Here is a 137,609-nt window from a genome sequence, read left to right on the forward strand (position 1 = left end):
GTAGTGTCTGCACTGTGCAGATTGTGTCAGAAATACAGTAGGGGGTTAAATAGCATGGCATGGATGGACACATATGCATGTCATTTTCACTGGATATAGCTATGATGTGCTACACTTTGTAATTGAAAAGATTGGAACATCAAGTAGAATTTCATTGCAATAATACACAATAATTTGTAAACCTGACCTTAAGCATGCATTGCTGTATGTTTGGCATTGGGCAGATTCACATGTATGACTCTCGTTATTATGGAGATTAACCCATTTCAGCTTGGATGTAGAGGAAAAGCATGATGCGATCGTTGTACTAGATTATTGTCGTGGGGAGAGCTCTGTGATTCTCTAAGCTCCAGAGTCTCAGTAATCCATCACTTCTCTCTGCGAGACCTCGCAATCTGCATGTGCCTGCAAGCATGCACTGCTCACTGATGCGGAATGTGCACATATTAGTGTCCGTTAAATGAGCGCGGACTGAGACAGCCTTTTAGCCGTTTTGATGCACCGTGATGCCGGCATTTGAAACAAAAAGGGAAAAACGAGCCTTTGCATGCAGTAGGAAGTATGGGGGTCCTCCTCTTGAGTGGTGTTTGTGTGCAAACAGAAAATCCTCGTGTTTTAAACACAGACTCCTTTCACTGGGGGATCTCGGGAGCTACGGCATGAGCCGAGTTGTGATAGTGGTAGTGTGTGGGTGGGGCTCCTTTCAGTCATCGACTATCTTAAATATGCATCAGTGAGAGCTGAAGTTGTCACAGTTCCTCCCTGTAATGCACAGGTCAAGCCCTCTGGTGTCTGCCCCATATTGATATCTCTGTCAGTAATACTGGCCCATCCACCAACGTACTCAATGTCAGAATGAAGCACCCATTGGAGATGGAAATGGGGGAAAATATTATGTGGTTAAGAATGAAAATGTGAGCAAATTATTCGATTGCAACACAAATTAAGTGTATTATGTGCACTTATATTCAACACCAAGGGTTTGCAAATCTTGACATTTCAGTTACACACAAGAATGGCACAGCCTATTCTGTTAGTGTGTTCTGTACCAAAGCCAATGGATCTTCAGTTCCTGTTTTATGATAGTATGTGGCTTATGTTTGTGGTTATACAGGTAGGTATATAGGTATAATATGCTTGTAGACTGGTTATGTAGAAATAGATTGGGTCAGAAAATATGCAAGCACTCACTGTGCAGTGTATTATCAATTATTTATGCTATTCCATGTTCTCAATTTTCTATTTCTCAATTTTCAGACAATTAGCCAATTCTAAAGTACATTGATTATTTGATCATGTAAATGTTGAATGAGAAACTATTTATACTATAAATAATACACAGTCCCACTGAACAAACAGACTTGCTCTTGCTCTGCAATAGCTACAGCTGAGAAGCTAAAGGTTAATGGTGATATTGTATTTTCCAGTACATTTGAGGTGAACATTTTGCTCAGTAGTCATTATGCAAACTGTGCAGCTGTATGCATCGAGCACTGGACACAGAATTCTGAATTCTGGAATTAATGTGGCTCAGCTGCCAATTGTTGCATTATCTTCTGAGATGGATTGCAATGGAACTTCAGAAACAATATCGATCAGAGTGTTTTATGAACTAAAACACACTTGCGTTATTCAAGGCATAACGTCCAGTAAAGTTTTCTGTGGAAAGATTAAATATAGCTCCATTGTTCTTGTGCTCAAATATAGCTACATGTCTGTGTGGATATTATTACATTAAATTCAATCAGTATGCTTTGTGCTTACATTGATGATCTAGACAGGAAAAACTGGTATTGTCACATGGTCTTTCAAAATGCAGCACATTAGTTGGCTCTCTTGTTCCATACTGGAAATAATCTGTGGTTGTTGTGATACACAGATAAACTCATGGTTAACCACTGAGCCTTAGAGTGTCTGTTGTGAATCTGCCTTATAGTGGCCTGCAAAAACACATGCTAACACAGCATCATGAGCATCGATGCAATTAAAGTAATTGCCTTGTTGTTATGGACTTCAGAAATCTATAGCCAATAAGAGCGCATAGGGGAGTCCACCTCGTGTTTTTATATGAGACATGAAATTAGCCTTGGTCTCACTCACCACATAACTCATCAAATAAATTCAGGGAACCTAGGACCACCATTTTGTTTTCACACTAATCAACATGTGCTGATTAGGCCATGACTTGAATACATTAGCTGTCTTATATTAACACTGAATGTCAAATATGAAATGTAATTTAAAGGTTTATGACATTGTGCACACTAAAACATTAATATTCCGTGCATACTAAAATATTTTAATTGCTTTCACTTTGTAGATCATTTTGGATGGGCAAGAGAACGCAGTTGGATTTACAAGATATCTGCACGCCACAAGGATACACAATATTTTAGCTTGGCATGACTGCATCTAAGGACAACTCTTATCAAGAACCCTCTTCGTCCCTCAGGGCTGGCTTTCAGAACTCATAAGTGTTTTATGTGCTAGTTGTTGGCCACAATTGGATTTTAAAACTGTTGTGCTTCGCTGCATCTGGAGGAAAAAAGCTAAAACATTGCCCTCCATGGTTTCTGCCCATCTCAAAAAGCTATCATCTTACATTATAAAGATTTATAAAGGAATGTTTACAAAGAAATTGGCGAATACCACAAAGAAGAAAGAGAGCAGTGAAACTAAAAAAGAACCCAAATTGACCCCTGATTTGCATGCTCGGAATCCAACATTGTCCACAGCTTTAAAAACCACAGTGAAAAAAATTTCTAAATGCTCATCTGCACGCAACATTTCTCTTGAAGACGACGACGGACAAAACGACTGCTCTTCTCTTTCGCCAACCTTTAGTTACCGTGTAGCCATCGCTAACGGCCTACAAAAAAACGCTCTCTTGAACAATAATGAAAGTGTCTTTCATGAAGTCTTGTCCATTGATAGTAGTTACTCTGACTCTCTGAGTGAAGCCAAACTTGTCCATAGATTCGATGAACAAAAAGCTTATACCATGCCTGTGAGAAGGAATAGGAAGAGTTTAATCAGTCTGGCTCCTTCGGACGGGAGTTCAGAGGGTGAGAGGGTTGAACGCACCAGTTTGCATACACTTCGGTTAGGTGCACTGCGGAAGCTAAGAAAATGGAAGAAGAGTCAGGAGTGTGTTTCTTCCGACTCCGAGGTGAGCAACTGGAGGAAGACCCTGGGCATTAGGAGCAAGTCATTGGACCGCGCTGGCCGTCAGCACAAGACCCCAACTTTGGAGCCCGGGTCCAGCTCCACCGGCTGCATTAGTCAAACCCAGGATGTGATGGAGATGATCTTTAAGGAGCTCCAGGGGATCAGCCAAATCGAGACAGAACTCTCTGAGCTACGTGGCCACGTCAATGCGCTCAAGAACTCCATTGATGAGATCTCTAGTAGTGTGGAGGTGGTGCAGAGTGAAATCGAGCAGCTCCGCTCAGGCTTTGTGCAGTCGAGGCGAGAGACACGCGACATACATGATTACATCAAGCAGATTAGCCATCAGACCAACAAATCTACACTGAGATTTCTAAATGTGCCTGAGGACAAGTTTGAGAAAACAGAGGATCTCATTTATCAAATTCTGAGGGAGAAAATGGGTTTTGCTGAAGCACACAAGACACTAAAAATTGAATTGGCCCATCGATTAGGGCAACAAAGAGAATGCTCGAATGCGAAACCGCGTCCCATTATAGTTATTTTTTCATCCCCACAAGACAGGGATCTAGTTTTAAAAAAGAGCTATAAACTTAAAGGAACAGGTATATCAATCTCCACTGATGGCTTTGGTCAGGAAGTAAAAGAGAAGAAAGAGAAAGGGATTAGCTCCTCCCAAACATATGAGAGTATGGATATGAAAATTGCTGCCAAGGAGAAAGCAATGACGACTGAAAGTGATGACTGGGACTCAATGGAAAGTGATAAGGAGCTAGATGAACTTAGCAAAAATAAATATGCAATGGTCACCAAGCCAGTCCATAAAAGTAAGTCAGACAAAAAAAAGTCTCATGACCGCTCTGATGACGGAGCATATGTCAGCTCAGTACATTATGCCGATGATAGCTATGATGATCCTGATAAACAGAGCAAGCCTTATTATACGGACATAACCCCTGGATGGCTCTCTCAAAGTGACTACTCAACACCTAAACTCAGCCGCTCTGAGTCTGACTGCTCCAAACTATGCCAGTCTTACTCAGAGGACTTCTCTGAGAGCCAGTACCTCAGCAGAACCAATGGATGTTCTCTTCTCTCTTCTTCAGATCAGGAGCTATGGCAACGGAAACAGGAGGACATGGCCTCAGCTTGGTATGCAAGTCCTCCTAGTCAGACCTTGAGTCAGGAAAACCCACCCTATGTGGAGCCGAATGAAGTGGAGACAACTGAGACCATTGACAGTGGTGTAAGCAATGGACTGGTCTGCATATCAGGAGACCGCAGTCACTATAGTGGCTCACAGCTTTCCCTGCAAGGTGATCTCTCTCCATGGAAGGACTGGCATCACTTAGAACAAGGTGCTGACTCTGGCCTTGATGCTTCCACTGAGCAAAACATAATTTCTGAGGTCAGTAGCCCCTTTGACCCATCAGCCAATCCTGGCTTCCCAGAGAATATCACTAAATGTCTGGAGGTGGATTTGCAGTTTGAGGGTGAAAATTACCTGACACTGGATAGCACCCCATCCACTGAACCTATGTTAGATAGTGAAATTGCAATTGAAAGTGAACTCATGACTGAAAGTGAGCCTATGATGCAGAGCATGCCAGTGATAGAACACAAACCAGTGAAGGAAAGCAAGGTTGTTAGAGAGATCAAACCAGTGAAGGAAAGCAAGCCTGTTAGAGAGATTAAGCCAGTGAAAGAAAGCAAGGCAACAAAAGAGAGCAAGCCAGTCAAGGAAATCAAACCTGTAACAGAGAGCAAGTCAGTCAAGGAAATCAAACCTGTAACAGAGACCAAGTCAGTCAAGGAAATCAAACCTGTTACAGAGAGCAAGTCAGTCAAGGAAATCAAACCTGTTACAGAGAGCAAGTCAGTCAAGGAAGTCAAACCTGTTACAGAGAGCAAACCAGTCAAAGAAATCAAACCTGTTACAGAGAGCAAACCAGTTGTTGAAACCAAGCCTGTTGTAGAAAATGAACCAGTTGTGGAAAGCAAACCCATGGTAGAAAGCAAACCTGTGGTAGAAAGTAAACAAGTCACTCAACCACAACCTCCCCCAAGCCAACACTTTAAAGAAGTTAATGTCAATCACTTTCCACAAAGTCAGAACAAAACAGCTACAATGTACCGCAGTCAAAGTGAAATCAGGACAGAACAAATAGAAGAGGTGCCTAAATCCTGGAGCAGTAGGCTCAGCATAGATCTCACCGACAAAAGCTTCAGCTTTGGATTTGGCAACACCCTACAACGAGCCAAATCGGCATTAGAAGTTGTTTGGAATAAAGGCTCTCAGAGCACCAGTGCCCCCACAGAGGAACCAGCTAGCTCCTCATTTATGGGCCGATTCAGGACCCAGTCCCAATCCACACCCAATGACTCAAGCACCACCATTGACTCTGATGTGTACGCCGATTCATTTTATTACAAGGCAGAGGATGAGGAGCAGGCGACTGAGCAACCCGTTGACAATGAAACACATTATGTTGAAGTGATGGAGCAGGTGCTTGCCAACCTAGAGAACAGAACCAATGCCAGTGAACCTGAGGAGGAACCTGAGTACCAAGAGGAATACCAAGAGCCAGAGGCCTCTCAGGACTACGAGGCGGACCAAGAGGGTGGAAATATTGTTCTGGAGTATGACTGTAGCCTTGATGACCAGTACGATGAGGAATATGTTGAGGACTATGATGACAACCCAATGACAGAGGACACACAAGAATATGAGGCCATGGTTGATTATATTGATGTGACTGAGGACGCAGATGACAACGAGGAGACTGAAGACATTGATGAAATTGAAGAAGTTGAGGAAATCGAGGATATTGAGGTTATAGAGGAAACCATACAGATTACCAAGGAAGAAGTGGTCAAAGAAGGTGTGGAGCAAGAGGATGAAAACAAAAACATACCTGAAACTACACCTGTTCCACCTCCAGCTGAAGCGCCACCGAAGAAGCGAATTCGTCCAACCTTCAAAGAGGCTGCGCTGAGAGCATACAGGAAACAAATGGCAGAGCTGGAGCAACAGATTCTTGCAGGAGGTATTGTGTTTTAAATTACATTCTTTTTTATAAGCTCGGTATTTGTGAAACACTTTACAGTTCCACCAAAGATATGTTCTTCAGTTATAAAATAAATAATATATTACTTCAACTTATCCAAGGTAACAAAGATAGTTGTATGACAAAGCGGTCTACTAGCAGACTCTATCAAATAGACCCTGGGCTGTGTGAACTTGATTATTGATCTCAGTGATGAAGACACATTTAATGCATTAGTTGTTATTCTATTTTTCCACATTTTATTGTGTAGGCTGAGTTCAAATCTGACATCAGTGAGTCTTATTACAATATGTATGGAAAACAACAGCCGTGGGAATATCCATGACCAACACCACGATCACGAGTGCTATATTGCTTTTATACAGCAATTCTACCACAAACTAAATAATCTGAAAACACCCCAATATTGTTTAAAAATGTTAATTTCGACATCGTTCTTACGCATCAAAAATAGTTCCCTTTTCAATAGACAGCGTCTTGGTTGCTAGGTAACCAACTTTCCAGATCCCTCGTTACGGGTCTTTGTGGTTTAGCTACGTGTCTTCTTGAAAGAAAATTTGAAAGTCGGGCTGAAATCACATTCATATCTAGGTTTGCTCCATGCATGTTACAAGGACACTGGGCCATGTCATGTAAGGGACATGATACTGCAAAAAAAACGGAAACATAGCCTACATTGCAGAACCACTCAACTTTATGAATTTATGGTGAATAAATGTTACACTACTGTGCACAGCCTGACGTGACGATGCTGGCACGTTAGCAGCGGTTAGCTAACTATGCTAACGTTAGTTATCTACGTCTCCTCCAAGTGACAATCATATTATACACAATGTTGGCAATGCTGAGAACAATTAGCATCCTCGTTTATCTTACTTACATTAAATTGACTGTGTGGCTTAATCCACAGATGTGGTGAAGCACTGTTTCGTTATGGTTTGCTAAGGAGTAACCCAGTGGAGAGCTGGGATGAGAACTGTGTCAAATCTTCGCATTGTATAGCGGAAGGATTTATTATTAGCTGTGCAAAGTCTGAGTTGAAATGTCCAGGGATATTCCAACTCATGGAACGTCTCTCGGCCAATCAGAAACAAATAAATAGTTCCATAGAAACCAATTGTTGTATTTTTAGATTTTTATTAAGCAGCTCAACATTAGCAAAGATCTGATCAGAGCCACAATGCAGCAGCAGCAGCAGTAGCAGTATCACAAATCAGCAGCAGGAGGGATCTTGCCATTCAATGTGTCGTGCCACTGACTCATATTCACTTCCACACTGTCTGGACCAACATTTGTTTGGTTGCGCCACCATTTGTGAGTATTGTTTCATCATTGTTGGGCATGTTAGAGACGCCTGGCCCTTCAGAAGTGTCATGAAGGGCTACCTCTGTTATTGCTAAGCTACTGAAATCAGAAAATAGTTTTTCTTGCCTCTGGGGGATAATGCTCATTAAAACGTCTAGTGCTCACATCACCTCACCTCATCATGCCAAAGAGATGCTATGCCTATGACCACTCATCCTTCCATCAAGTCTGTTGGCCCTATTGTGTGTCTTACTCTTCCTCTTTCTCTTTTCAGATAGCAGTGCTTTGGACTCACAGGTTTAAGTCTATGCTATAGCTTCCCATTCATGTCCCTGCCTTATCCTTTGTACCATTGCTTAGAACTGTGTGGGGACTCCCCACATTGATTACAAGTGATTAGAAGGCCACACCCCCATCCTTTTACATGAGTGATTGTGGAATAAACCTTTCTGTACCTTCCCTTGTTTATGTGATTTGTATTGTTGTTGTGCATGCATTGAGATGTAAATGTGAGATGTACACAACCTCTAATTGGTTTGTTACATCCGTCCCCATTTTCTCCATCATATTGCATTTTAATTTGTTGTTTAATTTATTTGACCAACCAGTGTTACGTTTGATTTGTGCATGTTTTGCAAAAATTATGTAGAATGTCTATATTTTCAATGAACACATGGTAACAAGAGTGTTTGTGTGTATTCCAAAGGGTCATGGAAATGCTCTGGATGCTTTGGGTTCAGGAGGGTAAGTCAAACACACCTGAGATCACTTCATGCCTCATAAAAATGATTTCCCTGCACATATGACTTGTTAATGATCTGAACTCCTACGGGACTCTGTGATTGATGTGGTATGATGTATGGTAGCTGTATGGTGAATGGATTGTGTGCGTTTGTTGCAATAATTGCTCCTCTGACTGTCCACTGAGAAAATTCAGTTTATAACATTGCAAGAGTTCCCTGTGAGCTGTGCAGGAAGAATGGCAGTGATAAATAGAGGCCAAGGGCCCAGTGCAGTGATGTCACCCAGTGAGTATCATAGGAATGGGAGCTGTCACTGTCACGGTAGGGTGCACATGAGGTGATCTGCAAAGCCCACACAGCCCCTCCAAAAGTGATATCCCTGAGAATCACGGGTCAAGGGAGAAGTGAAACTTTCATTTCATACCTTCCTACAGTCTGTTTCTCCAGAGACGGAGAAACTGGGCTAGTGTAGTAATGAGATAGACAGGCAAACAGCAGCTTCCTGGCAGTACATTTGCCCACGTAGAGAACCTTTTGAATAGCTATCATTTGTAGCATTAATGTTACTTTATGGATCTTCTTCGTACACTTTAAATGATCAAAGTGGTCGCTCCTCTGTATATAGCTAGAGGACATGTGCTTGCACAGTGTAGAAGACATAAACATTTAAATATCATGAAGTCCATTTTAAGGGGCCCATATCAGTGAGGTGTTCTTGAGCTGAGGGCTGTTCTGCTACTGTATTGGTCTGATATGCATATCACATTCATGAAGTGGGCTTACATAAAGCTGGGGAGATAAGAGGCTACTCCCAGACATGCTAAAATCTGCAGTTTCTGCTCCGTGCCCTAAACCAATACCCCATCTGTGAGAGGCTGATTAAGGGGCTCTTAGCAGAGGGGAAACTAGTAATTTTGCACTGAAGTATCCGTTCCGAATCTAGCCGTAAGAGCAGAGGTTGTCCAGACCCTTTCATTCCAAATGCAGCAGGTAGAAACCTGCTTCAACTTCTGGTTATTTTATTCAGTCTGTTTATGCATTCATATGCCTCAAGTTGCAGAGAGTGTAAACGGACAGCACTGGTTTACATGTCTTTGTATTCCTCTTGTACTATTCTCCCTGATGTCAGCATAAGTGCAATCCTTTAATTTTCTATCTCTACACATAGTCAGTTACCCAGATCTCCATGTGTCTCTGTCTACTGCGCTACACAGGTGGCTGGACTCAGATGCTGTGTGTGTGTGTGTGTGTATGTGTGTGTCTGTCTGTCTGTGTGTGTGTGTGTGTGTGTGTGTGTGTGTGTGTGTGTGTGGGAGTGAATGAGTGGTCAGGGCAGCCAGGCAAGTCTGGCTTTGACCATGACACTTTATTCCATGTCACGCATAGTGGCTAGAGCAAGAGCTGGCTTCAGACAGCCACACCTGGCCTGTTCTATTTTGGTGTTGTCCCGTCATCTCACAGCACAGAGGTCCTTCCAGGGTGCTGTTTGGGTCAGTGACAGGTTTCTCACCTGCCCTGCTGTGCAAGTGTCTGCAAGTATTTGGCATGGGGGGTGGGTTGGTTGCACGCACTGCAGAGCCAAGCGTGGGAAAAGTGTGGCGAGTGACGTATGGCCTGTGTTGTTTGCCAGAGTCTTAAATCAAATCACCCTTTTTAGCCCAGTAATGTCTTACACTGCACAGCATTATTATGATATTAATAGACACTAAATCTGTCTGCCTCTGCAGGGCTGGCAGCATACTTTATGGTATTGACAGTATGCCAGATTTACGTCGCAAGAGGACCATGCCTATTGTCCGAGACCTGGTGAGTTATCTGCCTCAACAAGGTTATCTTTGATTTATACTGAGTTTATCCAATTTCCTCCATGTTATCTTCAGTAGGATGAGTGTGGTGACATCCTTGTCTGCTACAGTGCTCCATATTAATATGTAAATACACCCCTACTATGTCGTAAGTCACTTTAATTTGGCAAGTGAAAGGCAAAAGAAAGGTGTTTGATCCTGATGGTTCTTCAGTGCTTGCTCTGCTATTAGGATAATAGACACACAGTGTCTTGTCTGTCTTGTGAGTTCATATTTCATGTTAAGTCTTTATTTTATCCAAAAATATTTTTTGAATGACTGCTGTTTGAATGACTAATTTCTGTCTTAAACATGTTTCTGTATATACATTTGTGTGTCTATATTTGTCTTATTACAATATGTATGGAAAAGCATTATTCATATTTGTTGGTGTCCGAAACACCAGTAGAAGAATTAGCATGTAATTGTGTAAGTTTGAAAATGTGTCTGTCTCTTTTCAGTTTAAGTTAAATATTACATATTATTTTATCATAGCATAACATGGCTTGATGTTTCACACGTAATTACTTGCAAATGTTCATAAAGCATTGAAGGACAAAAAATGATGCTGTATTTGTCCATATCTCGCATGAAATTAAAAACCAACAATGTCTTGGTAAGTATGGGTGTCATTTTTGTTTTTGGGTTTTGCGTGTATATTTACCATTCCCACATGATCCCATAATTACTATGGGTGATATTTTTCAGTGGGTTGTCAGATTTCTGCTAGGCCGGTGCCTGGACATTTCAGTCCCCGGCGAGAATCAGAGGCAAATTTTTAACACGAAATGTTGACAACTCGACCCAAAAATATATCTGAGGACTTCATTGACTTCTGATTTAACTGTGCCAAGGCTTTTAAATCATGTAAAAGCAGTGCACCACAAAGTCTTTTACACTCGGATGAAGTCAGTGCTCACAGGTTAAATTTGGTCTGGTCCTCTCATGCTTCCTCTCCTCTGTCCCTGTCCCCGACCGGCTGTGTGATTGCTTCAGGGCAACAGCAGTCTTATGTTTCTTCGGGACAGGAGGGGCGCCTGCAATTGACATTGGGGTGCAAAACACATACCAATGCATTTTGAAGTCCTTGATTAAAGTTCACAATTCACACCCGGACACAGTGATCTATGTTTTCTCTATGGTTGTGACAATGATGGTATTGCCTGCAGCAACCTCAGCAGTGATAGTGCATGTTCAGTAAACTTACATCAACACTTTGAGTTCATGTAGAGGTCACCTATCCTCTCCTACATTCCTTTGCTTAAGGTGTAAATGGCTTCCCATGGGTCTTTACCATGAGTTTGGTGCTACAGTAATTTGGTGCTTTGGTAGATGGTAAAGACAAGCTCAATATTGTCAGCTGTCAATGTCTGCATTCCTCTTTGTTGCATTACCTCCTTTGGCTCCAGCTGAGTGTTTTAAAACCCTTTCTCTATCAATATTACCTGGAGATTCTTGATCAAAATTGACCTCCTATTATTAACGTGAGTCAGTGGTGTGCCACTGGCTCTACACAAAAGAAATGTGTGCGTCATGTGTTTGTCTATTTGTGAGTCTAATGTGCAGTGTAGACAGCAGAAATATTATTTTGAAAAGCTTCATGACCAATATTAAAAAAAAAAAAAGAAACACACATACATGCATACAGAAGCATGAGTGAACTGTTAGATGTTAATGCATGAATCAGTAATTATGGTATGTAAGGATACCAAAGTAATGATGAGCACAGCTGCATAGTTTCACTCTGCTTACTGGTGAGAGAATCACAATGTATTCTGCATGGCCGCAGAAATGCCCATGCCAAAATGCTGTATGTGAGATGTTATTTAAATTTTTTCTGTAGACATCTTGTAATTCTCTTTATTTTGCTCTCTCTTCTTATGCCACTGGATATACCAGGCTTTGGTAAGTTCCTTTGCAATTGTTATTTTAGTAGGCCTACTAATGCCATTTTGCATTACTGCTATTTATGCAGTGGTGTACACTGATCTAGTGATCTACCTCATGCTTGCTGAATTCCTGTGGGTACTCTTGTGTGTCTTTGAATGTTTATCTTTTCAGTTTACCTGCCCTGTGGGGTACAATAACAGTCATGTATTCTTAGTAAACAGAATGTGTCTAAAATTTCAGCTTTATCCTGCCATTGCTTTGTATATGTAAGACCAAGGGCCTGCAGCTTTTCAGCCATTCATAATTGTAAATACTGTATAAGCTGAACAAAGGATGAGCCTGGCAGTTTATAATAAAACTAAAGTTAAATGTTTTGCTTTTATTGCTAGAACCTCCATTGCATATACCATTTTTATAGGACTAGACACATTTTTACAACACCTACTGTTCAAACCTAGATACATGTAGGCAGGCAGAGAGTGGGGGTGAATTAGGCACTTTGGAGCTTCTTTGGTTTCTAAATAGCAGTGTACCTGCCGTCTTTTCCCTTCCACCTCCACACCTTGTGAACAGCGTTTAAACACATATAATAGCAAGTGCAAATCAACTTTTGCTGTGTTCCCATGACAGTGCTCTCGCTCACTCATGCTATTTTCACATGACAACTTTGATTCAATTACTTTTTGTTCCAACTCTCTCTTCCCCTAGACTTTGGCTGCTCGAAAGGCAGGCATTTCGTTCGCCCTGGTGAACAGATCTACCTTGAACAACGAGGATCTGGTGAGTGTTTCCTCCACAGACAGTGGCGCACACATATAAATCTCACTCAGATCAGCCAGTCACTCGCTAATAGGAGCCAACCAGGCATGGCTAATATAAAGTGCCAGGCTTGCAGTCAGCCAGCTGAGATGGTTGAGGTGTGGGATGGGGATGGAACAAACAGAGTTACATTCAAAACTTTTAGCAGCCTCTTGCAGTTAAACACTGCACAACATCTGGCTGAAGAGTATGAACAGAATAAGTGCAGAGACTGAACTGTGATGCTACAGCTCATAGTGTACTTTGTTGTGAACACTTTTGTTCCCAGTATTCTAGACGATGAATCAGAGTGTGATAGAAGGACTTCCTTGACATGTTTGAAGGATCAGCCAATTTCTTAATGTAGCCAGCGATCCCTTTTTAATTATGGTCCCTGCTTTTTGTTAGCTGCAATGGAATCGAGGCGTTGGAGAGGGATGAGAGCTTTAATCAATGTCTAGAGAATCAGTCTTTTCTATTTTCCGCTGACCTCCAGAGCTCTATGCAATTGATTGCAATCCGCTAAATAAGTAAAAGAGAGCTCTAATGCAATTGTGGAGAGTAATGCGCAATAACCATCTGCTTTTTGGTGATGCATCTCTTCTCTTGAAAGGCTGCAAAGTGCGTGTGAGTTGCATTTGAAGCCTGTGCTGTAGCTCACCTGGTTAAGTAATCTCACCATGGACACAGCCTTGATCTGTGTGAAGCATACAGTATATTGTGTGCTAACAATATCCACAGAGTTCTTTCCTTGTACTGTCTGTAGGCCTGCTTTACTGTACATTAAGAGTGTAAATAGGCACAACCAAGTTTGAATTGGAATTGTTAGGCTTTTTTAGGCTTATAAATGTGTAATTATTCGGTTATAAGTATACTACTGCAACCATCCCAACACTTTTTTTGTCACTGCTACATTGAACAATGAATGTTACTGCACAACAGTTAATTGCTAGCCTGGTGCTGTCTAGACTAGATCTCGGTTGATTGTGGTCACAAAGCAATTGTGACCACAATCCTTTTTCTGCTGGACCAATGAGATATCCTCCAATGTAGGGTCATTTTTTTTCTTGCTAACATCCGATGGGAGCTCTTGAAAGGTGACCACATATAATGGCTTTGGAGCAAGCTGAGTCATGTGTAATGAAGAGCTTGAGGTGCACATGCCTCTCTGTCAGATGTTTAGATGAGAACGGGCATGCTGCATATTTGGAGCAGCAGTTGTAAGTAGGCCGACCAGATGTTGGTGTGTTATCCGCTGCATTAAGTACATGAGAGAGCATCCCTGTGAGGAATCACGGTCCAACATGTTCTAACAAACACAGCCATATGTCATACAAAAATACTTCAGGAGAATATCTATTGATTTGGAGTGAGGAAAGCAATCAACTTCATCTGAAATGTTAATGTTTTCCAGGTATTCTGGCTCTATAATTACATCAGTACTCAGCATAATGGCAAAATCACAGTGTATTGTAGAAATCCAATTTTACTTAATTTTGACCCAAAAATTAACATGTATGAAATGTACATATCCATGTATATCAACATAGCATGGGTTTGTTTTTACCTTTAGTGATTGTATAAGGCACATGCATGTTGTTTTAAAGGAATTATCCGGAGTAAAATGCACTTTAGATCGATTTACGGATGATTGGGGGTACATACGTTGAGTTGACATCAAAATCATGTCATTCGGATGTGTTTTGAGAAAGTTCGATTGTACCGTTTTCAGTCACACAACTCGTAGCCTGGAAGTGAGCAGGGCATTTCAATTTCGCCTCTACAAAACGCTATTTTTATACCTCTTCTACAGTTCCAAACAACATAACACTTACGTGGTAGTGAGTAGAGGGTCCCTAAAGCCAAACCGAAGTATCCCGAGGTCTTTATGTGGTCGAATAGAGAGTCCAGAATGAATTTCATCAAGCCAGTACCTTTCCGGAAATGTTGCCATCTTTGCTGTAGGAGTCTTATTGCTGGGTGTGTTGTAACACGCTCTGGAAATTCACAATTTCGTCGCCGTTTAAAAAAAAAAAAAACATAATCCAGTATTTCTTTCGAAATTGAAATGAAGTTGTATGGACTGGACTATGTTTTTTTTTTTTTAAAAAGGCGACGAAATTGTGAATTTCCAGAGCGTGTTACAACACACTCAGCAATAAGACTCCTACAGCAAAGATGGCAACATTTCCGAAAAGGTACTGGCTTGATGAAATTCATTCTGGACTCTCTATTCGACCACATAAAGACCTCGGGATACTTCGGTTTGGCTTTAGGGACACTCTACTCACTACCACGTAAGTGTTATGTTGTTTGGAACTGTAGAAGAGGTATAAAAATAGCGTTTTGTAGCGGCGAAATTGAAATGCCCTGCTCACTTCCAGGCTACGAGTTGTGTGACTGAAAACGGTACAATCGAACTTTCTCAAAACACATCCGAATGACATGATTTTGATGTCAACTCAACGTATGTACCCCCAATCATCCGTAAATCGATCTAAAGTGCATTTTACTCCGGATAATTCCTTTAAGTTTACACGTTTTAAGCCGCCTTCATCACGATGTCATCCTTGAATGTTCATTGTAACTCCTGGACATCTTTCTCAAAACCCAATGAATATATCATCCAAATATTTGATGAATATATCATCATGGCCCAGTCCCTCAATTGTTTGCCATGGGTGAAGGCTCAAGGCTAATGCCCCCTGATGCACTATAGCCTTGTAGCTTCTCTGACACCAACTAAATGGGCAAAGAATGTGCACTATACTAACTGAACCTCTACAATGAGAGCTATTGAACATTATCAGGTTGTCAAGGTTACTATGCCTATGGTAGCAGGGGGTAGTGATTGTATATTTTAAAGGAGAATTCCGGTGTGATATTGACCTAAAGTGTGTTGAAACATGATACCGAGTGTGAACGTATGTCTCATAGCCCATCTCGGCTTGTCCCCTGCACTCCAAAATCTGGCGCTAGTTAGCCGATGCTACCAACAGCTTTTTCAATGGTGGTGCTTCGGCATCGGGCTAGCCATGCAAATAAATCACTGTTTTACACCATTTACGAGGCTCAATGTATCTCCACACTTCATTGGTAGACTACCGAAGGCCCTGATATTTAAAACGAGACATTGAGAACTTTGAAAAAGCACTGGTAGTTTACTTACAAGACGATTTATACAGACAGTATCTTCACAAAGTTTAGCGTTTGCAGCCATCTTGAATTTAGTCACGATAAGTCGAGCGACGAGTAAGAATGAACAGGTATGATAAGGGATCAGATTCCAAAAATAATTCTGTGGAAATGCATGGATTCCAGTTGCTGCTACTGGAAGAAACTGGAATCCATGCATTTCCACTAAATTATTTTTTTGAATCTGATCCCTTATCATACCTGTTCATTCTTACTCGTCGCTCGACTTATCGTGACTAAATTCAAGATGGCTGCAAACGCTAAACTCCGTGAAGATACTGTCTGGCTAACTAGCGCCAGATTTTGGAGTGCAGGGGACAAGCCGAGATGGGCTATGAGACATACGTTCACACTTGGTATCATGTTTCAACACACTTTAGGTCAATATCACACCGGAATTCTCCTTTAAGTCAAGGAAAGCAGCTTCTGATCGATAAAGGCTTGTGTCAGGCATCAATTATTGTGACTAGTCCTGCACCATGCAGTTACTCTGAAGTGGCAGACAAACAGTAGAAAGAGAATCAGGGACTGTCGCTGTCTCAATTGAGTTTGATCTCTGAGGCTAAATCCATGTCATTTGTAAGAGATATTCGCCAAGAAAGAGTTCAAGAGAAAGAATTCATGAAAACCACTTCTAACTTGCCACCAGCATCAGCAAATGGGGCATCACGCTTTTCTCAGCAGGGCAGCTGAACCCTGTTGGCAACCCCATTCTCCTCACTCTGGAGAGCCAATGTTATCTGGAATAAAACTCACAAAGAGCTAGGAGTTGCTAATTAGGAATCATAATAAAGACTTCATCAGAAAAATTAGATGCTTTGAGTGCTGAAAATACAGAATGTGCACCAAAGCTTTACCCTGACACAGAGATGCTTTATCTGTGTGTGAGCCACTGGGAGAGACTGTGAGCTTAGATGTAGACTGAGTTGGGGGGTCACCCACTCTTTGAAGCAAAGGCATTAGATGACTCTGCTGCCTTAAATTTGATGGAGAGTGTTTCTTGTTATGGCCCCTTGCCAAGCCGTGGATAACACGTTGACATATGGTTCGTTGAAACTTTGCCAGATTAAATAAGAAGTAATTTTCGATTTCGCCTGACCGTTCAACATTTCATTAAATGATGCCTCTCATTTGCACTGTAGGCACGCGAGATTGAGCTCATCTCTGAACTCCTCTCTGAACTCGTCTCTCCAACTGCTGTGGTTAGCCATGTGTGTGCCTTTTTCCCCCCTGGTGGCTTTAAATGTTTCCTGTCACTACACACTGTGTGACTTACAATAAGGCCTGTGCCCTGTGAATGTCAAGCAGCATGTTTGGTTATTGCTCACAAGATGCTTAAAATGATTGTGTGATTATGTGGCAGACACATCACCATCACCGCAGGCTGTATTTTTAATGGTGACATTTTGGTCACATTTTGGGTGGTAGGGTTCAACCCACCACACTTAAACAAATTCTCCTCTTATTGCAAGCTCCTCCGTACTCATCATGAGTCCCTAAAGGACGTTTCCAATTGAACTCATGGTCACATGTAATCTTGATTGCCAATTAAAGCAATGTTATGTCTCTACGGTTTATTGACATTTTTACCAGTAATGCCACAGACATACAACTAAGCCTCCAGCGGATATTATGTCCCTTCAAAGGGTTTTATGGCCTCAGTCCAGCACCAATATGTGTATGATTTTAATAGTATACGCTCAGAGTACCTCGCACACACCTTTTGGTAATGCTAACATGATCAAATGAGATGAGATGAAATAGCTCAATTGGTATTAAGCAAATATTAAGTTATACACAAATGCTGTCCCTAGTCCTAGATGGGAATAGCTTTCCTAATGAAGCTCATTCCAATAGTTTTAATGAAGTGCTTTCAGGAAGTGCTTGTACTGTACCTTATTTCTTTTTTTCTGGATCCTTGCACAAAGTTAACATTATTGGCTGTTAATGTAATGGCAGTGTGGGAGTAAGACAGGAATCTGGAGGCCATAAAACTCTCTGCAGAAATGCATTGCTGGAGAAGTTGGAGAACTCAATAGACTGTCCACATCTCTGTCAGCTGTAACTCATGCTGCCCATGTCTCACTCCCACCCACCCACTCCACGCCCAGACCGCTGAGCACACACTGTAAAAAAGGCAGAAGTTATAGCACACATTGATTTCTCCCTGTCACGAAGAAGCAAACGATGGTTAGATATCTGTGGGGCTGTTCTGGTCACATGACAGAGACACTTGGAAGGGTCTCCGACAATAAACCATCCCAACTGAATGAGAGAGGTCTGTTAAGGTCAGGGTTCAATTCTGATTGTGATTCACAACTGGCATCGAGAAGAGAGAGGGCCTCCGTCATTTGACTTTGGAATTGATTGGACAAAGCGGGGGCCATGTATATACTAATACAGAAACATAAATCAATATGCCATGGGCACCCAAAGATGAAGATGGACTGTGAAAAACATGTCATCAGATCTCAGGCTTGATAGCATATTGGCGCAGTTGCCCTTTACATTTTTTTTTAATTGAAGCAGAGTGTGCAACTTCATGTCATTTTATTTCATGTTAACCATGGAAAGTCTCTCCATGATAATTCAACCTAGAATGACTCTAACCAATTGGAATACATGATTTATGGTGATTTTTTGTGAAGAAGTAGAATTATTCACAAGTTGTTGCTAAATTTGAATATGACAATTTACAGTTATCTGCTTTTTTTGGAATGTATCTCCTTAATTATACACAGAAAGAAGACACTCTTAATATTTGTGTAATTGTTCATAACGCACTATGTAATGTGCTGATATTTATCAAAATGATGTGACAACAGCTAGATGCATTTGTGAAGCAATAACTCTGTGCTCCCGAGCAGCCGAGCAGGGCTCAATTAATCTCTCTGTTTTGCGCTGTAGAAACTACATGTGCTTAGGAAGACCTTGCAGGCCTTGATCTACCCTATCTCATCCACCACGCCCCACAACTTTGAGGTGTGGACGGCGACCGCCCCCACATACTGCCATGAGTGTGAGGGTTTGTTGTGGGGCATCGCACGGCAGGGCATGCGCTGCTCTGAATGTGGGGTCAAGTGTCATGAAAAGTGTCAGGACCTTCTCAACGCAGACTGTCTACAGAGTGAGTGTCATTCCCTTCGTTTCCCTTCTTTTCTCTCTTTCTCTCTGTCTCTTCATCTATCTCTTTCTTTTTTTGTTTCTTACTGTAATGCACAGGTGTGTGGTTATGTGTAGTATAGTGTCACAAAGAAAAAAAAGAAAGGAAATGAAAAGGCAAGTTTTCATTGCACATAATTTGCATGGATATTACTTATTTCAATATATCATTCTTTTCCTTTGTTGCCTGCCACTCATATTGATATAGAAAGAGAATGTTCAACCCCAGTATGATCCAGGGACAGTGTAACTATGACATAAAAAATACAGCAGTGAACATTTTTAATATAATTCCAAATAGTTATGCTTCAGAGACCTTGAAGATGAGGCAATCTTTTGACACTTTTGTGCGGACCATTTTAGCCATATGATGTGTTAAACCACAGTGTCTTTTCTCCAGATTGGACTGCAGACCTCTGCAGTTCTCTTATTATATTACACATAAACACACACACACACACACACGCACACACACACACCACACACACACACACACACACACACACACACACACACATACACACACACACACCTCTTTGAAAGGAGATGTAATAACTTCAAAATATTGAAGTTTGTCAGGTTGTTTAAGTGCAGTGCATGCATTTGTATTCAAAGCCTATGCATTAAACAGATTAGTCTTCCTGTTTTTTTTCTGAAACCAGTGCAGTCTACACTTTTACCCTAATGCTTTAAAACGGCTTCATAACAGCATTCGATTTGTGTCTTAGATGGAACTTTTTTTAAACTGGATTCTGGGTCTTTTTTTCTAGTTAAGACATGTAAGCTTCAGGGAACAATTGTCACTGTTCTAAATTAAATTAGACATGCTTGGATTGATGTAAAACTGATTCTTTTTGCATTTACTCAAATGATGACTAATTTCCCGTTTGAGTCCTTGACCTCCCTGCTGATGACAGGCAAGATAATTCAATTAAGTTTGGTGAAATGTCAGCACTTGTACAACAAAGTGGTTCCAGCATGAGTTCAAGCTGTTGGGATCCTCTCCAAAGCTTACATCACTCACTCATACCTTTTAATCTTCATGGCTTATCTCTGTGTGTGTGCTTGTGTTTGTGTGTGTGTCTGCGTGCGTGTGTGTGTACGTGTGCGTGTGTGTGTGCATGTGCGTGCGTGTGTGTCTGTGTGTGTGTGTGTGTGTGAGGATGGAGTGTTGTTTTTGTGAATGCATATGTATGTGCACTTTTCTGTGTGTGTGTGTGTGTGTGTGTGTGTGTGTGTGTGTGTTTTTATCTTTCCTTATGTCTCTCTTTTTCCATGCCCAGGAGCGGTGGAGAAGAGCTCCAAGCATGGAGCTGAGGACAAAACCCAGAACATCATTATGGCCATGAAGGAGCGCATGAAGATCCGGGAGAAGAATAGGCCTGAGGTGTTTGAAGTGATCCAGGAGATGTTTGAGATCACCAAGGAGGACTTTACCACGCACCTTAAGTCAGCCAAGCAGGCTGTGCTGGAGGGCACCTCCAAGTGGTCTGCTAAGATCACCATTACAGGTCAGAGCTGGATATCAGTACAGCGATATAGCTGAGAATATGTTTTAAATTATTATAAACATTGCATAAACCATACAGCATAACTAGGATGTGTTGATTACAGAAAAAACACTTGGGTCTTTACCAAGGCTAATTTTTCTTTGCTAGCTTGTTTTGGCATGCATGGGTATTGTGGTTGTAATTTGAGACCGGTAAATCCTTCATTATCATGATACACATCATTATTCATAGATAGCTGAATTTATAGTTCATTGTATGTGAATGGCCTCTGTGACAGTAGGAAAGACTATTTGCTCTCTTGACTGTGTCAGTGTCCGGTGTCTGCTGTGCTCCTTCACCTGACTTTGGCCGCTCCTGATGCTGTGAATTATTGCTAAGTTTGCACTTCTGCCAGGATGTCAATACACACAGGGGGAAGAAAAACACAGCGATGCCTTAATTTATCTCTAAGGCTATATTGAATTTCCCATTTTGGAATGTATTCATTGACTCATTATTTATCTATTATTCATTTGATAAACACGTTGGCGCATTGATTCCAGTTGCAACAGTTTTTGTCTCTGTTATTCTATACCAGTGTGTGACATCTCGGCAAGTCTTCATCTCTGTCACGGGGAGTCAGCCTGCCGAAGCTGCATTGATGTAGTGGACCAGTAGTGACTCCCCCGCCACCCCCCAAACCCCACCAAGCAGCCCAGCCTCTCCATAGTGCCTCCATGCCTTCCCCCAAACACCACCAAGCAGCCCAGCCTCTCCATAGTGCCTCCATGCCTCCCCCCAAACACCACCAAGCAGCCCAGCCTCTCCATAGTGCCTCCATGCCTCCCCCCAAACACCACCAAGCAGCCCAGCCTCTCCATAGTGCCTCCATGCCTCCCCCCAAACACCACCAAGCAGCCCAGCCTCTCCATAGTGCCTCCATGCCTCCCACTCTGTGGGAACCCTTTCTGCTGCTCGCTCACTCCCCACCAATCACTCTCGGCAGCCAACTGCAGGATATATGTAACATGAATAATTTAGCATGTCACTCATTTATGTTTAATAACCTAATGCTCTCTCCCCTTTTATGGCTCTGTGAAATACTACTGGCGCGGTGAATGATGGTGCGAGGCTCCCCCTGACTCGCCATTGACTGAGCAGAATTATACAATGGGAGCTGTGGCACAACACACCAGAGCCCCCTTCTCTTTATGCCTTCTGCCCTGATGACTTGTCTAATAAAACTAAACAGCAGTATTTGTATGTCTGTGGCCCTGGGGCAGAGGCAGACAGAAAGTAAACACAAGCGAATAAAATACAAGAGACATTTGTTGTTTTTGGGGAAGATTCTGACAGACTTGATGCTGACGGTTGTTTTGTGCTCTTCACCCAGTTGTGTGCGCACAGGGCTTGCAAGCCAAGGACAAGACGGGCTCCAGTGACCCTTACGTCACCGTGCAAGTGGGGAAGACCAAGCGCAGGACCAAGACCATATTCGGAAACCTCAATCCTGTCTGGGAAGAAAAATTCTTCTTGTGAGTCATTTTTTGAGGAATTTTTCTACATCAGAAAGAGCACTATTGCTATGTGAAAAGTCCCTGAAGAGAGAGGCTAGCCTCCCCCATCCAGTGAACAGCAAAAGCTGAAATGTTTCAAATGCTTACTCAAGCTTATTTTCACAATTCTCTTTGCTTTTAATTATGTGCAATATCAGTTTGACAGAGGACATCCCAATGCAAGGTTGTCTAAAATTCAGTCTAATAGTCCACTGTGTTGCCATAATGACTGCCTGGCTATTATGCCCTATCTTGCGGTTGCATAACCATTCCTCTGGATAAGAGGGCAGGCTCTTAGGAGGCTCTGAATAGACCATAATGAAGAAACATGCGAATGCTCACCAGCTCAGGCCCCCTTAGCCAAGGCGGCCTCATTCCTTTTCATAGTCTTGAAGGGAAGCACATTGCCTGGTATATCCTTGAGCCCCTCACAATCACTCTATTGTCATATTACGGTGAGGAGTGGCTTAGCTTTTTACCCCCTCTGTGTCTGTTGTATCTCTCCATGGGCGTATAAGGCCCATGAGGCTAGATAAGGGACAGGTACCACACTGCTGCAGAACAGCATCCTTGGTGGATAACCATTATTTTGCTTGCCTGATGCCTGCTTTAATCATGGTTTTATATTCATTTGACTTTATAAGCTATAGGTTTGTCATTTCAAAATAGAAAGCTATTTCTGAGCTATCAAATCAAACAGTCTACTTGAGTATTGTATTGGTTAAAATACATGTCATTACATGAGGCCAGATAAGCAGATTGTTTGCTGTGATCCCCATGCAGATGTTTGTAGGTTTTTTAACCTTCATTTCCATTAAGGTCCTTGTGTCATATTATGTGGGCCGCTTAAATAGCAATCATGGAACTGCAACCATAAATGGGAAATGCTTTTCCAAAATTGCAAAAAAATTGAATGGCACCCTAGGCACAAACATCTTTAGTGCTGAGTGTGAATATGACATGCACAGCAAAAGACGGACTGCACTGGTGGTTTAATCTTTTCCACAAACATCCTATATTCCTTGCATGTCTAATCTTTCAGAAGCTGGCAATGCATCCCTCCAGTGGATAATTAAATGTGATACACACATCTTGGTATGCAGAAAAGATAGCATATTGGCAGAGCTTATTTATGAGTCAGAATTCACAGTCCCTTGTGTCATAGACTTGCTTTTCATGATTTTTTTTCTAAAGTATAGCACATTAGCAAGTACAGTTTGAGTTCAGGCAACCACAGGTCTTATATCCTGCTCTCTGACCCCAATCCTCGGCAGCTCGCTCTCTTTTAATTCTCCCTTCCACTGGCCACCCAGTCTAATCCTGAAAGTCCTGGACTGCAGATGAGGATAGGCTTGTCTCTCCCCTCACAGATGAAGTCCTTTTAAGACCACACATCCTTCAGCTCCATAAAAGCTCTGCTCTGCCCTGCCCTGGCTCACACGCTCTGCTTTAAGAGTCACTCTTCCTCTTTTTTATATTTGTTCCAACTGTTATCCCAAGCCAAGCTCTGTAACTGACAGCATCATAAATCGTTTGTCATAGACACGTGGATTTACTGTAACCTACAAAGGGGAGAGAGAGACCAGAGGTCACTCTTTTATTATCTCTCTCTCCAATATGGTTCTTTAAAAGAAGCAGGCAATCCGTAATTATTAGAGTCGTTTTGTCAATATCACTGTTAATGGACCAGAGGACGCAGATACTCGGAAATGCTCAATCTTCTCTTCTCACAGAGATGCATGGCCATTGTTTTATTTTTACAACCAAATCTTTGGTTGGAATGATGCAACAATGTATCAGCTAACCAGGGGAGTATACCTCTAATATCAGGGGTGCTGTACCAACCCACCCACCCGCAAAATGAAAACACAATGCATTTCAGCTTGTTATATATGACAGGGTGAGAGGAGACGGCAACCCTCATCCCTTTGGGTAATTTGATATTGATGGCAGTGGGGAGGCTGGACCATCTGCCACCCAGGGGCACCATGGGAACCCATAGATCACACTCGCAGTGAAGTCTACCCCCTGCCTGCACACTTTCACGGCCTTAGTACACCCAGGGGCCAATTAAAAGGCCGATGAGACGAGGCGTTAGTGGCCGTAATTTTTGTGTAATCTGTATTTTTCAACCTGGTTGTTTGTTTTAGTGAGGACACCAGCATGTCGATGCGGCAAGTAAAATAAGCAGATGTGGAGATGTGTCCATTAGAGACTGCGATCTATCATGAGGAGAATGGCCCATGGTGCAGGGCAATAACCTATTGGATGCATGTTTTCATCTCAGGGGCCTTAATGCGTTACTCATGAAATGTAAAGAGCAGGAGGAAAAACACATTACCAGAAACACTGCCGGAAGGCGAGGAGCAGCAAAAACAACACCAGGCACTGCATCTCTGTTTGCCTAAACACCCAGTTTTACCTCACATTAGTGATTTTTGAAAGCAAATTGTTCTTTTTGCTTTAAGCTTTTTGTACAGTACCGTTCTGCCTTACCGCTTTTTTTACAAGCTACATCATTTGTGTCATCATTTTGTGGGATTTTGTCCTGTGTCAACAAGAATGCTGAACACAGATTTTGTTCAGGCCATATATGGTGAGCATATCAAGTGTCAAGGAAAAAAAGGGGGGAAAAGCAGCATGTAATTTAATACAGTGGCAGAGTGAGGGAATCCATGTCTGTGGCCCACAATAGGCTGTTCCTTCAGGTTCAGCACCACGGACAGCACCAGAGACCAATTTAGCTTGAAGCTCCACAACACTCACAACTGAGTGCACAGACAAAGCGAGCTCTCTGAACAAGCCAAATGATGCTGTCAGCTTGGTTGAGGTAGCATGTTCATTTCCCATGAGGCTGTGCTGTAGATGTATTGCTTCTGTATACTCTATGGCCAGTGTGACACCATTCCCACAGCCAGCGCTTTTCATTTGGAAGCATCAACAATACATTATGTGAGAGTGGTCGTTTGTGAGAGGGTAGATTGGAAGGACGTAAGGAGGGATAAGTAGACTTTTCTTGGCAAAAGGATTTCTTTTTTTGCTGGTGCCCTTTTAGAAGCACAAAGAAGTTCACAACTGTCTCCTTATACACAGCTTCTCAACCCCAACGTCTTTCTCATTCTCTCCCTCTGTTCACTTGTCATTTTTTGTTCATCCCTTAGTCAGTCTTATTTAGAACCATCATGCTGCATCTGTGCCTTCCTACCTAATTAATAGTGCTCTCATCTAGTAATTACAATTAGGAGTACATTTATTCAATCAAGGTGGCCTAATTTCAGCATATAACACACTAATACAATAACTGCAACAATAACCACTACTTCTGTTTGAAGGACCAGACACACAGCTGTAAATCGAATAAAACCGCCACAGCCATGTCTAATGGAGGTTTTCCACTCAGGAGTACACTGAGCGCTCCCCCAGCTCCATATGACAGGCCCTTCCAGCACACCTTCCTACCTCCATCTGTGAGCATGGAGCCGCGGCCCCCTCCCCCCTCCTCCTGCAGGCAGTCCTGCGTCTGTGTCGTGGGCGGAGGGAGCCTCCCCAGTGCACATGCAGGACTTCCTTGAAGAGAGCTGGCGGGGATGGCCTGACGTCAATTCTAGCTGACAGGGGATCGTGAGAAGGAGAGAACTGATTATTACGTCGTTCCTCCCAGTCTCTCTCTCTCCCTCTGTCTTTCTCTCCTTCCCACGGTCCCATATATCTAGCCAGAACACAGGAAATATGAATGTCAGGAGATGACAGACCAACAAAAGAGGCCCGAAAATACAGCCTCAGTTTGGCATGTAGTTACCGGGGGTCTCTGGGGGCCATAAAACTCAGCTCTCTGCAGATACGGTAATGCGGCGCCTTGACAAATATAACAGACGGATCCGTAGTACAGCTCCATTTATTATGTGGGCACGAGTCGGCACTTTAATGTTCATTATGGGGTCTGCCTCAGTCCTGTGGTAAGAGCACTGTCAGGCTGCCATGAAAGTGGTTTGTGCTAATATATTAGCCAGGTCTCTGTTGAGTTTTTGGGCCAGTGTAAGTGCCTCAATTCACCACAGAGCTCTAAAGGTGCCACTGGTGGCTACAGAGTGAATTAGCCATGAGTAATGTTAGTGCATGAACAATGGTTTGTCTTACCAGGGCTCATATTGATATGCAACACCAATGCTGAAGAAGGGCCTTTGTTGTTGACATTAAATTGCCACACGCGTGTATAAATAAATAATGAGGTGTCTAGAGTCTACAACTCGATACTACGGTAATTCTTGTGGAAACTTGTGATTTGTGCTTGTTTGGCTTTTCAAAGGTCAGTTATGACATGGGATGTCTATGCAAACTCTCACTCTTCTTTGATGCGTCAGCTCAGCTGTGAGTAAAAGCACCATGATTGACACATTCAGGCTGCTTCGCCCTTTTTTGATTCGCAAAGCCACCGTAGCTTTCTCTCTCAAAGGATACACAGTCGGGCCCGATGAAGAGTGATTGGAAAAGAATCAGCGTAATCTTATTGAGAGGTTTAAAAATGTGGCGTTCAAATGCAATCTCACTATGAATTTATGGTCTGTATTGCATTAGTATTGTGCACTCTGGTTCACTGTGGTATATTTCCTCTTCAAATGGCCTTTCAAGTCTTCCGTCTGTCTGGCCAGGGGGGATTGAGGAGGGATGGGGGGGGGGGGGGGATAAGTGCCCTGTTTGTCGATTCAGTGGAGCATGTGACCTTTACGTGCTGCTGGGAAATGGGTGCTCATGAGTGCGCTTTCCTCTGCATTCCAGCGAGTGCCACAATGCCACTGACAGGATAAAGGTGAGAGTTTGGGACGAGGATGATGACATCAAGTCGCGGGTGAAGCAACACTTCAAGCGGGAGTCTGATGACTTCCTCGGCCAGACCATCATCGAGGTGCGGATGCTGAGTGGTGAAATGGACGTCTGGTACAATCTGGGTGAGTAGAGGGCCGCCACACTGGTCATCAGACCAGATATCACAACGTTGATGACTGTTATTATGATCTGACAGCTGAAAATTCAGAATGACAGAATGTCTATAAAATGCTACACAGTCCTGATGTAAAAATAGGAAATATCAGAGAGACAGGATCCCTGTCGGTCAATTATGTACTGTGTGCATAGCACATTGACTGAAGGAGGACCTTTAAGGTTTGCCAATGTTACCAACAAATACTAATGCGTCTGACAACAAAAAGTGTGAATCATTGATTTTACACCAGGTTGCTGCTTTTCTCTAATAAATAGAGCTACACTATTCTGTGCTCTAATATACTTTGAATGAGCATATCTTTGCCACTGTTTTGTTTGTTACAGTTCTCCGTTGCATTTTTAATTCTTCCTGCAGCAGTGATAATGTGAGCCATGCTAAAAGTCTGACATTTCACTTCCCCCCATCTGTTCCGACTAACAATGAAAAAAGTTCCAGTCACAGCACCAGTTTGGCTTCAGGAACTGTTAATATGAGTTAGATCCTTAAAAAATGATACTCCCATAAATGGCAACATTTCTTTGCAAGTGTGTATCCGAAGCTAGACTGCAGCTGAAAAAGCCAACCTCAAGACAGCAGTTAAATACAGCACAGAGGCACAAGGAGTCCACACAACTGAGCTCTGCTGACATCTCTGATGTTGGCCAAGTCTGTCTGATGGAATGCCTTTAGAGCCTGCTGCTGCAAGAGGCTCTGGCCATGCCCTGTATCAGTCCATTTATTTGACCACAGATTACATCGAGTCTCCTGTATGAGTATGGCAAAGAAAAAAAAACACACACCCACACACCTTTGTGTCTGAAAGAATAAATGCCTTAGGCCTAACCTCTTCTCTTTTTTTTGCTTGCCCTCTAGACAAAAGAACGGACAAATCTGCCGTGTCAGGCGCCATTAGACTAAAGATCAGCGTAGAGATGAAAGGAGAAGAAAAAGTGGCTCCACCCCATGGCCAGTACACTTGTTTACATGAGGTGAGTAGCACTCTCATTTAGCATCCAGCAGGCTGGTGCCTTCATTAGCCCTGAGATATAGAGTTCTCCATTCATTAGTGCTTGTAGTGTGTCTGGAGGAGTTTCCATTGTTCTCAAAGCAAAAGGTTGAGTTGTGAAAACCACTGCACCATAAAAGTGCACTCTATGCATAACATGAAATTTGTTTAATATCGTTCTGCTAGCAGAAGAAGATACTGCTTATGTATTCATCAATTATGGCTGGTACAGTAGCCCACCTCATCTCAAATGCATACTCTTTAGTCTGGGGCTGTGTTCCCAGAAATGCATTTCTGATCTGAAGTTCCAAGGCTTTTCTTATTGGTACTCCGCCGCGCCTGTGTTTAGCGATAGCGCTGTGAATTAATGTAATGCTTCTCTTTGCAGAATCTGTTCCACTACCTGACTGAGGTGAAGTATGGCGGAGCCGTGAAGATCCCAGGGGTGAAAGGGGACGAGGCCTGGAAGGTTTACTTCGACGATGTCTCCCAGGAGATAGTTGACGAGTTTGCCATGCGTTTTGGTGTGGAATCCATCTACCAGGCCATGACGTGAGTGCCACGGCTAGCGCTTAATAGCTGTCATTGATCCCTAACTTACCCCTCAAGAAGGTGCTTTTCTAAACTGCTGTGTAAACAGGCTGAAGATGAGCCACCGCCCTGTGGCACCTTTAGACTGTGGGGATTCTCGTGAATTATGGCGCTTTTTAAAAACGCATGCATAACCCTGTCTTGTTGTATTGATCATCATAATTCACGTGACGAGGAAGCGGGAGACACAGCGGCGGGTGCTGAGGGATGCGCTCGTGCAGTGGCCAGACGGCCCAGTGGAACGCAGTGGAGGAGAGCGCTGATGAGCTCCTAATTGCTTGTGCAGCTGTGCTCAGGTGGCGGAGGCGTGCAGGAAGTGTCTGAGGGATGGCTGGCGCGTGGGCTTCATGGCCGCCACTTATGGCGTGTTCACAGGGATATATGAATGGGTCTGCCAGCAGGGAGCTCCTTAGACCAGGCCGCTCCCTCAGCCTACAATCATTCTACACTTGATGGCTTTATAAATCATACCGCCGTCCCTGACAGTCTGGACTCCCCTTAAAGGGATGGTCTAAGAAAAAGAAAAAACGAGGGAAAGGAAAACTGGGTGGGCAGTGTCACCTGGCCCTGAAGTTGTGTTGCCCCATGGCAGCAGAGTGGGTTTCCACACTGTTGTTTTTATACCCAAAGAAAAATGAATGTGCTCAAAAGTCAGAAAGGCTTTTAGGCAAAGCTCAGTGTAGGGAAAATGATGTGGAGCCCCCGCTGCTAGCACTGCATACCTGATAGGCTACCAAATAATGTGGCCAGAATTTTCTAGAACTTGCAGGTGTTGCACTGCCTGGCACATTTAGTCTCTCTTCGCTCTAGAGTTTCTCCCACGTGTTTGTGAACAATTCTGAGATTGAAAGTGCCCGTAATTAATTAGTGTTCCCACTGCATTTCACCCCTGTCCTCTCGGAGGCTTCTAGCTGCAGGAGGAGGCGCTTGTAATAAATCATACTTTAATGTTGTGCATCCCTCCTGTCAGACACTTCCCCTGGGCCTCCTCACAGCGCTGGAGATGGAGGATATAGAAGCCCCATGCTAAGATGGTGTCTCCTGCACCTTGGTGGTGGGGCTCACTTGGGAGAGTGTCTGCAGGAGGGTGTGGGCACGCTGCAGGCTGCCGTGGCACTGGTCACTGTGAGGCGCAGAGGAAAAGGCCTGCCTGCCCGCCCAGAGTCTCACTCCGCACACTGATCATGTTCCTCCCACTCCCATCCAAATCCCCAGGATCCTCCACTGGCTCAGCTCCCTGCATGCAAAACTGCAGTGGATTGCACCCCACATCTACAGCTCTGATGTAATGTAGGCTAAGCCAGAATGTGCTCCTCACCTAATATTTAAGTTGGCCGGAGATACTCGCAACTGAAGTATTTTAAGAATCATTATTAAAATATACTCATTGTATTTAGAACATTCTTAGCTAAGAGGAATGATCCATTAGCCTAGAAATCTAGACGCACCCTAGTGGCGGCAAATTAATTTGCTCAGCCTGTACGTCTAGTATCAAACCATAGGGATTTCTATTGGCTGACGCCGTGGACGTCATCCGATCACAGCGCTCTATTTTGTTAGAGAGTCTTAAGGCGGGCTTAACAGGATAACGACAGTCCTGCGACGGTGAACAACAAGGAAGGTGGCTATGGCGAACGAAGAGCGGTTGTTTGAATCGGCGTTGGCGTCAACTTTGGAGTTGGACTTGTGCTTTTCTTTGAAAGTTGAGCAACACAATGCACTTAAGTCATTCCTTTCGAAGAAGGATGTATTTGCCGTTTTGCCGACCGGATACGGATATGGTCGTAGCGCTGGCCTATTGCATGCCTAGGCAGTTTGAAAGACAATTCTCTGCCCGCCCCTTGGATTAAGCGAGGTGAATGGTTCGATTCCAGACTATACATTTCAATGATATAGGATGGCCCGCCAGGCTAATGATCCATTCATTTGCATTCAGAAGCAGCTCATTGGATGCATTTCCTTAGATTCATAAAGTACCCATGGGGCACGGCCACCCCCATTTAAACACCCTTACATGTACTATCATTGATGTGTCATTTGTGAGGTCCTAAGGGTACTCCAACAGCCAACAGTCAGATTCTAAACACTCATCATTAAAGGCTGTCAAGGATAGCTATTGTACTTGTAACTGCTGTAACTCACCCATAGTCAATATGCTCTGTGGAAACCTTTCATGACCTACATACTACTGTATGGCCTTCTGTTTATCGATTGGCTCAAGACCTTATGGAGTTGAACAATTTTCTCTTAGTATTGAACTACCAACATGGAGACAGAATCACAAATCAGAGTGCTCTTTGATTTATGCGTTCAATATTTCTGAATAGACTACAGCGATTGACATTGTGCTTTAATCTAATTACACTTGTGAAATGTGGGATACTAGAGCAATTTGGCGTGATGAATTGGTTTATGCATAGATTTGTACATAAACCAATTTTTCAGCACACTGGCATATTTCCTATCTGAGTATATGTAAATTCGTATTTGTTTAGGTTTGATACAGATATGATTATATTCTTGTACGCAGTCGTCGTTATTTCACCATAGCCATCCTATTGCTCTGTTGTCCTTTCGGGGACTTTGTCTCTAACAACAGTATTGCTGTCTGCCTCAGATAATATCATAAAAAAATGTTTCGATTTTGTCATTCAGCACTTTTGTTGCTGAGGGCAGGATAATGACTTCAGGGTGAAAACCTTGACCATCAGCAGTATTTATTGTGTGGGGTTTTGTGAATTAGCAACGAGACACTGCCATGACCAAACTGAGTGAGGGGAGCTCATGCCTTTTTGGAAGTACTGAAATAGTGGAAATGTTTAGCTTATGGAAATGTTGACTGTCGGCATCTTTTTGTTTGATATGCAGTGTAGCTGTCAGGTCCAGACATGGATATCAAAGACTGAGAGAATGATGGTCAGGAGCAACAATAAGCCGTAGCCAAGCAACAGCGTGACCTAACCACTGGTGACAGACGTCATTTATTGTGATTTGCCCCTGGGCAAACTTCTGTCACCTGAGAAAGCGCTGGATAGCTCCATTCCACTGCAAGGAGAGCCACAATCAATTACTCATGGTATCCTAGTAGCATTGTGGAGGGAGAAAGCTTCACACACTTCGAAGGTCCTCACTTTATCAAGCCCTGGATGCATTCGCTGATACGCTGAAAGTGTAGGCCATTTATGTGGCCTTCATACCGATTTTTTCAAACAGATCACTGAATGGAAGCCAATGTAGATGCATCTTAGGGTTGCTCTGCCAGTAGAGATGGGGAGATATGTTTAACTAGAGCCTAATGATCAGTCACTCATTGATGTCACCCATCTGCACTACTCTCTCTATTGAACACTTTGTGTGTTTTCTACTGCAACACGCTATTTTCACAGTGCAAACCGTTCGCAGGCCTGCTCCAGCTAGAATTAGGTAGTGAAACATTTTTGGATGCATAAATGAAACAGTTAATGATTTGCTTTCTTTAGGAAGTGGTATTGTATTCTCTGTTGAGGAAGCTGCTAAACAGTCTACATAAATAAACACTCAAGAAGCCCTCTTTTCCAGAAGAGTGAACATCCTCTTACTCTCTGCTTCCTGAGTCCTTATTAATTAGTCTGAGCCTCAGCTCCAGTGAAGGTAATTATCAGAGGTGAAAGCTTAGGCCTCTCCCTGAGCATCCTTGGCCACTATAGATGTGCCACTGTATAGTGAATGCTTCCCACATTATATTTGTCCAGGAGCTACATGTATGTTGTCTATGTTGCAGTCCCTATTCTTCTCCACTGTTGATAAGTTGTTTAGCACACACAGCATCACTCAGCAGCATATTTGATTCCTGTACTCTGTGTTTATAGGAGGCAGTATTATGTATATGATGATGAGTGTGCACATGCAGTGTGCCTGTACTTTTGCATGTCTATATATTGTGTGCTAGCACAGTGTTGTATTAATGGGAGACCCTTTAGGGCACATGCATAAATGTAAGTGCCTCTTGCAATTATGGAGATTTCAGTCTTTTCTACAGTAGTGGGAACCACAATGAATGAGCTAGAAATGTGTCATTTTGCTCATGGTTTGCAAGCTGATTGTTTTGAGAGTTCTTCAGCTCCAGCCTCATCTGCTTCTTCAATTACATCCTGTTCAAAAGCAAGTTTCTTAATCACACACCATTCTAAACACCACTGTGATCTAAATGTGGGACCTTGATCCCTGAGAAATAACAGAGTAATCTGAAAGCGCATTCCTCTTTATTTGCCAACAGGATTGCACTCAGTAGCGGAGTTGCCATAGTTATTCTGTAATTTTCCAAATAAACCCTGTGGTGCTGAAGCTAATTTTAGTGACCTGCTGTGTTGAACGACTGAAGACTGCCTGTACTCCTTAAACACGTGGAGCTTTTCTCTCTCTCTCTCTCTCTCTCTCTCTGCCCCGCCCTCCTCTGTCTCTCTCTCCGGTCTGTCTATCGCACAGCCTAATGAGTCCTTCCCACCAGCCTGAAATGAGCTTCCTCTGAGCCCAGGGAAGCTGGGCTGCTGTGGCCCAGGGGACATTTTCATTCCATCTCTAGCACTTTAATGCAGAACACTGCATCAACAAACCGGATGGGACTCTCATTAGTCTCACTGGGTCCCAGAGGTGATGTGGGATGGAGGTGTTTGTCACTTTATTGTAAACGCTCTGTTTGCTTAGCTGTGTAGATAGTATGTGAGGGTGACAGGGCCTGAATTCTTTTCCTTTCTAATAATAGCATATATCAACATAATTTGTCAGTATACAGTAGTTTACACTGCCTCTTTTAAATGGCATCAACAATACTTGAAATTATATAATCTAACATCATCTGTCCTTTCCAATTCTATTTCTCCTTTCTCTGTGTAGTCACTTCTCCTGCCTGTCTGCAAAGTACATGTGTCCTGGGGTGCCGGCAGTCATGAGTAACCTACTGGCCAACATCAACGCCTACTTTGCCCACACCACTACAGCCACCACCAACATCTCCGCATCAGACCGCTTTGCTGCCTCCAACTTTGGGGTCAGTGTCATGAATCCCAGTGGATGCTCGTTTTAAGTGACGTTTATATTTCACACTAAGCCCTCTACATCATTCATTCAACCTATTTTCTTGTAGCGGGAGAAGTTCGTCAAGCTGTTGGATCAGTTGCACAACTCTCTGAGGATCGATTTGTCAAAGTATCGGGTATGTATGAAGCTCAGTTTGTCCTAGTATTGCAGTGTTTGTTTTGTGCAAATAGAAATTCTGTTCGATGTTGTGTGTACATATTGCAATTTAATCCAACGTGTACACTGAGCTTGTTTTCATAGCCATCTGGCACACTTGCCATGACAATACTTCTGCTATTATGCACAGCAAGATAGAAATCATATTATAATACAGATCTCATCTGAGAAAAAACATGAAGAGTAAATCTCATTACCCATGACAAATTCCTTTATTCAGAGAGAAATGTGTTTGTGTTGTGACAAACCATTACAGAGATGTAGGTCATTGCTATCTCAAAGTCTCACAACAATCAAATGCTTACAGATTAACTACACAAGAGAAGAGACCTAGCTTTTGTCTCATCCACAACTGTCCATTTGATTAAACAGAAGAATCTCTATGCCTCCGCAGTGTGAGAAATACCTTTTCAGAGAGAGAGGGAGAGAGAAGTAATTTAATTATTTATAGATGCAGACTGCACTGCTAAAAAAATTCAAGGACCCATATTCTGATCAGTATTGATCCTCGCCTAGTCTGAAATTGCATTGGCATGTTCACAGAAAGCAGCCAGGAATATTAAACTTGCTTCGTACACCACAGACCTCTGGCTTGTCGCCTTTGATGGCAGAAAATAGCAGTGGACAGTAATACGATTCAGGCCAGCCAAGACTTGCATGGAGGAGCCTATGGATTTCCCAGTAATGAAATCCTGAGGGAAATTGAGTTTGCCTTTGCTTAAAATATAGACTGATACCACTGAGGTGGCTTAGAGACATGTGCCATGCTGCATTTCTGCCATAATAGCACTTTACCCTTGTTTTGTTTTTTTGTCATTTCCCCCCCCCCATCTATCCAAATGATTTCAGCAGGGCTGGCAGAGATTAGTCTTCCGTCCTTTTTCCAGTAGATTTGCATGGCTCTGAAGCTGCTGGCCAGGCATTCCTGAGCAGTCTGGGCACCTGAAGAAAGACTCTGTGATGCTCACCTGGATGGTTTGCATGTGGGCAGCTCCCTCAGGCTGTCCGTTATGTTGAGCTTCATAGGCTTGGTGTCCTTAAACCTGAATGTAAAGAGACGTGATGTTCCAGTGTGTAGTGCGCCATGGTGTAGGTGCTGAGAACACAGTTCTCCCTCTCCCAAAAGTGCCGTGGTGCATCTTTTGCTGCATGAGTTGTGTTTACTCTCTGTGTCCCCGGGCTGTTGGAAAACCTTTGTTTGTATCTCTGTTGGCAAACATTACTGCCACTAGATTCACCCCCACAACGTTGATTACAGGCTCCCAAAATGCCTGCCTAAAGAGGACACAGTGCCTGACATTCAGTCTCTAATGAAAGCGTCCACCAAAACCCTCCAGTGCTCGTTCCCATTATTAGCTGGAGCTGTGAAACTGTGAAATGCTGCTGTAGATAAGGGAAGTTCCCCAGCATCAAATACATTTACACTACACATCTTTTCTGTTTTGTTTTTTAATGCACAACTCTTCCTCCAGGAGACATTGACATTTGCAAAGCTAAAGTGGAAGCTTAAAATGCTGCAAAATGATTTTGACCACTTGCATTATATCCCCAGATTCCTCTGGAACTGGGTGTGGCCTGATAGAGTTGGAAGTTGCAGCCTAATGCAGCGACTGCATACTTACTGACGATAGCAGGCAGGCATTGCATGCAGCTATATTGGTCTTTTTTCATACTGTCAAATTAATAGACTTCCTACCATCATGGTACACTGAACAGGCTGATGGCCCCATGGCCAGTAAACATCTCTCTTTATATAGATCATTTCCAGTACACTGGATGATTATATTTACCTGCATCCAAGTTGACTTTCTGAGTTCATTTTAATTTACTGTGAATTTAAATGGCATAATTATGATACTTGCAGATTTTATGTACTGATCAGATCAGACACATCACACAACACCCTCCTCGTAACTGTGTCAAATTTTCATATATTCAGTGACTTAAAAGGAAGCATGATACATCTTGAGGCCACATAAGTGAACTGATGATATTAGGAAACTGTGAGAAGGAAAAAACACTCAGCAACATATCTTAAACTCTACTGTTTACGGAGGTTCTGTTTTTCTCTAGGATAACTTCCCTGCTGGCAACCCCGAACGTCTGCAGGATCTGAAATCCACGGTGGACCTGCTAACCAGCATCACCTTTTTCAGGATGAAGGTAAGGAGATCTTTATCGGTGCTATCTGCTGTGGGCATGTCAGCCGTGCATCCTTTCCACCGATAACCACTTTAATTGCCTGTTCTCGATGGCGCCCCGATTTCATGTATTTATCGCGTCTCATCATTGATTGAGGTCACTGCCTTCGCCTCCTCCTGCCCGCTAGATTTGGCAGTATGTGAATGAGACATTAAGACCTGCAATGACTCAGAGGTTAGGAAGTACATTCACTCAGGCCAAAAGAAATGAAATGAAAGAACGCAGAGGCCAAATAGTATTACCTCCATTTCAATCTATCTCCATTTAATATACAGTGTACTGATCAAGGCAATAGGACTTCTTTTGCAGTAACAGAAGGAGTAGTTCTGTTGATGGCGATTTAGAACTGAACCACCAAGGATTGAAAATCATTGTCTGCTGTTCCTACATCTGTGCTGCTGCTACAGCTGTGCTGCATCTCCCTCAGTCCTGTAGTATTAACAGTAGTCTGTGCTGCATTTCCCTCAGTCCTGTAGTATTAACAGTAGTCTGTGCTGCATCTCCCTCACTGTGTCCTGTAGTATTAACAGTAGTCTGTGCTGCATCTCCCTCACTGTGTCCTGTAGTATTAACAGTGGTCTGTGCTGCATCTCCCTCACTGTGTCCTGTAGTATTAACAGTAGTCTGTGACTGATCTCCCTCAGTCCTGTAGTATTAACAGTAGAGCCTGTGCTGCATCTCCTTCACTGTGTCCTGTAGTATTAACAGTAGTCTGTGACTGATCTCCCTCAGTCCTGTAGTATTAACAGTAGAGCCTGTGCTGCATCTCCTTCACTGTGTCCTGTAGTATTAACAGTGGTCTGTGCTGCATCTCCCTCACTGTGTTCTGTAGTATTAACAGTAGTCTGTGCTGCATCTCCCTCAGTCCTGTAGTATTAACAGTAGAGCCTGTGCTGCATCTCCTTCACTGTGTCCTGTAGTATTAACAGTAGTCTGTGCTGCATCTCCCTCACTGTGTCCTGTAGTATTAACAGTAGTCTGTGCCATTGGCCTCTCCGGTGTTCTCTCACCCAGACCACAGCACCAGACTTGAGGTGTGTAGGCAGCACTATCTCTCTGTGCTAGTTAGGGCTAATTTACAATATGTTGGAGACTTGCTGTTGCACTAGCTGACTTTTCAGAATGGCTTTAATTTTCATCCATTATCATAATTTGGCTGTCAGCAAAGGTGCACTGTGGCTCACAAATCTCAATTGCAGCTGAGCTCTTCCCTTGGTCCTTTTAACATAGGTGCAATTGTCTGTGTCCTCTTGTGATTTCCTTCTGCTCTTGATATTTGATCTAGTTTTTTATTTCTACCCTTTCATTCTGTTGTTCAAAATGTTTGCAGGGCTCTTTTAAGTTATAAGACAACAACAATCCTTTGTTGTAACAATACATTGTTTTTAGTATTTTTAAGGAAGACAACAGAAGTCTTGCTGCAATAGAACCTGAGCTATTGACAAGGAACATATGGATAAGCAATCAGCAAGAATGGTTGCCAGCATGACAAATGTGCATTGTATTGAGATTGCATAATTTACAGTGTTACACAATAAGCGTAAAATGCACAGACATACACACACACACACGTTGACAGAGCACAATGCATTAGAAGGAGGTGCTTCTTTTGTGCCATTGGAATCCTCTTCAATTTATTGCTCAGGTTTTCAATGCCAGTCAATAGGCTTCATGAAAAATTCTCCATAACCAATAGAATGCATAAACAGTAATTGACTTTTTTTGGCCTTCATTAGGCTTAATTTAGTCTCCTCTGAGCCGCAAACAACACTCTGACTTTGGGCCTGTTTATCCCAGGGATGTATTAAAAATAGGGCCGTTATTGATTTGTTTTCATTCATGGCAATGAAAATTATACACTGCATTATGCACTCCTATGATTGCACTGGCTGTTGCACCTTGGTGATGCCTGAGTAAACTAAGGAATGAAGGCCAGTATGGGGCTTGTGCGACATGAGCCATGGTTACGCAACGCGGTGTGCTCGCTTTGTGAGCATCGAGTTAGCATACACTCCGTGGATGTATGTGCTCGTCCCCCCGTGCTATAAAAATATATGCCCGTTTCGCTTTGCCACTGTGACTTAATCCTCTCGCTGCTCACACATACGCGCATGTTTGTGTGTGTTGGGTAATCTAAAATAAGCCCCCACTCTGCGCCCGCCACTGCGTTGACAGACAGGATGTATAAGAGCGGTTCGGCCATGCATGGGTAAAATGGCAGCCAGAGTCCCTCCCACCGCGAGAGCGCTGCGAGGCAGGGAATGAAAGCCCACACTGTCACACTGCATTATGGGTGCTGAGCCATGCAGCCGGGCCTGTCACATACATGTACCCCAGAACAAGGGTGGCCAAGACACATCACTAGGACCTGGCATTTGCTCTCAGAAAGTACAACACATTAAGGATTCACTACAATGTAATGCTCACATATCTGTCTTTGCCGTGTCTTGACATTTAGAAGAGCTGATATTCCATGAACAGCCACTGTTCTAACGACTCATTAATGGATTGTGTTTTGGGTGGGCTTCTCAGGTCCAGGAGCTGCAGAGTCCCCCCAGGGCCAGCATGGTGGTGAAGGACTGTGTGCGCGCATGCTTGGACTCAACGTACAAATACATATTTGACAATTGCCACGAACTCTACAACCAGCTACTTGACCAGGTAAGAGCAACGTTCAGTTCAATGTTCATCAGGTTAAGTTGTATGTCAACTGAGCAGTGTTATTTCCAGAACATTCTGTAATCACATACTCCTATCAGAAGCTAATCTGCACAGCTGTACACACCGTCGCTACTGATAGCCAAAGTTTGCATATGGCTTGTATTTGATTTATTCAGCATATTGACACCGAGGCAGTGAACCATGATAGCATGTTAATCAGTCTGGTATCCTTATTTACTTTCACAAGTCCCCATAGACTAAAAGTGTATTTGTCTCTTCCCAGTGTGTCTGTGCTTTATTGGGGTGCCAATTTTAAACACTTCATTTAAGTACAGTGCAGTCAGTATACTGTAGGTATGCAGTATACTGTATAGCAAAATAAACTACTCAGACATGCAATAGAAATAACGAAATTCATATTTTTTTCTATACAGAGAACCTTTTCTTCTTTTTCTGACTCCATCAACATATTTGTGTTGCTGAGTTTAATTTCTCTAAGAGAAATAGAATTCATGGATACATGAGGTAGCCCCAAGTAACATCAGGACTCCAAGCATTTTATCTGCTGTGAGAAGTAATTTGTTATTACGGATTTAACTCCAACTAAAGGGAATATATGAGGGAGTTATTCTTTATATCTTCATAATCCACAAAGGATATTTTAACATTCATATGTGCCATTGCTGTTTAAATCTAGCAGCTGCGTTTTCATTTAAAGGCTGTATGTTCACAGATGCATGTCAGAAATCACGTCTCTGAACTTGAGATATTCAGAAACAGCTTTCTTAGCTGTGGGACACTGTGTGTACACATCCAAGTGAAGCATGTATGACTCACCCAAAGGTCTGGGATGAAAGCAAACACCCTTATGTTTTATGTTTGCAGGAAAATGTTTTTACAGGCCATCAGCTCATGGCTGAGAGCTACAGTTAAACTACACTGCCATATATTCAATTCACAGCCTGCCAACGCTTCAAATATTTTTTTTATGTGGTTCTCATCCATATATAATACTGTATGTTTCATATTTCACTCCCCCCACACTAAATATATATGCTCACACAAATACATGCTCTCACACATATAACACTTTCACACCTGCATACAGACATGCATGTTCACACAATGTCCTTCCAACACTTTCTTTCAAACGAGGCCTCTCTGCTGACATAGTTTCACATTACACGCCCTTACAGTGGTTCTCTCTGACTGAATGGGCCCTCCTGGATAATGATCAAGTAATGCACATTCTAATTCATGATTATGCATCCTTGCACAACCAGTAGGAAGTGCTGCTACCATCTCGAACCACATTAATGTACAGTTAGAACCATCATGGTCAGATTGCCTTGACTGCGCATGGCTAAACAGACAATCTGGTGCCATGGTGTTGTGGCCATGCGCTCCTGGGCGGATGAGCTGTGAGTCTCTGTGTGTGGAGCCGGGGCTGTGCTGCGCTTTTGCTCCGACTCCAGCGGAGGCCTCGCAGGGCCACTGTGAGTGGGCTGTGTGGGCGGCTAGCGGAGCATCATGTAGGGGAAGAGGGCCAACACATCTCTGCTAATCCCCATCAGACAGGGAGAGTGAAATGACAGTCCCCTCGGTGCACCTCGTGTCTTCGTGCATTAATCAGAATCCCACTCTGTGTGACCCTGTTTGCACTGTGTGTACAAATACATGCATACAGTCTCAGGGTGTGGGTGTGGGATTGTGCATGTTTGCGTCTGTTCGTTTGGTGCATGAGCTTGTGTATTTTCCAGAGGATGTGATTATTTCTGGATATGTGCATCTCTATGGTGCGTGCGTGCGTGCGTGCGTGCGTGCGTGCGTGCGTGCGTTGCGTTGCGTGCGTGTGTGTGTGTTTGTATGTGGGTGTGTGTATGTGAAAGACAGAGAGAGAGAGGGAGATTTCTGTCCATGCCCCTCTCCTGTCTAATTAAATCAATATTGTGTATGCCAACATTATAGTCAGGCATTGCTGAGGATGCCCCAGGCACTCGTGACTCTGAAGACACTAATATACAGGACACGTCACACAAACAGCGTATGCAAGTGATGCCTCTTCACAGTTAACCTAACTAAGCGACAGACTATTCAGTGGATGACCACTGGGTCAACAAAGGGCTTAACATCAACAGTAGAGTCGTAATCCTTGGATGACGCTGATGATGATGATGATGATGATAATGATAATGATGACAAATGTCCCTTTACAAATCAAACATATGATGTACCCGCCCAGATCAGAAAATTGCGGAGAGACATGTGAAACGTCAAACATTAGGGGAAATTAAATTGCAGTGGTGTATTTCTTAGTACATACTTTTTATTATTATTATTTTTGCTGCTTTCAATGATAGTCGACTGACAGTGCTGGTATTTGTTAAAATCAGAGCCAGATTGTATTTATTTATTTATTTATTTATTTATTTAGCCTAATTTATTTTATTAGCCTTGCACTTGGTGCCAGAGTAAGTGACCACTGCAATGGCATTTTCACACAGCCACCAGCAACAAAACACAGGAGCAGTTTACGTTCTTCCAGGCAGTAATAGAGTGCAGTAAATTCTGGAGCTGAATAACGTTCACTCCACTTCCTTTGTTCAGACAGCCTGAGGGGCTATTTGCAATTACCCCAGCTGAAAGATAGATGCTCTGCCTAATTACAGTGATGTCTAAAAAAAATAGTAATCCAGTTAATCAAACGAAGGCCTGCTGCCGACAAGGAGAAAGCCTCAACACCCTTACCAGTCCAGCCTGTACTCTAGGTCTTGTCCTGGTGTGCACAGTGAGTGAGCACAGCTCTCTTGGAGCAGGCAGCCCCTCTGACCTCGCCGGGCAGGCAGTGGCCCAAGCGGAGCGTGCTGCAGCTGATGGAGAGGGCTGGATTGGCGCTCGGTCCCAAGGGGAAATCATTTGGGTGCTTTAGTAGCTGACAGACTCCCAGCAGGCCCTGTGGAGAAGTAAAGCGTCCCCTCCTCACAGCCAGCACTGCCCCTACCCCCCCCCCCCCACACACACACACACAACTCACCCCACCTCCACACACACACAACTCACCCCACCCCCACACACACACAACTCACCCCACCACCCCCCCCCCCCACACAACTCACCCCACCCCCACGTCTCCAAAGAGAAGGAGGCACGTTACATAACAGATATGAAAAGGGAAGCACTCCAAACTGGTCGGGAGGGGTCAGGAAGAGGCTCAATTGAGCAAGCAAAGCCTGTCAGCAAGGGGCAGAATTTTAAAAAGAGAAGCGGGGCAGGGGGCTATATGAGTGTGTGTGTGTGTGTGTGTGTGGGGGCGGGGGGTAGTGAGCTCTCGTTCCATCAAGCATAGCAGCAGTGAGGGCAGGAGCAGTGTTGCCCACGGCATCACACACTCCTGTCAAAAAAATTCTCCAGTGTCCAGAATCCCACGCACAGTGATTTTTATGTGATGCCCCCCTGAAATGGAAAACCTATAACGCCTTGGACGGAAGCCAAAGCAGAAATAAAACAAGAAATCTTAAGCTCACAGGTATTGTTCTCAGCGTGCAAAGGGGACCATCATCCCGCAGAATAAACCTTGTGTCAGAGGCAACATGGCTGACTGCACTCTGCTAGATTACTGTGATAAAGGAGACGGCAGAGCATTTTATCTAAGCGAATTCAGTGAATCTCTCTCTCTCTCTTTCTTTCTCTCTCTTTCTCTCTTTCTCTCTCTCTCTCTTCTCTCTTTCTCTCTCTCTCTCTTTCTCTCTCTCTCTCTCTCTCTCTCTCTCTCTCTCTCTCTCTCTTCTGTGTGTGTGTCTATGTGTGTTTGTCTATGTGAGTGTGTGAATGCATATTTCTATATTTACTCACACAATGACTAACATTTGTTTAAAAAGTACTATAGCTCTGGAAGCTGTTCAAAAAGCATTGTGATTGGCAGGCTGGCTTAAATATCTCCCTGTTTGACTAGAGGCAGCGGGAGTTGTTTGCCTGGGTTGTTTACGGGCAAGCGTGCTTTATGAGAAAACATGGCTTTCTAGTTTGCCAGTGGGGGATTGCTGCACTGCCCACACAAATTCCTTTTTTAAACAGTGTCAACATAAATACACCTCATACACACTGATGCATTCTATGTAGGGGCTTTCACACTTCAAACACGTTTTCATGACAAACCCTTAAAACACTCTGTTTAGATGAAGTGATGTGTTGTCACGAGCTGGTGGTCATGTGATGCTTCAGTTCCATGCTAGTCAATTATATCAGTCAGTAGATTTTCAGCTGCCTGCCTTTTAATTCGTTTAATAGCTACAGGAAAATGAAGGCAGTAATGGGACAATTAGGGCGGCCTGTTTGTTGAGTTGGCAGTGCTGAGTCATGTTCCAAGACTCATGCGGGAGGTCACGTGGTGGCTGACAGCACTAAGGGTGAAGCCGCATCAGCTCTGATGGGGCACAGCGCACTGACACGTACAGTAAAAAAGTGTCGCGCACAGCTTGCAAATTAGCCCTTCATTTGAATCATGCGCAATAGTAACAACTTATGTTAATCACTCAGCATTTAAGAGTGTGGGTCACTGTTGGAAAAAAAGAAAAACACCACGCAATATCGAGGTTAGTTATTTAATCAAGACTGCTAAATGTGTGTATCCCTTTATAAAATGTAGAATATTTCAGGACGCAGCAGCAAACATGAGACAGGGGAAAAGCCTGCGGTTAGAGCGGAAATGCATTTGGTGAAATCCCCTTGGGGAATCCACTGGGATTTAGCTACTCAGTATGTGAGTGTATGCGTGTGTATTATAAGATTTTGTGTGTACATGCACGCTTTGGTGTTAATCTTATGACGTAAAATTTATAATTTGTGCTTTTAAAATGTCGGACGATGAACATAGTCTTCACACGCACATTACTTTTCTCAGGGACTTCCCCGCCTGTCCCATGGTCAGATCAGATAGTAGTTAAAGTAGGAGGAGCTGGGTTGGCAGTGCCTGCATGCGGTTCATGACCGGATCTGTGGTCAGGCTACAGGCTGTAGCGCTCCTGACTGTTTCTGTTGCTCAGTGACTGGCCAGCACTGGCTTCAGCATAGTAATTATCATGGCAGGGGCACGGGCAGGGAGGTGTGAGGGAGTAATACGCCTGAGGGAGCAGAGAAGTGTGCCAGAATTAGAAAAATCACAAATGAGGTCTTCATTTTCTCCCGCCTCAATGACACAAAGGAAGGTGAGTGGGTTTACTGTATTTAACATATTCATAAGTTGGGAAGAGGAGGGCAGATCAGAGGGATGAGGAAGCTCTGGCTGTATATAAAATACAGCACCTTCAGTGTCCTTCACTCTCTCTCTCTCTTACACACACACGCACACACACACACGCGCGCGCACAATTACACACACGCACACACACAGAAGTGTTTTGCATATCCTCCTCCTGTGGTGTCATTGGCTCTATTATTTATGCCACCAATTAGGCACACTCGTCCAGAAACCCCAGCAAGTGTCCTGTCCGGCTCTGAGTCCCTCCTCCCAGGTACCTGGGCAGAACAGAGGGATGGACGGATGGATGGAAGGATAGATGGAGAGATAGATGAGTGCACCGTCAGCGGTACCCTCTTGGCCGCTGAAGCCCCACGCCCCCCCCCCCCTCCCCTTACCCCCCGCGTGTGAAGGTGGTGGCAGGCAGCTGCTCTTGCTGGACTCCATGGTGTCAGCCTGCCATGGGAGGGGCCGGGTCATGCTGCAGTGATCTGACAGCCCCGTGCGTCCGAGCGAGCGAAGCGGCTTACAGGCCAAAACACCACTGCGGACAGTCACAGGGCATCACGCCACATGACAAGCACGGCCACTGCTTACCTCCTCTTGGCTCCAGGGAGCTGAATCACAGAGGACTTGCAGAGAGAGAGGCTCTTTAAGGACTTTTCCTCTTTGGAAATGGAATAACCAGCAGGGCCGTCTACCAGCGAGTGTGACAGGCAAATCGAGTGTAGAACCTGTCATGCTGGCAAGGCTGAGGCAATGACAACTGCTATTGAGTTGGAGAAGTCCTGGGTGAAAAGTAGAGGGGGGAGGGGGGGTTTCAGACAGGCTAATTTTTTGGTTCATGCTGTTTGTGGCTGTAGTAAGTGCATCAGTGCTCTGCTGGGTGTAATGTGTCCACGTGAGCTAAAATGCTGTGTTGAACACTGAATGAAATCATCCCACACTGAGAGATTTGGATTCTTTCTAATGGTTTATCTCTTGGCAGATAAATGACCTCTTATGGTTTTCTCATTCACCCCAAACCCTCCTCTGCCATCACCCATGGAGCCTGTGGTGTAGCCATTATGCTGAGGCTTGTTAAATAATTGAAAATGTATTACTCAATGCCTGGAGGCGACAGGCCTCATTTTGGAACACGGTTTTCTATTAATCAAAACAGTTCTCCATTTCTCCCCCCCCCCCCCCCCCGCCCCCCGCCCCCCCCCTCACACAAATACACATGGGCATGAGAGTGGCATTCCAATGCTCTGGTGCACACAGCGACAGATAGCATCTTCCCAAATGAAAGCTGTTTTCTTGGCAAACAGACATTCAGGGAGGGAGTATCATCACCGTCATGGTTTCCTAACATTAGTCAATAAATCTTAATGGACACTTATAATACAATATCTCCCGAAAGATTGTGTGTGCATCTGGCATTTCGCAGTTTTGGATGTGTGTGCCTTGTGCTGTTAGTGGGGTATTGCAGAGGCTGTGAAGATAAGCAAGAAGAGATATGGCACAGTGGAAAATACAAAGAAATGGCTGATTTGGCTACTTCTTCTGTCCATGTGTCTATGTAAGACACGCTCGAGAAGGTGAAGGGAGATGGAGTCCACCTAACACTGCCTAGCAGCTCTCTACATGCAGCAGCGGGTTCACTGTTGGGTGAACTGACTGTGAAATCTCATATGGAGCTTATAGTGCCTGACTTAGTGAGTGAGCTGCCACCAGCCCCCAGTCAGTGCACGGTGTGGAGCGCACAGTGGTAGTGTGTGAGATGTGATCCCAGCGCTCGTCACTGTCCTAACAGGTGATTATAGCCGCGGGCCATCACATCCTCACCTCCCCAGTGACCCATGCGCTGGGTTAAACTAATGAGACGCGCCAGCGCTGCCACCGCCGATGAGGGCTTTTGTAAATCAACACATGCCAGGGTGAAGGAGGTTGGACTGGCTGTTGTAATATCAGCGGATTGGGTGTCTTTGCCCACAGCCAAGCGCACGCCAGCAACAAGTTGGCTCTGCGCCCATGTTTCCATTCAGTCAGATGAGAATGTTGTGATGGTGGAGGCTGTTTTTGGAGACAGGGGCAGGACACAAGTTATTGCATTGTGGTGTCAAAACATAGGCTTTTATGGTGTGTGTGTGTGTGTGTGTGTGTGTGTGTGTGTGTGTGTGTGTGTGTGTGTGTGTGTGCGTGTGTGTGCGTGTGTGTGTGCGTGTGTGTGCGTGTGTGTGTGCATGTGAATGTGAGTAAGAGAGAGCAAAAGAGAGAGAGACTGCTGCTCCATTTCTTCCCGCACTACTGTGTGAGGTGTGTGCCAGAGGATGTCCTCCGTGTCTAATGGACTATGTCTAAGATGCGTTCCCACATGGGGAGCAATCCGAGATGGGTTTCCCTCTCAAACAGGCTCAGTCCATTTGGCAGATTAAAATGCTGTAAATTCGCCGACTGATTGAAGGTCCATGGGAGTTTGCGGCGATGCCACTGTGTATTCTGATCTGCGCATCAGTGAGATGAGAGAGCGGACAGATGGTGGAGAGGGCATGACTGCAAAACACCCCCAAGTCAGGCGTGGCTTAAGCGCTCACAATCCAGACCAGGGGCTGCCGCTAAGATAAACTTTTCAGGCGTGAATTATTGATTTGTTTTTAATTACTTTTTTTTTTTGGGGGGGGGGGGGGACGTGCAGTCAGAAAGCTAGGGTGACATATGTTAGTGTTTGTCAGTGGCGAGCGCACGTGATGCTGATTGCTTTACGACTGCGATCCTCCTCCTCCTCCTCTTCGTTGAGTAGGAGGTCCGGGTGTCAGCCGTTCTCAGCTTGTGGCCCATGAAGACGTGTGGTCTGGAGATAAATAAACCATTGGGAGGAAGCCTCGCATGCAAAAAAGTATTTTTAAAGTATCCTCCCCAAATGTCTTTTGCCTACATTAAATAATTCAGCCGATGCAGAGAATGGAGGATTATCTTACACCCTCCTTTATCATCCCTTCCCCTCTCTGACCTCTTACGCTCTCTTTTTCCTTCCCTCATCTTTTTTTCTGACAGACCAAAAAACAGGAACTTCCTCGTGAAGAGCAGGGACCCTCCATTAAGAACTTGGACTTCTGGCCCAAACTCATCACACTCATGGTGTCCGTGATTGATGAGGACCGTACTGGTTACACACCCGTACTCAACCAGTAAGTATCAGCACGCTTCACACTCGTACTCAATCAGTAAGTATCAACACGCTTCACACTCGTACTCAATCAGTAAGTATCAGCACGCTTCACACTCGTACTCAATCAGTAAGTATCAACACGCTTCACACTCGTACTCAATCAGTAAGTATCAGCACGCTTCACACTCACACTTGGGAGTCACTGAACCCCTTTATCTGACAGATATATCAGTTCTGCAGTGAATGGACACATCCCTGTTTTGCTGCACCTACATGTATTAAACAGCAACAGCTAACGGGGAATTCACAACAGGGCAGAAAGGAGGCATTTGTCACAGTATCTCCCTAGCAGGGCTTGCACATCAGGTGCGGTATTGCCATATGGTGGACATTTTTAATAATTCCCACAAATCCATCAACTCCAATGGGAAAATTTGGAAAAATACATTATTAAAAATACATTAAATACACAATGTTATTATCATATCTTGCATTCCATCAGTAACATCAACTGTCTGCAATAGCAAAAGACAATTAGTGATGAAATCATGCAATAACATCTTATCTTTCATGTCTTTCTCAAACTGAAACTGAAGCTTGATCTTGTTCCTGGCGTGCTCTCTGAAAATGGAGACCGGTAGAGTAGTTCCATCCCACAAGATGACTGTACAATTCTCAATCTGATCAACAACTCTAAATTCCCCAACATATTGAGGGGAGAATAGCACCAATTTGCCAAAATGAATTTCATCCACTGCTATTCAGTGTCTCCCAATCAAGATCAGAGCTTTGGGAACAACAGATTCATCTCTCTGTGAAGTGTGCATCTAGGGAGGGGAGTATAGGGGAGTGGAACAGCATTAACATTCAAGGAAGGTATGTGAGCTGAATAATTCAAATAAGACACAGGGGAGCTGCTAAACTTCCAACAGTGTGCAGCAAAGGCTGAGATTCTTCTTTCACTTCTGTCTGACAGAGTCAGGGTCTACCATGACTCTCTGGTCAAGCCATCATCGCCTAATAAGACAGTTTGATGTCCATGACCAGCTTGCGCTGATGATCTTTGATGAATGCATTTATAGTACTGGAATGCTGAAAGAGGACTATTGTTCATTCAGCAACTACCGTGGTGTGGTCTTCTGAATGTAGAATTCGTCAATAGTACTTCGTATCAACTTGAATAAACTAATGGATTGGAACTCTGATAATATATTCTCCAGGTTTTTGAAGATACTCTTCATGGTTTCAAATAGGGTCCAAGTTGTTTGGCTATTCCATGAATAAATTGTTTAGGTGCAATAAGCCCTGTGCTCTCATAGGGGTGCCCAGCATTGAGCAGTTTGACAGATGGATGGAGCCAGTGAGCGCCCCTGCCTGCCCAGGGGATATGCTAATGCAATAGTTTCCCACCCACCCACCGATTCGAGCAACCCCCAGGGTGGAGATGCGCTCTGTGCTGGCAGAGATCAATGGCCAGAGCAAAGGAAGAAACCTCTCTCCACCCTGAGTGGGAAGGACTCAGATACATATGCTCACTCGGTGAGGCTTCCTTTCACCACGTGACAATTAAGCCAGCTCCAAATTGAATTGCATTCCCTGTATATGGGGCTTGATGGATTGCCTCTGGTGGAGGAGGGTGTGAATGTGTGTGTGTGTGAGAGAGAGAGAGAGAGAGAGAGAGAGAGAGAGGGGCCGTGTATGTTACACACACATGCTCACACAGTGTTAATTTTCAATGGATTGTGTGGCACACATGTTGCCATAGAAACAAGAGGATATATCTCATGGAGCATTGAAACTAAAGCATTTGAAGAAAAATCAACATAACTTTAAAATCCAGGGATGGTGCTTTTAAACACACATTTTTGTATATTTCTGTTCTATTCTGACTGTTTAGATAATAACTGTATTGACTTTGAGCATTTCAAATTTGATTAAAAAATCCTTAGACTCACATGATAGAAGTTTAATCTCCCTTCACAATTTCTTAATCCACCCTTCTTCTGAAGGAAAGCAATTTAACTGGGAGAAGATCAGTTTCCCTGGCAAACACATTGGTAGTTCTTTGAGACATTCCATTAGGTGACTGATAAATGCCCAGTGATTAATTCTTCATTCTGCCTGATGTGATCTAATGCCTCAGTGCTCTAACCTGTGCTCCTGTGTCTCCCCCAGATTTCCCCAGGAACTTAACATGGGCCAGATCAGTTCAGAGATCATGTGGAACCTGTTTGCCCAGGATATGAAGTATGCAATGGAAGGTCAGTGCTCACGTTTCGTAATATACCTCCACATATTTGCATTCTATGTTTAAGTATGCTTTACTTACTGAACTTTCATTATCTTACTTTATCGAGCTACTGTGTCTTATGGATCCTGTCTTAATGGTTGCCTTAAGTATCAGACTCTGTCAGGGGCCAAATTGTCTTTGTCTATTTAAAATAGTGCACTACAAGTCTCCCCTATGGATTACTTCTGTGAAAGGCGATCAAGTTGTTGCCTTTTAATTTTTGCCATCTGAAAACCAAGCATTAATCCTGCAAATGACATCCTAATGAACCCAACAAAGAGTGGCGTTAGATTAACATGTATTAGATTAGCATGTACTGTTCCAGGGCAGAAGGGTGACTACGTGACTTCGTCGAGAGAAGAACCGTGTGCACGGAGGTTTCTTAACGCCTCCAACATCTCTATGCCAGTGTTTCTCAAACTTTTTTTCTGGGGACCCACTTTTTAAAAATGACAGACTATCACGACCCAACTCGTGACTGTGGTAGTTAACAAACTAGATCCTTATAGAAAGCTGTTAGCTTTCTAAGCTATATAAGGTATAAGGAACCAATGAGCTAGGCAACAAATTCCCATTATGTTATTGTGTAGCTTAGTACCCTGGGAGTGAGACAGCTGTAAGTTAGTGTCTTGAGAGTGAGACAGTTGTCTGCGTGACTTTCTGAGTCACTCCTTAGAGCAGTGGTTCTCAAACGTTTTCTTTCATTCACTTTGATCAAGGGGGCATTCTCGAGCCCCACCTGTCCCTCATTGCTCTAAGAAAGTGGTAGGTCAAGCTTAAAATTGTCAAATTTATTGAAATAATGACAAGTTCTAAATATATCCTCTTCAACAGAGTTAAAATCAGCTGGTGCTGCAGATATAATAATAAATAAATAAATACATAATAACACACATATTTCTGTTTTCCAGCAACATAGGAAGCATAGGCCATTTTACAGCATTGTACAATATATTCAATGAAATACCAACATGCTGCATTAAATGGATCCATAATCCAGTCATACTGAGCACTGCTGGTTGGGAAACATTTTTGAAATAAACTTTGCAGGGATGTGATGTAGGCCTACTGTTTAACACATCAGACGTTTCAGCGAATGCAGTAGCCTAATCTTATTTGCTAGGTGAGGTAGGTGCTTGTCTTTGCCTTGTAACTGGACATTTAACTCATGTATCATATATCAAATATATCGCCAGATAGACCAGCTTCATCAAGAAATGTTCATTAGTGAACGTGCTTGCAGATTCAAACATGCGCTCTTCCTCCAAGAAGAGGCGACTCGGAGCTCAAACACGCGCGATAGCACTTTACCTTGGGAAAGCCACCTTGCCTCGCTGTGAAACAGTACAGCCTTTTGGTCAGCTACCATCTCTTCGCAAAGTGCTAGACGCGCTTTTAAGGGCCGGGTTTTGATGAAATTCATCACTCTCACAACAACGTTCAAAATCTCATGTAAGTCGGGACTAACTAAGCTGCCTTGACACGAGCGCTTCCCTATGAATAACACAGTGCGTCCATTGCGCATCGGGTACTACCTGGGCCTAGGCTACAAATAAAAAAATAAAACACCTGTTTTTCACGTCAGTTCGCGCCCCACCTGGCATGTCTCCGGTAGTGGGTCGCGACCCACAGTTTGAGAAACGCTGCTCTATGGGAAGATGGAGACGACTGATAGGGAGCTTGTATCTTCTGTGAATCAGCAACCGTGACTGCAGCTCTGATTGATGTTTATGGTTTTGGGGAGTGTTTAGATTTATGGATCTGAGGTGTAAGTTGCAGCTGAAGACAAAAAAAAAGATTTAGACAGGATAAGATTAGGGGCTTTATCTCGCCAGGACAACATAGTTGATTTCTGCAGGGGCCTTTGCATTCCCCCTTCGGCTGTTGGAGATTAAATGTTGAACCTCACATGACCTCCCAAGGGCTTACATCCCAAAAAATCTATTTAAATCACAGTGCTAAACTACCCAATGTTAATAGCTGGTCCCTCCATAGTCCTAAAATGGACTGAATGAGAGCCTGAAAATGCCTGTCCATCAGTGGGTAGACGCAAGGTTTTTGGTCCCAGGGACGTGCCGAGAGAAATGCCATCCCTAACTCTCCAGTGAGTGTGCAGTGACTTGGAGGGTTTTTAGATGCGTAATTGCTGCATGCTGTCTCCCACCCAGCTGTAGCGGTAACAGCCACACGATAAACAGGCCGGCTGTAATTTATTCCAATCTCTGTTGCACACGCCCGCCGTAATCTAGCTGGGTGCGGGGGGAGGCGGTTGCCATGACAACCAGGTGCCAAGATAATGGTAATCCATGTCACACTCACATACACACACACACACACACACACACACACACACACACACACACACACACATTAAAATAACACACAGTAACACTTGGACACATATTTTCATGGTCTCGGATGCACTCTCTCTTTTAAAGATTCACACATTGCTACAGTATACAGCAACACTACTGATGCTAGTTCCTTTTATTTACCCCTCATGTATTATACATTTTAAATATTAGATTTTGCATTTACCAGGAAACAGCTACCCCACCGGGCACCTCTGCAATCTGTTTTGAAAGGGTTCACCCTTCTCTGTCAAAGACCAATGTCAAGTCTGCCTCTGCTCTGTAGCAAATAGCACACTGTGTCAGCTAGTGAGGTTCAGGCTAATGCTAACAGCTACAAGAGCCTGATAATGCCTCATCCTCAGGAGGGGAAATCCCTCCCCACTCCCCATCACCCAGCAGAGCTGAGCCTGTGCCAGGCTGTGTTACTGCAAGCCCCTGGCAGTGAGAGAGGGTGAGAGAGAGGACTGGGAGAGAGAGAGAGGGAGAGAAAGAAAAGTGAGAGACAGATAGAGAGACGGGTTGGGTTGAGATGAGAAAGTGGTAGAGTGGTGGAGTTGAGAGAGGGCAGAAAGAAGAGAAAGGGGAGATCAAGAGGTCAGGTGCACAAAGAGAAGAAGAAAATAAGGAAATGGAGATAGATAAAATAAAAAAGCTGTACAGAATGAGGGAGGCTGTGCTGTCAGAAACAATCAGGCCAGTACCAGCAGTCACGGAGTTTGAGCAGAATCACATTTTTTAATTATTGTTTGAAGAAAAAAAGAGCTGTTGCTGCTAACCCAGCGTGACATTTAATGTCACAGACTGTGTCCAATTCACTTGAATGTCTTTAAATACGGAAGCTAAGAAATTACTAAATTGAATAGATGCTTGTGATAAAGCATATAACTAATTTAATTGTTCAGGATAATTTTGCATATCACACTGCTGTCCTTTTAGCTGATGTTTGATTGATAGCGATTAGCATAGGTGTTTTGACATCCAGATCATTTTTTGTGTCAGAAATAGATGCTTACTGTGCTTTTTGTCTGTGTAGTTGGACAGACATTGTATGAGGGGAGAGAACTAGTATGCCTCAATCAGAAAGAGGTTGGATAACCAAAGAAATACACAAACTCTTTTTTAACAATTATTATGTAACCAAAGAAAACAGACTTGCTTTTTGGTTTTATAGCCTCTCTTTCTGCATGAGTGGCTTCAAATTCAGATATTGTATGATAGAACCACTTTGTGTCCATTTGGTCATAGAGGCTCAACTGCAGCTTTGAAAACTGGCCTTTTCCTAGCGCACACAGCTTTAGCAGTAGCTTTGTCACTGTCGAAAACACAGGCCGCCTTTAAGGGCTGTAATAGATGGCTCCCCCCCCACCCCCCCAGCGCTCCATTAGGATTGCAGGCGGGACCCTGTGGCTCCTGCGTCCGCCAGCAGCCCTGACTTCACTCCTCAGCAGCCGAGCATTCATCTGCCCCGCACTTTATTTCAATCAGGGCCCTTTACAGCTGATCTGGGACAGCGCCAAACACGCCTGCATGCAAACAGACGGCTCTTTTTCCCCTGCTTCCCTCTTCCTCCCCTCGTCTTTTTTCTCCCCCTCTCTGCGTGATTGCCAGAGCTCCGAGAGGAGATTTGCTCTACTCTCGCTCTCTTTCTGTTTTCTCTCTTTATCTTCCATGCTTCCCTCTCACTCACTCTCTCTCTCAGCTGTCTACCCCTCTTTCTCTTTTTATCTCTCACAGTCCCTTGCTCTCTCGCTCTCTCTCTCTCCTTGAGCATCTCTCCCTCTATGTGCCACCCCTCCCTCTCTCTCCCTTTGAGTGTACCTGAAGCACGTGATCAGGAGGTCAAAGGTTAGCCCTGACAGCGATGCTGAGTGAAACTGGCAGGTCTGCACCTCAGGTGGTCTGGAATGTTGTCATAGCAGAGCTGATTTCAGAGCAGGGGGCTCCTCACGTTGCCTTGGGGATAGTTATGGCATAACGAAGAGGTCCAATCGGTGATGAAAGCAGTCTCTCTCTCTCTCTTTCTCTCTATCTTTCTCTCTCTTCTCTCTCTCTTTCTTTTTTTCTCTCTCTCTCTCTCTCTCTCTCTCTCTAACCTCTTGCAGACTCGTATCAAGGACATACAGTAAGGCGTTATCTGCAGTCACACAATCTGTGAATGGATGATATTCCAAAGACACACGTTTGGAGTAAATCCAAGAAATGTTTACAGTGCTGCCTGGAGAAAGAAAGACATCTTGTCTAAACACAAGCATGGCACATGCATACTATTGCAGGCACAATGCTCCTTTTCAAGTTGACATTGATATTGTAGCAAAGTACTAAAGCACGATATTTATTAAAACACCTCTGCAGTTAGAAATATCTTATATCTCCTTTGTGCCCTTGGGGTACTGTCTCTATTTAATAAAAGTTAACTCTAAGTTTAGAATAGGCTATAGCTTATATCATATACGTTACCATGAAATCAGACCCTGCACTGCCATTATTTCATGCCAACCCTGCAGTGGATTCTCTAATGGTTTCCCTCTATGCTGACCCATTTATTGCGCTCATCTTCTATTCATTACTGTGGCAATAAATTACAGTGTGCTCTGAGAATATACAGGTGACACAGTCTTTCTAAGGAGCCTCCATCCCCTCTTCTGGGTTGCTCCTGTAAGGGATGGCAATTGTGATAAATTCTTCTCCTGGGGAGTGGTGGAGAATGGCCTAGATGTGCTGGAATCTCCACCGAGAGATAAGATGGATTTCTCCGGAAATAAATTCAATGGGGAAATAAGAAGCACATTTCATTGTGACGGGGAATGTGATTATGCTTCATGGTGAAATGAGGGGAACCACGGTGAGGCGGCTGGTAAATAAGGGGAGGTGCAGGTTTGTGTGGCGACGTGACTCCTTTTCTTTTTCGGTTCAGCTAACCTGTTTTTGTGCACCTGTGCTGAGATGCATGAGCTGCCGTTCGTGGCCCTGGTTGTTTTAGCAGCAGGAAAGGCTGTTTCCCCAGCATTCCGTCCAGTAGGAGTGGAGCAGATGAAAGTGGAACCTTTAAGCTGACGAGGAATCAGACCAGAGGTCGGCTGGACACAGATCAGGAATAAGCTGTTTGTGACTCAATACGGAGTGCAGCTTGCTAGTGTTGATTGTGAAGGCCTCCAGAGGTTGCAGTTATAGCTCAGTAGTGCACGAGCTTTTGAACAGCAGGAGATTAAGTCCCTGGTGAATCTGCATGCTTGTGTAAATATCAGTGTATGTACACGCATGGGTGTGTGTAACTGTCATTTCACTGTAAACATGGCGTGTCGTTCCAGTACAGCTGACACAGAGAGCCTCTTGCAAACTGTGTTTGCAGTGATTGTCAAACCGTGGAATCCTAAATGAATCTTTGTGTGCTGCTACTGCAGAATCTCCACTTCCTCTATACAGTATTCCCCATACTGTTACAATCCTACCCCTTCTCCCATCAAGAGATACTATTTCTGTGAGGGTGAGATTAGAGGCCCTGGGTTCAGCTTGCCATGAAATATCTTTGCAGAGATAATTGGAGACAGTGGGGCTCAGCAGGCCTCAGTGGAGACACAGTGAGAGGGCTGGAGATGAAGTTTTCAGACTTGCAGCTGATGAAGATGATAAACAAAGTGGTGGTTCACCTCTTCTGGTTCTCAGTTTCATGTGCTACCAGTCCACAGATTCCCTAAATAAGTGGTAATTAGAGCCCTAATGGCTGCCACACACTAGGCAAGAAATCAGAGACCATATTGCAGAGCCAGGAGGGCAAGCCGCAGCTATGGCACAAATTGTGACTAGTGACTTTTAAAAACATGTCAGACTCTTTGCCTTGGTTGTTTGCTCTTCACAATGTAAATTCCAAGCGGCACGTCAGTGGCTATTGATTTCTGAGGGCTCCTTCTCAGGGTAATATTTACAGTGTTGGAGAAGGTGATGGATGACCTGTGCTGGTGCAGAGAGGTTTTGAGCAGCGCTGGGAGTCATTGTTTGGCACAGACTGTCAGAACCAAACAGCAGTGGCAGTCAGCATACCTTTACTGGAGACAAAGGATGAATGTCTCCTGTGAAGGGGGATTTTTGAAGTTGTATGGGGGATACACCTGATGCAATGATCTTTCGGTAACCCCCTTTTTATGTGATCTGAATTGGAAATATGCCACTGCTTTGGCCTTTTAAAAGTGGCTGTGAAGGACTTGTCATCTACGTAGGGCTCTGTACTCTCCTCTTTGTACATATGAATTCTCACTGCATTATTTCTACAGGTAGTATCACTGTGACCTGCTAACATGGCCCTTCATTGAAAAATGAATAATGAAGAAGGTTTCCATAAAAAAAGGCTTGCTTTATGGTCCTAGGCCTATGATGAGTCTGATTTCATGCGTTGACAGGAAAAAGGGTAGCCCAACCCTAGTCTAGATACTGTATGTATTCCTGAGGCGTTTCATGGCTGAAGGCTGTGATCGCAATGGTGTCTGCAGGAGAGGGGGAGCATGGGCTTGGCTCTGGTGCCTTGTGGGCTGACATTAACAGGACCCCCTGGCCAGAGGTGTTGAGCCTCAATGGAGACGAGGCATATGTCAGCACCACTGTTTGCAAATAGCGCTGTGCAGCCGACACAAATGCCAGCCCATGGGGGGCAGAGAGGGCTTTGTGTGAAACAGCATGAAATCACAGGGCCTATGTGGGAACTCACTGAGCGTGCCCACAGGTATGCAGTTTCACTGTCATGCATGTCATAAACATGTAAACCCTCACATCTAGGCACAAACCTATTGAAATTGGTGATAAATGTTGTTCTGTGACTTTTGATTGTGTGATTGTGGTTGTGTGCAAAGCTACATAGGTTTGTCATATAGGTGAAGAGCTATCTTGCTGTTCGTTTCATCATTTCAAGGCCTTCTAAATTACCTTTTTGAACCTGCCCTTTATTCTTTTTGAAACCCGAGGGGTTCAGTCGTGCCATTCCTTAGATAGATTTAACTGATTTTATAGTGACTTTTGACATCAGCTCTTACCTTGACCTTATCTTTAAATAATCGTAAATTACCATACATCACAGGTGAAAATATGGAGCATGATGTCCTCAGAGGGGGAGAGGGTAGCAGTGCCCGTGGAGGAGTTTGGTGCTCGGCTGGCTGAAGCAGCACTGGCCCTTTTGTTTGGATTATCTGAAGTGAGCAAGAATAACAGCACAGAACAATTCTAAAAGCCTGACCCTCTGCTGAGGTCGCCACATCCTTTTCTCCTCCAAATGGATGGAAATAACTCTTTCTGACCTGTTTACTTAGAGGCGGTCACGGGCCACGGAGAGCAGAATACAGCCGTTTCACGTCTTTGTGTGCGCGAGTGCAGCCGTGGAGATGCAGGAAGACGGGCTGGGGATGGCGTTTGTGTGCGCGCGCGCGCATTCTGCTTAATGAAGTCTTTGATGCATGTGCTGTTTGTCACTCAGTGGCCCTCAGCCGCACACAACAGCAAAAGGAATGGATGCTGCTAATTTTAGCCCGCTATGAAGTCTGAGCAGGAAGTCGGCATGACTATTTCACTGGCTGCCTGGCCTGACTTAATTGAAGGCATGAGGTGTGTGGTGCAGCACCATTCTGCCACATGGGATGTGTGCATTGTATGTGGGACATGGCACAGAAGTGCCATCTTCATTCCTTCATCATCTCTCTGTCATAAATGTTTTGTGAGATGAGGATGTGCACAAGCATCTTAGTATATTTGCAACAAAGCCCAAAACATTAAGCATTCATTGCAGAAGATGTGATTTTACTTAGTGACTATTAATCTCCAATCTTCTCCAATCTCTCTCTTTTTAGAATACGTATCTTTTTTACATGGACTAGGTTGTATATTCTGCAGTATTTTAGCCTGTAATCCAGGGCCCTGTGAGCACACTTTATAGTGTTGGTCAGTAAGGTGCACTACCTGAAGGTTTTTCGAGATGTGTCTCTGCCTGTTGACAGTGTGGTGTGCCAAGAGAAAGTTCTGCCTCCGCTACTTCAAGTTCAAGTCACATGGATTCCCTCCACTGTCTGAACTCATTAACAGACTGGCAGTGGGAGTGGGGAGACTTTTCTGTGTTTCGGATGCTTTCAAATTTAGCCCCTTTTATGTAACACCACAAGATGCTTTCCCATGAGCCTCTGGGAGCCGGGGTGTTTGACGTGTTTGTGTTTGGATGGCGAACACTGTCAGCACGGGTCTGAGGTGCCCCCAGAGTGTCATTGGCTCGTGTCGGAGCTCACTCTGCCCGCTGGCCAGCTGCACTGGAGGGGGTGAGGGGGTGGTGGGGTGGATTTGGGGGGTGGGGGGGGGGGTGCGTTTGGCACCATGTGGGTGGGCAGTAGGCCCTCTGGGGGGGGGGGGGGGGGTAGGCACAGCTCGGCACCGCAATCCTCTGAGCTCGCACCTCAGTCTGTAGTGGCAGAGCCAGGAGGAAGGACAGCGGTGGAAGGGACCGGCTGCTGCGTGGGTGAGTCAGTTTAGGGGGGAGGGGGGGGGGGGGGGGTCAGGGATGGGAAGTGAGGGGCAGAAGCCACAAAGGGGAAAAGTCCCTGTGGTGAAATGGATCCGGAAGAAGCAGGGGGGAGACCCAGGCATGAGCACCTGCATAACAATGTGACTCACGTCAGTCGTCAGCGCCCCGGCACCCCTGCGCACCTCGCCCTCACGCGGCCCGGTGACTCACCGCGAGGGAGCAGTCCCCCCCGGGCCAAATACGAGTCGCCGCACAGCAGATTGGACTGCCGTGTGGTGCACTGAGCGCCAAACATTAATCTTCATGCTCTGTAACATTTAGAGCGTCCAGCAGGGGAGTTTCGCTCCAATCAAGGCTCTTCCTTTCTTAAACCTGTGTGTCCTTCACATGGCACTGTTGACCGATGTTTTACACTCACAGAGGAAATTGTGTAGTTACTAGAGTGAGGTCATGGAAAGCACATTTCTTTCCCATGAGAGGGCTATACAGCTCAGCATGGCACCTCTATGAATCCACCACGGCAATGACATGCATACTAACCGCGCAAGAGCGCCTGAGTAGCCCTCCCTCCCCCTCCTGACTGGGCTCAGGGCACGGATGTTCAGATGGGGCACGGAGCGTGCAGTGTGTGGGTGAGAGCTCCTCTCTCTCTCTCTAACAGCTTCTGACAGCTGTCACGCCCCCGTCTCCCAGGAACCTGCGTATGGAAATTGCGCTCGAAATCCCATCAGCGAGGCAGGAAATTACAATCAACAGTTGCCAGTTTGCATGTGGGCCACGGAGCTTCACCAGGAGACACCAAAGCCCCGCCACCCCCCCCTCGACAACACCTCCAGTCCCACGCAGAGCCCACTTCTGGGGCTTGAAGTTTGGCCTGACGGGGGGCACGGGGAGGAAGCCTGTGAAGCTCCGAGGCTTGTTTCTGCTCTTGGGGCTCTTTATCTGCATGGCTCCTCCAGCAGCTGCAGGGATGATGAGCAAAGCTCCACGCGTATCCAGGAGGGCCTTTGAGCTTAAGTAACTTGCAGCGATGTGCTTTCGAGTGTGCCGGATCAACTTGTAGCCCGAGGCAGAGCCAGGTAACAGGAAAACTCAGAGGGCCACACATATCAGATTGGGAGAGTAAGAGGTGCCGACACACAGATGTCCCTGAGCAAAAGAGGATGATTTACACTCCAGTGAGCGGGCTGTCTGCCGGTCCTGCACCACAGCGCCTGGACAATGACTCTGGGTGCTGCTCCTACTCTCCTGCAACTTTAAAGTTTTGGAATGTCACGTCTAGTGACAGGCTTGATGGAAAGTTATGTGATACAGCCTCTTGCTGTTAAAGGTCATCGTGATAAGATTGTTTCCCCCTTTTATATTTTCTGAGGATTCACTTTTCTCAAGTCGGGTACCTAATGAAAGTCCTGTTGAGTTCAGACATTTGGCAATGAAGCTGGACTCTCCTTTGTCCCCCACACAATGCCCTTTTGAAAATAAGACAAATAGTAGTCTCAAAACTCCACCATATCCTGGGGTCACTACCTGAAAGGATAGCCAATTGGTTTTAATGTGGTGTCCAACTGAGACATATCTGTTAGCGTGTTTTGGCTTGACCTGCCCCCTCTATCCTGCTGCGTGGTCAGCTCAGTAGTGCGTCTCACTCCCACTCCAGTCCAGCCTCCTTGAGCAATTAATTCATCAAGTAGAGATCCAAATGGTGCCGGATGCCTCTGTCAGCAGAATCAGAGGGCTTTTCCTGATTGTCTCGACTCGTTCTGAGAATTGTGCGGGGAGATGAGTGAGACCCTGAGTCATTAACTGTGTTTGAGGGGGAGCTCTGCACTCTGCTCCTCTGGGCCAGCCAGATATCGGACAGGGCGCCAATTAGCATAAACTGCTGTTAAGCAAATCCCAGCCCTTCAGAGCAAATGGAAAATACACACCTAAATTCTTCAAATCTGAGAGAGAGAGAGAGGCAGAGAGAGCGGGGCAGGGTGGGATCAGCACTCCTGTTGAGGAGATAAATGTTATGACTGGCTCTCTGTTTAGGATTACCGCCACCTCCTTTTTGCCAATTCTATTTAATTTCACCGTTCCATTTCCTTGCAACAGTTCTTATTGTACCTTTTTAAGCTCTAGCAGTCACTTTGGCTCATCTCATATACACTGTAATAGAGATAAAGAATGTGTGCTCTGACTGTTTCATTAACACACCTCTGATGAAGATGGAGATCCAGTCAGCCAGTGATAACTTAGGAGACACTGGGGCCAGGTGACTCCCAGTCATGTGACCATATTATTTCATAATAGATTAGATGATGATCACTGGGACTATTCTATCCCAATCAAAGCATAAATCTCTATCAAAGAATCATTTAGTTAAATTCTGTTTTTAATTTTGATCTCGTAAGCCGAGCTAATGGAGAATACACTTCACTGCCTGTGAAATAATGCACCAGATGGAAACCTTTCATATCCTCAACTAACCGCATTGCCTTGTAAAGGTGTGCAAACAAAATGTGTTTGAAGAAGTGATCTGTATTGCTGTCAGATTGTCTATATTACTGCCTGTGCTCATACACATAATAAAAGATCGCGTTCACACTCATAGACACCCCATCTGAGGGAGCATCCTAGGCCCATCTCCTTCCCTTTCCGCATGCTTTAACTGCTTTTGACAGGCAGCTCTCGTCACGAAAGCATGAAATTTGTCATCATCTCTTGACTGATGGTGTCCTGGGGAAATGGGGGCTCTCCAGGAAGCTGTCTGTCTTAGGTGTGACTGCCCGAGATATACGAACGGCGCACCTCACTCAACGTCCACTCCCATCTCGGAGCCGATGCGCCCGACTGGATGACGGTGGCAGTCCAGTTATTAGCAACGCACAACAAATGAGTCTGTGCAGGCGTGTCCACCCACCCTCTCTGCAGTAGCAGCGCCAGATCTGTCTGCACTGTTTGTTTGTAGGTGTCTTTGTCCAAACATCCCCCTTCGGCTGATGATGCCAGCAGAGCATTTTATTTGGCCTCCCTGTTATGTTCACTTCTGTCAAGTGGAAGAAATGTTTAAAGAAGTGTCAGGGAAATGATTGCATGCCAAAAGCAAGAGATTGTAAACCTTAGGTAGGACATGACTTGGCCCCCCTTAAGCGGATTTACTCACACATGCCTCTAGCTGAATGTTGCAGGTAGACCACACAAGCTTAACATTTGGCCACAGTTAAAGCTTATGAAACATCAACAGTCATTTTGGCATATTGAGATGAACTTCCAACTCCCTTTCAGCCTTCTAGATCATTCTAAGTTTTCCTGAATCTTCCCAGGCCAGCTTTAGAATGTCAAATGCACTTAACTTTTTGGGAAATTTTGTACACGCATCAAAGGCCAAATGCTCTGCCTGAGGCATCAAATGACTCCAGCATCTGTGGGTTGCACTCAATAAAACCCTGTTTAGAGACTCATTAGTTAGAGATATTAGACTGGATCATGAATTTACCTTTGAAGATCAAGGATGGAAAAACCTCTGCTGTGCCCCACCACAGTCAATGTCATTATATTCAACTGTGTAAATGTGCTGTGATGGGGGTGGTCAGTCTCTCAGCTGGCAGTGTTCCACCTACACTGCCCAGTTTTCTGTCAGTACCCACAGAGTTTTTTGTGTATAGCTGTTACACTGCTCTCCATGGTCCGTTGTTCGGTATGTGCAGCCATGGATACACTCCAGTGGAGACATCCACAGAAGACCCAGGAGAGTTGACCTTCAGAATCTTCCAGACTACCTGTCCTCATTCATGTCAGTCAAGAGGCCCCTATATGCCTCCACTGGGAAGCGCATCCTAGTATGTAGGCTCGCTATTCCTGGTTTAAAGAGGAAGCGGTGTAGTTACATCACACGGGAGCAGCCTGGAGCGCAGAGGAGGGGGTGGGCACGTTGGAGGGCTTTGGGTTGTGGGCATCGACCCGCCTGGGCAACTGGGGCTCAGGGCTGCCCCGGTTCTGCTCTGCCCATCACAGCGTGCGCAGCCCACGCCTCTGCCACACTCAACCACCGAGATGCCCGCAGTGCCTACTCAGCCGAGTTATCAAAGTGGCACCGTCACACCGGATCACATTTCCCCGCCATGAGTTTCCCTCCTAGTTCACACAGGACTGAGGATACTCGCTGCACGATGGGCAGACAAATGCTCAGGATCTCAAGGTACGGCACATCCGTTAGAACAACAAAGACTCGAAACAGGGAAATGTACTGTATGTTGCCAAAGTGACAAAGGATTTGTAATGCCTCCATTTCTCCCATGAAGAAAATCTGTGGGATTTGTGGAAAGACAACTGTCAGCTTCATGGTATTAATATGGTGGCAAGCATCCAGGTGGTGATTGGGTTTGCTATTGTAGCAGAAAGCGTGAATGTATACTGTAGGTGAAAACATGGATTATAGGCCCTTTGATGTTCAAGGGGAAAGTCATTATGCTCTTTCTCACTTCTCTCTCCCAAACACAGAAGCATTCCTATAGTGAAAACCTTGAATTCCACCATCACATATTGCCTGTAACAGTGTGCTTGAAATGGCTTTTGTCCAGGATTCTGTTGATTTTTGATTGGACATACTGGTGGTCTCTACTTTGCAATTCTAAATATGGCTTTTATGTTTACATCCCCAGCACACAGTCAGATCTTTTTGTACCAGTGTCGACTTGTGTATGTGTGTGTGTTCCAGTAGATGGCTAAAATATGGATTGAGTCATTTGAATAATTAATGTGTGCAAAGGGAACTTTTATCAATGTTTATTGTGAATGCCTCCTATGTCAAAAGCTATTTTGTAAAAATGTTTATTTTATGCCCACAATGATTAACTGGGGCGCATTCTAACCGTCACTATGGCTGTAAATGGCCGCAGGGGGACAATAAAAGACTCAGGAAAAGCAGTGCCATTATTGTCTAAATCAGTCAACGTACTGAGCTGCACTCTCATTGGTCCAAGACTACACACAGCACAGGGTGACCAGATCCCTGGACGGAGCCGAATGAGGGAGAATGGATGAATTTCAAATGTATCAGGAGATCAGAGGAGACAAGCATTTAAGGTCGATGTTTGGTCGTCCCTCAATCTGTCAAGCAGATAGCAGTCAATGGGCAAGGCAAGGCAAGGCAAGGCAAGTTCAATGGGCAAGTGCTGACAGTGCTACCTGCCTGGCTGAGGTGTTGCTCATATCCATTCAAATTGGCAGATGAGCTGCTATACTGCACACTGCAGCAGACACAGTCTGTAATCTGCATTGGCTTTCTTGTCTTTTTCTCTGTTCCGTTCCGTTCCCTCTTCATTTCTATTAGTTTGTCTGCCAGTGTTCTAGCGCATTTTCTCTCCTTGACTTGTCAGCTAGTATCCTTTTTGTCTCTTGACGTTTTTTCTCATTCAATACAGAGAAGCTGCGATGTCTACTGTCCAGTCCACAAGAAAATCCATATGGGGCAGCCTTCACCCAATCTAACTTTCATTAAGTCCTGAGTCAGGTCCTATTTGGAATGCCTCTCACTGCCAAGGTCATGCCAGCGTCACCATAAACCTTGCTGATTTTAAACACAGGGCTCCCTGACATGAGTTTGAGATTGCCTGCCTCTCCCAATATTGTGAACATGAGGCTATTGGTTCGGGCTTGAAATCTCTCTTCACTACATGTTGTTCCTATTTGTTCCTGAGGGCTCAATATTAGGCCTGAAGGGCCGCGGCACCGTCTCATCTGCTGTCAAGTCCATTGAGCCAGAATGGTGGCCACTCGTTGGTTTAGGGTTAGTTCCTTATATCTGACTGAATACTGAATGAGAGCCGCCAGCATATATTGTGGTAAATAGACACAGCTCAGAGCAGCAGGGCCAGCCAAAGAGCTGCTTAGAGTTGCACTGCTGCAGTTTAAAGGGACTGGCTGGCTGTTTGCAGGGTATGTAAAGGGACAGTGGATGGACTGTAAAAGTGCTCATTTTAATTAGGAGGCTTTGAACACAGCAGCCGGTCCGCACCCCAGAACAAACGAGATGCGCTGGGGAAGCTACATGAAAACATGCCTTTCTTTTTTCCCCCTCCCCTTTCTTGTGATTTTTTCCAAATGGCTACACAGCTCCCTGCAGCACAGAGTCCACTGTTAAAGAGGTTTAAGCATTCTTTTTGAATTTGCACGTACCAAAATGGTAGCAGTACATCTAAGGGTTGTTTTGGGATGTTTTCCTTTGAACCGCTGAACTATCTGAAATGAAATCATCTATTACCTTGTCTGTAGCGTGAACATGCCAGTTGACAGAGTTTATTGGTATGTGTATTATTTGGGGGCTAAAGAGGGGGCAGCCTCTGCTTTTGTTCATTATGAGATGTGCATGATGACACTAAAGAGAGGAACTCTTAATTTAAGAATTCTTATTTTTCTTGCCCAAAGTATGAGACTTGTTTGTTACACAGAGTTGTATGCTTAAACATTTAAAACAATCATGTATAATGTGTAATCACAATCAAACCCATAAAGACATGTTACATACTGTATGCAGAGTGAGTGATGTATGCTGATCACCATTAAAGTGTCTCATGTTAACGTATTTGTATTCTCTTTATGTCACCTTTTCTGTTGCAGAGCACGATAAACATCGTCTATGCAAAAGCACGGAGTACATGAATTTGCATTTCAAAGTCAAATGGTTCCATAATGAGTACGTCCGAGATCTGCCAGCGTTCAAGGGGATCCCACCGGAGTATTCTCTGTAGGTATTCACGCTCACCCCACTGGCATCGTGTCTGTCTTGTGTGACTTTATATTCCACTCACTTTGTGGCTTCCTTTCTTCAGCCCTCTCTTTATATATTTATATATGGATGTCGTATTACTCATGTGGCCATTCTTCTTTCCGTACCAGTCATGCCGACTCCCTCTCTCCTCTCCCATGCACTGTCACAGCACTTAAATTCTGAAGTCCAAGTGAACGCATGACCTAGAGCTCGCACACAGTGTGCCACAAGGGTGATCCCCTCTTGCATTACAAGTCATGTATTTGTAATACACGTGTAGAAACACATTGCCCTTTCATGCGCGCCCGTTGTTGGTGAAATAGCATCCAATCCATTAGGCTGAATGATGAGTGTGTGTGGGAGACGGTGACAGCCAGGACAGGATGGCGAGCGATGCGCCCGGCCTGTCAGTCAAACAACACCTTGAGAGGAATCGATTTTCCCAAAGGCAGCGATTGGAGCGCCGCGCCTCCTCCACTCCTCGCCTGCTAGATATTATTATTATTATTAATCTCTCCGGCCGGAGTCTGCATGCTGTCTGACTGGGAGTCTGGCTGGAATCACCTGCAACACACTTCTGGAGAGCATCATCATAATGATGCAATTACCATACGGCACAAGGGGGAAGCCATGTGCTCTTCCCATTTTATTTACTTTTTCCAGTTCTATGTGAATATGTCTCTCTCTCTCTCTCTCTCTCTCTCTCTCTCTCTCTCTCTTTGTGTGTGTGTATGTGTGTTGAAGCCTGTTTCTCTCTCCCCATGGACGCTGTGCTGTGTGCCTGTGAAGTGCTGCTCCTATAAAACGCTCAGTGTCTCTTTACTCCACCCTCTGCGGTGTCCGCTGCTTTCCAGCATTTCACAGAGCTGCTCTGCACAGTTCAACAGGGCGCCAAGCACTGTGGGCCTCTGTGCTGCTCTCTCCTCAGCCCCCCATTGGACTCCTCTTCACATCATGCCCCTCCACCGTGCTGGAGCACTACAGCACTGCTCCCTCCACCTGGGCACTCTTTACTGCGCCACTCCAGCACACTATAGAACCTTCTTTCATTCATTGCACGGACATACTGTACAGTATGTGTATGTGTTTTTCATTATGTCCACACTAAAACTCACTTTGCTAATGAGGTATTCACCCTCACCTCTGCTCCCCCGTACCTGTGCGTGTCTCGGCTGGTTGTCCTTATTGCTTAATGCATGCACGTTGCTTTGGCCTTCTGCCCTTTTGTTCTTCCCAACATTATGACTGTCTCCAAATCAACATGCTTTACTGCCTAGATATTAATTCAGTCTGCATTGATTTGCATTAATGCCTTTTAAATGTTGTAAATCTCTCCTTGGATTCATAATATATTGTGACAAGCAAGCCCTCCACCGTGCAAGATGTTGCCTACCAATATTAAAAATGCCTCGCTTATTGAGCTAAATCTGAACATGAATTGGAGTCCTTCCCACACAGATTTATGAAATGCTGGAAGTTGCTACGTGGAAAGCTTTTAGGAGTTGTGTCACTTGAACACCTGCTCTACCAGCCTTCCCCCATTGCTGCTGTTGCTCTCCATATCAATCAGCGGTCGGATCTGTAGCCACACGGCCTGCATGTTATCTCAGCAGCACAAGCCATCCCCTCACAGCCCCTGCGTGCATGTGGGTGCACACCCCATCATTACCTCGGTGCAGATGTTGATTGGCACTTTTGAGGTGCCATGTCCACACAGCTTTGGAAATGAATGGAGTTGAGACAGTGGCACAAAGCTTTTTTTGTTGTTGTTTTTCTAATGAGGTCTGGGCTGCACAGCCTATCATTATAAAACTCCCCAAAAACAGCTTAGTCGAGAAAAATACAAAGTGAGCCACAGCAGCAGCAGCAGGCTTGGCGGATGTCCTCTCTGCCGGCTGTTCCATCCCTCAGCACACCCTTAATTGCTGTAATGGGGGTCGGAGCCCACAGCCCTCCTGGGGAACGGTGTCTGTGAGGGATTTTGCGACAGGATCACGAAGCATTACTGCGACCTGACGCGTTGCGCTCTCTCTCTCTCTGGCAGGTGGTTCGAGCCTTTTGTTATTCAGTGGCTCGATGAGAACGAGGACGTGGCCATGGACTTCCTTAATGGTGCTCTCGAGAGGGATAAGAAAGACGGGGTAAGTACTCGCTTACTTTTCAAGACCACTCACACAACTGAGACGTGTGCTCGTCATCCATCCCAGCAGGCTAAAATGGGCTTAATACTGTACGTTTACCTGAAACATTTGCTTGGATGTTTCATCCTCATCATCCTCATCCTCATCCTGTTTTAACTAAGCTCCAGTAAGAACATACAGTATGAGGAGTTTAAGCAGTTTAATATTTTCATTAAAAATAATGTCTCACTGCATCATGGTCCAACATATTGTACTCAGAGGCTCATAGCAGGATTGACTTTGTGTGCTAAACTGATGGTTGGAACTATGGGGCTGATTGGATTCATACATTAATTGCATACAATCCTCAAAAGTTTTTTTATCACAATAATTAAATCCAGTTGATAAAACAGGTTTATTAGGAGGTGCATTTGCACAAGTTAGGCAGTGCATTTGCACAGGAGTGATGAGCAACAGTCCTAATTATAATTGAGAAAACATATAGTCAATTTCAGGATACAGAGAGAGAAATGAAAATTGCCTTTGTACACGATGTAAGGGACGCAGAGCACTCGGCACAAGCCACACATCCGTAACACGCCTCGCTCCTGTGCTCACCAGCAGTCATCTCTGCTCTTGTCCTCACACCTCCAGTTCCAGGTGACGTCGGAGCACGCTCTCTTCTCCTGCTCGGTGGTGGACGTGTTCACGCAGCTCAATCAGAGCTTTGAGATCATCAAGAAGCTGGAGTGCCCCAACCCACACGCGCTGGCCCACTTTATGCGGCGATTTGCAAATGTGAGTGAAGTGCCAGCACATGTGTATTTTCACACTATCACAGTCATAGGGGTAATGTATGTAACATGGAGGTGGATACTAATTTGCAGAATGTTGAATTTTCAATTAATAATTATTATTTTCAAATATAGATCACATTTTAAGTACCGGTAGGAATGAAAGTTAGAATATAATTTAGATTTTTAATTATAACTTTATAAGCTTTGATAATTAATGTTTAATTTTTTAATGAAAGCTGTGACAGATGATTCTTCTATTAGATTTGGCACTAGCAATCAATTACAACAGTTAAATGGGCAAAACATGTATTCTTATTTAAAAAATGTATTTAAATGCATAACTTATGTATTTAATGCTTACCTTCTTTATATTCCTTTCTTGGATGCTAAGTAAAGAGGATGTCTTGATGTTTGTAGTCAGATATGTCAGTGTTAGCAGAATGTAGAATGCTGTTGTCTTTTGTGCTCTTTTATCAACATTTTAAGGTACAGTGCCAAATCCTATGTCTCCAGCTGTCAGTCTGAGCTCCCAGCTGAGTTCTTGTCTGTTTCTCCTTTGTAGACCATCAACAAAGTTCTTTTGCAATATGCTGCAATCATATCCAAGGATTTCCCCTTGCATGCAAGTAAAGAGAAAGTGGTAAGCATCATCTACTCGTCTTTTTTTGGTACATCAGACATTAGTATTGTTGTCTTTGGTGGGGCATCCTACTCCCTTGTTTCCATGGTGACCGCAGCGAGGCTTAGTGAGGCGCTGAGGTTTGTGTTGAACTGTGACCGGCCCATTAGGTAGATCTGCAGCTCAGCTATCTGGCCAGCAGGCCTGTGCTCAAACATGCCCAGTGACTTGTCTCCACAGAGGAGAAAGCATGTCTCGTGCAGTGCTCTGCCTGAACAAGATTTCTGTAGTACACTGCTCATTCATTTCACTTTATTTTCTTTGTTTTCTGTGACAGAGGGGGCAGGACAAAGACTAGACAGGTTCTACAGCAAATGACATGCAATCTGCTTTCTTTTAACAGTAAAGTATAATGCTTTCGCTATCAGTCAGAGGCGGATGACAGATGTTTCTTTTAAAAGTGTGACAGGTCCACAGAGGAAGCTGGTGTTAGACATTAATTAAAGGCGTATCTCTGGCTCTGTCTTCCTCTCTCGCTATCGGTCCTTCTCTGTACGGCATGCTCTCTCATCAGTGTGCTGTGCCCCATTGCTTTTCTCTTTCCCTAATTGACAGTTTTGCTCAACTCTGAAAAACCTCATGTGATCACCACCTTTAAAGTTGTACTTCCCCAATAAATCATCTCAGTAATTAAACAGGGCTTTCTACACTCCCTGACGATAGCATGTTACATGTTTTAGTGAGGTTACTGTCTCGGATCATCTGTCGCCTCACAGCAGCCACACAATTTCCATTCCATTTGTGAACAATAAAGCCATTTGAAATTCACTGTTGCGCAGATTTCCAGCCTCTTAATAAGCATCTGAAGTCCTGTGAGGAGATAAATCAGTGGGCTGACATGTGACCTTGGCAAGTCTGGCATAGATCACGGTGGTAATTGTTTTAAGTACTCAGACAGATGAGGACAGTCATATATCTGTCAGTCTAGGCTCTTGAAGAGACATGCTGTGTTGTCCAGGTCCACACATGCTCAAGTCCACACACATCACCAGCTTATTCATATGGACACACTGTTACCCCTCTAAAGATGCTTTATTGGTGTCTCTGAGTGCTTCTATAAAACTGATTTGACTAAAAAATCAAATCTTCTGTTCGGGGAGGAAACGGATAAAAGAACATGAAAAAAAATCTTATAGGTAGACAAGAAACATTTTTTTGAAAGTTTGTAATAGAATATGTGAATAGCTTTTTAGCATGAAAATGGATTTCTGAATTTAAATGTATTATCTCTGACCTATCATGGGCTCCTCAGTCGGTATAGATTTAATGATAGCATGCATGAATAGTCTGATGATATGGATGGAAATCAATTCACACATACAGTATGCCTAGCTGGCTAAAAAAAGAGGATGACTCCAGAAATCCTCTCATTTTCTTCTGGTTTGCTCGACAGCCCTGTATCCTGCTCAACAACATCCAGCAGCTTCGAGTCCAGCTCGAGAAGATGTTTGAATCGATGGGAGGGAAGCAGGTATGTATTGGTCTGCTGGGGGACCGATGGCGGCCCCTGTAGCATTGGCTGAATAGATGAATGGATGCTGTCCTCTCTAACCCTGTCTGTTCACCTCTAACACCCGTCCTGTGTCCTTGACAGTGTCGCGGTAACCCTCCTCGTGACATGAAGTTTGCATGTCTGGTGTTCTGGTCTGTCTGTCTGTCTGTCTGTCCGTCTGTCCTTCTAACCAATGTGAAATGAGTGCCTGTCTCCTGTGGTCTGTTTCTGTCTCCCATTCTCTCCGTGCTGTGTGCGGCAGGAGGAAGGGGTGGTGGCCTTCTGCAAGGTGTGTGAACGGGCCCTCCTGCATCGCCATCGCCACTGAAAGCACGCCACCTCCCCATCCCTCCTGGCCTCCTGTGCCACCCCCACACACAACCCTCCCCCCCCCCTCCTTCCCGCTTCCCCATGCCTCTGTTCTCACCTCTGTCAGGAGCATGTGTCACAACTGCTAAAATAACTTGGCATGTGCCAAGTGTGCTGCAAAAACAACCATTCTCAGAGGCTCCAAAAAGCACGGGGGCCACCAGACTTTGTTGACTTTCCCTGTCTGAAAGCCAAAGCCATTTTCAACATCTTTCAGATTGGGTGGATCTGAAACACCCAATCACACTTTTATTTATAGCTTGTCTTTTTGTGCCACCCCTCCAACCCCCCATGTCCAAACACACTACAGCGCTAATGGCTAATTTAGCAGCGGGTGTCACCAGTTTGGAGATGCAGTGGCGCTCGATCTCCGTTTTGATCATCATTCCTCATTTTCCCTCACCCCAGTCACAGAATGCAGCCTGACACGTTTGCCGCCAGGGTTTGATGAGCTTATCTCACACTTTCTCTCACACGTTCCCCGTTCTGCCTACAGCTCACACCGAGAGTGTCACTGCTGTCACACACGTCGTGCCACGTCCTCACTGCAGCCACAAATGGAATGCTTTGTAATTTACACCACACCACTGCAGACTCACACAAAACATGGACAACTATTTTGTAGTTGCTTATATTATGCATGTGGAAAATCACTGATTTAGAACCATGGGTTCAACATTTGTGATAAATCTGAAAGCGCAGTTTGGAGCTTGTGATGTGGGGTTTATTAACCCATTCGCGCTGGATGCTGCATGACGCAACATTGACCCTCCCGATGGATGCTGCGTAGCGCAACATTGACCCTCCCGCTGGATGCTGCGTAGCGCAGCATACTTTTTATGTCATGTTTCTAGGTGCTACAGAGGCTTAGATATTAAATTTTGCTAGACGTTGACAATTTTTAGTATGTTTCCAGAAAACCCTCAGGAAATAAGGTTATTTAGTCTAGAATGCCATAGGATTCTATAGGCGTTTTTAGCAGGCATTTTAGGAGTAAATGGGTTAATGAAGCTAGACCTTCTTTACATCAAAGCTTGCTGCTTGGGCAGAGACTTTCTGTGCAGCCAAACTCTCCAGTAAAACACTTAGCCGTAGAAGGGATGGCGTTCCCAAAGCAATTAGCAAAGTCAAAGAAAAAACGCAATTATGGAGGAGTGTTATCACAAAATTATAAATAACAGATCGCTAACAGTCCAGGAAATTAATTGCAGAACTTAAACTTTGCTCTGATATTTGAAGCCAAAGTGTTGCCCCTCTCTTTATCCACTGTCCTTATGATCCCATTCAGTCTTAAGGGAGTAAGAGTTTTATAATTGGGTCCAACACTTAGAGCCAAACGCACACCTTTAGCTTCAGGTATCCTCTCTTCTCTTGACCACTGTCTCTTAATATTTTAGAAGCTATAACCTTGCTTACGTCACGCCACGGTGAACACATTTTTATAGGATATGTGACATGTCATTAGGGATACTTTTAGTGTCTCTCCAACCTGCTATATATGCAGTGTTTGGTCATATAGAGTTGTCAAAGCAGGTGACCTCTCTTAGCTAACTGCTCAGGACAACCCCAATTGGAAAACCATTGCACTGCCTTTCTGTGCAAATTCCTTCTGCTTTATGCTAACAAGACTGACTATGACTGACATTGTTTATTCTTCAATGAAATATCCATGTCCATCCTGTTTTAAATCATTTTACACTGTTTTGACTTCACGTCTGGTGTGATTTGGTAAATATATCAGTTAACATTTACATGGAAATTACCTCCTGTCAAATCAACTCAATTCAAACTTATCTGGATACAGTATTACACACCCACAAAAATCATTATTTTTAATTTAGCCACATAGCACTGCACAGCTGTAAGGGACGTATACCAAAGCACATTATTGCATATGGGGGATTGTTGCCAATGTAACATGGCCCTACAACACTGAAATGTATGGATGTTGTTAGCTTGGCCATTTTTTACTTGAATGCAGTGCACTGATCTGTAACACATGAGGACCTTGGCAGCCGCTTCCGGAGACATGCTCAGCAAGAGCAGCATCTTCCCAGCCCCCCCTCCTCCACGATCCTCTTGGTCTGAATTCAGAACGTGACACCCCCATTTGAACCGTACTGTAGCCACATCAAGCTGAAGTGTCAGTAGAGGTTTCAGAGAATAAAAGCCAGTTCTGGTGTGAGGTCACACACTTGAAGAGGCCAGCTGACCTCACATAGACATAGAAGATCGCTGTCTTCCTCAGTATAAATTATATATCAGAGAGATGAACATTTTATCAGACTTTAGCTTTTGCTACTCATGAGTGGCCATTGCCCTATTTATCAATGGAACCATCCTCCAGATGAAATAATTACACAGGTGTTTCGCTAGTTTAGAAACAATATATTTACAGTATACAACATTCAAATCTCACACAAATCTAGTCCCACACAAATATATACTGTATGTTTGCAGATGCTTAAGGGTGTAGCATATTTTCCAGCATATCTCCTTTTCACATACTATGTGGGAGGTTGCTATTTGTTTATGCACCTTTAGTTAGACTGGATGCAATTCCTTTGGCTTTAATATTTTATCCCTATTGAACCTCCTGACAGAATCACCTTGAGAAAGGCTTACTGAAAATGCACAGCAGACTCTACACCTTATTGCGCCACAGATAATGTTCCTCTCACATCCCACTCAAACTCATTAAAGAATGGTGCATTGCTGTACTCTGCCTGTTCCAGTGTATAGCACTGCAGTGATTGAACACTTTTGTAAGCCTTTAATCAACACTTCATACTGGCAGCAATATTTCAAATCTGCAGCCAAACTGGCCGGAAGATTACATGTGTGAAAGCGCGACTCGTACCCGCGATGATCAGCCATGCACTCCAGAGGTGGTGGGGCTACTTGGGGGATGAATTATAAGGGCAGAGAGGAGTCAGAGGAATGAGATCAAATAAAGGTCCAGCTTCTCTTCAGCCTGAGGATGTTAGGTCTTTGATTGGGTTAGATTGTATAATTTTGTCATTGTAATGTCCATGATTTGGTTAATCAGTTTGTTTCTCTTTAAGGCAGGTTTTCTTTATATGTGTGACAGATAGACGTTAGATAAAAGGTGGCTCTTGAGAGCTGTTTTGTGACATGGGTTACTTTTCTTAGAAGATGTGAATTTTTACTACAAGCTCTTAATGCATCAAGGTACGCTGTCAGTTTCTGCCCATCATCCAACATGTGGCACAGACATACCGTAGCTGGAAAAAAACATTCAGGCCTGGATGATGATGGAAGCATTGTTCATTAGCACTCACTGAACTTCCATCACCCAAAACAATCTGTGCGCCAAGGCAGCTGCTTGAGTTTATTTCTCAGGAAGGTCTCCTGCTCACTCCCCCCACCCCCCCCACCCCCCTCAGCACCTCCTCTGTCTTGGCTCTCTCTCACTCAGATTAACATGAACATATTGTTTTCTCCCGTATTAGTTTGTGTGTTTGTGTGTGTGTGTGTGTGTGTGTGTGTGTGTTTGTGTGTGTGTGTGTGTGTGTGTGTGTGTGTGTGTGTGTGTGTGTGTGTGTGTGTCTGTGAAGCATTTTCTCACTCTCTCTGTCTCTCCCAGCTGGATGGGGAGGCCAGTGAGCTGCTGAAGGAGCTCCAGAACAAGCTCAACACCGTGTTGGACCAGCTGAGCGGGGTCTTCGGCTCCAGGTGAGCTCACGCTAGCCGGTGTTCTTTAGCCTGGATGGCATCCATGTCAGACAGCCACGGTGCTGATGCTCTCCGCACACTCAGTAGACTTGTTGAAACATAAATTAAAAGAGACATGAAGTACTTTGGAAAGCTCAACAATATGGCTAAGTAAATCTCAGTAAACAATGTGTTTTAACTTGATGTATGTGTCCATAAAAAAGGAAGCAGACACTTACCTTGAGTATACATTATGAGAGATAGTCGAGAGTTTTCCGGTAAGATGATAATCCAGAAGGACAACATAAAAGCTGCATCAGTACACACACACACACACACACACACACACACACACACACACACACACACACACAGAGAGACTTTTATAAATGGTGTGTTCCTTGTGTCTGACCTACAGTTTCAAGCCGGTCATAGAGGATTGTGTGAAGCAAATGAATCAGGAGCTGGTGCAGATTAAAGGCAACGTGGGCAACAAGAGTAATGCTGCTATGGATGCTGAGACTGTTCTGAGGCCTCTTATGGACCTACTGGACAAGAAGTACGTTTCACCCCTCCACACACACACACACACACACACACACACACACACACCTAAAATGATGTCAGTGACGCATGATGAGGAAGGAAGCAAAATTGCATGGACAAAAGTCTCCAATCAAGCAACATTTGAGATTAGCATTAATATACTGTTTTTCATTTGCTCTGGTAAATCCTCAAATTAAAATGATACGCCCAGCACTAAATGTTATGCGTGATTACATAACTCTGGAAGTCGCTGTAAAAAAAGCCTGCCATTGTTACCACTTTTCCTCCAGTCTCTTATCAGAGTAACATTGAGGCCATCAGAGAATTATCCCCAGGTCTCGTAATCATATGCAATGCTAAATCCTCTTTTGTGTACAGTATGTCACCCGCCCCAACTGCTCCCCCTCCACCACTACCTCTTAAGCCATGACGTAGCAGCGTAAGAGATTAAGGAGTTGCATCTGCACCACATCTCAGAGGTTACTGAACCCTGGCTTATTACTGAATACTGCTACCAGAAGCTTCAGTACCACAGTGCTGTCACTGACAATCATTCGGGCTTCGTGGTGGGATGTTGACAAAGTGGGAACTGTGCTGTTTTTATTTATTTTTTTACAGCTTGATGCTGTTTGCCAAGATCTGCGAGAAGACAGTGCTGAAGCGGGTGCTGAAGGAGCTTTGGAAAATCGTGCTGAACACCATCGAGAGGCAGATCGTCTTGCCTCCGCTTACGGACCAGAGTGTGAGCCATCACACCCCGCGTCTCTGAGATTCACACTCTGCCAGTGCCACCTTTCACATTTACCATCAAGTGTCACCCCCACTATTGCCTTGCTCTGATTCATTGCAGCAATGTATGTAAAGGCCTCACCCGAGCCTTGCTTTGAAGCCAGCATCAATAGCCCAAGAAGTAAACAGTGTTTGGGGTGCTTTCTCGTGCAACACCTCGGGAAAAAGTCTTTCTTTACCTGTGGGGTAGACATGGCACTGACAGGCCTGGCGAGGATGCCTCGGAGGCTGCAGGCTTAGCCTCTCAAGCAACGGCTGCGCTTTTATCAGCCGCTCCCAGATGGAGCTGCCTCGCTTTGTTCAGTGCATTAAACACTGACAGCGCCCTGCGCACCTGCATTAAGAATATTCCGGCGTAGCTTATGCACATTGAATGCCAATGGGCTGTAAAAAATTCACCAACACAAAAAAAAATCCCTGATATGGCTCGGGCTCATGCTGCGCCTGAGTTCCTCTTAATCTCAAAACCACAGAACAATTCTAGCAATTATTTCGTTTGTTTGTGTCATTAAGAATCATTGTTCACCTTTTGTATTTATTTATTTTTTCTTTCTCACAACAGCAAGGAGCTCAGATGATATTTAGTGCTGCAAAGGATTTGGGGCAATTATCAAAACTGAAGGTAAGGAGAATACTTAGTATTTTGCGTGCTGTGTGTTGCTGTGTATTGTGCTTACCAAGTGTGAAACTGGAATCTTTAGAAGCGATTTGTTCTACTATTCTACAAGTATCTGTAGGATTGCAATGCATCCAGAGTGTGTTTAAAAACCGTACATGTGAACCAATTGCCTTTTCTATATTACGTAGTATCCCCGCTGATACTGACCCAAATGGGCAACATCAAGTAAATGCATTACCATTCACTAGTCCAAATCTTGTTTCTGTAGTGAGCCAGTTTTATAGCCTTATGTGATCTAAGGGACGCAGTACATTAGATATGCATTAAAATTGCACTTCCCAGCGTCTGCATTTCAAATGAAACACTTGATTTGATGGCGGCAGCTGGGGCAAGCTCAGCCCAACAGGTGAGACACTGGGAGGGTAGTGGAGTGATTGTTTCTGCCCCCACTGAATGTGTTTAGAGTCGGGAAGGCAGATGAGATGAGCCCTGGTGGAGATGAATATGACCCTGCACTAACTGCTCTCTGTTCAGACCAGAGAGAGAGAGAAAGGGAGGAGAGAGAGAGAGAGAGGAGAGAGAGGAGAAGAAAGAGATGGAGAGAGCAGGCAATAAAAGGAACGTTTGTAGACTGAAAAATGACACGGAGGCTTTTGGCCATTCTGATCATCTCCTGTGCCAGTGTGATTGGAGGGAGAGGCAGTTCTGAGCCTCTCCCCTACACACTGTATCTTTGTGTCAGTCCGAATCACTTACCCTCAGCCCACCGTCTCAACACTCCTGCTGGGCAATCAAATAGCCCCAGCACAAATAGGACCTCAGCACAGCCACTGCTGTGTGTGTGTTCACATGTTCATTCCACTGGTTGTAGAGAGCTCTGTGTGTGTGTGCGTGTGTGTGTGTGTGTGTGTGTGTGTGTGTGTGTGTGTGTGTGTGTGTGTGTGTGTGTGTGTGTGTGTGTGTGTGTGTGTGTGTGTGTGTGTGTGTGTGTGTGTGCGTGTGTGTGTGTGACTGTGTCTGTGTCTGTGTTAATGAGAGAAGACAGACAGACAGACAGACAGACAGACACAGAGACAGAGAGAGTGTCTGTGACAAAAACAGAGAGAGTACATACTATCCTCAGAGGATGCACACAGTCTCAGGTCTCAGGTGGCTTGGCAGCCTGCTGTCGCTTCTTGCCTGTTGAAAGCCACTTTCTTGTCTATGCAGTGCACCGAGACGCTCTCAGCCATCATTACAGTCCTGTCATTACCAGCCGGCTTCTCCATTGAGGATCTCAGTGGCAATAATTGCAGTCTAAGACACAGTAGCCCAGACGCTGTCGGTTATCAGCTCCTCATTCCCTGCCCAGCACGGGATTAGAGTCTGATCACACCTGTCCTTTACACTCCTGGGCAGAAGAACATTCCTACTGGTTTGAAGTTTCCATTTCCATTTCAGATACGAGGTATAATCGTATTAATAATCAATTTCATGGAGTAATCCACATACAGTTTCACTGCAGTAGATGAGACAGAGAGGGTGAGGAGAGGAGGAGGAGGAGGAGGAGGAAAAAAGGAAGAACTGGTTGCAAGTGGAGAAGGTGACTAAAAGAGTAGAGCACTTGGTACTTTGAAATTTTGCTGCCTGCTTTTTCAGTGCATCCAGTCATTGCAATGGAGTATGAAAGTGAGTTAAGCATACTAAGCTTAATAAGAGTTAAGCATACTAAGCTTGCTTATATAGTGTGCATAAAGACGCTGCATGAGTGCAGTATAGAAGTACCCAGATCATGAAGGGCTCAAGGATGGATGTGCTTCATGTGTATTCTGTATGTCTCTTGCAGCTAGTTGCAATAGCATCAATCTATAGTGAGGAGAGCGGGAGGAAACCACAGTGAGTGACCAATGGCACGCAGTGGTGGAGTGTAATGTGCTCGATGTAGTCTGGTAGTTAAAAGTTAAAAGGTAATTTTAGGCTGTTTTTGTGTAAAGTAATGAAATGAACCAGACCAAGGCTAGAGTAGCAGAACTTTAAGTCATTAGTGGAAAATATGAGACATGTTGGGTTATTAGTGCGAAGTAAGCCAAACTAAGTGGTAATGTATATGGTACTTGTCTAGCATATTGAAGGTGTGCTGGACCTTTACCCTTTGGCAATCATAAGAAAGGGGGAGGTGAAGACAGATATGCATGCCTTCCACTGAATTGGCAGAGTTCTTAGAATACTAAATTATACTATTTACTCTCAATGCATACCAGCAATACTAAATCAAAATTTCTGTAGCACAGATGATATCACTATTTGATTAGGTTGAAGATGATGAGTTTGCCACTGGGTTGAAACACTAATTACGAAATGTGCCGTAATTGCTTTTCCAAAAAGGGGAATTTATCAAGCTCCTTTGGTCAGTGAAGCATGAGAGGTTTGTGTGTGTACATGCGCTCAGAAGCCCTGGTCTCCAGACTTATTAGTGAACTCAGTGACTGTGCTGTGACTTTAATAGAGAGTAATGGGCACGGCTGGCCCTTCCCAATCCCAGGCCCGTCACTGCACATTCTGGGGGAGTTAACACCTAATCAATACACTTCGACAAAGCATTAAAACTGTTGTATGGGAACTGATCTTTAAAAAAGTGACCTTTAATGTGAAAGAAATCGATGGACAGCTTCTTCCGTATCAACCCTCACCACAGACACACACACACACACACACACAATCACACACACTCCCACACACACAGACACACACCACAAACCAATCTGGAGATGCATGGTGCGGAAACCAAATCTCATCTTTGTCCACACTTCCGGCTATTGATTGAAACCCAGCTCCCGACTGTCCAAGGAGCCAACACATCTTGTATACGTCCCAATCCGCTGATCAAAGGATTACTTTCAACATCAGTTTCATCATCATACGGTGCAGTTCCTGTTGGAGCTTACAGAGTTCAGACCCTCATTCTAATTGCTCTGGATATGTTCCCCCTTAAAAGAAAAAAACAAGAAAGGGGAAAAAACCTGGACTGTGAATTCCTGTGGATATCCTGGAGTCCAGAAGAAGATTAGGCAAAGTGTTCTCCATGACATCATGAAGGATTAGAGCCGTAGCTGTACATCAGGCTTTCCCTCCAACAGCTGTATGACCTCCTTCCATTATAGACACACACGGGCTGACATATTTGTATGGCATTACGTAATGCTTGACCAAGAGCAAGGCTTTTAGCAAATCCATTTTCTAACATGCATTAAAGCTGGTGTCATTTGTTATAGCGTATAGCAGAAACATTGCACTGTCTTGGGCTCCTTGCCCTCTTCTCTCCCCTGCTGGAGGGTGCTATGGTCAGGTGTGATGATTGACAGGACTGTGGCAGTTGATTGACAGCAGTTATTAAGTTCCTTATTTTACAGGAGGCTGTGTGGCTTCACATGAAGGCCAACTGTATTGCCTGAGATTACTAACAGCCCGTAAGAGACTGTATACTCGAAACATATGGTCATTTATGTTCAAGTGCCCATAAATTGTTAATTATGCATCGTGATTCATGATTAATGCCATGCCATGATATGTAACATTTCTTTTTTATATATATTTTCTTGGATGAGAACCTAATGATGATGGTGTGTGTGTTTGTGTGTGTGTGTGTGTGTGTGTGTGTGTGTGTGTGTGTGTGTGTGTGTGTGTGTGTGTGTGTGTCTCTCTTCCTGTTAGGAACACGTGATCCGTGATGAGGCTCGTAGCCTGACACCACGCCAATGTGCAGCCATGGATTTAGTGCTTCCTACAATCAAGGTATTGCTTTCTCTCCCTCCCACTCTCTCTCTCTCTCTCTCTCTCTCTCTCTCTCTCTCTCTCTCTCTCTATCACTCCCCTCTCCATCTGTCCTTCTCAAGCCGTCTGTCTCCCTCATTCCATGTCCAGGCTGAGAGCACACACTTCACACTTCACCTGCACCTCCTACCCAGACGGATAGTCACATGCATGCATGAAGCCAGCGTTTTTGCTCCTTTAATGCCTGCCATGTTTGTAATGAAGAATATTCTCTGGTTTATGTCATTCACATCTCATTCCTAACTGCTCCTCCGCCAACACTCCTCTCCCCGTTAATCTATTTTTGTACTTAGGCGTAAGCGTGGGCCCAAGAATAGATGATTGCATGACTCTGGATAGCCACCTGTGCTGTATTTTGATGAGGCTCAAATTGTGTGGTTGCTGATTATTTGATTCAGGTTAGATGCACACTCCCACACATGCCGTGCTTCCCAGCTGCATTGTGTATGTTTTATTGGTCTGAGTATTTTTGAGGCCTGACCTTGCTCTAAATGTGCGAGGCCAACGTCCCTGTGGTTGTAAGATGCTGCTGTTATTGCTATCCGCAGGCAGGTGTGCACATGTAATTATTGGGGAGATTTTTTGGACGGCAACTGCCAGGAGTTGGCCCAAGCTGTGTTCTGTGTGAGCACAGCCCCACGAAACCTCCAAGACTTAAATTGATTCTCGCGTCTCCAAGGAGACCACCTCCCTCTTTAGATCAATCATGGTGGAGATTTTCACTTCATCAGTATTCCAGGGAGGAGACCCAATTAAAGAAGTTACGAAAAGCCTTGAGGAGAATTTTGCCTGTCAGAGTTAAAAAGGCTGCATGCAGTTTTAGTTAAACATTCTTTGCCCGCAGCCTATATGGTGTGAAACGGCACACTGCACACTGTCGAATATAGAGCTAGATAAAGGATGTCATATAAGAAAATGACAAAAGACAGTATAAAACCTTAAGTATAGCAATAACTACAGGACAGACCCATTCAACTCAATGGTTATTTGAGCCCATGTATTATCGCATGGCTGATTATGCTTTAATGTTGCCTGTTTATGTGTAGCATTTTTTTCTCCTGAATGAACCTTGTTGCTGGCCTTTGGGCTTCTGTCCTGTGGCTAAGTGAGCCAGGCTCCACAGCAAGCCACATGCTCAGGAATAGTTTATATTTGTCATCAAGTTTTTCAAGTTTTCTATACACACATCTTAATTGCCTAAACTATAAAATTGTCAAGAAATAACAGCTCATTACTGAGTGGGATGAAAGACATTTTTGGACTCATTGGTCTAATTCTGCAAGACCAAAGCCAACTACCTCGTTGTGTTTGTGTGATAAAATCTTAAACACACACAATTGGCAAGGATTCACTGAATTACCACTGTTTGTATAACTCTTTTCCTAATTCCTTAAGACCACACTGCCTCAAATTATTCTGTCATGTTTACTCTGCCACGTTTTACTAAAGAGTATCAAGTGACAGAACTTCCTGTCCAATCGATATGGCATGGTATAATCCAGAGAGACAGCCGCAAGGCAAGCAGTATCATGGATCCATCATTAGCCAGGAAAAATTAAGGACCAGACAGAAAGCAATTATCTCATTGTCCGTAATTGCGAGTCTTTGTTTGTAAGGTGTAATTGCTAAGGGGCGGAGTGGCGAGGCATAGTAGCGGTCTTGAGATTGACGTCCAGCCCTGGCAGAATTCCAATAGGGCCCCCGGCGCCTGCCCTCTCCTTAGCAGTGCTGAAGCCTGAGGGGAGGCGGGGGGGGGGGACACAGGAAGTGACAGCGCGTCAGCCAGGCTTTTTAAAGCGGGAGCTGGATCCGCCACTTGACATGAAACTCTAGCCCCCTCATTCTTAATCAGACGGGATAAGCAGCGCACATGGTTGTCACGCCTGCCACGCTGTGCAATTCGGCGGCCCATCAGTCCCTGCAAAAGTCAACATGTCCTAAGTAGTTCATTTAGACCATGGAGAGAAGCATTAACATCTTGGATATTGTTTGCACAAGTTCATGTACGAGGTGGTCTAACAATCCTCAGAGTGTTTGGATGTAATGGATGAATTTATTCCCTGGAATTCAGGCCAAAAGAATTATTTGCACATGTCTAATATATAAATTCTTTTTTTTCCCCCAGCAATATTTCCACGCGGGTGGTAATGGTCTTAAGAAGACATTTTTGGAGAAGAGCCCTGATCTGAAGTCCTTGAAGTACGCTCTCAGCCTTTACACACAACCCACAGATGCCTTGATCAAGAAATATATATGCACCCAGACCTCTCAAGGTAAGCCCATTGCATGGCTTCACTTACAGAGCTGCTGGTGACAGAGATCCTTCAAATCCGCAGTGAAGTGGTGCCTATGCAGTGTTTTTTTCCGTTTCAGGAGTATAGCTTCAGACAGGCACACTAGTGGTGCAGGCTGGTTGTTGTGGAATTTGATGGTGCCCTTTCTCTCATTGCCTCGTCTCTATTTAATTACACTTCTCCTTCCCCTTAACACCCCTGATTCTCCTGCTGTAAAGGGAAAATAAGAGGGTTAAGGGGCTTGTCACACTATTTTATGCACTGGGCTCAGTCGGAGCACGAAGCAGGAAGTCCTGTGTACTTTTCCCTTTTGTGCATGTTTATAATTTATCAAGTTGTGGGCGCGGGGTTGTACATCACACCAGGCCAGGGCTCACTGCAGGCTGGAGGCAGTGATGGATGCTTGTCCATCACTCTGCTTGTGGGAATGTCACTCATGGATCTCCTCCAGTGGCCTGAAGCCCAGTGCCTTTAATATAAGCCCATTCAACTTTGGGCACTTTTGCTGAGGTATTATTGTAGAGTTTTGTAGTAATTTTTCATGGTTCATGACACTGAAGGTGACAAATGGACTTTCAAAGATTTTTAAAAAATCTTTGAAAGTGTGTCCTGCATTTCAAAATGTTTTTGTATTGTCCTGCATTTCCTTGTGCAGTTTGGCATGTTGAAAACTGTCCCACACACATAATTACAGCACATGCCTCACTATGATGTATAGGGAAGGAGTTCAGCATTTTTTGGACAAAATTAGTCAAGCTAGTGAATCATCATTTTGGATTAGGCCAACTTCATACAGCTTATCCCTCATGAGGCAGCCTGCGTATTTTTATCTTGCGACCCCTTGAGCATTTTAACAGTAGCTCTCTCTCCTTTTTGTCATTTGAATGCCTACACACTGCATAAACACCCGCATTGTTTATCCTGAACCATGGCCTCCCAAACAAGCACTGGTACAAATCAATTATATTCACCCTCATGTGGGAATAGTTCCTACACAGCTTTTTAAAGGATGTGAACTAAGATTGTATTCAAGCCTGACACAGACTCCTGGGGGCCATGTATATTCAGGCCAGTCTTCTGCAGTGGAAGCTTTTATTTGACTTGCATTATCATGTTGAGGAGATGTTTTGCATACAGTATATTCTCCCTTGTGTGACTGGGCATGTTGTGATGGAGAAGAAGTGCTGGTCGGGTCGCTATGGAGTGAGGTCTCCCTTTGTCCCACAGTTTTAGAGCAATCTCCTACAGAAGAGCATGTTTTCAGCGAGGAGCTGTGTGGTATTGATTCTGTCTCAGAGAAAATAAATGGCCTATATTGGCAGAGCGTGAGGGGCTCTCCCCCCTTGGGATGCAGAGAGGATACATACATCGTGAGGAGAGGAGCCTCATACCTCTCGCTTTCTCACTAGCCGTGTCGTGTTTGGCTCCTCTCCAAATCACAACGCAAAGTGGTCATTGAAATAATTGCTTCTTCTCTGTCTCACCCTCTCTCTCTCTCTCTTTCTCTCTCTCTCTATTTCTCTCTATCTCTCTCTCTCTCTCTCTCCCTCTCTCTCGTGATAGTGTCTGTCACAACAGTGCTCAGCCGTGTGCAAGGTAGAATAAAGCCCTCTGCAGCCCTTAAACTTGCACTCTGCCCGCAGGGTCCAGCGTGCTTACGATTCGCTCTCTCCACAAATTTTGCTGACCCACTTATGAAGTCATCCCCTTTTTATTTTTTTCAAGCTTATCTCTGGAAACGCTTGTTTTCTCTCCTCGTAACATGGCAGAAAATATCAGAAGGCACCCAGTGGAGATACAGGAAGCTTCTGTGGCTCTACTCAACCAATCTTATCTGCACGCAAGTCTCTTATTTGCCACAGTGTACAGTATGGGCACACAGAATGGGCATTTTGGAGTAACAGGAGACAGACTTTCTTCTGTCTATTCCTCTTTTCTCTGAATATGAGAAATACTGGAATTCAAAAGCAGTCATTTTTTCCTTAATTAGTGAATGGCTGAGTGCATTATCAGTAGGGACAAAGTGCAAGGGTTGAGAAATGAGCTATTGTTCCGGCTGGTGTGCGGCTCAGACGGTCCCTAACATGGTTAATATTGGTTTGAAATTTGATTCTTACCAGCTCATTAATCACTGTCATGTGAGCAGCCAAATGAAGTCGTTGGGAGGCGCACGGCCCTCGTTTGCACACACCATACAGTCATTTGCTGCTGTCTGACACCATTGTTTAGTCACACATTGAGTTTGCCATGAAAATGAAATTGAATATGCGTTTTACTGACTGCCTTCTCCTCAGGGTTCCTACGCAGTATGGAAAACCTGGAAAAGTATGGAATTTGATTTTAGTAATTTCCAGGTCTGGATAAGCATGGAAAAAAGAAACAAGGGTATGGAGAAATATTTGTGTTTCCAGACTATTGCATTTGCAGTACTAATCACTTCACTCAGGTCATAATGAACCATTCCTACTGTGTAGCTTAACTGTCAGTCCCCATCGTCAAGATACAACTAAAAATGACTCAGCTAAATGGACGAATATTAAGTGTCATTTTTGAATTCACTTCAGTTGTCCATACCTTTGTTTTCACCGAGTTATCCCAAACCAGAAGTGGCCGCAATGTCGAGAATATGGTCAGAAAAATCTACCGAGAAGTTTGGAAATTTGAGTATGGAAAAAGTATGGAATTTTGGAATGCAAAATGGGTAGGAACCCTGTCTCCTATCAGTGCTTTGCATTAACCTGTGTCCAGTCCACCCATTTTAAAGAGTATTGAAGGAGTAAAGATGGTTCAGACACTTGTATATATGTGCTCCTTGTTTTGAAGTCATGGGAGAAAAATAAGGAAGTCATTAAGAAGCCAAACCACAAGGGTTACTAGCAGCTGCAGACAGATTCAAACTGAAGAATTTCCACCTCTCATCATGTAGATGAAGTTCATATTAAATTATTAACTCACCAATCACCATATTCACTCCACTAGAGCTAGGTACAGTAGTTATCATATCTATCACAGATCAGGACTCTATAGGCATATAGTTGAAGGTGACATGGACATGAATTCTGTGAGGGGACCGCAACTCTAGTCCTTTGCTGACCTTGAGGTGGAGAGGGACTCTCACAAAGGAACACATTTCTGCACTCGATACCTTGATGCCTCTGATGTCCTGTCAGAGACCACATGGCTGACGGTGTTGTTTAGCTTCTCACAACAAATCAGCACTATGCAGGTCTGGCCACCCATGTCCGGTGACACTGCAGGATGTCGGGCGGGACAAAAGGGCAGTATCCATACAAATGGCCAGAGATGTCACGTGGACATCCACTGAATTACAAATGACAAAACAGTCTTGAGGAGGTTGTGTTATTTGGGGTGGGCTAACCTCAGAAATGGCATGGGGAAACCACTTAGGGCCTATTTATTATGTCCTGACAGCTTCATTGATTTTTTTCAAAAAAGCCGAGGGGCAGAGGCATTTCTTTTTGCATTATTATTTCAAAATAGTATTGAATGCAACATGATGTATTTTGCATACTGAATCGGAGTTTTCCTATTCCATTTAGTGTTAATCGCCATTCGCAGAGCTACAATGCTCTCTGTACACAGCACTGTAAGTCACCCAGAAAATGAGAGAAAGCGTAAAAAGGGATTTTTCTGTAACCGTTGTGATACACAATTTGAGAGGTAGCATATTTGCAAAGCGTGTTGTGATTCAGTGACTCATAGAGAAAAGAATATGTGGCTCAGAGGTTATGTAAAAGTTTCTTTGTTTGGTAGGACCCATTTGTGTGCTCTACTTGAGGTGACATATCATGTTTAGCCTTGATCATGTTACGCCTGAGGATTTGGGATTTGGGCCTCCTCTGTGCATTCCCCTCTTTGTTGTCAGAGAGCTTGTATACGTGTTCTGTTTGAATGCGCCTTTTAGGATGCAGGAGCTGCTCAGGTCTCTTTGTTAGTCATACCTTCAAGTCTCTTGACATCATTTTTTAATCACTGATGTCAGCTTTTAATGCATCCTTAAAAGTTTGTTAGACACACGTCAGTATGACGCACAACGCTATTCTTTGGTGGAAATGTAAATCCTAGACAAGGCAGCACTGCCTTTGGTTTTGTCCATTGTTTGTTGAAGGTTAAGGAATGCATCCTGTATTCTCACTTTGTGAATGTTGTGAGGTAATGCCCGTCCCCAAATCCATTCTTACTATAGGCTCCAATTTGCATAAATATGAATGTTTCTATTTGAGAGCGAATAATTCTGCCTTCATCACTGGTATCATTTATATCAGTGCAACCTTTGGACTGAAAATTGATTAACTGTCTAGACCAGTTTTGATTAAAACTACAATGGCCAAAACCCACCCCCTTATCCAGTTGCCTCATCGATCTGTGACTTTTTTTCCTAAATATCAGAGGGTAAGGTGTGCATAGTAAAAATGTGGGCCTTTCCTGTTGGAATTGTGTCAAAGACCTTTGCCACTTGTTTCAGGTGAAAAATGTGTACCAGGAAAGGCCAGGTCATAGTGCTATTGAGCGTAGTGCCCTGCAGGGTGGACTGTTTCACCGTTCCCCAGCCTCTCTTTCATTGACTACTGTAAGTTAGCGAACTGTTTAAGACATCAGATGCATTCTGTTCTTCAGTAGGTAGAAAAAATCATAAATGTTTGCACAGAAGTATCACAACTGATGCTTGTCCCTATATTATCCACACTGACATGTTTACAGTCTATGGTTTATTCACACAAATATCATTTTTAATTTGAATAAGGCACATATAATAACCATTTAGGGAACTGTGTTTCAAAATAATTAGAATCTTCCACAAAGAGGAATGCAGAATTATCTGACCAAATCCTACATACATAGAATATGTGTTTGTGATGGACATGAGTGAAAGTTAAGTCTTCACAATTTGGAAAGATACATTGTTACCAAATCCGGTTCTGGCAGAATAGTAAAGTCACTTCTTATAAGCCAAGCTATTGTTTTAATGCTGTAGAGAGATATGGTTATTTTGACTAATAACAAATGACTTGAACAAAAGGACTCTGTCTAACATATTGAACGGACATACAGTATTGAATGGGCTGTTGCTTTAGACATTTTTCTAGGCCTTTTCTGAAATGAATGTTTCAATATGTGAGTGTAGTTGAACAAATAATTATTGTAGCTTCGGGAATTTGAGACAGTAATAATGTTTTAGCATCAACTGGCAGTATGTGTTCTTGCATCCATATTTAATCATTTATTTTAAGTTTGATTATTGGGAGTCATTACTTGTGCAGTTAGAACAATTCAATTCAATTTGATTTGAAATGCACATTTCTACATAAACACTTAAGGCACACTGTGTGCCATCTCAAGGCTTCATATTCCCCTCACATATATGTCTTTCATAACCTTTTGTTGACACAAGTTAAGTGAATTTTACAATGTCAATATTATGCAGCCATTTTGAATGGACTTTTGTGGTCTAACACAGTGGTCATTACGCCATTGTGCATTAACACTAGGTCAATTTTACTTGACTTATGACTCCAGGGCTGAACTGCTTTTGTTCTCCCTCCAGAGATTTGTTATAGCAAGACTTTTTTCATCAATCAGTATAATATTACAGCTTCATCATTACAGTAATTGTCCACCTGTGCGGTAAAATCAGTAGGTCGGTGTAGATGGTATAACTATAGCAGTATATCAGTATGTCTGCTTATTCATATATTACTCAAGACCATCTCCTCATGGTAAAATGATTCATATCATATGTAACTGGCTATAAAACACAATGGCTGAGATTTAATTTGGTGTGAGACTAATGGTCACTCGTAGTTGAATTATCTTTGGGCGCACACCTCCAGATTAGTGATGAAAGAGAATCTGAAAAAATGTCAAGCCTAATTGCTCCTTTCAAGCCATGTAGGCTATCTGCGTCCGTGGGCACACACACACACACTCAGCTCCAGTGCCCCACCCCCCACTGGACATGGCTTGGCAACATGAGTCGCATCTGTCAGATGGAAACCTTTTTCTCCTCTCTGCCACGTCACATCTGTCCACACTAATGTATTCTGATCGCTTATGATCGCTTGCTATAGATTTTTTGAACGAGCCTGACACCATTTGCTGCAGTCTGAGAGCGACATCATTTTCAGCACGGTACATCATTTGTGTAGTACATAAGCGCTGATCACTTGATGGATGGGAGTGAGCTATTTCCCTACCTGTGTAGTATATCAGCACTAGTGGAATGTATTTACTGTAGGAGTTTCACAGCTTGCTCCTAGCTCAGCATGGCTTCCACTTAATCCAATGCCTTGAAGTCAAACATAGGCACTGCCTTTTATTGGCCGGCTACAGATGGTTTGTGTTTGCTTGCCACATAATTGTTAGTTGGGGTTATTTCTCACAGTCCTTCTGTAATCAGGTGTCATTACCATAAATCAGGTTCTCCCGTTCTTTCATCATGTGCGTTAATAAGTGCTGGGTGTTTTGGCAATTATTGATTAAGCGGCATATAAACACAGTCATTTATCCTGTGAGGAAGATAGCACACATCTGTCTGCAATTTCCCCATGGTGCATGTTTGGACATTAATAACGCTGCACGACAAGCTTCTGATGGGACTACTGGGGACTAAAAACAAGTCATTGGTCTACACCAGGATCAGGCCTGGGGATCTGCTTGCTCTATGCTCACTTGGTTAAATAGCTGGAAATGGATGGCATGTTGGCAGAGACACACTATTCAGCACAGACTACTGTTGCTTAATGCTTAGTGGGTTTGCTTGGCTTGATATGTGTGTGTGTGTGTGTGTGTTTTTAGATGAGGGTGTTTTTTATTTAGTTTTCATTATAAACTAGCAATACATACATAATTGAAATGAAACAGTGAAAACACAGGAACTCCTGCTTGAACGGCTCATCTTTAAAATGGCTCTTCAAGGGAGGAAGTCAAGTGGAGTTTATATTCCTAGGTCTATTTTCTCAGTCACTGAGCAGTGATTTCAAGGGCCCTCTTGTTTCTTTCCCTTCGTATTCAAAGCAAGTGTTTTTGCAATCATCCTGAAAGGAGATGCACACGGTCTCTGTGTTTGATTGATTCTGTTTATGTTTTGGGAACTCTCTAGGTCAGTCGTCCGATGGACCAGTGGGGGAGGTGTCCATGCAAGTGGATCTCGTCTCTCATCCAGGCACGGGGGAGCACAAAGTCAACGTGAAGGGTAAGTCTGGGCATCCTGTGGAAAGCACCTCTTCCTCTCTCACTCTCTCACACGCACACACACACATACACACAGAGACAATTACACACACCTGCACTCACAAATTCACACTCTCACAAGCCTACATTCTCTAAAATATTCTCCAAAGTATCTGGAAACCTATTAATAGTTCTGTCCACAAATATTTATGTGCACTAACTCAAATGAGAAGAGAAATATTTACATTGCATCTGTGTGCAGACTGCCTTTTCATGTGATTTTGATAAGAATAAGGAGGACACTTTTAGAATGTGTATCGGAAAAGTAACTTGCCGTATGTGAGGTGCAATTCCTATATTCACACACAAACAGTCACACCCGTCATGTCAGCTGAGTAGAAGTTCAATAGAATTAGGTACCTGTGCAGCACAGTATCACTAGCTGCGTTTCCATTACAGCTTACAGCAAAATTATCAATGGTGCATTGATGCATTTGATTAGTGCATGAACTCATATAAAGGCAAAAGTTTCATAAAATCACGTGGTGAGCGTTGAGCCTGATAGTGTTTGGAGCTTTTTGTAGAGATGACATGTAGACTAACTAATGTTTTGTTTCTGTGCTCCAACTCACTGAGTGATGTGCAAGAAGGGGGATTAGCACAGTCATTATTGGCCCACTGTCGTGATTAAACACAACTGTGTTCCTTAATGACCCAAGAGTTGTAGCATTTATAGAGCACTGTTCCAATAACAATGCCATTAAAAGACGGTATATTAAGAAGCCTCATTAAGTCCATCCTTCATACTTATTGATCTAATGTATCTAAAACCAATCAGCATTAAGGAGGAGGATTGTTTTTAGCTGAGCTACACGTGGACATTCAGTCTGAGTTGGATGACCTTAGAGCCAGGCCGGACAGGCGTAACCTTGCACTCACCTCAAAATGCATTCACACTTCCCAGTACTCGCCTCGCAATCTGACCAGACTCTCGGAAGAGCACTGCCTCCCTTATAGCTGTTTGTAGCCCCACGGACACATGTTACCCGGGCTCTGAGGACAGTTTGATGGGCCCTGCATCCCCAAGTGTTCTTAGATTGCATTGGCTGTCCCTTGGCTGCAGTCTTTTTCTCAGTCATGGACATTTTGTACATTATAAAGCCGTATAAGTGGGACAGAGCTGAACAGAATGTCTGTAAGACTGCCACAGTGTAGCTCATGGCAGCAGTTAGGGGAGGCACGTGTGAGTCACCATGCGTGTGGAGGGTTGCCTGTGCTCACCGCCTGTCCTTCTCTGTGCCCTGCAGTGGTGGGAGTGAACAACCTCAGCTGGAAGACCAGCGCCATGTTCCGGCCGTTCGTGGAAGTCAACGCCATTGGGCCACACCTCGCTGACAAGAAACGCAAGTTCAGCACCAAAACCAAGAACAACAACTGGTCCCCCAAGTACAATGAAACATTCCAATAGTAAGTCCTTTCCTACAAGTTCCCAATACAAATTCAATGTGGTCACCCATACCTTTTGTGTGCACTGCTCGTCTTAGCTAATAGCAAGGGACCATTTTTCCTCTTGTAAATAAAACCCACTGTTCACTAGTAAACTTCATCTAAATTGGTGTGAATTTGTGGACAAGGCTGATGAACAACAATGCATGTCACCAAAAAGGTGGTGTGCATAACTTCTTGTGAAAGCGTTGACTGTGCATCCCTGTCTTGATGCATAATTAAGCAGAATGGAGCAGTAAGTCTGATGAAATATGCCTCAACTCCTCCACACTCCCTCACGCACACTCTGTCTCTGCCAAACAAGCTAGAAGGATCATATATGGTGTCTGCTAATAGTGCTGAGGGATCAATGCCTGCTCTGTCTGCATATAGATTCACCCCTGACAGTCTCACTTGAAGCATAAGAGGCAATTAGAGCCGAGGGATCTTTGGGAAGCAGCTTACAGAAAGGTTGACTTGCCATAAAGGATGTCTTTGTGCTTCCCAGTGAAGGCATTTACCCCTCATCTGCTAAGAAATGCATTGACTGGCTCCCCCCCTCTCACTGGAAAGGCCCTTTATTTTTTCTAAATGTCAGACTCAAACTCCTATCTGCTGATTGGCATGTAATTAGGGGGAAACCATAACCTATAGTGCCCATCTGGCAAGAAGATTACCTCCCCGGATTTGTAAAGCATATTGAAAACAAAAACGATTATTAATATGGATGAGTTTGTAAAAGCTACTCACTGTTATTTGCCTTTCTTTTTAAGTGTACTGAGCAATGAACACGGTCCAGAGACCTATGAGCTTCACGTCTCTGTGAAGGACTACTGCTTCGCCCGGGAGGATCGAATCGTTGGCATGACCGTTATCCAGCTACGGGAGCTGGCTGACAAGGGAAGCCTGCCCGTCCTCTGCCCTCTAGTCAAGAACGTCTCCATGGATGAAACCGGCCTGACCATCATGAGGATACTCTCTCAGAGGACCAACGATGAGGTGGCTAAAGAGTTTGTGCGGCTCAAGTCCGACACAAGGTCTGCCGAGGAGGTGACGGAGGCAAAAAAATAAAGCGAAACATGCAGCGACGAAAAGCAGGGGAGGGGCATCAGACGGATATCCCAGCTGGCCCAAGGAGTTGTGTTGTTTGTTTTTGTGCATGTGCGTAAAACATCTGTTGGAATGTTCATTTTAAACTACAGTACGTACAAGTGTTTACCTAATGTATGCTCACTGTTAAGTACTATATTCTACAAGTTACGTTCAAGGGACATTCGGTACATTTTTGTAAGACATTAGTCTTTTTGAACAGAAATTTGTTCAGATAAAGTGCCAAACCAGAGTTTAAAAAAGAACTAAAACAGAATGATATAAAACTATGGCGAACTTGGTATCTTTTCGAAATTTGCTTGATTTGTCCAGTGTATAATCATTCTCTTTGGCCGTGTAGCGTTTTACTCGTTAAGTCCTTTCATTTGCACCAGTTCGTTACACATTCCTTCACACAACACTGGTTGTGCATGTCCTGTGTTCGACCATGTCTCTCCCATGAGTTCACAGTGACCACGGCAAAGGTCATGAGCCTGCGCCCTCCAGTTCTTTGTATTTTGAGCCAACCCTTAAAAAAGAGACCATTTTTTTAAACGGCGATGACTGCTATTTCAGACTTCATAGGTGTTTGTAATTTTATAACCATTGACAACAATGAAGACAGCCTCTTGTGCTATCAGTTGAAAAAAGGGTGGAACAGTCTTTTCTTTAATGCCATATTTTATGTGTTTTTTTCAGTCATTGGCTTCCAGCCCTTCTGAATTATCACTGTGAACACGAGCTTTGGAAGGCGGGCTTACATAACATTGCTGACGGTTTGATATTGTCGTTTCATATAGGAAATAACTTTGTTCCTGAGAAACTGCCAAAGTTATATAAAATGTTTGTACAAAAAAAGCAATCCATTACCTGTATGAAAAAATATATATGTACATGTGCTATAAGGATTTTTTTTCAAAGCTACATATCCAAGTGGTGATGGGGTGATTTATAAAGTTTTATTTTGGAGAGTTATGTGAAGCTGTTAACCAATCTGAGAGTTGTAAATGTTGCTTTACATACAAGTTATATCAGCTTCTGTCATTTCATTTATTTTCTTTACAATGGAAAGAGTTTAACGTTTGGTAATTATGCAACATTCCTATGTATTGCACTGATGGCGAATTGTATGTCATGTAAATATACTTAGTGATAAATTGTATGAGGTTGTCATTTTTATGTATGCCCGAAAGATTACCGACACATAAATCAAAGATTGCATTGAGGTCGTTATAGGGTAATTTCACAATCAGGGAAGGTTTGGGATTACCCACATACTGTATGTCTTTGTAGTTCAAAATATATGGTTTATGTTTGTTAATTTTATGTGCATTATTATTGAGTACCATTAGGAGCACTTGGAGTTTGTCCGCAAACATTTTTCACACTTCTCCACCCTCCAAGTTGATGCTTGATTTAAACATACACCACCTCATTGCAAAATATCAACAAACCTTTATTGTTAGTAGAAAACTGGAGCACAATAGGACATTTTATAATATCTGACAAATGAAATGAATTTTAATTGAAGTCAAGGATATTTAAAATATATAGACGAAAATCCCATTACACCATCAATTTAGCATCAGTTATCTTAATTAGTTCAATTTATTTAGCCAAGGAAATACCTTAAATATGCAACAGCATATTAAATATGCTGTTGCATATTTAAGGTATTTAAATATGCATTAATTTAGCTACAGCCAACCAACTGAAATTTGGACATCATGATGACTGATATGGTTGGTCGTTAGTAAGGTATAATGTATTGTCCGATAGTCATTATCGGAAAATAAGTCCCAACAGGGTGAACCGACCCCAGTGCGAAGCGGATATGTGATATGCTATAAAATCCCACATATACTGTATGATGCAACTTACTTCACTGGTGTTTCTTAGATGATATTCACACAAAGAACAATAAACTCAACAAATTATATACAAAATGTAACTTTACTGATGGCGAGAAACAATTTTGTTTCAGATGTCCACTCCACAAATCCAATATGTTTAAGAGTTCCATGACCAATTCCCTTTAAAGTTTTTTAATCATACACAAACCATATACTGTAATATCAAAAGCTCTTTCCCTGATTGTGAAACTATGCAAAAAAGGAACTGGTATGTATTCATAAACAACAGCAATAGATAATCTGTGTAATCACATCCAACAAATCTCATTCATCTCTCAAATTTGTAAACCACACGCTTTGAGGATGAAACAGTGCCAGTATTGGCTTTAAAAGATTGAAATAGGTTTTTAGTGATACCTAATTCATATAATAATGTCATCTCAAAGTCAAAATGAGAGTCTCACTTCAAATGGCAAAAACCTGCTGTAGAGTTCTGATTCATGCTGCTTTTAAGCCACAATCAGAGTTTGACAGCAACAGCCAAATCTGTGGCTCCGCACTGAAGACCTCAAACACAGCAGAGGACAGATTTGCCTTGGCCAGAGGATTACCTCTGAATAACACACCCACTGATAAGCGTCCATATTGAAAGATTCAGAAAGTACACTGCACCTCTTTTCAAATGGACGATTAGCACCTCACATCCGAATGATCAGATCAGCACATAGACAGCAGGAGAACTCACCCTGAACACAGATGCAGAATCAGACAGGCAAACCAAATAAGGCAATTGTTCATTTGTACTCATGCATGCTATTCCAGATTATGGTCCTGTTCCACTCATATAAAATGTATTTATAATACAGAGATAATAGGTAGACTGTCAAACAGAGAAGGGCACAAATTGTGCCTATTTGTAAGCTGTGGCAGGTAATGAGCAGTGGATGTGGAATGTAAGAGGCAGTGATGTGAACTCATTCATTTATCTGTCAGACAAACTTAAAACAAGTGTCTGGCTGCAGAATGCCACATATGTAGGGGCAGACCAGGGTAAAGCTCACAGACGCACACGCTACTTATCTCATCTGCACAAAGTCATTTTTCAACATATTGTTTTTCATTCATAATGCATCTCAGTGGTTCTTTTGGAACATGTCATGATACATATCCTCACTGAGAAAAAATAAATAAAATCAATGAACACAGAGCATATTCACAAATCTTCATCTGAGGTAGGTATAGTATGCAATGTATTTTAGAGTGCACTGTGAAAGACTGGATCAAGGCAAATAACTCACTATTTAGTGTGCTGTCGTCTTGTTGTCAGCTTGTCTCTGAAGCTGCCACAGTCCTGTTTTCCGTTTGCAGTGGCACAGCTGCACACCTGTTTCCTTCTCATACCTGTTTAGCTTCAAATGAAGGAGCACTCAGAAATGATGCACTGATTTGAGAGGTATGGCAACTGAAGTGCTCCCGGCAGAAACAAAGGGTTAATGAGAACGTGATGTTTTTCGGTGTTCTTTCAATACACATATGAGTCTGACATTGTGATGAAAACAAAGATCTTGGGGCATTGTATATGGGCTTTCATTTATTTATCACTAGAGACAGTGCTGGTGTGGAAACGTCCTCCGCCTGAAGATGGGAACAAAGTAGGGCAGATATAGATACTAGAGAACTGCATGACCTCCATATCTGTTTATCTGTCTATTTTTGTATGATTTTCAATATGATTAACCTACTCAAAAACAAACCAGGATGATCACAAATGTATATGACTTCTTTAATACTGTCATCTATGTTCAGTGTGCCTATACGAAAGCACACATTGACAAACACAGACTGTTGTCACAGGTTTATAAGATGGATGAAATTCAGTCTGTTACCATGGAAACCAAGCATTCACCCCATCATTGCAGTTGTGAGCCTTATAACCAGACGTGTCGTGAGGTATATCTCCCTGTCAAGACTTCTCTATGCCCCGGGATGAGTTCCTTCCTCTACATGTAACAAATTGCTGAACCTACAAAGTGTATATCCCATTACACAAAGGTTCATATTTAAAACATTACTCTTTGATGATGATTGACATGGTCACAAAGAAGCTGCATCTTGAAATGATCTGATGCTTTGCTTCCCAAAGCCATGAAGCACTATCAGGGGTGCTGCTAGATCATTTGGGCCCTATGACAGACAATATTTCTGGGCCCCCTGATAATATATAGTATTATGGGGGGGGGGGGGGGGCAGTCAGTGCTGGGCCCTTAGAATCATCCCCCCACCCCCTAGCGCCGCCCCTCAACACTATTATCATCTTAAATAAAGTTTTACTTAAATAAAAATACCAGGACAACAATGTAAAGATATTCCATTGCAAGTAAAGGTTGTGCATGAAAAAATCCTACTTAAAAGTGCATAAGTATTGTTACAGTGGATGTATTGTTTGGTCTCTGACTGATATTATTGTATAGGCATATGACTTCATTACATTACATAAGCATCAGCATGTAAGCTGTAGGGGTGTAAGAATATATTGATAATATCAAATATCGCATATTTTATTTGCCAATACTGTATCGATTTTCAAAAACATAAATCAATTTGTTTTTTAATTAATGTTTATATGCAAGCACTTTATTTTGTTATTGACATAAGTAGAATTGTACTGTAGTGTACTGAATTGTTTGTCTAAAGCAAACTTTTTTACATACAGTTTATGCATATGATGGTGTCTTCTTTATAATATTTTTTTTTAATAAAATTAGGTTTAAAATCGCAATATATATCACCTTTCGCACAGTATTGAAATATATTGCAATACACTGATTTGTAACCCATGTATCAAAGGTACGTATTGTATCGCCAGATTCATGGTACGTATTGTATCGCCAGATTCTTGGCAATACACAGCCAAAGTAAGCTGCATGTTAACTGTTGCTAGAGGAGGAACCAGGTTGAACAGGTTATAAAGGGACACCAGATGAATCTAACTGGTTGTGAAATTGTTAATGGGAGAAGAAAGAGTGTCTCTAGTCTTTGATGTTTGGTGAGATGCTGGATATCAATGAGCATTTATTTAAATGAAGCCATGTGAGACATTTAGAGTAAAAATAACAATTTGGTGGAGCTTTTAGCAACTTATAGACATCTGCTACATAGGCTATAACTATATGTGTATGCTTTTTGTAAGATGTCAGACGCCAAAATGCTTTGAAACCATTGGTTTAATCAGTGTGTTACATTACTGTGCAAACTCTTCATAATAGTTAATCTTAGTCTTATTAGTTATGACTGCCGCACTGGTATGAAAGAATATATTTATTATGACCGCCGCGCAGCGAAGCGGCTGTCATATAGGTTTAGTCAGATTTTTTTTCTTTATTTTTGTTTTTTCTTTTTCGCATGTCCAAATTCCCGTCAAGGATTCCCGGGACACTGTAAGACCGGGGTGCACGAAACTTGGTGGGCATGTAACCCCACATGGATAGCATGGAACCATCGTTTTTCGTTTTGATCTGTAGCCCCCCCGCTGGACTGGACCCCCGAAAGGAGGGTAGGGCAGACACAGTTTTCTGTGAATATCTCGAGAACTGTAGGGTTTAGGAGGACCATTTTTTTCCGTATGTTTGCCTCCAGGGGTCATCTTAACCCATTCCATGTGCACACATGTGCATAAACAGATACACACGCACACACATACATTCACAGTAATCATACATATGACACATACTCACACAGTAGACATATGTATGCATGCATGCACATGCACAAACACAGGCACATACGCAGGCACACACACAAAGCACGCACGCACACACACACACACACACACACACACATAAACATAAACATGTACACGCACACATGCACACAAGAATTTCTCAGAATTATGAACAGGCAAGATGGGGGTGGGGTTGTATAAAATGAATTTTACATGTGAAATCTATGAACTAATCATGTTTTGGTACTTGTTGGCTAGCAGATACCAGTGAGAATTGAGTGTGGATAATGCAATTTAGTGAGACAGTTAGAATCATATAGGCCTTTCAGCGTGATTTATTTTTGTGGAAAAAATGTGCTGGACTGGGCGGGTCATATTTTGTACCGCTCTGCGGCACATCTAGTTATTGAAAAGTTATAAAGGCCGTCAAATAAATGTACATTTCCTTCTGAAATGCTCTGAAGAGGAAGTGTAAAATAACATGTACTTAACAAGAGTAGGCCTACTTGTGAAAATGTACTTAGTTGCTTTCCACTACTGCATGATGAATGTAACTTTCCTCCACTGCATGAACGTAGGAACCAGGTGACCAGGTACCCTTTGCTGTGCACAATAGATAGTAGACACTTGCACAGGTAATATTGAAAAGATCCACACTCTTAAAACGAATGTGTTGGAAACAACACAAACTGTGTTATCCCTATCTGGACACAGAGATGTGTTCAAAGCAACGCAAGTTGTGTTGTTTTCAACACATTCGTTTTAAGAGTATATGTGGCAATTCATAAAGGCCAAGATCTTTTTCATGCAGTATTCATACAGTAACTATTATACTATATGACTTTGGGGTATTGGAGACGTTCTATCTACTCTATTTATATTAAATGTTTTTTCGATGGTAATGCCATGCAACACATACAAATGGCTAAATGTTTTCCAAGAAATGTATATTTCTAAACAGTATAATAACATGTTCCACCAACTTTTTTAGATTGCATTTTGGGGATGCAATGCATTCATCACATAGTAAAAAAAAGGGAAATAATAATAAAATAGATAAATAATAATTAATAATTAGATAATTAAATATTCTAAATATAACAAATTTCACACCAGACACTTCACACCTCCCTTCTTGAATTTCCCCTAGGGATCAATAAAGGGATCAATATCTATCTATCTATCTATCTATCTATCTATCTATCTACCTCCCATTTCATAATTGAAGATCACAGAAATGCACATGGCATTTGTGCATTAACTCTATGTGGAGGGGATAGGGCTTTTTGCAGTGAGCACAGGGAATATTGACCAGAAGCAAGTTTGGTAAAGAGATAGGGAGAGACGGGGGAATGACTGTGGGTCTAAACTGAACCCAGGTCCCTTTGGACCTTTATATGGTCAGGATGCTGCTACAAGTGCCTCAACTTCCCCAACATTTCACCTTTATCTTATGTTTAATGTTTACAAGCAAGTCAAAAAGAGGCTACCTATGTCTTGATGTAGAACCATTTCTAATGTGTTGTGGTGAAAAATTGGACATGCAGTGGATCCTGCTGTGGTGTACTGATTACTGTTTAACCCATTCGCGCTGGATGCTGCATGACGCAACATTGACCCTCCCGCTGGATGCTGCGTAACGCAGCATGCTTTTTATTTCATGTTTCTAGGTGCTACAGAGGCTTAGATATTACATTTTGGTAGACGTTGACAATTTTTAGTATGTTTTCAGAAAACCCTCAGGAAATAAGGTTATTTAGTCTAGAATGCCATAGGATTCTATAGGCGTTTTTAGCAGGCATTTTAGGAGTAAATGGGTTAAACTGTGTCCTCAGGCTTATTCTGTCACTGGTGCTGCATCTCTCTTGGCTATACTGCTGCCCACTTTGATTGAAGGAAGCTGACTCGAACAGAATGATCAAACAGATAGAAAACATACTGTACATACATAAGCAGTGAAAATGCATCAACCTTGGCTGAATGTTCTCATAAAAATAATTCTTCCCATAAAAGCAAGGACATGACAGACCTTCATTGGGACATCAGAGAGAATATTCTGTGGGAATGTCAAGCTCTGGAGGACAGTGTGTATTTCTTCCATAAGAGATGAAATTACAATTCCTCTGAGTTCGTCTGACCTCTCAAATGACTTATGTGACTGATTTTGTGGCAACATCCACTAATATTATGAGACTTCATGAGGACTGAACCACAAGAGAAGGCAGATTGAACAGAAAGGTCTACCGGTAGCTTTAAAATAAATGAAAATGACCGTATACAAAAACAACATCGATGCAGTGTTACAAATGACTTCACATGTTTCATGCCAGATGCTTATCTAATCCTGATTTCTTAACATGCATCACCTGCATGTAACCTTGTGCACTTCTATCACAAATAGGTAGTGTTAGTGTAAAAACATTCAAACGCTATATGGCCTTGCAGCATAACTGTACTGACACCAACATATCTCTTGCAGATTTGATGTGGGCTTAATGATGTAAATAGGATAACAATCTCTTAAGACTTGGCCACTACCCTGGCTATGCACATGCAAAATAATTGGCAAGCAGGAAACTCTGTCTCTTTGAAGGTTCTTTGTTAAAATAGTTGATTTGTGGTAAAATGTTTGTGTTGAAATGCTACTGATTACATATCCAGACCCAGACTCGTAGAAACATTTCTGTCAGAGAATCTATTTCTGTGATGTGGTTGATTCCAAAAATATTTATGAAATCCACAAACGAGTTACTAGGAGTGCTGCTTGGGTGTGGAGAGGTGTATTCCTCTGGTGCTCTTCAGCTTGGAGATCCAGAGTGTTTCCCAAATAAACAGTAATTCTGAGGCACTCACAAGGAATACAGTATAAATTAAAAAGCCTTTATTTTAAACTTGGCTAATGGATAGCCAAGTTTAAAATAAAGGCTTTTTAAATGATATTCCTTGTGAGTGCCTCAGAATTACTGTTTATTTGGGAATATTTATGAAATGTTCACTGCTGCTACATGCCCTCCAGCTATTTCAACCACTATGATAAGAAATACCACTGGACCTCCTTGTCTCTTTCAAACACCTTATAGTATAAGTATATATACTCTTTTGATCCCGTGAGGGAAATTTGGTCTCTGCATTTATCCCAATCCATGAATTAGTGAAACACACTCAGCACACAGTGAAAACACAACGAGGTGAAGCATACACTAATCCCGGCGCAGTGAGCTGCCTGCAACAACAGCGGCGCTCGGGGAGCAGTGAGGGGTTAGGTGCCTTGCTCAAGGGCACTTCAGCCGTTCCTACTGGTCGGGGTTCGAACCGGCAACCCTCTGGTTACAAGTCGGAAGCGCTAACCAGTAGGCCACGGCTGCCCTAACTACTGTAATAAAAGGGGCATGTTCATGTTTGAAGCACATCAAAACATTAAGGATAGTTATGTGATAGTCTTTGAATGTTGTCTGTTTAATTATGTCTCTAATAACTTGGTGCAGGATGTGTGGTGGGGTGGCATTTTTACCAAGCATATCTTCTTGATGTAAAAAGTTTGTGATATTTTGCCCTTGATATAAATTTATGAAACATTGAGAGATCAAATTAGTGTCAGGAAATTGCAAATAGCCTGTATGGGTTATTGTTGTGACTTACGTGGTTGGGAACAGATTCACTCCTCCTAATTACCATATATGAATTTGCATGAAAATCTCATGCAGGTGTCATCCTGGGAGACAGGAGATATACTGCCCTTGTCATCAAATAAAATAAATCCCCTAAGATGTTTTGATGGATTATCGGGGCCAAATAACTTTGACATGCAAAAAGGGGCATGCAAGAAGACATTATCAGTATCAAAATCAACTGAGGTGTAATATATCATGGCAAAGCTTTCAGGAGTGACACAGGCACACCCCTCAGCTTGCTAATGCTGCCTGCACAGCTGCTGTGAGAGAGGAAACATCCCCAGCCCTGCCCCACTGCCACATTTGGAGTCTTAATCACTAACAAGTCTCAACCACTCCCCTCAAAGTCACCCAGTCATAAAAAACAAACAAAGGGACGTTTGTGTCACTATTCAGTTATTGTGACTTTCATGGTAGAGTTTGTTAAATGGCCTCTGTGATCCCAGAGCATCCTGGTTCTCGAGCATCTTGGAACTCCAGCTTTTATGTTATTACACGTTCACTTTACAAAGCCATCTGTCCACACACACTCATTCGGGTTTCCTCTGGAGTCTCACTGGGAAGTAAGGAAGTGAGACTCAGCTATCAAAGTGAGCTGTCTGGAAAAGTGAGGAGTTGAAGTTGTTGACGGGAAAGAGCAACAGGAGGCTAACATCTCATATCAGGCTCCAGTAATTAGCAACCAAGCACACAGAGGACCCGCAGCGATCAAATGGAGCTTATCCAATGAGGGATAGGAAGAGGCTCTCTATAGCCACTGTGCATCACTGTCGGGGGCCAGAGTTCACAGACGTGGAAGTCTCTTGGACATGAAAATGGGCTGAATCTCTGTAGAGCCCTGCACGGCCTGCCCCCTCCCTGCCCCCCCCCCCCACACACACACACACACATCGCCTCCCCAGCATGGCATCCTGGTTCTCTGAGCACCTTCCTGGGTCACCCTGAAACAGATTGTCTGGGTCTGTGTGTCTGTCCCCTCCCCCACCCCCCCAGCCATCCTAGTGCATCTCTCTGGGCACCTTAATTACTATTCCTCAAGACCATCTGCCCATGGAGGTGTGTGGGAATGGAAGTGCTATGGCCTCTCTAGCCCCATTGCCACTGTAATTACACCTTGCACTGTGGTTTGGGGGAGAACACTTGCAGGCAGTGGATACTGTGATTACTGCCTCTCTGTTTCAGCTCCCTGCAGTGCTTTGTAGGGTCTGCCAACTTTGCTTTTTACAGCTCTGTCTCCTTTGTTGTCCAGAAAAAGGGCAACAAAAAGCCTTTTTAAAAAAAAGATCTGAGCTGGCTGACATGGAATGCAGTAGAGGATTACACCTGAGACACATGCACAAGTATATGCACAGAGACAGCCCAGTCTTCTAACCCAAATTTTTTAAATACATGTCCGGCACTAGAGCACATTTGTTATGCTGACGGTTCAAGTGTTATTTCTGGAACATGTGAAAAAACGTATGTGGGTCTATGACACAGTCTCTAATAAATGGATGCATGAGGAAGTCATTCATCTGTGATAACACCACCTGTTGACTCATTCCCCCGGAACTGTTTTAGCAATGAGGTCATTTGCCTATATACCATATTATTATTCTATTAGTATTATAGAAATCAGAAGGGATCAATAAGGTGCTCAGATGCCCATTATAGGGCTCTTGTGTTCTTGTAGGTAAATATCAAGTCTTTGCATCATGTAGACCAGTAGTGTCTAGCTGACCCGTCCCCAGCTCCTAGCAGCGCATGGCTCAGAGATGTCTCTGCTGTAGAGTGGAGGGCGAGTGCTCCAGGGGACTAGGATGCAAAGTTACATAATGCAATATGGAAGCACTGCTGCTCCTGCCATTCCAGTCAAAGGGAACCATCTGTCATTCGGCAAGCTGTGATGACGGGACTCCCACTCACAATATTGCACATTGTTGCACTGTGTTGCCTTTTAAATTGAATAATTTTAAATGTGTTGTTCCAGACATTGTACTGAGTCACTGCTGGGAAAGGTCTGTGTGGCTGGACGAAGCATCTTTATGAATAGCTGTACTGTTGCTCCTCTTTTGTATTGGCTTGTTTGCATTATTCTCTTTTCTCAATCTGGGAGCTAAATTGTTGGCAGAGCACCAGTGGTTCACTCTCCTTTCCGTGGAACTCTTCGCCCACAACGCATCTCACCCTCACAAAGCACACCGAGGAAACCTAAACAAATGCGTGTCAAACTGCCTTTGTTCCTAAATCAGACTGACACTTTAATTGATGGCACACAAAGTGCATCACAGGCCAAAAATTAATAGCTGTGAAAAAGCCCAGCTCCTTGTGGGAAACTGAAACTCCAGAGTATATTTCTACAATGCAATCTGATAATGTCAGCATGTTCAACATATTTGTGGGAGCGGGTTGAGAGCCGGCGTCGTGTGCTTTAACACTTGATCCTCTTGGGAGCGGCTCTACGGTCCGTTTCTGTGAGTCTGTGCTTGTCTCACAGGCAGAGCTGTGCTCCATCTGATTGGCAAGCAGCAGCACAGGATGATGCCAACTGTCACAGCTTCCCGTCTGAAAGCGCTCCTCGCCATCGCCAACAGGCTTGACTCCTGGCACTCGGAAATGCGTCAGTCCCTCCTTGTTGAGATTTAGAAAATAAACACAGAATCCCATATGGCAAGACCTTCTGGAGATGCACACATTGAGTCTGATGCTGCAATGCAACATCATCCACAGTAAGCTGTCTGGTGGATGAGAGAGAATTACTGTAATTGTCTGGTTGCACCTCGTCCCACTCTCTGCTGCCATCTTGCTTAGTGAATCCCTGCACTAGCGGTTTAATGCACCTTTCACATGGATCCTGCCTCTTCATAACACCCTACCTTTGCTGGGCTAAAGAGAATACACACACTCTTAAACTCTCTCGCAATGAATGTGTAGGGCACATGAAGATCAGCTTATGAAGATCAGCTTTGAATGTTTGTACTTCTGTATGAAATCAATAGTATGTTTTTGTGCACAATAAAGGATGAATTTCACGGGGCAGGCTTGTCATACTAGAGATGCTTTGCTAAGTGTTTGGATGCGAAAAATATGACACTGTATCAAGCAGAACAGAAGCGTAGAGTTGCCATCTGTCTCGCTGTTAATTACTGCCACGGGGTAGTGAATTGGCACTACAGTTGCATTCTTTTTCACTCACCGAATGCCCACCCCCCGCCACGATGAAAGTGCTGCCTGACCTAAAAAAAAGGTAAACACAGGTACGTTTCACCCCTCTGAACTCTGACTTTGACTCAGCACATATCCTACTCAGGCAAGCTCACACAGCCGGAGTGCTCAGGAGAAGTGGACTAAATCACTGATGATTGCTGGGAATGGCATGCCAGCATGTGGATGGTGAGCTCAGTGGGACTGGCAAGGTATTGATGGATACCATTCATCAGTGAAGCCCAGGGGAGGCTCAGAGTAGCCTAGGACTTTTATTACATCTTGATTGTGACTGAGCTTTAATTACTTCCTCTCCACAATGTGGGGTGGTTACTGCAACGTTAGTCACCATAATTTATCATTCGAGGTTGCAGCAATTTGTTGCTCTGACACAGTGAAGGATTTTAAAACTTAATCTTTTCAGTCTCTGGTGTCCAAGCATTATACTAGATTAGAGATGCACCATTATGGAATTTTAGGGCCGATAACGATAACCGATATTTAATGGCTTGTTGTGGCCGATACCGATACGATAACCGATAATATTACTCTTGAAAAAAAATTGTGAAAAGTGATTTGGGGAAAGCATTTAATAAGCATAATTTTATTGCAGTAATTTTACCTACCACCAAATGATGGACAGAACTCCTCAACAGTCATCAATAGTACGGCAGTCAACAGCATAAAGCTGGGCATCAGCCAGCTTTTTGACGCGCAACATTATTTCAAATGCAGCGCTGCCTTCCCGGAATGCTTTGCGGGCGCGTTAAAGTCGCTTGACGTCACCCATAGGACTAGAGTGGAATGCGACACGACAAAAAGAAGTGTCGTGCAAGTGGATCGGTACCGTTACAATGCATCAGGCTGTGTGCGTGCGCGCCAAAGTCTAGGCTACAATGTTTCATGAGTTCAGAGTTCGGGAGTTGCACATTTTAGTCTGACCTGGCAGTTTTCAAGCCTTAGTTGAAGTAATTGATGGTAATAATGTAATATTTCATGGTTGATTTTTTTGTGTGCATTGCCCCATGTTTGTAGGCTACTTGTTTTTTGTATGTTGGTACAATTGTATGTTGGTTATAGGTTCCACAATATAAATGCAAATTTCATTTTTACATTATGTCTGTCATAATTTAATTGCCTCTCTCTCTCTGTCTTATGTATATTGATAATAATAATAATAGTAATATATATTTACTATCTGCCCCGGGCCCCAGATGACCTTAACCTGGCCCTGACTCTATTGGCTGTGTATTGATTTGGACAAATTCTGTCAAATCTGATTTAGCCACCCAAGCTGTAGAAGAGAGTGATTTCCTCTCATGTCTGATACTTGGATACTTGTGATAGTTAGCCTGATGAAAATGTTGTTGTTGTTTTTTGTTGAGGACTCAGCTTTTCCACCTGCACTCAATCAATACAAAAGCAGCAGTCCGGTCCTGTCCTGGCCTTTTGATAGTAACCTTCCCAAAGTACATCTCATGTGCAACATCCCTACATCCTCGTACACTCCCATCCTCAAAAACACATAGAATTGATCCTTAACCTGATTGGTTCTCAATGAAGGGACTAAAGAACAATCCAAAGGCACGTTAAGCTCCCAGGACAGTTGTTCGATGAAGTCTGACACTCACACTGCACTGAAGATCAACTGTTGTCATGGGTGTGCTTTTTTGCACTGTGCTTCATACTGATCAAGGTCCTGTGCTCCATGCAGTAATATTATCATGTACTCTGTTAGTATGTAGTACGTGCAGCTTGTTCTGGTGAAAACTTCTATCTGTCTTAAAGGGACACCAGGCAACCCTGATGCCTTTTCTCTACAAAACTCTTCCTCACTCGGTCTGAAGCTCTTTTCCTTTTCTTTGCATCTTTTGTCAAGGGTTTTCGCTGCTTCTTCGCCGGCTCTGCCATTATACACACGTTTGCAACAATCGCTAGCGTTTCGTTAGCCTGCCTCTGTGCTGTGAATGCAGGATGTAAACTGATCCTGCTTTGGTTGGCGGGTACGATACACTGAACTTGCAAGCGGGATATTCTTCCTACAGGCAGTAGGGGCGGGCGATAGAGTCTTCATTCGCCCTGTAATGAGTCATTTAGGGGCAGCCGTGGCCTACTGGTTAGCACTTTGTACTTGTAACCAGAGGGTTGCCGGTTCGAACCCCGACCAGTACGGCTGAAGTGCCCTTGAGCAAGGCAGCTAACCCCTCACTGCTCCCCGAGCGCCGCTATTGTTGCAGGCAGCTCACTATGCCGGGATTAGTGTGTGCTTCTCCTCACTGTGTGCTGAGTGTGTTTCACTAATTCACAGATTGGGATAAATGCAGAGACCAAATTTCCCTCACGGGATCAAAACAGTATATATACTCACTTATACTTAAATTAGGACTTTAAAAAATATCGGCGCAAATTATCGGCCAGAATTCTGTTATCGGAACGATAATAATATTTTCATTTTTTCACTTATCGGCTAATAATATATCGGCCGCCGATATATCGTGCATCCCTATACTAGATCAGTGGCAATAAGACTTTCTAAGAAAAACAGCTTGACAATCAGTTTTCATTTGCTTGCTTTGAATCCAAACAAACTACTTATAACACTTAATAATTCCAAATTTATAATTTTGCATTGTCAAAGTAGCCAGTAGCCTACAGGGAAGGACATAAGATCTGTAATGTTTATGATTTATAACATGTGACGTTATTATGTTATAGTATTTCCACATGCAGTGTTGGGGAGTAACGGAATACATGAACAGGTGTTACATGGCAACTGGCACCCATGTTAACTGGGTGCGTTGGTGACGTTTCACGAGTGATGACGTTTCTTTGACAGATGTGGCCGCTTGCAGATTTGTCACTTTCTGATGGAAACTGGAGACGATCAAATACAAATATGCATGACATATTTAAATGTCAAAATTGGCTGTAGTACGCTACATGCACTGGACCATGAATATGCCACCAAAAAAATACATACCTAAACAGCCTAATGACTCCACGTGGGTATCGAACCTGCTTCCTAAATGAAACCGCTTACATGATAACAATTCATCTACATACTTGCGCCACGAACCAGCTGATAAGTCACATTGAAATTTGCTTGACTTAGTCTATACAATTAGAAGAAGTCAGCTGATGATTGTAGCAAGTTAACAAGGCTGATGGTATCATGGTTAAGTTTTCAAACATTTCACTGACTGCTGGTCAGGCTCTCTGTGGCCACCTAGTATGTGTAGCCTAAATTGAGGAAGCGTTGCTGGTCTAAAAATAAATAAATAATAAAAAAAACTGTGTGAGCGGGAGGATTGAACCCATGTCGACTGCGTGAAAAAGCAAAGTGGAAGCATTAACCTGTTGCGCCACAGGAGAAGCACAAACTTGCGTTTTAGGAAATAAAGTATCAAAAAAACATCAAACCCATGTTTACATGTCAGCAACATTAACGTTAATAGCCTATAAGCCTAAGAGTTTTGACTCTCCCTGTGCGCAAATTTTGTGTAAAATATGGACACGTTATAGACTTCTCCTGCCCATTGCAGTTTGCATTTCAATGCCTGTGTTTCATGAACTGAATTCTTAAAAGAATAGGCTGGATAAAATGATACACAATTAGGCAACACATTTTTATTTATTTGCTGACATTCATGTGGCTCTACAGAAACTTCAGATAGGGGCGGCCACAGCCTCAGTGAAACGTTTGTAAAACTTAACCATGATACTTTGAAGGCCTGCTAAATGGTTTGGGCAACGGTAGCATGATAAAATGGTAGCCAGATAACATGAACAGCTATGTTAACTTGTTACAATTATAATAACGTTAGCTGACTTCTTTTAATCATACAACTGAAGTCAATTTCTATTAGTGTCGTCAGCTGATAGCAGATAGACGTCTGATTACCAAGCAACCAGGCCAATTAATTATTCGTGGTTCGATACCCATGTGGAGTTAATTTATGCTATTTAGGTGTTTGTTTTTTGGGTTGCATATTCATGGTCCAGTGCATGTAGTACTACATACAATTTTGACTTTTAAACATGTCATTTGTGTGCGTCTCTAGTAGGCCTATATCAGAAAGTGACAAATCTGCAAGCGGCCACATCTGGCAAAGACTCGTCATCAATCATGAAACGTCATCAACGCAGCCAGTTAACATGGGAGCCAGTTGCCATGTAACACCGGCGTTACGTATTCAGAATACAAATTATGAGTAGGACCTAACTGTATTCCGATACAGTTACAAGTTAAAAAGTTGGTAGGCCTATTTAGAATACAGTTATTGTTGAAATCAATGGATTACATGACGATACTTCTCTGTTTCATAAGTTTATTCACTCTCTAAATAAATTAAGGCAACTCCATTTCCCAGAAGCTCCTGAAAGAAATCTATGATGAAATTGTTTCCATGTTTAAATCCAGTCTTGCACTAGCCTCAAAACGCAGCCAGCGCGCATTATGGACGCGTCATCGGAGACCCTGAAATGACTGTTTGCACAGCAAATTAGGAGTAAAGTAAGTGGAGGTAACTCCTGTTCCTCACTGATCGTGGTTCCTGATGTCTGTTCAAAGGATATTTTCCCAAGTATTAATAGCTCAGTCTACTTCGGCCAATCGGTTACACTAATCAATAAACAAAGCCTAATTCACGTGTTGATTTAGACCTACAATAAAACCAATCTCTAAAATAGGCACTGCATTCTAAGTTTTTTATTATAACTTAAAATAGCTTTATGGATTATTTTTTTTCTAATTAGATCTACGTTTTAAAATAAATTATATGGTGCAGCCTCTGAAGAAATATTCTTGCGAGTAGCATATTTTAACGTGCGGTTTTTGATTGTCATTACGCGATCACGTTCATTTTACTGATATACAGTAGCCTATAGTGTTTACATTTACAGGTCATTTGCGTTCCACCTGTCATATGCGCCCCTCACTTGTACTGGGTTGATGCCACCGAAAAATCTCACAGGCACACCTTAATTATAATTTCTTAAAGTAGTCTATTTATTTAGTTTGTTTTAATTAGCCTAGTCGCCTGCTGTAGTTTTAGTGGTCACCTTGCTATTTTAAAGTCGTATCAGGTAGCTTAGTTGACATTACATTCTCCTATGTGGACATAACACTTCAGCCATTTGGAACAGAAGAACACACCAGAATAGGCCTGTTTAGTAGGCCTAAGCAGGATTTGATGGCCGCATTCCTAAACGTATAAAATGCAATTCAATGCGGAAGTAATCTAAGTATTCAGAATACCTTACTCAGATTGAGTAACGTAGCCTAACGGAATACGTTACAAATGACATTTTTGGGCATGTATTCTGTATTCTGTAACGGAATACGTTTTGAAAGTAACCCTCCCAACACTGTCCACATGTGATGTGTCAGGTTGTAAGCAGGCATTGTTTTATTCAGTCCACACGGGGCGCTTTTAGTTTCATTGTTCTGTTGAGACTGCAGAAGCAACGAGGTATTCAGAAATGAAGATGGCGGCATTAACAGAAATGTAGCCTAGCAGAAACAGAATTCTGCCTTCCATTCTATCCTTGTTACTCACATACAATAGTGTTTTAGTGAACACACCTATGTATCGATCTACAAACCTTTCTTGATGCTGTCTTCCCCCCTGCAGTCTGTCAAATCTCTTGGAAAAATACAGCATGAGTTATCATTGAAAATACTCAGCCTTGGTCTGATAACAATACAAACAAAATAAAAACGTTTCTGACATAAAAACGTTTCTAGTAGGCCTAGTGGTCTTTCTAAGAAAGCAATACATTGTCTGAAATTGTGACACAGTGACCAAAAAGTTAAAAATCCTTTTGTATCCTTGCACTAAATCTTCATATCATTTTTCTGTTATGCAACTGGGTACTGATACATTGATACACATAGGTTGAAATATACTGTTGCACAATTTTCTGTATATTTATACTTTGTATTTTTAACATGTTTTCCTTGTAATAATTTATCTTTATGTATATTTAGTGAATGCATGTAAATTTGTACATCAATGGTGAGGCAATATTACAAGCAGTGGAAGTAAGTAGAAATCCCACACTGGTCAATGGTGATTGGTTAGAGGCTGGTCCAATGGTTTCGAAATTAACTGAAAATCTGTGACCATTAGGATGCAAGTACTGGTAATAAAATCCCTAATGGACCATGCCCAGACCCTACTCACAAAGTGAGGAGACAGACATCTTTGACAGCAGTATCCTCATGAACCTATAATCGTTGTTAAAGTGATAAACATCACAACAATATCCCTATCCTGAATAAGGGTACATATTTCAGTAAACCAAACATATTTTAATGTCTTTTTAAGCAAACGTTTTTAATGCCATTACCTGAAGGGCCACAAAAAGGTCTGACTACACTGACTGCTGGATGACAAAAGCAAACGTAATTATGCTTGTGGTGTGTGGTAAGTAAATCTGAGGTAACAAGGTTTTCACCAAATGAGATGAGATGCAAGATGAATGTAAACCAGTGCCAATATTAAGAAGATGGAGGCTGTATAAATATGTAAAGAAAAAACTGTTTAACCAGTGGGCAGTGAAAAGAGTATTCTGTTCTGCAAGTTTGTCAAAACGTTTTAAACATGGCTTAACTACAGCGTGCTCATTTCCTCTTGAAGTTCAGTTTCATAGCCGTCAGAGGATAAATGTGTGAGGTTAAAATGTCAATCTATTAGCTCTTCTCTAATGTGCTAATGAATTCCTTATCTTGAGTTACACACATCTGCTGAAGGCTGTTTGGTCAGGTATCTTTTCTGATGTTATATCGATTCTAACCACCATACAGAACTTGTTGGGCCCTCTTTACCCAGTTGACATACACTGTCCTAGCAGTGTATTCTGATACATTGCATTGGTCCACAAACATTACAATCTTTTGATTAATCAGCATTTTTTTTGTATCATGACACATGTGCAAACATTGTACAAAATGATAAAGGGTTTTTAATTAAAGAATCGCTGTTGGTTTCGTACTAAGGAATTGACCATGTAGGCAACATGAGACCTGCTTGGAACATATATTTCTAATAATAGCTACGGTGACAATTTGTTTGTTTTGGTATTTTCAGAGATGGATGGCACATTAAAGCGCCATTGAATCATTGATGTCTTTCCGGAGGGGCTGTTATTACAATGCAGTAATGAAATGCCGTAATGAAGCAATGATGAGTTCTAAAAAGGTCAGCCTCAAGGGAGAAAAGCAGTCGTATTTCTCAATTTATTGTTGCAATTTGAGAGTACAGAGCAATCACCATTTAGTGGATAACAATCTGTGTTTTCATGCCTGTGCATTGATTTTGTGGAAATAGTTATTGCAACAATATTGTGTGGGATAAGAATGCAATATACAATTTGGAGGAATTCAGGATTTGCTCTTTTGCATCATCAGCACAAAACCTACCTCCAAGAAAAGGAAGCAAGTCACTGCATCACAATGTAGCAAGCTGAGCTACTAAAATGACTGGCCTCTTGGATGTGCATGTGCTATCTGATAATATAAAATAGAGCCATCTGTCTGTTCAATCCACCACAAAGCAGGGCTCTATTTTACTCACACATTTTTGGAACAATGCCTTTAAGGCATGATTGAAATGCTTTTCATCTAACAAATATCTATTTCCTGTGAACGTGAACAAAAGCGTTTATACTGGAAAATCTGGGTCTTGTATCCATAGGCCATGAACGCTTTTAGTGATATTCACTATGTTTGGCGCAGGGGTCAAAGGTCAGCGGTCACACTACATCTTTCTCCACCTGGACTGTTTTGCATTCACAGCAATCCCCATTAGTGCAAACAGACACAATGCGGCCTGGTCACAGTCCAACTGATTGATTGATCCCAATTCCCTTAATGTCTAGTGGTTGGCCTTGGCCAGGGGCGCCTGCAGGAATTAATGCTATGGTACGCACACCCCCACCCCCCGCAAAAAAAATAAAATACGCGTGGACAATATTTGTCCGTTTCCCGGTTTTAGCCCCGTGCATTGGTCAGCAAAAAAATAGCCTACATAGCATAACAACATCCACATGCAATAATACAACAACAACGTCTACTATGACCTATTTATTTGGACAACTTGATACAGCCCTATACAGGCTAAAGTTACCTTGTTTTGTTCTTGACGTCTGGCTTTAAACAGCTGTAATGCAGTCTAACGTTCTGACAAGCACACCAATTGCCTACCTTGTTCTTGCCCATCTGGAATAACTCCTCTAGCTTTGCTGCTTCCATACTTTCTGTTGTTTAAACTTGTGATATCCATCATGAGTATTGAATTAGTGAATTAGCTCAACATTGTGTGCTGATAACCATATATAGATAGATAGCCGAGTAAAAGAAAACAACAAGTAGCCTACGTGCCTGCATGCGTATTGTGTCTCCTGCTCAAACAAAATGTGTGCGCGTTAATTTTGATAAATGTTCACTAAGTTACGTAATAGAAAATTGTATATAGCCCGATGGCAGCTAATGGGATACTGTGCATAGTTGGGAAGGTATGGTGGGCCAATTTGGTGTGAATACACATTACACACACACAAGGGAAATTTTCTCTCGTTGTTGAGCCTGATGGTACGCACAGTGCGTACGGATGTACACCTGCAGGCGCGCCTTGGCTTGGCTGTTATCTTCCTGTATGTGAGGATGTTTATGATTTCCAACTGTGCTATGTGCTAATGTGTGTCTAAATTTAAGTTAGATTCAATGGTGGTTTGGTGTTGAATTGATCCTTTTGATGCAGGCAGCAGTCTGGTCATGGTCTCATTACAATCTGAATTACCTGCCATTTATGCTTGTGCATAACATCAGTACAGTAAGATCAAGAAACTCCCTAAATTATCCAAAGGACCTTGACATTATATATATATTATATATAGGATTTTATCAATCTGTCTCTGAGTAATAAAACGCTAGATATATTATTATGCACTTAAGTATATTATGATGTGTGCAGACATTTCAGTGCCAACCTCAAGACAAATAAAGATTTGTCTGGCATTATAGTCAGACACTAATACACCTAAAGTAAATAAAAAGTAAATAATTAGCAAATCCTATTACAAAAAAAAATGATGTTGTTCAAGATAGTTCGAGGTAATTTTCCTCAATGTTCTTCTTGGCTCACCTTAGTTCTTTATAATTCCTGCTGCATTATAAATTAATTATGCTGGTATCTTTGCTAGTACAATGAATTACGATCGCCTTATGTCCTCCAATAAAGTTCTTCCAGTCGTGGATAAAAATTGTTGGTACCCTTACAGATTATTGAAAGAATGTGGGCGCCAGGATTAGGGCTGCCCACTACTCCGGGTGCGTATGTGTGCTCCTAGTGTGCTCACTGCTTTGAGGTTGTGTGTATGAATGGGTGTACACTGTCTGTGGGTGTGTTGTACACTACCCCCGGATGGGTAAAATGCAGACCACAAATTCCTTGTATATGCAAGTAGACTTGGCAGGCAGGGCAGAGAGCAGTGCCTAGCCAGCCCAAGACAAAAAATAGAAGAGAGTGAAGGATCCTTGTTCCTTCCCTATACCCAAAACAGGACAAAGTCATATAAATTCACATGAAAACCCCTGAATCAACAGGGGTTTTCTCTTATCTGAGAGCAGGGGGTGTGGGAGCGCATCTCAGGTTACAAAAACATCATATGCCGTAACTTTACTGCTTTACAACTGACAATGTTGTATTTCTCGCATGGAGTCCTTTAACATGATACCAAACAAGAATAGATTAGCATTTTTCATTTGATAAATATAGCTAGAGTCCAGGAGAGGCCCAGGAGTCCAGGAGTTAGGCCCCTTAATAGGGTGACGAGAACCGAGGCCAAATGGCACCTGAAAACAGTGACTTTCCAGTTCAATGTATGTGGGGCTCTGTGATTACAAAGGCTTTTGTCAATATTGAAAACTTCCCACTAGGGCAGCCAGCCGTGGCCTACTGGTTAGCGCTTTGGACTTTTAACCTGAGGGTTGCCAGTTCGAACCCCGACGGCTGAAGTGCCCTTGAGCAAGGCACCTAACCCCTCACTGCTCCCCAAGCGCCGCTGTAGCAGGCAGCTCACTGCGTCGGGATTAGTGTGTGCTTCACCTCACTGTTCACTGTGTGCTGAGTGTGTTTCACTAATTCACAGATTGGGATAAATGCAGAGACCAAATATCCTCACGGGATCAAAAGAGTATATATACTTATACTTGATTTCGGTATGCAAAAAGGCTGTCCTTACATGTTCACAGGCTCGTGCATTGGAAACATCAGTTGCTGACGTTTGTGGGTAACTGGACAGTTCTTTCACCTCTTCCCCTCCACTTGTCCCTCCTGTCTGATGTCCCTCTGTGGTTCAGTTTGTTTTCTTTATCCCACATCTTTCAATTACCTAAAGCACAGGTAGCGGCACATCTGCTCTTTAATCGGCCACAGAAGACACATCATGGAACTCTAGTTACTCTTCACTGGCCTCCTATAGCTGCCACACCTCTTCCTATGTGGTGACAAGCTCTTTGCCCAGCTCCTTAGGGCTTAGGTGTTGTGCAGTGATGTTAGTATAGGCATCCAAGTAACATCCAGCACATCCTGGATAAAAGCACTATGGGCCCATGGGCCATCTCTATGATCTCCGCTTACATTAGTAGGTGTGAGCCATCTTATCCATTTTGCCCACTCTTCATTTTTCTTTTCCTTTCAGTAGCTTACTAGATCACTTCACTTTCACACAGCAGTCTATCGCTTGTTCAGAACATAGCTCACCATTGAATCTAAGTTCTGAACTGTGTCCTCTGCAGGCAGTACGTGCAGGTTCTGGTGAAAACTCCTATCTGTCTTGAAGCCATCCAAGTCAAGAGAGATAAAAAGTTGTCCTCCTGATTAGGGGTGGGCGATATGGACAAAAAATAATATCTCGATATTTTTTGTGATTTTGACGATAACGATAATTAGTCGATATCCTTTAAAAAAATGTTTTTGTTAAAGTCTGAGTTACTTTACAGCTCATTATTTATGAATAGCATCATTACAATAATAACCAATAACCTAACCTGTGACTTTTTAACCAAATCAACCAATGCATTATTGTCACTCTATGACATTTCCAATTCTGCCCCCACTTGTGTGTGTGGCAATGACATGGTCTAGCCAGCTACATTAGAGAAGATGAATAGGCCTAACAGTTTCCCAAGAGAAAGTCTGAAGCTGAAGTTCCTTTCAAACCTTTACATAGGATTCACTGTAAAACTAAGAGCAGACCAACAGAGTAGCCTACATCTCAGTTATTTCCTTCTATGTTTTGTTTTAGAGCAATCGCGTAGGCTAGCATTCCAAGTTACAGAATAGAAACTAATGCGTTAGCTTATGGCTAATGTATATGAGAAATCCCATAGAGATGCTAACGGTTAGCATAATCGGCAAACGTAGATATTTAGAGCTAACTTCAGTCCATTTACAAAAGAGTTACATGAGAATAGTTATTTGTTTACAACTGACTATTAAAATACTCAAAGGCTAATGTTTTCTCTCCATATAATACCGTGTAGCAAAAAACGTGACTGTCTCATCAATGCTACTTGAACAGAAGTAGCCGCATAAAATCCCAACTCCCTGCACAAAATAAACATTAGGCTGCATGGGACAACGTTGTGACCCACTAGTGATCACGTGACACTTGCTCTGCTGCACTTCTCCCGCATAGCCTACCTCCTGGGAATGTATGAGTCTTCAGTGCGTGATTTCGAGTGTTTTTTCCCCATAAGTAATTTAAATACTCGATAATGTCAATTTGCACAACAATCACGATATTATCGCAGACGATATCGCCCACCCCTACTCCTGATATTCAAAAAGGAGCTCTGCGAAGTAGTCATGAAGCGCTTGCGGGGGGTGGTCTTATTTCCAAAAGCATACTGTACTACTGAAGCAATGAAAAATGTGGGATAAAGAAACCACAGCCATCAGACAGAATGCCAGAGTGAAAAGTAAGAGATATGCTAAGTTACAAGTTTGTATTGCATGAGAAATTGACTAATTTGTTGGTACCACTGAAAAAGACAACAAATGATTAGATTATTGTGGTGTTTCAAGCTAACTGTTAATTAGTATTACAGATGTATTTGATCTTAGATTTAGTCTTTCAGTATATTTAAATGGAGAAAAGTAGTCACTGCAGTTTGGTATCATTGTGAACCACTGCAGTTCATTGTGTACCCCACCAAAATGAACATAGAGAAATCAAAAGAAAGAGCCTGAGGAGATCAGAATGAGAATTGCACACAAACATGTCAAAAGTAAAGGTGATCAAAACATCTCAAAGCAGCTTGATGTTCGAGTGACTACAGTTGCACATAATAATTCGCTAATGAGACCAGGTTTGAATAATTAACCATTTTAAGGTGCATGGGACTGTAGTCAACCTCGCTAGATGAGCCTGCAAGAAGATTATTGACCCCGGAAAGAACAGAAGGATAGTACAAATTAGAGGAGAGTAACGAGTTAATCTGTTGAGGAGTATATTATTTTCCGGTAACACTCCATAACCCTTAAGAACGTAGGTTTTATTTAAACCAACGTACTCCACTGGGTGAGTTATATGGGCTGCGTCACTAGCGTTATACACTGACATTCTATAGTCATTATTAGGTGGCCTACAATCTATACAGTGCAGCATGGCCTGATCTGTTTTATTTCACGTGAATATTGCAAAGTAGGCTACCACACACACACATGCTTTCATCATGTGATCACATCATAGCTGTCAACCCTCCCGTTTTTTCCGGGTTTCTCACGTATTTTAACTTTTTTCCCGCTGTCTTCCCGTTTTAATATTTTCCCGTAAATATCCCGTATTTTAACAATCTCATAACATTAGCTCTACCATCGGACTTGTCAGTCTCTGTACTGTTGTCCTGTTGCTACACCCTGCCCTTCCAACGAAACAGATGTTTTCAAAGCATCGTTTTGCTTGCTTGAAGGCGACAGTGAGACTATTTAAGATGCACAAGAGCACGATTCAGTGGCACCTGCATAGTGTAGGCTACGGCCGAACGCTGTGTGTATCGGCCTACCACTCAGCTACGAGTAGAGAAAGAATTCCCCTGTTTGTATATTCACTCCAAGTTGGCCTACCATAACTTCCCAACTCTGCACTAAAGCCCATAAACTGCATGACAGGCTATTTATATTTTCTCTCTAAAATAACCAAATGCATTTGTTGAACTTTATGAAGAAGAATTACGCACTATAGGCTACTTGGAACGCACACATTTTGTTTGCGCAGGAGAGAGAATGACAGCGCACAGGGCCATCGATTAGGCTACAGAACTTTAGCCTTGCTAGGGCTGTATAAAGTTGACCAAATTAATATAGGCTGTTGTTAGGCGTAAATAAAGTAGGCTACTTTGTTGTATTGTTTAGCTGACCAATGCACGAGCTTGCAATTATGAAACGGACTAATACTGTGCCCTTCCAACGTTGGGGGACGAATGTTGACATTTTCCCGTATTCTGCGTGAGAAACCCGGGATATCTCCCTGATGTCCACATCAGAGTCGTCATTAGATGTAAAAATAACCCTGATCTCTTCATCAGTAAGCTGACGCCTTTTCAAATGTGCCATGACTAATATTATCGATGAAATTGTATAGCGTCTGTAAATACTACGATTGTTTTCTGAATGAATGAACTTCGAGATGCCGGTCGCTGTAATGTTTTGCATTGACGGACTTGATGGATGCACTGCTATTGCGCAAATAAAGCTGTGATTATAATGGGACAAGATAAAGATGTATGCGCATTTCTTGTGCGAGTTTTAATGTCATGAATGTAGCAAACCATGTTTCCTGAGCCGCGTGCGTTACTCAAAGCTACATAGCTCGTGAATGAACGATGTTTGTTTCCAGCATTCCGTACATTTCGCGGTCATTTTGATTTTCATCTTATCAGTGGCCATGAGATTTGACTAAACACTGAATAACATCATCATTTATTTTTTTAAAAAGCACTAATTTTGCTTGTTTTATTGTGCTTGGTGTAATGACTGACATTCAGAAATATGGCAATAAATGGCAGTGAAGCTAGCAACATTTGTAGCCTCCTGTAAGTAAACGTCTTCCCAATACTTGCCACTTCCGTTGATTTTGTCATGTATAGCCCGACCACACAATCATAATATAAACTAGATCTGCAAAATGTGGACATAACAAAATGGTAGTGGCAAAGTGATTTGCGAGAGATCTTTGACTTTGAGAATGTACAATGTCAGCCCATGTTAGCCAACAAGTGGTAGCCCATTGTTAAGCAGCAATTAGAATACTTATGTAGCAACATTCCAAACACAAAAGTGTGACGGTACGCTTTTACGGATAGTTAACGGCCGTCACACCAGTGTGACAGTACGTTCTTAAGGGATAATAAGGTGCCATAATAAATAGCAAACTAGTAATTACCTAACCCTTAGTTAATATTTGTTAATTGTTACTAACATATCTATTTGGCACAAGTTAATAGTTTTTTCATCATCAATTAAATATTTGTTGTTTGCATAAAATCTGTATGTTAATGTTTTAGCAAATATATTAACTAATATTGTATTAATATGTGTTAATAGTTAACTAAATGTCTTTTTGGCACTAATTACAGTTATTTCTTACATCATTTAAATGTTAAATGTTTATTTACAAACTATATGTTAATAGAAAAGTTAATGACTTATTATTATTTAACTAATTGTTATTAAACTGTGCTTCTGCCTATCCCAATATGAACCACTCCCCATAGGACCCTTACAATAGATAGATAGATATAGATAGATAGATAGATAGATATAGATAGATAGATAGATAGATAGATACTTTATTGATCCCGAAGGGGAAATTCAAGAAAACAACACGGAGCTCTACCTTAACATGCCGCCACTCTTGTCGGCTCCAGAAATGCTTACAATAAAGTTGGTTAAGCTTAATTAATATATTAGTAGTATATAGCTATAAGCGTGGGGCCCCTTATAATAAAGTTGGTTGAGCTTAACTAATATATTAGTAATATATAACTATCAGTATGGGGGACCCTTATAATAAAGTTGGTTAAGCTTAATTAATATATTAGTAGTATATAGCTATCAGTGTGGGGCCCCTTATAATAAAGTTGGTTAAGCTTAATCATATATTAGTAATATAAAACTATCAGTATGGGGGACCCTTATAATAAAGTTGGTTAAGCTTTATTAATATATTAGTAATATATAACTATTAGTCAGACAGTGAAGGGACTGAGACCAAAACTGGCTTATCACATTTATTACTTTAGTAAAAGTTAAAACAAAACATGCCTTCAGGCACTGGCATACATAAAACAGCATCTGCACAAGCAAAATAAAATGAAGTAGTTGAATGGGCTATATTACATGCATGATTCCTATACCATCACTGTCAGCCCTACTAGGACATGGGACATGGAATGTTCAGGTGCACAGAACGAGTTTATTAATATTCTGAGACACTCACACTCACAGACGTAGACCATACGGAGATAATGCATAAACATAATGCTAAACTAAATATACATTCATTTCCCGCTAGACTGAATTGCACTTTCCATGCGCACTAAGCTAAACTACACTGAATGCATGGAAAGTTGCTAGCGGAGTCCCAAATCCTAACAATACATGTAAAGTAATATAATACAGGTGGTATATCGAAGTTTTCAACTTAAACAACATTTTACAGTTACAAAATTAAAACAAAGTGGAGAGTGCTTTACACAGTCAACCTACCCAATGCAAAGCATACCGCTTCTGATTAGCTATGGCAACAATAGGGACAAAAGGACAAAACGCAGCAGAGCTGCAGTATACCGTTTCTCCAAAGGGGGCTCCAAAACACCAAAACTTAATAAAGCTGCTTAATTACGGTGAAAATCACATACAAACACTAAACTACATTTCTAACTCTGTTACACCCCTCCCCTGAATTTCACCAAATTCAAGCAGCAACCTAATACTTCCAAAGGCAAAGAGTACACTACTTTCAAACACGCAGACAGAGGGTCAACAATTACAGGACAGCCAACCACAAAGGTATCCAATAAGGATGAAGTGGAAGAAGAGGTGTGCAAACTCTCACACAACCAACCACTGGCAGTAGGGTGCCTTATACACCCCGGAAGACCATAAAGCCATAAACCATAAATTCCATAAATTATCCACAAAGCTAATCAGAAAAGCTAGATAAATAATATGTCATTAACTTTTATATTAGTATATAGTTTGTAAATAAACATTTAACATTTAAATGATGTAAGAAATAACTGTTAATTAGTGCCAAAAATACATTTAGTTAACTATTAACAAATATTAATACAATATTAGTTAATAGATTTGTTAAAACATTAACATACAGATTTTATGCAAACAACTAATATTTAATTAATGATGAAAAAACTATTAACTTGTGCCAAATAGATATTTTAGTAACAATTAACAAATATTAACAAAGGGTTAGGTAATTACTAGTTTGCTATTTATTATGGCACCTTATTATGGAGTGTTACCTATTTTCCTGGCTCCTTCTAGAATTCTACGTGAACGATTTATAATTTCGATGTTCTTTATGTCTATGGGAAAAATCCCTGCGGGTAACTGCATACCTGTCAACATTTAGCTTTCCAAAAACGGGAGATTGTGGCAGGTGGCAGTGTTTATACCGGATCTGTGTTTGCATATTTAATACGTTTCATACACGTGTTTCAACACTGCATTTCGGTCGTTGCTTTTACCTTACCATTACCTTACGCATGCCAGTTATGTATCCACCAGCTGCCTGCCTGCAGCCTACTTCCAAAACTCCAAAGCTGCTTGCTGTCAGATTTTGTTCCGAGGGAACAAGTTCAGTGTATCAACAACACTCAATAACAGTTTATGTGATGTGTTAATAAATTAAATTCCCAACAATTTCACAACAGCTAGTTCTGGAGTAGGCCATTCAACTAGCCCGCTTGCTTACGACGAGACTCAGGCTGCGCAGTTGGCACCCGCTTCCTTATTTGGGTTTTGGGTTGCCAGGTTTTAGCCTATGACAAAACGGTTGAAATTGAAACTAAGTGATCGTGTATGTGTAGGGTGTATTTCATATACAATCTGGCAACCTGAATGGATCAATGATTTTAAAATGAAGTTTGATGGCCATGCAAATTACGGGAGTTTTCCGGGAGAAATAACAAAACGGGAGGGTGCTGGGAGATGACCTTAAAATACGGGAGAAACCCGGGAAAAACGGGAGTGTTGATGGGTAACTGTCACATACTCTCGGTTCACGAACGTTCTAATAACATATTTGTAAAATGTATCAAGTGAAATCCAAGTCAAGGTACATCAGTGTCTGATTACACCATTGGTCACATTTTTGGACAATGATGGGTAAAGGGTACCATCATTTTTGTCTTTTGCTCTGTGCCTTTTTTTTTATGTAGGGTTTTTGTTCTTTCGTGGAAGTGTACCAACAAATTTAACCACAACTGTGACTATGATGTAATCTAATGGAGAGACTTGCACTGATACACATGATGCAATTTCTAAGGCTTCCAGCAGTGACAACAAATAGGTTCACACACCCTCTTATCCTTAGGTCTACAGCATAATAAGCCTGTCAATCACGTTATCGACACATTTGGGGGTGTTTTTCTAATTGTTGTGTAAATGATGCCTTTTCAGCTTCTGAGAGAAGTGACAGAAAAATGGATACACAAATAAAATGTTAAAAAGAGATGGTCCCTCTCTGCTAGCAATAACATTCAATTTGAACGGGCCTATATTACACGACTGATGAAAACACATTTTGATTCAGTGGCATTTGGGGAGGAGCATTGATGTTAGTTTATGATAAGTGCTGTGTTGTTGGCAAAAGTGTCATAAGTTATTACTGGAAGTCTGTGTCATGGCCATGCACTCCAGGACATTATCAAAGTATGGGGTGCTGAATGCAAAACAATCCGCTGACTCATGGAATGTATGGACCAAAGTCTTTTCATGCACATCATACTTTCAGTAATATAGCCATTGGGCATAATTCATTTGGACTTACACAACACTGATGTCTATGGAAATCCAAACAGCTTTTACTTTTGTGGATGAAATTCTATCTGTAACTGACCATGGTAGTTTATCAGACCAAATGCCATTTGTACATATCCTACTTTTTGTATATCTGTAATAAAGCTGTAATATGCCTATCATGTGGATAGAATCACTATTGTTAATAAATTTGACTTCATTTCGTAAACAAAGTGAAAGGTGCATTCAGCCTTTTGTCCATGGAGGGAAAATGGTGAATTCAGTGCACAACATTCATTTTGTTTTCTGTGCATGAAGAATGTACTTTCCTCAGTGTCCTATGTTCACCGTGTTACGTGTTTGTGTTTTCGCCAAAAGAAGGCATTGTAGTGCTAGTGGTTTTGTCATAGATTAATGGCTGTTGTATAAACAGAATGCAATCTGAAATAAGGTGTGTTACATTTGGCGCCCATATCAAAATTAAGATTACATCCACTCAAAATTCCACTCTGATTTAAAACAACAAAGAACAGGGATCTGTAGGTTCGAAAAATAGATTTGTGTTAATTAGCCATTAAGATGATTTTGGCTGACATTGAATGAATGGGATGATTAATCTGCAAAACTGTTGTGAATTGAGGTAAGCGGCATTTTATTGCCTCCAGTAAGATGACTACAGTTACTTAAACGGCTTCTAGAAAGAACTCCTAAAGAACTACAAAAGATTTAGTCACCGTCTGTGTACTACATTAGACACATAATCAGCATCAATCCCAGAATTAACTGGCATCATTGTTGACATTGTAAGTTTTTCTTTAAAAAGGTCTTTAGTCTAAACAATGCATCATTTGATAAATAAGGCCAGTATACTGTAATGTATTGGAAATAAATACTGTTCCAAATTCATGCAGGTCTTGCATTTAATGACCTTACATTCATCATAAAACACCATTAACACGCTTCTTCTAACACTTCAGAGCTCTATGATGTAGTCATTTCAGTAACATTGCTAGAAATACTGACTGAATATTTTAGCATCCTGGGCCCTAACTAAAAGGTGGGTAAAGTATAAAGTTCTAGCAAAGCTATCTAGCTGCATGTGGGAACATTGAGCTGATTCATCAATGTTTGTGCTTTAAGTCTTACCTATGGTGTTAAATTAACAAATTGATTTTGCCTGGTAATGAAATTAGTGTTAGTTAGTCTTCAGACTTTGCACTTTGCCCATCATTCAAATGAGGGCTTGTGACAGAGGTAGGAGAGAGAAGCAACAGAGAAAGAAAAGAGGACCCAATGAGTAAGGAGGATGGGACTTTGGTTCATTTGTACAATTACTGCGTTCTACACTGCACTCTGATCATTTTGACTTTGTGACCCTCATTTTGGAATGTTTCTTCATTAACTTAATCATTCCATTCTCAAGCAATATGACACGAGAGGGAGAGGTAAAGGTTGGTAAAGGACACTGCCACGGCTGTAATTCGGTCGTAGGTACAAGGCCGAAGGAGGAAGACTTTTATCTCTCTTGACTTGGACGGCTTTAAAGGGACATCAGGCAACGTTTTCGTGTTAATTACTCATCTTCGTAAGTCGGTATATGGTTAAATAAGTATAAGTATAAGTGAGTATATATACTGTTTTGATCCTGTGAGGGAAATTTGATCTCTGCATTTATCCCAATCCGTGAATTAGTGAAACACACTCAGCACACAGTGAGGTGAAGCACACACTAATCCCAGCGCAGTGAGCTGCCTGCAACAACAGCGGCGCTCGGGGAGCAGTGAGGGGTTAGCTGCCTTGCTCAAGGGCACTTCAGCCGTACTGGTCGGGGTTCGAACCGGCAACCCTCCGGTTACAAGTACAAAGTGCTAACCAGTAGGCCACGGCTGCCCCTAAATGACTCATTACAGGGCTAATGAAGACTCTATCGCCCGCCCCTACTGCCTGTAGGAAGAATATCCCGCTTGCAAGTTCAGTGTATCGTACCCGCCAACCAAAGCAGGATCAGTTTACATCCTGCATCCACAGCACAGAGGCAGGCTAACGAAACGCTAGCGATTGTTGCAAACGTGTGTATAATGGCAGAGCCGGCGAAGAAGCAGCGAAAACCCTTGACGAAAGATGCAAAGAAAAGGAAAAGAGCTTCAGACCGAGTGAGGAAGAGTTTTGTAGAGAAAAGGCATCAGGGTTGCCTGGTGTCCCTTTAAGACAGATAGAAGTTTTCACCAGAACAAGCTACACGTACTACATACTAACAGAGTACATGATAATATTACTGCATGGAGCACAGGACCTTGATCAGTATGAAGCACAGTGCAAAAAAGCACACCCATGACAACAGTTGATCTTCAGTGCAGTGTGAGTGTCAGACTTCATCGAACAACTGTCCTGGGAGCTTAACGTGCCTTTGGATTGTTCTTTAGTCCCTTCATTGAGAACCAATCAGTTTAAGGATCAATTCTATGTGTTTTTGAGGATGGGAGTGTACGAGGATGTAGGGATGTTGCACATGAGATGTACTTTGGGAAGGTTACTATCAAAAGGCCAGGACAGGACCGGACTGCTGCTTTTGTATTCATTGAGTGCAGGTGGAAAAGCTGAGTCCTCAACAAAAAACAACAACAACATTTTCATCAGGCTAACTATCACAAGTATCAGACATGAGAGGAAATCACTCTCTTCTACAGCTTGGGTGGCTAAATCAGATTTGACAGAATTTGTCCAAATCAATACACAGCCAATAGAGTCAGGGCCAGGTTAAGGTCATCTGGGGCCCCGGGCAGAGGCCTCCCCGAGCCCCCCCCCCCCCCCATTTTTTTTCAATATATATTACTATTATTATTATTATCGATATACATAAGACAGAGAGAGAGAGGCAATTAAATTATGACAGACATAATGTAAAAATGAAATTTGCATTTATATTGTGGAACCTATAACCAACATACAATTGTACCAACATACAAAAAACAAGTAGCCTACAAACATGGGGCAATGCACACAAAAAAACCAACCATGAAATATTACATTATTACCATCAATTACTTCAACTAAGGCTTGAAAACTGCCAGGTCAGACTAAAATGTGCAACTCCCGAACTCTGAACTCATGAAACATTGTAGCCTAGACTTTGGCGCGCACGCACACAGCCTGATGCATTGTAACACACAACATAATGCATTGTAACACGCTGTCTGTAATACACTGTAACACGCAGCCGCAGCCAGCCAGGACGTCAAATACATTGAAACACGCAGTCTAGCGCGCACACACAGACCACATCAAATACAAACAAGGGGGGTGTCGCAGCCAATAACGGTAACGTTGTCAGGGACAGGGGTATGCCTAGACGTGGACTTATCACTATTTTGATCCTCGTTTTGAAAAAAGTGGACAGGGCGCCTGCAAGAATGAATGCGATGGTACGCACACACCCACCTAACTTTCAACGCTTTGATAATATTTGTCCCGGTTAGGTTCCTGCATTGGTCAGTTAAAAAGTAGCCTACATACTGTAGTAGGCTAATAACATCCACATGCAATATATTTATAACAACGCCTAACAACGACCTATTTATTTGGACAACTTTGTATATCCCTATAAAGGCTAAAGTTAAGCTAGTTTTGTTCTAGCGAAGGCTACGTTCACTTATGGCTTTAAACAGTGGTAATGATAGCCTAACGTTTTGACAAGCAATAATCTTGCCTACCTTGTGCTTGCGGCTTGCCCATTTGAAATAACTCCTCTCGCTTTGCTGTCTCCATCCTTTCTGTTTTCGTTGTTTGAAAAAAAACGTTTTATATCCATGATGAGTCTCGAGTTAATGAATTAGCTTATACCATTGTTTGCTGATAACCAGCATAGATAGTAATAGAAAACAACAAGCTAGCCTACAACTTCTGTAGCATGCCTGTGTATCTCTCCTGCTCAAACAAAAGGTGCGCGCGTGCATAGTTCTGCATTAAGTTGATTTTGATAACGTTACAAACTTTACTTTACAGAAAATTGTAAATAGCCTACTGGCATGCAGTTAACGGAATAGGCTACTTTTCAGAGTTGAGAAGTTATGGTAGCTTAGGCCAATTTGGTGTGAATACACGCACACAGGGGAAATTCTCTCTCGTTGTTGAGTAGCCTGGCTGGCTGATACGCACAGTGCGTACGGCCATGGTTTTGGCGCGCATTACTGAGAACATCTGGCTGAAGCTCTCTCTTTTTTCGAGATCCGCTTTCATATTTCCTAATTGTCTCATGCGAAGCCATTGTTGTCTGTGATAGCATGCATTGATACGGGCAAAGACAGGTGACGATAAGACACTTGTTTTCTTTTTTAAATGTCCCGCGCCGGGGCCCCCTAGTGGCCGGGGCAGCAGCCCCTTTGCCCAATGCCCAAACGCGGCCCTGAATAGAGTAAAGGCCCAGAGAGAATGAAAGAAGCATATTTGTGCTGTGTCCTTTGGTGATAACCCTGATTGATTATACATGTGGCTTGTCACTGGGTTTATGGCAGGCAATCCACAATTTTCAAATGAGGCTGAATTCATTTAGAATTCACATGAAATGTATATGTAAGAGCTTTGTCTGAAGTTTGTGAGTCGTTCAGCATTGAAAGGGAAATATATATTGCATAGAAATATATAACGAGGAGTCTCATTTTGGATTTTAATGGCATGTTCATGCCACCATAAAGACAGGACCTAATCAAATAAAAGCCTATTCTAAGCTCTCTACTTGCTAATCACAATTAAATGGAGGAATAGTACAGTCTATACAAAGGTTTTGAATCACTTTCTTTTCCTTGAGGAAATGTTCTGATGTCCTTTGTAAGTACCTGATCACTGAGCAATGAAAAGTGCCATAGATATTGCAACTGCAAAGCAAATGGCTCCCAAAATACTTGTAAATCCCAGCAGCATGTAGCAATGAGTTTTGTCACAGAGCAAGTATATTAAAAGTGGACGTACATATGCTTTATCATTGCAAAAACCCAACCACACACACGGACGCACGCACACACGCGCACGCACGCACACACACACACACACACACACACACACACACACACAACCAGTGCCTGGACACAGTCAGTGATTCTTCCTTCTTCTCTGCCAAGATGTGGGGAGCAGATGCTGGTACCTTTTCATTAGGGAGGCCTTCACAGGGTATTCTGGTCTGCACAGCTCCTCTTCTGTGTGTATCCTCTTAGAGGGAGTGCTGTCAGTGGGGTCCTTCCTCCTAGTCAGGTCAGCCTCTTCCCATAGGGTTCCCATAGCTAACTCTCTCACAGAATCTGGCAAAGTAAGAAGAGAAGAGAAATATACTCTGTCTGTCTGTCTGTGTGTGTGTGTGTGTGTGCGTGTGTTTGAGCAGGTTTCTTCCTTCCAACTCTAAGAGTCCAGGCTGAGGACCATACTCAAACTGTAGCCCTTGCCATATTGGAGAGCCTCACAACTGCTGCCAGCTGATGCAAAGCAATGAGGAGGCGTCCCTGCCAAGGAGGGTCAGATCAGAGACGAGAACACACAGGAGGGCAGAGAGAGGAGGATGAACGCAGAGCAGGTGAACACCACTGCATAAACCCTTTGAAGGAGATGTTGGGACTAAGATAAAGATCAGCAATACACATAACACACACAATGCAGGCCTACACATCCCAACATGTTCTATTGACTAGCGTGGCACACTAGAATGTGATTAATCTGACTGATAGCAAAAGGAGAGTTCTGCTTATTAACAGGGAGAACTCAACACCATAAAACATTTTTGTCAGTGAAACATTAAAAAGGCGAGGCAATGTTATAACGAGCATTTCGAGGCGGTGAGAGCAGGCTGGGAAGATGCTGCATGTTGTTCAGGGTCAGCAGAGATGATCCTCGGGGGGATTTTAAACCGTCTCTTGGGCAAAAGATGCGTAGATTAGGAGCAGTGGATTGCAGCGCTCCCTAATGACTTGTTGGCCATATCTAAGCACATCTTCTTCCTCTGGGAGCTGCAGGCAACTGAGACAGGAGACAGACAGGTCCAAGAATAACTGAACTAGTGTCGCCACCATGGCAACACTTTGTGTGGGCTTTTAAATGTAGCCTACTGTCTGACATTGAATTCCATTTATTCTTCAAAACGTATTACTTGATACGAAATATCATCAACTCTTACCACAGCTTTCTCCTTGTGATTATAAATTGGTGGATCAGGTGGATACTTGATTGCATTTCAGTTCAGTCCAGTGAACTGCCAGTGCTGTTTCAATTACAATCAGACATGGACTAGTATCTCATGTCTCATGAATTAATTAATGGAATTTTTAAGCAGGATCTCAACTCGTGTTTGGTATAAATTATATGCTAATGTAAAATTTGAGTGATTGTGCAAAAACATAAAACATTTTAGTGGAGATTGCTCTGTCCTCCTCTGTGTAGTGCCCAAGATGTATGTGTCTCAAGTCCTCCTTTTAATATCATTTGTCTGCAGTTGGCTGGAAAACACTGCATCTATTAATACAGTTGTTCGCGTGATCTATGGGTTTGCAGAGATTTTTTATTGTAATATGGAAAAAAATGCAGGGTTCATCTGTCATTCTTTCATTTCATAGCCTTACCAGAAAGGCTCTCAGAATCACGATGTTTGCTCAGTGCTAATTTCAGGCATATTTAAACAGCTTGTAAGGTGTGCAGATATTGGAGCAAACATGGTGTGTTTTGTACAGCATGATAAAAGAGCACTCAACCAGGTTTAAGCCACCCAGTTCAGACTCCAAGTCTTAGAATCTTCTGAGTTCGATTTGAAAGGTCCTGACATACACTGATGGATTCTAGTTTACAGGTCGATGTTTTATTAACCTGGCGCAAGGAAAGACAGAAGCCACCAACAGACGACCAGTCACAGGCTATTAGCATGATTCCTAGCATGAACAGGGATGCTATCAGGTAGAACATGTTTACAGGTTTTATCCACTTCAGCAGCAACCAAAACTTCTATCTACTTCTTAACAGACAGTGTCAGAAAAAATTCTACCTTGTATTTGAATCAAGAAGACTACAGACTTTGTTCATGTTTGTTTTCTAGGTCAGTTTGGGACAACTGTCTTATGTTAACAGCAAACAAGTGAGAAAGGTCTATTTAAATATAACTAATCAGTACAGACATGCACATTTGTGGAGCTGTCGTTGTCAGTTTTCACATACTACCCTACGCTGCATGACCACTAAAGCAAGGTCGACATGACTAAATGACTTGTGAGCAGCAGGCTGACAAACACAGGCTCATGATGATTTTAAAAACCAGTGAGGACATACATCACCTCTCTCCCACCTCTGCCCATGAGCTATTGCATAAGAGCTGACAACTCAAACATATCGGTCGACAATATATTGAGTCAGGCATCCATTTTCTAAGAGCACAGACCTGTCCCATTCATCACGCAAGTCAAGGGTATTCCGCCTTGTTGTTTATTTCAGCAAAATTGCACATCATAAGAAGCGACACAAGAGTCATTTACATTTCTCCTAATGGCTGAAGCAGCTCTGATCTGATCTGATGCTGTGGGTCTGATGCTGTGATCAGCTCCACTCCTCCTCAGCATTTCTCATCACCTGGGTAGTGTATAGCCACCAACGGGTCTCAGTGCCTGACTGCCCGATGCACATGTCCAGGAGGTGCACAACCCCCCCGCAGAGATGACCTCATGGTGAGCAGGGGCCCTGCAGCTACTGCACGCTATTGCAGAGGTCCAGTTTCCACACGCTCCTGCAGGGGGGACGGTGCCGTGGACCAAAGGGATCAGCGCTGGGGCGCCCGACATAAAGCCCCGCTCTCCTCAGCAATTGTCACAGAGGTTTATGTGTGAGTGGGAGAGTGATGGGCTCTGCCAGGGCGAATGCTGGCTGAAATGAAGAGTGGACCATCTGTCCCTCCAAGCTCTAAGTGAAGAAGGCTAACACACTGGGGCTAGTAGTAAAAGGAAAGAAATGAGCTAGCATGCTGTTCACTGAATGCACATCATTAATAAATCTTATTGAATCAAAATGAATGTTTCTTTCTTTGCAAAGAGTAAGCGCTGATGGCAGACTTTGGGTGATACTGTTGTCTTTCTCTTTCATCTCCTGCATGAACTGACCTCTGCTTCTGTCTCCAACAGGACCAGGCTCCCTGCAGTGCCTCTGCAAATTGGAGAGGAGGGACAACACGAATGGCAGGAACTATGTGATCCACAGGGACTGTGGTGAACAGAGCCTCACGACCACCACACACACACACACACACACGCACACATACACACGCACACACACGCACACACAAGCACACACACACTCAGTGTAACAGTACTGTAGTGATCAAATCAAGTAATCCAGTACTTACAAATATAGCCCTCCAAAATGCAAGAGTTCACTATGGATTTGGTAATTACAGTGCCTGAATGGGGATCTTGTGAAGCATGCATCTGACACTCTCCTTGCCATTGTTTATATGGTAAAGAAATTGTCAAAGCTGTCTCTTACTTATAGCACCATGAAATATGAGCACAGAGGGTCAAGCACATAATCGCAACATAATAGCTTCTCAATTAAATTTTTCATGAAGTAGGCTTAAAGCAAAGCATAAAATTGTGACTACTTAAGAATAAGAGGAAACATCTGAGCAACCGGTTAAAAGATTAGAAATCAATCTGTGGAAATATTTTTCATGACTGAAATTGAAATGTGCAATCCTTTGCTGGCATGTCTATGACCATCTGTCATGACAGACTATCCACTTAACAAACACATTACAGTTCGTCCATCTCATGACAAACTGTAGCTTCACAGTGAATCAATTCATAAATTGTCTCCAAATGAATTTGTATGAATTCATTGAGTCAGCTAACCAGTGCATTCTGAGTGCTGTAAAAAACAGGACTAAGGTCTAGAGTGCACTTTCATTCTTGCCAGTGAGGTAAGGTGAATCAGTAGCCCTGCATATAAGCTACTGTTATCTTCAGACCCAGAGGTTTGTCCTGTCCTCGCATCACATAAGTCATCAGTTAGTCCCAGAGGAGCTGCAGCCTACATTCGAGGCGGATGGCTTTTGACCTTCACTCACTCTTGACCCGCTCTGCTTGTGCTTGGAGCTCACTCTCCTTCTTCATTCTCTGACCAGATCTAATTTTGCCCTTTGGCAGCCTGCGCAGCTGTATCATCCTTCTAGAAAGATCACAAGGAGTCGTCTTCGTGCCTCTGTGGACATTTACTGTTTGACTCCACATCTCCATACAGCGCTCAGTTCCCGTATAGTTTGGTCCTCATTAAAATGGCTGACGGATTTCGACTTCCTCTGAGAGTGAAGGGCAGAGGGGCATTTGGGGCCTCTGGGATCAGAGAGCTGAGGTTTCATAGATGACCACCCCCACCCCACCCTAACCCCGAGCCCGAGTAACTGTCTTCGGGCATTCATTTGTCTGAAGGAAGGATTGCGTAGCCGTTCATGCCTCACTAGTCACAAGCTCACGGCTGGGCTCCTCTTGTTTGCAGAACATCAATCGGCCTTGGACTCGAGAAAGAGAAAGCAGAGATTTTCCTTTGCTGAAAAGAGAAGGGTACCAGATGCAGGCCATGCACAATATCCCTGCACCTGCCTTCTGAACTAGAAATGGAACAGTTTCAAACATCTGGCCGTTATAGAGAGCAGTCTTGGACAGAGATGTCAGTGAGTTGGAAATTAAATAATAAATGGTCATGAGCAAGCTAGCTGCTTACTCTCAAGCAGATCTGGCATAAAGGTAGTAGATCATCATAAATCAATAATACGACTAATACTGTAGTTATTAATTTAACTTCTTAATAAGTCCATCGTCACTTGTCCTACCTCGAGCATCTTTTCCCTGACCACAAATGATTGATAATTTCCTGCATAATGACATGGATTGGCTGCAATGAAAGAGAAAGCTCAATAAAGCTTATTTCAACTGTTCTAACATCATCTTTTTCTAAGATGGAAATGAGTTGGTCGGTTTCAGAAAAAACCACAAGGTGACATTTGTGTGCATAAATGTTAAGAGTAAAATTTCTAAGCAAAACCTCCAAAAACAGGACCTCCTTCCTTTCACTGAAAGCCCTGGGTAAACATTGAAATTTCTAAGCTCGATTGGACTGAATGAAAGGTTTCTGTTTGAGGAAGGCCACAGGGCACAGGGGGAAAACATCAGAGGATGGAGGACGGGAGAGGGGAGTAGGCTACGTGAGTAGACAGGATGATTGAGGCCACTGCCCTCTTGGAGAGATGTACACACATAACAGCTGAAGACACACCTGCTGCAATGAGATGGGTCTGCCTTCAGGCACTAAATCTGGTTAGAGGCTGTCAAGGAGCCGGCTCAGTCTCACAGGCATATGTCTGTGACACGCTGTTTGGAAGATGCAGTTCCTCAAAATCATTGTTTTATGCTACCTTGTGTTTCAAAATGTTCCATAGAATATATTTGCTTCATGTTCTGTGTATTTTCTAGTTGTGTCAGCACATTGTTTTGGACATTACGCATGTGTTCTGCGTTGAATCATAACAAGTAGCGGTTCCCCCCAAAGATGGGTTTGATTGGGTATATGTGAAAGCAGCAATCGCACCGCTTCAGAACAAAATAAACGGACCAAGACCGCTTGGAGGAGGTGGTCTGGGCTCATTTCCAATCAAACTCTAGCAATTTGTTTACAGAGAGAAGGCAATCGGGCCGATGTAGGACAACTGGCTTGAGCTTACGTTTTTGTACACATGCATGCAGGCATGCATGTTTTATTTGTTGAGCCTTTCATTTGTATGGCCAAATAAACAAGCATTATAGGCTACTTTATTTTTCAAGCATTTCCTTTGTTTAATTGATATTTGGGCCGATGAAGAAATATTCTCGATGTTGTGGACCACACAGAAAACATAGCTGTGTTGAACGTGTTAAGCAACTTCGGGATATTGTTTTCAGCTGTCAAATGTGACCAATCAGGGAAGAATTTAATCACGCGTGGGTTTGTTTGTAGAGAAAATTTATTCTCATGAGGGGTTGTTTACATCATTTGTTCTGCTCTAAATGCTGCAATGTGGATGCAAAACTAACCCAGGAACAATGGAAAAAATGTATAGATTCAGCTCAGATTCAGAAGTTTACTTGTGATTTTGTGCTGTATGTTGTCCCTATATTCTGCCTCAGTGTCACTGAAGTTCTCTAGTCCAGCCAGGTTGGTGTAGCCAGATGTACATCAACCATCTGTTGACAATCATGGTGAACTGCAGCAGGGATGCCATTCTAGACCATTGATATGCCTCCTGCATGGAGGAGAAGACAGGAGACCTGTGAGTAAGTCTGTGAATTAGTAGAAACTGCTGAAATCATGTCTGGGCCTGCAAGACTACCCCCAGTTACAGTAGATACTCCAGGCTGTTACACAATCTCAGATAATGTGGCAAGGTGCCCATATCTTTTCAGGTCCTGCTTTAAGGCACTATTGAAAAGTGAACTCCAAAGTTAACTTCAAAGTCTGAATGAATATGAATGCCTGAATGTGTTTTATGTGACTGCAATGTTTAAAGCAGTGAGATTATTTGGTTACTGTTGACAGCAATAACATAAAACTTGCACTCATGTTAAAACTCAAGGCTTCCTTGCAAAATAGATGGCAATCTGTTATTCTGTATTTGAAACAAAAACAACGAATCTGCCTATGTGTGCAAGTGCAACAACTGACCTACAAACCAAAACAAATGAAAGGATATGGCTTTTTTATTACTCCTCCTTCCAGCTCCTGCCTAAGGCATTATCATTCTTAAAAAAGATTGACTTTTTGTCAGTTCACCACTTGCAGGACCAAACTGACGGTAATAACAATGCATCTTTACTCCAATAAAATTCAAACTCTGTCTAGACAAGTGCTGACTGTTGAAACACTTTAGTTCAGAATCAATCAGTAATTGTGCTAATGAAGCTTTACATAAACTGTGGTTATGGCTATGCCTTCATCTAGACTCTCCTTCAAATGAAAGCAGAATTATCATAAATATAATACATGAATTTTCGGATATGTATGACTCTAAATTGGACTATTACATTATTCAGATCACAGAGAAAGATATGAAAAGATCACAGAATTATTACAACATTGTACTATACATATCAATGTGTCTCAACTGCAGGAAATGTATATTGATTGTGTGGATAATAAACAGTTAAAATGCTTACCAACTGGCAGGATATTGCAAAATCTAGTAAAACTGTGTTAGCCTGGATAATCCAGACCCTGGTAATCTAGAAAGATTAAGGGTCTGCCACGAACAATGTAATGGCCCAACTCGAGGGGCGGCAACAAGCATGCATTTAAAAATCTCACTGCATGCAATTGGATAACCAGTTCCCAAACTTTTTTCCCCGCGGACCCCCTTCTACATCTTGACTCGGCTCGCGTACCCCCACCATCCAACACATAAAAAAGTAACTCATTCTATTGATGCATTCCAGGCATCGTTGTTTAATTAGCCGCCCTACATGATAACATAATCAAAATGTGCAACTGGTCTATGAGCTCTCACGTTAAAAAAAACAGTGTGGAGAACCACATTAGAATGGTTAGGTAGCATCTCACTGCAGACCACGCACTGTGGCTTTGGGCAGTCTGTCTCCCAATCCACGTGAAGCCTAGGGCTATATGCCTCATCATACTTTTGTTTTCTTCGCGCAGTCTTTTCTGTCTCGTTCTTTCTTTTATCCCCCTGCGCTCCATCTCCACCTTCATTAGTCTGCCCCCCATCCCATTCCATCGTTACCTGTGTCCTGCTCTGTTTCTCTCGCTTCTCCTCTTCGATCGCTTTAATTAGGCCTTTTGGACAGTGTCCCTGTTTTTAGCCAGTTTTCCATGTTTACACAGCCTTTTACCTAGCCTATACTTCGACGAAACTAACGCGCCAGATATTCTGATTGCCCGCAGGAAATCACGTGTGGCCTATTGTGTGTAGCTTATTTTTTAATGAAAACATACCCTATTATAGTTTACAAATGATTTCCTTTAATTTCACGTTTCCATATCATTATAACCTGATTCGAAATGATGTATTATTTATGAATTAATTAGAGTATTAATTAATTAATCATTTTTAACTCCTTTCCGCCATTGCCCTTTTCATCTCGCGTACCCCCTAGAGGCAGCTCGCGTACCACTGGGGGTACGCGTACCACAGTTTGGGAATCCCTGCACTAGACCATGTTCACTCTAAATGATTTTGGGACTTCGACGCAATCGGATAACACTACGACCAATGTGTACTGTCCTCCAACGTTGCAGCGCTGTCTTCATCAGTTTAGCTGGTTCCCCGGAATGCAAGGGGGAAAAGTAACGTGCATCATTGCTCATTGCCAGAGTGTCTCACAGAGACACTTCCATTGTGCTCTCGCGAGAACTCTGGATTTCCAGGGTAATGTACAGTGTGTGTGTGTGTGTGTGTGTGTGTGTGTGTGTGTGTGTGTACATATGTGTGTGTATTTACTGTAATGAATAAAAATAAATGCTGGTACGTGTTCTTGTTTTTTTCTGTAAACAGAGGTTGCACTGGATTAAAACAGAAGTAATCCCTAGAACACTGCACATTCGTTACCCTACATGCCTACAACAGCCACTCTGTAACACACAACAGAAGAAGACAACTTGTTTATCTCACAGGGCTTACAGTAGGTTTGTGTCAAATGTTCCTACAAAGGGCATAAACACACAAGTCATATGTATGTATTGCATTCTGTACTGTATATGTTGAGATGAATGGCCAAGATGACTAAGAAAACCAAAGACATGTACAAACACGCATTCCCAGACAGAGACCTTTTTGTGGGACATTAGGTCAGTTAGGAGAAGATGGAATGGGCTGAAGACAGGGATGGTGACCTTTAAAAGGGCCCAGGTGAGGTTTCAGGCCTAAGAGGTTTTTGCTGACTGCCAGTAGCCCTTTAAAATTCAACTCATTAGATTTTACATTATAGTATATGTGCTTTAACAGCCATGCTGTACAATGTGTTCCCACTGATTCATTCCCCTCAGTCGCAGCTTCACTGCTAACATGTGATGACATAGCCTATAAGATCAGATGTTTTTACTCTAAAATGTCAGATACACAACAAAAGGCTACACTCCACAGAAAACGCCTTTGCCGGAATGTCACCCTAATATGCTGAGACAGATTTGTGAAATTACATAATATCTACACAGAAGATTGGTGTCATAGATGTACGTCTGTATGCACTTGCATAATACTCCTGGCCTGCTACAACCAATCCCCAGTGAATATTTGTGCGCATTTACCTTGGACGTTTTGTGTGTGGTTTGGCGCTGGCAGAAGGCATGTGCTAATCAACAAAGGTCTCTGTGAGATACTACTGTACCGGCGCACAAAGAGAGCTTCAAAGAGCGTGGTGGCATTAACAGCTGCCGTGCTGTTGGTGCTGCGGTGACGGTGATGGGGCTGGACGTCACTGTTGGTTGCGGGCGGGATTAAGCCCCCCGTTATCCTGGCAGCAGGGCAGCAGCCACCGGAGGCTGTCGCTGAATTATTTGTGTGCTGATTACGACACCGAGCGCGGTGTGATGATGAGAGAACACGGCGACGCCGAGCCAGGCGAAACTGGGTCACGCAGCCCACAGAGATTCCGACTGTACCAGCCAGTGATGTGGAAGGAAGAATCCTGTGCAGAGACACTGCTCCGCTCGCTAACACACTAGCAAAACCAGCCAGTTCAGTAGCTCAGATCAGCCTGGGAGCGGGAAAGGGAGAAGCCTCTTTATTTTTGTTTTCAGGGAGGGTGAACATAGTAGGCTACATGCTCAGAAAATATCCATGTATATCTTGTAGTCCATCTAATCCCAGACTAGAAAACAGGAGAGGATTTTGTTTTCCTCAGGCCCATTTCAGAGGAGCTTGGCTTTATAGCAGGCTTCAATGATCTCATGAAATGAGGAAACCAAACTCAAATTTGCTGCCTGTGAACATAATGATCACTGGAACTCTCTCCT

General features: G+C 43.0%; 1 protein-coding gene across 1 annotated transcript; it reads left to right on the forward strand.

The window, feature by feature from the left end:
- Window positions 1–2,566: 2,566 nt before the first annotated feature.
- unc13c (unc-13 homolog C (C. elegans)) lies at window positions 2,567–93,211 on the forward strand. The gene is made up of 33 exons (XM_076286624.1): window positions 2,567–4,867; window positions 5,054–6,215; window positions 7,816–7,838; window positions 8,248–8,285; window positions 10,012–10,090; window positions 12,745–12,798; window positions 18,919–19,138; window positions 20,457–20,684; window positions 22,057–22,198; window positions 26,996–27,165; window positions 28,074–28,189; window positions 28,595–28,758; window positions 33,670–33,823; window positions 33,920–33,988; window positions 36,103–36,192; window positions 38,764–38,892; window positions 47,165–47,298; window positions 49,455–49,540; window positions 65,017–65,143; window positions 67,212–67,308; window positions 67,942–68,085; window positions 68,647–68,724; window positions 70,157–70,234; window positions 70,518–70,544; window positions 74,232–74,320; window positions 74,718–74,858; window positions 75,464–75,587; window positions 76,197–76,256; window positions 79,944–80,024; window positions 82,189–82,336; window positions 89,478–89,570; window positions 90,856–91,015; window positions 91,807–93,211. The coding sequence occupies exons 1-33, from the start codon at window positions 2,567–2,569 to the stop codon at window positions 92,102–92,104; spliced, it is 7,104 nt and encodes a 2,367-aa protein (XP_076142739.1). The 3' UTR covers window positions 92,105–93,211.
- The last annotated feature ends 44,398 nt before the right edge of the window (window positions 93,212–137,609 follow it).

The sequence above is a fragment of the Alosa pseudoharengus genome, unplaced genomic scaffold (assembly GCF_046254945.1).
Source record: "Alosa pseudoharengus isolate Yale_2024_CS ecotype anadromous, Long Island Sound unplaced genomic scaffold, YU_APseudo_1.1 YU_APseudo_1.1_scf_16, whole genome shotgun sequence".
Classification (NCBI taxonomy): domain Eukaryota; kingdom Metazoa; phylum Chordata; class Actinopteri; order Clupeiformes; family Clupeidae; genus Alosa; species Alosa pseudoharengus.

Excerpts from the sequence above, each read along its gene's own strand:
- unc13c (XM_076286624.1), top strand. The coding sequence starts at position 2,567 with ATGGTTTCTGCCCATCTCAAAAAGCTATCATCTTACATTATAAAGATT. Across the intron at positions 38,893-47,164 it reads ACAACCAGCTACTTGACCAG|ACCAAAAAACAGGAACTTCC; the intron begins GTAAGAGCAACG and ends TTTTTCTGACAG. Across the intron at positions 74,859-75,463 it reads ATGGACCTACTGGACAAGAA|CTTGATGCTGTTTGCCAAGA; the intron begins GTACGTTTCACC and ends ATTTTTTTACAG.